Below are 133,233 nucleotides of genomic sequence, written 5' to 3' on the forward strand. Positions count from 1 at the left end.
TAAATGCAATTACAAAGTTATCTGTGCATATACGCCCGAGATAGAGCCCAAATGTTGCTTGAAACGTAAAACCTAAATGGATATATATAACTTTTAAAAAATGACATTAAAGACCCATATGCCTTAATGCCGTTTGATATGTATAAATATCTTTCCGTGGCATCAGCATCAGTTAGGCCTCTGATAGTAATCCTTTTATCTTCAGGCTGCTTGATTCTCACACATTGCATGATGATTAACTACGCTACGATAATATTATATATTTGAAAGGGTGCATGGAAGATGGAGTGCAAAAATGACACATGGAGAGTGAGGAACAATTGTTAAGTATGGTTTTTATGACAGCAGTGGGGTAGAGTAAACTTGAACTAAATTATAAGAACAGCAGATGAGTGCATATGTTTATGTGTATGGCAGCAAGCACCCTGCATTGCAGCGTGCGTGTGTGTTTTGTGTACACTTATTGGCTTAATCAGAGACTGAGCACATTCCGATAGATTTTCCAATATCTAACACAAACATATGAGTGCATAATCAACATCCTTGTGTCTGTAACAAATATGAATCAAAGGCACAATGTTTTGTTTCATGATTATTATTATAAGCTTTGTTATTTTTTCAGGATCTTTTAATTCATTCCAGTTGAAGGTAAACATGATTGTAATTGTTTGTTTCAAACACTAATAAATGTTTTTGTTTTCCCCCCAAAAAAAACAATAGTTCCTCACACCCACTTACACATTCACACAGAATATGCTCAGACTAAACAATAGAAAACAATACTCAAACATATGTGCACACACACGCACACACCGCCCCCTATCAATAGTACTATCTGTCATTCTCTCACACACACTTAAAAGATCAAACGGATATTTAGGATAGTTTTAATACAAATGACAACTTCTAACAGTTGCAATCTCTCTCTCTCTCTCACTCACTCACTCACTCCCACACACATATACACACATTATTCTCGTGTCCAAGTTTTTGTAAGTGCAACATTTTAAGAGTGATACTTTTCCCTCCATTTACCTGATCAACTCTTCTGAAATATTACATTATGCCATCAAAAAATTAACAAGCCCTAAAAAAGCCAAACTCAATGAGCAAACCCTTCTAAACACAAAAGCTACCTCAACCTAACACCTTTGAAAGACAACATGAAAGTCAATAAACAAATAAAATGTAGATTCAAGTCTGTATAAATACTTACGTCACATCATTCTGAGCATTCAAGTTAGTGTTCCATTATTTGTTCTGAAGTTGCTCTAGACCAGTGCTACCACAGCAACCATATAATGGAATATAAAGCAGATATGAATTGAAATTATTTGCAGAGCAAAAGCAGAATGATACAATAAACAGCTTCATCAATATGTTAGAGACGGCCTGTGGTTGTGAGAGAAGGCGTCCATATAAAAACATTAAACTTCCATTATGACTCTATGTTAAAAAAAATCCTCTACCATACATCACTTTTCCTAAATCACATTCCATTGCAAGTTTAAGCAGTATTTGCATGTGTTTGGTTCTAGGGTAAAAAGCAGCACTGGTTGCTATCATGGGCTGTGGAAGGGTTTTGTTATCATCATGATAAGGTGCTTGCTATGTAAAAAAAAGTTAGAGTCTTAATTTGGGACCTTGTTGTAAAATGATATTTGCTGCTGTTTATCCATTGAAAAGATCATAAGAACACAATAACTACCTGGCCTAAAGCACTTGTTTGTTTGTATTACTCTTGGCAAAAGTGTCACCAGAACTGCTGTTGGTAATTGCGGTTATTTAGTGTGTTTTTCTGATTTCCCGCTGAACTCCAAGTACCTTTAGGTGTGTGTGTGGCATTATAGAAAACCACCACTGAATAACTGTTGCCTTAGAAACTGGACCCCTCAATTTTCATTTGGTCTTTCATTTGATCACCACCAAAAGAAGTCTGATGCAAGCAGCAACAAGTGGAACTGGTTTGAACTGGAATGAACCAGCTGAAGTTGGTTTGGCATCTCAGAGTTCTCCGAATCCAGCGAGAATCAGCATGGTCCAAACTAATGAGTGGACATAAGGCCGTCCACAATGTCCATTTGTCCCAAACATAAATAAATGTATGTGTTTTATGTACAGTGTCTGTGTTTGTGTTGTCCAGAGTATCTCCAATTTAAGGTATTAGTCTTTAAATCCACAGAATGTCCAGAGGAGATTATTCCAGCATTACTGAGCTAATGCACACACACATACATGCACACACATGCTCACTCACTCACTCACTCACTCACTCACTCACTCACTCACTCACACAAGCAAGCACCTTTTATCAAAAGGGAGAAGGAAACAAAACAATAAAAGCTATTTGGCTTCTGTTTGTCTTGATGTGTTTAATGCGTCTGTTTTGGCGCTTGTGTTTGCAAAATCACTTCGCTCTCTCAATTTTCTGCATCAAAGAACAAATTAGCTTTTACTGGCCCTACCTTTAAGTGCGATCACACTAGGTTCAAATAAGAATCAGTTGTAACTGGATTTTAATGCTTTATAAATTGTAGCCTTGACAGTGCACATGTCAAAAACAATGTGACTTGTTTTCTTTTATAGTTGATTTAGAATCATTGAGTTCTGCTGCTATTACAGACTTGTTTAAACTCATCAAATGAATATCACTGTTCCATCCCTGACAGCAAATACATGATCATCCAGTGGTTTTTACATCTCTGTAGTAACAGAAACTCAGAGAGAGAAACAAATACTTTTGGAAGTACATTAAATGAAAAGTGGCTTTGTTTATCTGCTGAGATTAGCTAAAGAGTAATCTGAGCTTCTAAACTGTTAACAACATCTTGGTATCAGTTTTCATCAAACAGAATCTGAGAAGCTCTTAAACTTTTAACCTGCCAATCCACAGATAATGGAGCAATCAAACCTTCAGAGTGAAGGAAAGATGTGCCCCGCCCCAAGCACTGAAGGCACCAGCAAACCCACACAAACGCCTAAACACACATGCACGCATAAAGTACATCCCCACTATTGTAACCCAAATGGCACAGTTCTCATTATTGTATTGAAATCTGTAATAGTATTGTTTGTGTTTTTGTAAGACATGAATAGCACTGTTGAATTGTGGGCTGGTGCTTGACACTCAGCAAGCTGCTGTAGCATCATTCCAAACAAGTGTTCCGTCTCCTTTTCTTTGACTTCCATTGCTTTTGAAGTGTTCCAGTCTTTATTCGCTAACCCGCTGGCCCTGGACCCTTCCTTCCCCCAAGGCCTCATTGGTGTGGCGACAGTTAGGAGTTGGATGCTAGGATACCAAGAAGGCAATGAAGAAAAGTGATGCAATGGTCAAGAGAAGTCGATCCCTGGATGGACTGCTACCACTGATGCTCTTCTCCAGTTTGGTAACCTCGTGATTATCATAGTCATCTAGAAAGAGCGACACAGAAAATGAAAACAAAATTAACAGCTGACATCTAGACACAATTGTTGGCATGACTCACTTAGTATAGTTGACCTCTGACCTACTCTGAACTGAGGGAAGGATTAAAAAATAAAATACAATGATGTCATGTACGTATGTATAGTAGGTGTCTGTGTTTTTGTTTGTGTAAGTGTGTGATATAGGTGCAGAAGTCAGCTATGAGAGGAGTGTCCAAATGCGTTGAAGAAATGTATGGAATTCTGTTATGTCATCACCGGAGATGGACAACTAGCAAAACCAGTATGTTTATGTCTGCATGTGTGTGACCAGGTGTCTACCATGGACTCGTGATAGACAAGCTCATAAACATATCTTGACAGGGAACAGTGGGTGATGCAAATTGGATGACATGAAACATCTCCAGACACGCGATATGGGTTTGTTTTTGACAGAATAATGTGATGTTCCAGGACACAGACAAAAGATGTTACACATTTTTAGACATGTCTGGGGTGCTCATTTTCTTGTACCACCTTTTTACCACAACACAACTCATCAAAATATCACAGGATTTAATAATGAGTTAAGGAGTTTCGTTTTAGTCTTTATTTTTTATTGTTTTATTTTTTTTTTGTCGCTGAGTTGCGATTACATGCACAGCAATGGGTGTACAGCAATACATGTACAACTACCAAAAATGGGTAGAAACCCACATTTACATGAGATTTTAAATCAGGGTTTTCTCTGCTTTTCACTTCAAAATGTAAACAGGCATGTGCACAAGACTTGTGGACATTGGATATGCTGGTAGGAACACCAGTAAAGGTGTTTACATTGTGTAATGGGCAAAAATGTATGTGTGTAGATCGTTTTTTGCTTAAAACATTTAAGTCCAGTCATTTTTATTGACTACACAAATAGTTTCAAAGCAGCTTTACAGAAAATTACCTTATGACCTTACCCAGATAAAAGAAAGCATTTATGGCCCCAATATACTTCATATGAAATGGAAGAATGTCAAAATCTGGCCAAAAAGAAGGTGTTTTTGTGTTAATTTCTTTTGTTCGTAACAGCTCGTCTGGGCAAACTTTTAGGAAAATTTCTAACCGGCTGCTAAACATCTTCTTACTGCCATTGGTCTATGTGATCAGTAGGTTTGACCTTAAGCTTCACTTAATAATTTGTTTATGTTGTTTAGTCAGTATTCAACATGAACACACAGGCACTAGTTATTATTGAGCTGGTACAAATGTCATGAGACTTTATTTGTTTAATCAGTCTACAAAAGGAATCAAATCTAATCAAATCCCATTCACACATCTGCCCAAGGTGTGATATGCCTCTATCACCACTGTCTGTATTCTAAACATTAGCACTCTTTTATACATCCATCTATGCAATAGTATCAGTGTCCTCATAAATAACAATATTTATGCACATATTATGGGCTTTATAGAATGTTAGCGAATTAGTACCATGAATTCAGAATGTAAACGACATACATTTTCTACTGCATATATATTACTTTAAAACATCATCGAGTGGTTAAAAAGGCATCTTTTACTGCCCTCATGTGAATTCTACTCATAGAATTAGGCATAAAGTCATTTAAGGAATGTTCTGGGTTCAATACAAGTTAAGCTCAATCGACAGCATTTGTGGCATAATATTGATTACCACAAAAATGAATTTCGACTCGTCTCTCCTTTTCTTGATAATAATAATAAAAAAAAAAGCAAATGGAATGGGGACAAAAAAAAGTCAATGTGGCCAATTGTTGGAGGGTTTAAAACCAGAATTGTGAAGCTTGTAATCTTATAAAAGCACATACATTAATTCTTATGTTAAAACTCATTCATTATTTGAGCTGTTAAGTTGTTTAAATAATCATTTTACAGTCTTTTTAGGGTTTTAGTGTTTGATGACATTGCATCGTCAAGGAAACAAAGTTGTAAAATTGGCTATAACTTTACACAGAAATGGTTAGAAAGCAATTTTATCACACTAAAATCACGTTAACATACATATTGTTTACGTCTTCTGGCTAAACTTTTGAAACAGTGAGTATTTTAACACAAAAAAATTGGCCCCTATTCACTTCCTTTGTATGTGCCTCAATTATTTATTTTTTTTAAAGGAGGGATAAGTCGAAATACATTTATGCTTCAAACATTATGCTTCAAATGCTGTTGATTGAGCTTCACTTGTATTAAACCCGGAATATTCCTTTAATAACACATTTTTAAGATTTTACATGTATCGTCCTCATATTTAAATGCAGTCACGGGTGTCTGATTGTTCACAAACAGTATACCGTTGCTCGGCTGTTTAGAACTTCTTTTTACTCCTGAATGAAGAATGAAGCAGAACTTCTTCTGAAGTATATCGGAGCCTTAAGGCATTTACATGACCACACACACATTGTTGGCTTACAATCGGTTTAAGATTGTGAATGTAAACGCTAATTATTTCCAAAAATAACTGGAAAATGAAAGATACAATTTTTAGTTTATCTTCCTTTTAATAAAGACTTGACTTTATATTGTAGGACTCTATTCATGTTTTGCATATTTTTTATTTGCTAGAATATACATTAAAATGCATTGCACAAATAAATGTATTACTATTATGGCATGAGAATGTTTAATTGACTAGACTGAACGCAAGGTGGGAGAGAGGAGCTGTGTGGGATGTATACATGTTGAAATTCAACACTCTGTGCCAATATACACAACTCAGGCCAGACATACTATCACATGATCTGGCTGAACTAGTATTGCCGATTCATCATTGATTATATGATCAGATGAAGGTGTTTCAAATAATGCTTTTGTGAGTTGTTTATTTGATAATAGTAGCCGCATATCAAGATGACCAAAATGTCTGCTGAGCTTGTCCTATCAATGACCTGAACAGGAAGTCAAATATTGCTTTACAGTGTATTCAGACTTTTATATCTGATATAATATTGCTTAACACAAGCAGGAAATAATTAGTTTTTCTACACTCGTAAGAAAACCACATAGACAGATTGGTATGAGCACATTGCCACACAACTCTTGTTCCTCTTTCATATTATTTCCCAAGAGCCAAATGAAATTTGCATTATTGCCTTTGTATTTGTGATTGCAAGAGTGTTTGTGTGAGTTGCTCTGTACAAAAACTAATATAAACTCTGAAGGTAGCATGAAATGAACTGACATTAATGGGGCTAAATGCTCCAGTAGATTTATAGAATATGTTTAAAGTCCAAAGAGAACTACAAATGAGAATTTACACACATATATTCGAATCAATGTCTAACTACAAATATATTGAAGTGCCTCAATGGGAATGTGCATTTATTATGTTTATCTTTAGCCATCAATTTAAAAACACTTGCAGCATTCTTAATATTTCAATGTATTAGTTTACAGAAACATCTACTGATGCACAACCATGGACACATCATCAGTGTTGTTTCCAGGAGTCACTGGGTGTTTCGGGTCTTACAACAGACACCCTCGTCCAGGTGACCCGACCGAGGCTGATCAGGCCCCGGCCTGTGTCCAAGTGGCATTCTACTGCCCCCACTGCTCTCCCCTCTTTAACCAGAGCCATCTGGATGCTTTTTCTGCTGCCTCCACCTTGTTGCCTATGGCTCTTCTTTGATTAGCACCTTTTATGCCCAGCGTACCGTAGGCCTTGCTCAGGGAGTAACTAGCAAATCCCCTACTGCCCACCTCTACTGGCATACACCTGGTCCTCCATCCGTTCCTCCGACAATCCTCCACCAGTTCTTGGTATTTCTCCCTTTTTCTCTCTTGAGCTTCCTCCATCCTCTCCTCCCAGGGCACTGTCAGCTCTAACAAGATCAGATGTTTGGTGGCCTCAGAGACCAAGATGATGTCAGGTCTCAATTTGGACTGGGTGATGTGTGTTGGGATTTTCAGCTGCCTTTCCAGGTCGACTGTCATCACCCAGTCTCGGGCCGTGGAGAGCAAACCTACAGGGCAGTTTTTTAATGTTTTCTCTGGCTTTTGTCCTTCCTTGATGAAGTGAATTGTCTTGGCGGAAGCTTGGGTGTATCGGCTGTCCTTGATCCCCTTGCTGATTGCCTCAGCGATGGATTTGAGGACCTGGTCGTGCCTCCATCGATACCGGCCCTCACCCAGCGCCTTGGAGCAGCTGCTCAGGATGTGTTCTAATGTTCCTATTTTGGAACAAAGAGGGTTCCAAAACCCTGTTTCTATTTTGCCCCATGTGCACAGGTTGGATGGACTTGGGAGGACATCATAGACCCCCTGAATCAAGAACTTGATTCTCTGGGGGTTCCACTTCCACATTTCCTTCCAGGTGACGCTCCGCTCCATCGCCTGCTCCCACTTCATCCAGGCGCCTTGCTGCCGCATGGCCACTGCTCTGCTTGTTCGCTCTTCCTCGACTGAAGCTCGCACCTCCTCCTGTACCAGCCTCTGCCTCTCCTTTCCACTAGCAGAGTCATATCGGGTCGCTGTTAGACTCCCGAGTCCGGCTCTGCCTTGCGCCACTGTTCCAAGGATGGCCTTGTGCTTCAGCCGCGCCTCTGCCTGCTGGACTGCCTCGGCTGCCCTACACGTCCTCCCTGTCCTCACAACAATCCCTGCGCCGGACACTTTGGTATCTCTGGATCCAGAGTACTGCAGGTGTTCTCGTGTCCGTGCAACGATGAACTCCTCCCTGACTGAGCTAAAAGGGAGCCTGAGCTTGTTGGTGTTCCCATATAGCCCGATGTTACTCAGGCTACGCGGCAGGCCCAGCCATCTGCGTAGATAGCTGCTCACCTTCTGCTCAAAACCTTCCACCACTGTCATGGGGACCTCATAGATAAGCAGAGGCCAGAGGATTCTTGGGAGGATTCCATGCTGGTAGACCCAGGCCTTGAATCTTCCAGGGAGCCCAGACTTATCCACTGTTCTCAGCCATCCCTCTAGGTCAGCACCGGTTGCCTTGATGGAGTCTCTGTCATTCAGGCTGCAGTTGAAGACCTTCCCAAGGCTCTTCACTGGTCTCTCAGTAACTGACGGGATCTGGTGTTCTCCCAGTCTGAAACGGAATTTGTCTGTAACCTTCCCCTTCTTTAGGACCAGAGACCTGGACTTTGCAGGTTTGAAGCTCATGCGTGCCCATGACATGAGTCTCTCCAACCCCTGGAGGATCCATCTAGCTCCTGGTACCGCCGTTGTTGTCACTGTGAGGTCTTCCATGAATGCTCTTATGGGAGGTTGCCTTACTCCAGCCTTGCTGAGGGGGCCTCTGCACTCTGTTTCAGCTGCCTTGACCAGCATGTTCATTGCCAGTGCAAAGAGGGTCACTGAGATGGTACAGCCAGTGATTATCCCCACCTCCAGCTGGTGCCAGTCAGATGTTTGCTGGCCAGTGGAGACTCTCAAGCTGAACTTACAATAGTCCAGGATGAGATCTTTCACCTTCTGTGGTACATGGTGTTTCTCCAGTGCAATCTCCACCAGCTTGTGAGGTATTGAGCCATAGGTGTTGGGGAGGTCCAGCCACAGTACAGCCAGGTCCCCTCTGCCTTCTCTTGCTTCCCTGATAAGCTGGGTTACCACGCCCGTGTGTTCCAGACAACCAGGAACTCCTGGTATTCCTCCCTTTTGCACAGACATGTCGATGTACTTATTGCTCAACAGGAAGTTGGAGAGCCTCTTGGCCACTATGCTGAAGAAGATTTTGCTCTCCACACTGAGCACTATTAGAACAGATTCAACAGATGCACTGTGAAAAATAGTGCAATATTTTAAATAGTGCATAAGACTTACTAATAAAGGATATAGCTTGATCTTTCAATTTAAATAAAACCAAAAAAAGTAAGACAAAAATACAGATTAAGAAAAATATTTGTGCAGTGTGTGGCAATGTCGTAGGTCACTTTTTATTAATCTAATGTTCTGTGTACACTTTAGAAATTTATCATTTGCAAAATCTTATTTATTGGCTCTTTAAGGTGGTCAATACTAACGGAAAAACAGTGAGCTCTGAGCAAGGACAAAGATTTTTTCTTTTTTACTGTCTATTGGACAGAGATATATGGAACAGTACTGAGATGTGTGGCTTCCTGAGACCCAGCTGGCCTCTTGTGGTTGTTCTCTTCCCCCCTCTGGCCTGTTTGAAAACTGAACCTCTGATCAGAGCAAGTGGGAGAAAGCTGGTACTCAGATTCCATTATTGGAAATCGTTGGGTGGCTCCGGCAGAGAGACGACCCAAAACACATCCACATCCATCTGTCTCAAAACACAAGCTTAGAAAAAACCCAAAGAAATCAATGCCTCTTTATTCCTTAAAAACTCGAAGTCAAATAAAAACATTTCTTTCATGTAAATGGTGCGGTCGCTGCTGTCCTTGAGTCAGGTCACTGTTGTGGTGAGGATGAGCAGCAGTGTTGCCAGATCTCACTAGAAAAGCAGGCAACCTGGTCTGACAAAACAAGCCCCAAATAAACCAGAAAGAGGGCCATGGAATGAAATCTCGCTGCAGCAAAGAAAATAACTTGTCAATAATTATATCCTTTCACAAAAGAATGAACTATTGTCCCCAATTAATAATAACATTATTAATAAGGACATCTTCACACACTATGATCTCAGTGATTTCGGCCATGGCATGATTGTTGGTGCCAGATGGGCTGATCTGAGTAGTTCTGTAACTGCTGATCTCCTGGGATTGTCAAGCACAACAGTTTACACAGAATGGTGCCAAAACCAAAAAAACATATTGTTCCTAATAAAGGGCTAAGTGAGAGTACAGCTCGAACAGTAGCTGAGGATATTTGACAGGTGCAATAACAGTAGTGGTCAGTCAATTAGCAAGTCCAAATACACATGTGTATTACAAAAAATAACCCACCCCCTAAAAAAAACATCCATTAGAAATGGAAAACAGGCCCAATTTAATTTATAATAAGAGGACATAGCAACACTGCTGAGCAGGATGTCACTTAGCCTGGAGGATGACTAGGAACTGGAGGGCTAGTTCTGCCACTGTTAATCAGCGCTAACACTAGCCACAGTGCTAATCAACACTGAGCTAACTATAGCAGTGTAGCTCACACTCTGTATGCTTTTTAGCTTATGGCTTCATTAGTGCCAGTCATTGGATATAAAATGCGTGTTTACAGATAAATGCTGTACTTATTGCCTGTGCTTGTTTGTTCTTTTAGTCTAGCATGGATCATGTGTACACATCTTTTCATGAAGCAGAGATGATATTCACTGAGATCTCATATATTGATGTCTCATATGCATTTTAATTACACATTCAGATGGCAGGACCCTAAGTGGAATTAGCTTCTTTGCTGCAAATCAAATTTGATTTATGACAATACACATACACCCACATGTGCACACACATGATTTATGAGCTTGCCGCGTAACTACGACTGAGGCGTGTAGATGTTACTGTTCTGGGTGCAGAAACCTTGGGCGTAAATGTCAGCATAGACAGTGATTAATATGCATATGTATAAGTGACTATTTGTATATGCGTGGTCCTACTGGTTGGACAAGTTGGGTTTTGTGTGTAACTTACCGAGGTCATCCATCTTGATGTTAGGTGTTAGAGTGTAGTCTGGCTCTGTGGGCTGGGTCTCCTCATCTGAATCAGATGCTGTAAAAACATGAAAGAAGAATCAGAAAAGAATTAACAGTTGCAACACTTTTGCAAGCTGTATTTCAGTGCAAACACCTGCGTCTTAAGGCCCTTTCACACTGAATGCAACACAAATAGTGAGATGAACGGCTGATAGATTACCCCTTCACACCAAAAGTGATGCGAATACTCGCCATTAGTACATTCACGCATTGCAATAGGTGCCGCTAATTGAAAATCAATTTGACTCCAGTACAGTAGGTGGCGCAAGACATCACTACAAAAATTTCAGTTTGGTGTGACACCACTGCATTGTATTTAAAGTAAATCATTGTCATTCTTTTCATTACAAATACGCCTTCTTTGTTATGTAAATTTCTTTACATAAATTGCCTTATTATAGATTGTGCCTTATTAAAAAAACTCTGGCTGGTTTAAGCAATTATACACTATTACCATTTATTTATTTTTTTAAAGAGATGTCTGTGTACATTTCTATTGAAATCATAAAATTATGAATAAATGAGGGATATAGGCTTATATCGAGATGTGCAGTGTAGTCAAGAGCACTTTCATTTTAAAGATTTTAAAGAACCGATTCAGGTGTCTAGATCATAGTGGTAGAATGATGCTGTACAGTCCCAGTAAAATATGCCAGATCGCTGTAGTCTGCTGCATCCCCAACAACCTAGAACTGACCACATGATCAGGAATTGTGTCATGCAAATTGCATTCAGCCCTACATTTTTGGGCAATTACCTTTTTCTACATAATTCATTATTGCAAAGACAATGCAGCATGTGGAAAGAAATTACGCTATAAGAGGCCACAATTCATTTTTGGTAAATTCACACACGGTCTTTCTCTCTATTTGTAGGACCTTATAGATGTACTCATAGGCCTTGGGAACTAATTTCTAAGCTCCTACATGTCATGCCCAGCAAGAGGGTGTAGTCACTGTTCCCAGTTCAGTTAAGGCCACATACAACAGCACTGTCTAGCTCTGTGCACTCAAGGCACTGGATTTCAGACCTGACTGAGCACGACTATCATATTCATCTTGACACAAGAACTCAAAGACTCCAAGACAGAGGGCAGAGGTTAAGATAACACACAGTATGCTCTCTCGCGCACACACACACGCACACACACACACACACACACACACACACACACACACACACACACACACACACGTTGGTCTACCTATCATTATGAGGACTTTCCATAGACATAATGACTTTTATACTGTACAAACTATAGATTCTATCCTCTAAACCTAACACAACCCCTAAACCTAATCATCACAGAAAACCTTCTGCATTTTTACATTTTCAATAAAACATTGTTTAGTATGATTTTTAAGCGATTTGAATTATGGGGACACTAGAAATGTCCTCATAAATCACATTTATAGCATAATACCCTTGTAATTACTAATTTGTAACTTACAAAATTGTCCTCGTAAATCACAAAAACACGCACACACACACACACACACACAGTCATGTTCATTATTAATAATGAACATGAGCACAGTCAGAGAGAGAGAGAGAGCAAGAGAGATACAGATGAGGATGAATGGTTAAAATAACACTCAGTGCCAGCTAACTGACAGGTACAATACACAAATCCTGACAGCACCTAGAAAAAACGAGGAGAGAGAGGAGAAATAAAAAAAGTGTATGAGCTAGAGAATGGCAAATAGTAACATTAAGACATGAAGCCTGTTGGGGAAAGAGAGGCAGAGAATGTGTTTTCTGTGAAAATACAAACACGTGTAAACAGACTGATTTAGAGAAAGACAGATTGTAAGATTATAAGAAACATGGACTGAGTACACTTTATAAATAGGCTGAAAGGTGGATCAATTGACTGTAAAATAGGATTGTTGGATGGATGGATGGAATGATGGATGGATAGATGAATAAAGATCGATACCTGTTGAGCAGCACACATACACTCTCAGTCTCAGGCAGCTGCGGCCATGGTGGTGAGTGGGCGTGGCTACAACAAAACAGGTAATGTCAGTTATTGTTCATCAGAAATATTCCTTAGATTTAACTGTAATTTTCCACCCCACAGAAAAGCTTGAGTCACAATACAAGCTTGAAGTATCTTGAAAGAAATGTGTACTATTGGATTATGGTCTCTTATTTGATAATTGATGGATAAGGTATCCACAGATACAGTATTGGATAAAGTTCTGACAGTATTGTGTATGGACATTTATTGTAGTATGTACAGGTGGATAATTATGCATAATGTACCAACAGATGTAATATGTACAGTTACAATACATTATGTCATAAAAAAGCAATATTCCATAAATATACAAGTTTAGGTCAGTCGACAGCATTTGTGAAATTATGTTGATTACCGGAAACATTTTCTAAAATTGACTACTCCCTCCTTTTTAAAAAAATGTAATCAAAGCAGAAATTGGAGTTACAGTGAGGCACTTACAATGGAAGTGAATGGGGCCAGTTGTTGAAGGGTTTAAAGGCAGAAATGTGAAGCTTATAATTTAATTAGCAATTAAGTTGTAAAATTGGATAAAACTTTACACAGAGAAGGTTAGCTACTGATTTGATCATACCTGTGCGAGTCCACCGAGCAAGGACACAGAAAAGGCACCACTCCCCATAGCACTTAAGTATCTTTTTATTTGATCTCTTTTCTTATTTTCCTTCTACATACTAACATGTCTACTTCACGAATAACACATGCCTTCAAGCACATCCCTGTTATCTGTTACAGACTGTTTACACAACATAGATGCAAGACAACATGCAACCCACATAATCTACGGCCACTTTTCACTTCAGCACCTGCTCCACTCTCCTTCTCATTTGAACTCTGGAACTGCCAGTCAGCTGTGAACAAAGCTGACTTCATTCCAGCCTTTGCCACACAACACACCCTCAGCATCCTGGCACTGACAGAAACATGGATATGTCCAGAGGATACAACAACACCTGTTGCTATCTCCAACAACTTCTCCTTGTCTCACACCCCTCGACACACCAGTAGGGGTGGGGGAATATGTTTGCTCATTCATAACAATTGAACTTTTTCACCACTCTCTCCTCTATGGTCAATACTACTTTTGAATTACATGCTATTAATACAATGCAACCCACAAAAATAAATGCTTTTGTCATCTATTGCCCTCCAGGTCAGCTGACAAACTTTCTCGAGGAGTTGGATGTCCTCCTTCCTGGAGGATGGTAAGCCACTTGTGGTTCTTGGTGATTTCAACATACTGTACATTAAGACAAGCCCCAGACCACTGAACTGAATGCTCTTCTGGCCTCCTTCCACACGGAAAGATTAAGCACCACAGCAACTCACAGATCAGGCAACCAGCTGTATCTCACTTTTACACGTAACTGTACCAACTCAAATTTTCTTGATACTCCTTTACATGTCTCTGATCACTAATTGGTTCAGTTCAACATGACTCTCCCATCTACATTAAAACAGACTATACTTTTGGTTTCCTTTCGATGTATCCTTCATTCTCTTTCACCCTCTCGCCTTTCCACTGCTATCTCTACCTCTCTTCCCACACAAAATCTATTTTCCACCCATGATGTAAACACTGCCACAGACACACTAAGCTCTACTTTAACAACCTGTCTAGACAACATCCGTTCTCTCTCCTCAAGGCCAGCACATACTACACCTCCCAACCCTTTGTGAGCATCGGACTGACCTCAGGGCAGCTGAGAGGAGATGGCCTAAATCAAAAGATCCAGAAGATCTAGGTAAGTATCAGTCTCTGCTTGCAACTTTATCAGATAATGTTAAATCTGCAAAAACTTCCTATTACCACAACAAGATCAACAGCACCACAGACACTCGCAGCTTGTTTAGAACATTCAACACACTTCTCTGCCCTCCCCCTCCACCACCTGACACATCACTGACAGCAGAGGTCTTCACCACATTTTTTACTAATAAGGTTACAACCATGAGCAATACATTCTCAGCACCTCACCCTGTCAAACACCCGTCTACTGTATACAACTCCTCTGTCTTTATGTTCTCTCCTCTGACTGACACTGAGATCTCTAAACTCCTCCTCTCCAACCACCCCACCACCTGTTCCCTTGACCCCATTCCTTCTCACCTTCTCCAGGCCATCTCTCCGTCCATCCTACCTGCACTCACACACATATTTAACACATCACTACTTACAGACACTTTTCCAACTACATTTAAACAGGCTCGAGTAACCCCACTACTGTAGAAACCCGTACTTAACCCCACACAAACAGAACACTACAGACCAGTCTCTCTCATCCCATTCATGGCAAAAAGACTTGAAAGGGCAGTTTTCAATAAAATCTCTGCCATTTTCTCACAGAACAAGATGCTGGATGACAATCAGTCAGGCTTCAAAAGTGGACACTCCACTGAGACTGCCCTGCTGTGTCGCTGAATCACTGAGACAGGCAAAATCTGAATCCAGATCATCCGTCCTGATTCTGCTGGACCTTTCTGCAGCCTTTGACACAGTCAACAATCATATCTTACACTCCACCCTCTTTTCGCTGGGCATCACAGGAACTGTGCTTGACTAGTTTAATTCCTATCTGTCAGCAACCTGCCTCCTGTTGTTTGTCTCCGGGCCTCTAGAGGTCACCTGTGTTCCCCTCTGCCTTAGTTCTTCCTTGTTAGTGTTATCCAGGTCACCTGTGCCTTGTTTCCCCTAGAGTATTTTAGCTGTGTTTTTTCCCCTTGTTCCTCACTCGGTTTTTGAGTATTGGCTATGTGTCTCCTGCTGTGTCCCACCGAGTCCTTCCAAGCTATCCCAAGTAAGCTGTTCTTAGTTATTTGATTTTGTTTTTCTCCCCTCGTGGAGTTATTTTATTTTTCTCCTGTTATTGTTTGCATTATCTCTACTGTTAGTAATACCTCTTTCTGAGAAGAACTTTTGTTGGATTTTTTTTGACTTGCAAAGTACCCTTTCTTTTTAATAAATCTACTTGGCATGGAGTATTGCCTTGAGTGTTTCGTTTGGGTCCAACGTTACCTCCTCTGTGGCTAAGTGGTAGAACACTCAACTCTCCACATCTGAGACCCTAGTTTGAGCCTAGATTGTGACACTATCTATCAGGTACTGTAGGTCCTTCAAGGTAGCCAGGAGAGGTGAGGTGTCCAAGCCACATCAGCTACTAACTGGGGTACCTCAGGGTTCAGTGCTTGGGCCACTCTTCTCTAAGTACACAACATCAAGTGATGACACTTGTCATTCCAGCCCAACAACACCACAGTGGCCTGGCAGACATCTCGGACTGGATGAAGGAACACCACCTGCAACTCAATCCAGCCAAGACTGAAGTCCTTGTCTTTCCAGACAACCCTGCTGTTGAACACAACATCACCATGCAGCTGGTTGCAACTACAGTAATGCCTTCAAAAACGGTCAGAAATCTAGGGGGTAACCATCGATAACAAAACTAAATTTCAGACCACATCTCAAATAATGCAAGATCATGTAGGTTTACACTCTAAAATATCAGGAAGATAAGACCCTTCCTCTTTGAACATGCCACACATCTTCTTGTTCAATCATTTGTCATAACTAGACTGGACTACTGTAATTCTCTCATTGCAGGCCTCCCTGCATGTGCAATTAGACCCCTGGAAATGATCCAGAATGCAGCAGCACATGTGGTCTTTAATCAACCAAAGAGAGCGCATGTTACACCACTCCTTGACTCTCTTCACTGACTGCCGGTTGATGCACCTTTCAAGTTCAAGGCTCTGATGCTGGCATACAGAACAGTCACTGGGTCTTCTGCAGAGCTACACGCCCACTAGAATCTTGCGGTCAAAGAGGCACCAAAAAACTTTCCCGGACTTTCGGCTTTATCATACCACTTTGGTGGAATGACCTTCCCAACTCCATCCGTGAAGCTGACTCACTTTCTGTCTTCAAAAAACGGCTAAAAACACATCTTTTCCATGAGCACTTAAACAGTCACAAAAAAATAAATAAAAATAAATACATAAAAGTTCTTGTTCACTTTAATCTGTTTTGAATACTATTCTGATGCTAATGAAACTTTGTAATATGGCACTTTTCATACCACTGTCTCCTTAAGATGATTAGCTTATATTTTTCTCTTTTTTAAGATGCTTTGGATAAAAGCGTCTGCCAAATGAATACATGTAAATGTAAAATGTAAAATCATGTTAACATGCATAATGTTTATGTTTTATGGCTATAAATTTAAAACAGTGAGTATTTAATGGTTATGGATTGTCCCCATTCATGTCCATTGTAAGTCCCTCAATGTAACCCAGATTTTAGCTTTGTTTAAAGAAAAGGAGGGGCGAACTGAAATGAATTTTTGTGTCAATCAACATTATGCTACAAATGCTGTCAATTGAGCTTAACTTGTATTGAACCTGTCATTTTAATGACATAAAGAATTCTATCAAGAAACATTACTTGTTGGTATACAGTATACAGTAAGATACAGACATATCTATAATACATGTGTAATAAATAGTCATGTATTCACAAATGGGTGTAACTCACGAAAACATGTCCAGGTCACATTTCATCCCCAAATCAAAATAAAATATAATCAGAAATTATTAAAACAAGAAATATATAGATTAGAATATATTAGATTTTTATTGAATATAAAGATTCATCCAAATACAGTAATGTACTGCTGTGTAATATACAAATCATCATACTTTATAGTGTGTATAGCAGAGTTAAAAAACACTTTTACTCACAGATGTAATAATACTCCTGGCCAACATGGAACTCATAGCCGAGCGAGAAGGCGCTGTAGCGCTGAAATTTTTCAGAGAATTTGATTGGTGCATGGGGTGCGTGGGGGCGGTTACACTCCCAGCGTTTGAAGCCCAGCTGTGGGTCACATGTGCGGTAGCCACGATAACTGACCATGTAGAGCACATACTGCTCAGCCACGCCCCTCTGACTACTATTGTAGTGAGGACAGTAAATATCCAGATAGTCGTTCACATTCACCTGCAATGTGTAGCCTTCCTTACGAAGTCTGGAGACAGAGAGAGACACAAACACACAAGATGATTCCTCAGAGATGATTTAATCTAATATCAGATGCCAAATTGAGCACATTTTTTATGCATGAACATACACATCCACCTACCAATCAAACAGAACAATATGCTGACAAATAAGCATCAGCATCAAGATTTAAGCTTACAATGTATATACATGTATAAGGGAAAGTGTATATTTCAGGTAAGTGAGCTTTTTAATTTAGTTATGTTCCTGCAGTGTGACAAATTAATTTAAGAATCTTAAAAAGGAAAAATATTCCATGGAGGTCCATTAATTATTAATCAATTAATATAAGGTCATAAAACTGCATGTATTATAATAATTAAAATAGTTTTCGATAATATCCAGCATGTCACACTACAGAATATTGCTGTCACTGCTTATCGCTTTTCACGTCAACTCCCCAATACCACTAATCTCCTAGCATTGGAGTGTTGCAAAATCCCCTTAAATCTGAGCTGAATGACCAGTGAAACCACACAGTTTTAGCACAAGAGAAAAGGATACAATTGAGCAGAACAATCATTCCTCCAAAAGAAAAGCTGAATGTGACAGCAAATAAAAATGCCCTCACATTTAAAATCAGTCAAGAAATCTGATTTAAAATGGCAAAAGGTCGGGTGCAAGTGATTTCACATTCCTCCGAAAAAGAAAAGGAAAAAAATCAGACCCTCCTGCCGTTTCTTATACAGTTTTAAAGGAAATACTCCAATGATCCAAGTGGAGCTCATGCACTCTACTTTTACAGTATAACCACTACAAAGGGCAAAGCAGATATTTTTTATATAAAACATTATATAGCAGCACACACCAACAGTTCTTTCTCTTATTTCAAGGTTAGATAAAGTGTACATTGTTGTCCATGCTATAATACTTTGTTCCCTTACGATTCAGTACACTTGACATTGCGTCACTGATGCTAAGGGTAATGTCCTTCTACACAACCTAGTTGAAACCTTTCTACAATAACGCCAGGATTGGCTATGGTGTTTAAGCCCAGCTCTTTTAGGGTTGAAGCTGAATAAGTGAGCGTGCAAACACCATTCCTCAAAATTTTCTTCCTTCAAGACAGCAATTCATCTCTCATCGCCGCTCCCCTGGAGTGTTCCGGCAAATATTTACTCCACCCTGCCGCTTGGCGCTTCGCTGGTGAACTGGCCACTTCAGCAACCTGATTCCCCGCATATCCTTATAAGCTAAGTTGATGTTTTGTGTGTGTCCTTTGTGAGCACTAAACACATATGTTTGTTGATGAAATTGCCCAGGCTTATGGGTCACAGGGTGCAAATTGCCCAATTGGTGTTAAAGCACATGTAACTAGAGGCATGGCCTCTTCATGGGCATGGATGAACGGTGTGTCCTTACAAAGCATATGTTCTGCAGAAGTTTTGTCTCTCGAAACACATTCACTAGGTTTTACAACCTAGATGTGACCTCTCTATCATCACAAGTCTTCTCTGTCTTTTCAATTAATGGCTCCCTGTCATTTCACACAACCGCCTGCATTCAAGCCGTTGCATCCCCCATAGTCACAAGCACTTTCATTATAAATAAACCTTCTTTCCCGACTGAGTTTGTGAAGGGGTTAATTCATATATTGTATATATATATATATTCCCTCCTGGCTCACCTTGAGGGTCATTCACTTGTGGCATACTCATGTCGTTCACCGTCCCGTGGGACTGCAGCATCATGTTTCCTCACTGGGAAGGTTATGTTGTGAAGTGCGGCACGATGGGAATCTGTTTCCCATAGCGTAAGTTACACAATGTCAAGTGTGCTGAATAGTAAGGGAACGTCTTGGTTTAATATGTAACCTCGGTTCTCTGAGATGAAGGGAACGAGACACTCAGGGATTTTTGAGGTACGCGCAATGCGCTCTTTGTCTTTTGGAATGGTGTTTGCGCGCCCACTTTTACACTGGACAGCTTTGTGCCTAAAAGGGTGGGGCTTAAACACCATAGCCAATCCTGCCATAGTTATATAAATGTTTCAACTCATTGGGATGTTAAATAATTGTTTGTCCAAACAATTAAATATAGGGAGTAGGTTTGGGAAACACAGAACTTGGAGTGAATTGGAATTGGAAGCCTAACAAATAGTTCAGGAACACTCGTGGTAAGCATTACATCTTTCACTCAATTCATAAATCTTATCCAATCATAATCCAGTTTAGGTCCCATCCTGCTGAAAGGGGTAAGCTCCTCTTCCCTGCCATCATTTTCTCAGAGAATCTCAGTGCTTAAATGTAGGATGGGGCTTGCGACCAATGGAAACTATTCTTTTAGTTTATTAACATTAATTCTTATATTCTCTAAGTCTTTCAGGAAGGAGTATGTTGTTAAGGAACCCCCTTAGATTCAAGCAGAATCAGTACAAGCTTGAATCGGCCATTTGCATTTCGGGGAAGCTCCCTCAGGCCTGAAGGAAATAGAATGTAGGAGGGATTGACGTGAGAGCGCTGTGTTGGGACCTGTAGTAATATATTGTTATAATGCTCCAGTGCACAGCTGAATCTGACAGTGAGTCTTACCATTTTAAGACAGCGTCTGAGGAAAATGTGTGTAACGTCTGTTCAATGTACAAGTAATGTAGCCTACATAAACCATCAGGAGTGTAAATGTAGCTCTCAGGGGGAGTGTCAGACTGCACAGCTAAAAAAGTTCCACTGCTCCAAAAGTTCCAGTGTCTGAATTCAACACCCAGCCACTGTCGCCTTTTCACTGCACTCGTTTGTCAATGTCACGCCAGTAAAAGAGACGCTCAGTGAGGGAAAGGATGGATTGAAACACACTGTCTATGCTGCAATCATCATGACGGACCAGCAGGTGTCAGTATATAGATGTTCAACTGAACATCAATTTCTTCTGCTCAGTTCTAGGTCACTTCTCCTGGGAGATTATTATTCAATTATTAAATGAATAATAACGCTGCTTTAACGCCTCTCCCCTTTCACACTCCTTTCTGATCCTCGCTCACTCTCTTCTCTCATTCTATTCCTCTCTATATCAGTCAGTTCTCTCTTTTATGCTAATGCTGGTGTGTAAGAGATGCTTAAAATATTTGCTTTCTTGTATTTCACACCAGACCCCTCTACTTTCAAAGATTTCACTGTAATAATAAGCTATAAAACAAGAGAGACCCTTACAAACATTTATCATGTAACTATTTTTTGTAAAAATTTCATAGCCACTACAGATTCACTACACTATTCAGAAATTCGTTTTTCGCAACTGCAATAAAATGGTCTATCTATCTATCTATCTATCTATCTATCTATCTATCTATCTATCTATCTATCTATCTATCTATCTATCTATCTATCTATCTATCTATCTATCTATCTATCTATCTAGTATTTTTTTTAAATAGACTACAAAATACCATAAAAGAGAAAGAACTCAAAATGAGCAAACAAGGAAAAAAAAAAAAACACATCTTTCTAAAAAAAACTCTCTTTTACTCGCACAGGTAAGGGATTACAGTAGGTAGTTGGAGTTCTACAGTTGTGTTAATGTCCACTAGGGAGTGATGAGGAAATGTTAACACCACAGTGGGAGATTTCAAATGATTACAAAATTATCCTGGAGTATTTCAAATAGACTGGGACATATTTTCTTCTCAGCTGAGAGTTATTACCTCTCGATCTTTAAAAACTAATAATTTAGAGAGTTTATAAGATTCAAGTGATAATGTATTTGTATGTGTATACTACAGGCTGCACGGTGTGTGGGTTTGGGATGCAAGCTGCAGAGCTGGGCAGCAAGGGACTTTGGGACAGCAGGTTAAAGCAAGATCAAGGCTCAGATCAATGACAATAGAGAGAGAGAGAGAGAGAGAGAGAGAGAGAGAGAGAGAGAGAGACAGAGAGACAGAGAGAGTCGGCAAGAAACATAAAATAAGAAAAGCCAAACAATAATACTATTTCAAACACAACTTGCTCATATAAGCATTTTAGTTCACTTCATTAATCAAATGCTGCAAGTACACAAAGAAATCCTAATATTACAATGCACATAACAGATCACTTCTTATTGTTGACACATATTAATTACAGCTCTCATCCTCTCCATGTAGAACTTGAGTAAGAAGCACTTTCCTTACAGTAACATATGTGCTGAATGATTGTGCCTACAGAGCATATCTTTAATGAGAGAGAGAGAGAGAGAGAGAGAGAGAGAGAGAGAGAGAGATGGCAGAGCTGAATCAGCACCACAGGAGAAACAGCAGCTCTATTCTCTTTGCTTGCTGTTCTTTTCCGTTCTTCTAATTGACCCCCTCAATCCGTTTAATTAAAGGAAAGCATCTGTCCTGTGAACAGTTGACAAAACATGTGAGCTTTTGTATGAACACACACACAAACACACACATGCTGTGTTGCATAAAGGACACCTGCAGATTTACTGATGACTGTGGTCTAAAAGTAAGTTTAGTTGCATACAGATAACCTCATATACACATCTGTGTCTGTTTGTGTGTGTGTTTGTATATGCTTAGCTATGGTTTGGGGAAAAGAAACTGTTCCCAGAAGTGAGCTAAATCTGCCAAAACCTCCCCTTGGGCACATTTGAGGGCATCCTGATTTGGAAGGATTCAAAACAATCTGTTTTCTTCAGGGGTAGGATTAGGGTTAGTTTAGAGAATCTATAGACATTACAGTATAATTAGCTTTATACAGTAGAACAAAATAGAAGTCTGGTATGTCATATGGTACTTCATTTTAATAAGTATATGTGTGGGACAGGTTTTGCCTATATTGTCTAGACCAAAAGTATCCAAATGGATAGTAAAACCTGAAATCACATTCATTCTAAAGACTATTAATGAAAATAAAGAGTAGAGTGGTGGTGGTGGTGTAGTGGTCTAAACTACATAACTGGTAAACTGGTAATCAGAAGGTTGCTGGTTCGATCCCCACAGCCACCACCATTGTGTCCTTGAACAAGGCACTTAACTCCAGGTTGCTCCAGGGGGATTGTCCCTGTAATAAGGGCTCTGTAAGTCGCTTTGGATAAAAACTGCCAAATGCATAAATGTAAATGTAAAATGTACAAATGCAGAAAGGTTAACGTGAGGGTTAGGAGTAGGAGTAGGGGATATAAAATATAATTAGCTCTGTACGAAATCAGCAGAAGTCAATGGAAAATTCCCACTATGATAGAAAAACAAATGTGTGTTTTTGTGTGTGGGTGTAGGTGTGCGTGTGTATGAGCCTGTGAGGCCATTTTTCCTCCTAATTCAATTGTCATTTATGAGAACACAGGCCACAGGGCAGCACCATAATGAATCTAGATGATGTCTCTCTCTCTCTCTCTCTCTCTCTCTCTCTCTCTCTCTCTCTCGCTCTCTCTCTGACTCATCAAATTGCTTGTTTATGGGCAAATTAAATTAGAGACGTTACAACAGGCAGCAATAGTATTTATTCTTTCTTGTTTTCTTTGAACTCTGTGCTAATTATTTGGTCAAATCCTTCTATTCTTCCTCATCTCGTCACTCTCTCTACTATTATAAGGACAAAATCTATCAGCATATGAACTCAAAAATAGAAACAGGAGTTAGCAAAAGAAAATTATTTAAACTGAAAATATGGACATTATTTCAGAGTTGAGTCATATTTAATTTTTTAAGGGAATGAAAACAATGCTGTGAGGAATAGGCTTACAGTCTCTTCAATGGGTCATATTGATCGTTAATCTGACTAAATGTATTTCCAAAAACATTCACTAGACAAGTTGTTTTTAAATGTGACACTGTAAGGCTTGCTCTTAAAACTCGTCTCCACTCTCAATGCAATGACAAACAGATGTTAGAGATAATCATTGCCAGGTGATGATCCTTACCGTTCTCATCTTCTGATCTCACTCTCCATTCACAAACCGGCACTCAACCATGCCCCCACCACCACAAGGACATGAATCTGTTTCTCACCCACACCTATCATATCGTTTTTGAAGATGTGGAATCAACCACTGGAGTCTTATGGATTACTTTTATGTGGCCTTTATGTGATTTTTTGAGCTTCAAAAGCCTGGTCACTATTCACTTGCACTGTAAAGACCTACAGAGTTCAGACATTCTTCTAAAAATCTTAATTTGTGTTCAGCAGAAGAATAGAAAGTCATACACATCTGGGATGGCATGAGGGTGAGTAAATGATGAGAGAAATTTCATTTATGGGTTAACTATCCCTTTAAAATGGTCTATAGATGTGCAATAAATTACAAAAGAAAAAACAACACAATTCTATATTTTCAATCAGTATAAAATGGCTTGATTTGATTAATTAATCTCACAAGCCTTATTTTAGACTATCTTTGAATTGTATCAAAAAGAACAACCCAATTAGACAATTTGCTGTCATCTGATTAACATATAAAACATCCAATCACAGTTTGCCTGTTGTATTTTCTAACAAAGACTTCTGTGTATTCTAATAAGCAGATTTGTGATGCTCTTATAACCGAGCACCATGAAACTACTGAAACTAAACTAAAAAAAAGCTAAACAAGTCATGTTCCAAAGATACAAATGAAATAAAAACAACAACAAAAATGAACTATAAAAACATATTTTTTAACTAAAACTAAAATGAAAAAGAAAATCTAATTACAAAGCAAAATGAAAATGAGAAAAATAGTGACATTTTCAAAGCCACAATTATCCTCTGTCCCACCCACAAATTTACTGAATGCAGTTGTTCTCTTGCAGCTATTGTCACTAAAGGATTTCTTAACTTAAGAGGTTTCTTGCAACCAGCTACAGATCTTTGATTAATCAAACTTTATCTAGCGCCTGTGTTTTTGTTTCAAGTGTAAGAACGAGAGAGAGAGAGAGAGAGAGAGAGAGAGAGAGAGAGAGAGAGAGAGAGAGAGAGAGAGAGAGAGAGAGAGAGACATGCCTGAGTGTGTCTGGTTTTAAATCTGCTAAGGAATTGATATGTGTATGTGGGGGAGCGTTCGGTTGCTGCTGTTACCTGCTCTCAAGGCCGACCTCATCACTGCTCAACTCACATCACTAGTGTGTGTGTGTGTGTGTGTGTGTGTGTGTGTGCGTGTGTGTGTGAGTGTAAATCACAAACCTCCACTTACTTCCCCTCGTTTCAAAGCCCATTTGCTACAGGAAATTAGAAACCAACCAATCTCTCTGCTTCGTCTTCCTTCTTGCCTTCACTCCCTCTGTGGCTCATTCTCTACAGAGCTCACATCTCTCCATTCTGTTCTCTCCTCCCCTTCTACTCTCTCTCTCCATATCGATGCAGTCGCTCAAAGTCAACACTCTGATGGTGAGCTTTAGCCTTATAAACTGTACTAATGTTGCAGATAAAATCACACTCACTCACAGTGCCACTTTCTGGCATTTGTCGATAGCAGGTAAAGATTTAACTCAACCCTGAAGAGTTTGCTTATTAAACAGAGAGTGCGGATATGATTTTCAATACACACAATATTTCATCCCCTCCAATATATCAATTCAGTCTGGCCTTTTTCGGTTTTCTTTTCAGTCACCTCTGCATAGAGACCAATGAACAAGCACCCCCACCAATGAACAAGTCCCCCCCACACACACACTGCTGTCTCTACTGAACAAGAATGAAGATATGACTCTATCTCTCTCTCTCTTTGCATCTTTCTCTTACTCCCTTGCTTTCTTTACTGCAAGTTGAATTAAGTTTACAGAACACAGCTCCCCTCTGAGCAATGAAGAGGAAACAATATGTGTCTTTGTGTGTGTGTGCATGCGTGCTTGTTTGTGTGTGCATGTGTATGCGTGTGTGTAACTGTTTGCCAAACATTTTGCAATTGCCATATTTCAATGTTAACTCAAACATTTCTCATCAAACAGCTCAAAGACTAAATTATCTAGGATATGTTTTTAACATTAATATTATAGCTCTATAGATGAAATTACTATAATATCACAACACAGACAACTGCGCATCCGGCTTCTTATAAGCAGCAGAATTACTAGTCTTTTAAGCATTATATAATGTAATATTGTTTATAATTGGTAAAAATTAAGAAACTTTTTCATATTTAAAAGTTATTATAAAGGTATGTCTATGGTATAAATTTAAGAAATTTTATTATAGGTTTAAATACATTAAATAATAATAATATTTACTTAAATATCATCATATTGAAACTTAATAACAGCTGGTTTTGATTTAAGTATTTAAGTTAAGTATTTAAGCCATCAAAATAAAGGCAAAGATATAATTTCACAAACAGTAGCACCATAGGCTGGTGGAGACAGGGTCCTGATCATCTGTTAGATCTTACATAGCTGTCTTGTTCATATAAGATCATCATTGGGTCATATTTGACCTCATATCTGTAACAAAATGGTGATCTGTGAAATATCATAAATTATGCAAATCCTGATCCACCGATTCTGATGGAAACTTAAAGAAGCCCAAATCTCTGATAACCTTAAGGATACGCACTGTTTTAAATGCTGTTTTTCGGGGGTGTTTGTTTGTAAACAGGAACTTCATCTTAAAATCCTTACAGTCATTGCATGCCAACAATTGTCTCATTTGGTTAACTCACTGGCTGTTACATGTTATTTCAAACCTGTACTCATTTTAATGTAATATTTTTTTCCATACAGTGAATGTGAATAGTGACTGAAGCAGTCAGTCCCTAACACTATATGAAATATTTCCTTTTGTGTTCCACAGAAGAAAGAAAATCATATGCGTTTGGAAGAACTTTGAGGGTGAGTAAATACATTTTCAATTTGGGGTGAACTATCCCTTAAAAATTCTTCAGAAATGTTAGAACAAACATCTGAGACAAAGTAGATATTTAAATGAAACATAACTGAGGGCATTATGTTTCCTGAGAAAAGAGAAAGCTTTAATCCTATGAAAGAGAATGAGCAGCAACATCTTCACTCCATTCCTTTGTGCAGTTTTGTTTGTACAGTTGCAGTTTGTTTGTTGTACTAGTCTGGTGCTCTAAATGAAGCTCTACAAGGTCAGATGATGAATTTTAATGAGAGAGCAGATACAGAAGGGGAAAGAGAGAGAGAGAGAGAGAGAGAGAGAGAGAGAGAGAGAGAGAGAGAGAGAGAGAGAGAGAGAGAGAGTGAGAGTGAGAGAGAGAGAAAAAGAGTAAGCAGTGATCAGAGTAGGGGGTTCCATTCTAAAAGATTTTGACTTCAGTACATGCCATGTGTCGTGAATTAAAATTGAATTAGCATTGACTGTGTGCATGTCTCAAGGAGAGGGATGTTAAAAGACAGAGATAGATGGGCACATTCAGGGAAGTGAAGGGGAGAAATGAAGGGACAAGGAAGAGGAGAAATGCAAATGAAGCAACAGTCGACAGGAACAGAAGTGAGGAAGAGACACATGAAAGAAAAGGTGACACAGGATGCTGAACTACAGAAACGAGGCTTGGACACATGAGTCCTGTGTGACAATGAAAAAAGTATGACTGAAATAAGGCTTAAGAGAGATCATATGAGAATGTTAGACCAGAAACGTACTTTATGCAAGTATACAGATGCAAATGCGTTGCCATCTCTCGTGTTGCTCTGGTGGTAACTAACTCTTAGTACTCAAAGGCCCAGGGCATTAGAGTTACCAACAAATGTCCAGGCCATTAAACTGAATGTGTGTTTATTCAGCTAGCTTGCTATAATCAGTTCACTTAAACTAGCAAGATTCTCTTCAAACTGTTGCTCTGCCATGATTGTAGTTGACATGAAAGAGAAAACTGCCTGTAGAAGATGATGGTTCAAGGGCCGTTCACACGTTTCTTTTGTCCATCTGAGCTGTTTTTTATAGTTTTTCTTTGTAAACATGTGCTAGGGGGACATCTTTGACCATTGCCAGAATATATTTAGCAGAGACGGGCCACTTGTATTAAATTGAATGGGATTGGGAAAAATTGGAACGGCCAGCGGTCAACGGATGTAGAAAGGACTTCCATACAGGTAAAAGAGCCAATTACCATTTAGATACAGACATCCCCAGTCAATTATTTCAGGGATGCGATAATATGTTTTTTTTAGAGTAATCTGAGGTAAAGAAGCACAATTTATCATACCAGTGTTTTCAGATTTTACTGCTGATTTGAAATATGTTCTTTGAACGTAATCTTGACCAACCGTTTTGGAGATTTCAGTGTTCCCTCATTCAAAGATAGATAGGAGCTGCCCTTTCATGACTGGAAATAGCTTCCAGGGAGCATTTCAAAGATGGCTGCCAATAGAGTGTCTTGCTAGAAAGACTTTGCCATTGCACCATGTCACGCTGTTAATTTTGTTTGGTTTTACCTCAAAGGTTTTTTTAGACACTGGGTCAAGTAAAAAAAAAGTCTCAAATCATTTGTGTCTAGATTTTTGTTACCGCAAGAACATGTTCGGTCTGAACCACCCCTTATGGTAATGTCACGTTGGGTTACAAAATGTACTTGCGTTGGGTTATGAAATGAAGTATGACACATTCTGAATGGCAAAAATACTTTGGATAGCTAAATATGTAAACATATTTGCATAGAGAATGTTTCCAGCCTTAAAGAATGTTGTAACTCCATAGATTTCAATAGACAAGTAAAAACAAAACAAAATGCAAAGATCTCCAAAAGTGATGCTCTGTAAACATGTGATAGATGGACATCTTTGACCTTTGGGCATTGTGATGTTTTTTTCAGTGCTTTATGAAGGAACGTCAGTTATTTTTAGATGCAGTTTTGTTTCTGAAAATCCAGTGTTATTTCCGCTTAATTTAAACTGCCCCTTTTTCCACACCCTGAAAATGAATCTTATGAATACCTATTCCAAAAGTTCAGTCAATGCTTTCTCTAGTGTGTCTGTAGATGCTCTTGTGTGATCCAGGTGCTGGAGGGCCAAAGTAGACAAATTAAAGTAAATAAAGATACTCGTTTAATTTTAAACTTTAGTTTAAACTTGAGTTTAAGCTGATCTCCAATATTCTCCATTCTCTAGTAAAAACAGCAAACCTGCAACCCTTAATCGAGCTGTATTTTCAAAACAATAATCGTTGACCTTCACATTGATCCCAACTGAACCCTACTACTTCATCTCATGTACACACACACTCGCGCGCGCGCGCACACACACACACATGTTGTGTTTCCATGTTTTATGGGGACTTTCCATAGATATAATAGTTTTTATACTGTACAAACTTTATATTTTCTCCCCTAAACCTAACCCTACCCCTAAACCTAACCCTCACAGAAAACTTTCTGCATTTTTACATTTTCAAAAAACATAATTTAGTATGATTTATAAGCTGTTTTCCTCATGGGGACCGACAAAATGTCCCCACAAGGTCAAAAATTTCGGGTTTTACTATCCTTATGGGGACATTTGGTCCCCACAAAGTGATAAATACACGCTCACACACACACACACACACACACACACACACACACACACACACACACACACACACACACACTGTGTGGCATGTTTACAGCCCTGGATATTGGTAGTTTGGAGGCTCTTACGGAGAATCAATACAGCGGTTAAGAAAGGAGCAGATTGCAGCAGTGTAATGGTCTCAAGTACTCGCTCTAAAAGTGCTTTCTCTGAATCCAAGCCCCCCCCCACCCCAACTCCAACACACACACTCACAAATGCAGGATCATCATTAAACTACATTTACACTCGCACTCACACTGGGGTGGATGGGTCTGTTTACAGAGGTCTCAGCCTGCACTTTCCATGGGCAGCTCTCAGTCCAACAGTACGTGCAGTAAGAAATGTGTGTCCAGTTCACGGTGTCAGAGTCTATTTCATGATCTCTCTCTTCTAGTCAGAGCACAGTGAGTTCAACGACATGTGAGCCTGAGTAAATGGGATGTATGGCTCAGTTGTAAGTGTGTATGTTTCCATTAACCTTCCTGCTCCCTATCTTCTCCCACACATCTAATGTTGCCATCTCCTCACATGAAAGATGTGGATGTGTGGAAAAAAAAGAAAACACTTGTTTTGCAGGTTTGCCTGCATTATGGGGACCAAATATCCCCATAGAGAGAGTACTGAAATCATCTACATTGTGGGGGACAGACAATCCATGGGGACAATGGCTTAATAAATTAATATTAAATAATGTTTTAGGCTGAAGTTTGTAATTAACTGTACATCTTTCTGTCTCTCTCTACTCACTGTCATTCTCTTTCTCACCCTCTCTCTCCTTTGAGCTCTTTGATTCTCTCATGATTACTGTTGCAATACCAAGTCAATACACCGCTCCAGATGTTGTTGACATCTGACAGTAATTTTGTGAGCGAGTGTATGTTGTGGCAATACACTCACTGAGAATTGTCTCATGATTATTACATTGGCAACTGAGGAATGATTTATGACACGTGCAGATAACGATGTTGAAAATACAGAAAAAGTCTTATTCATACAAAAAACTGAACCTATACGCATACATACATATAGTTCCCTCTTTGTTTATTTTCCTCACTCTCCTTTGTCAGCTGCCAGCCTTTCTTTTTCTCTCAGCTAAAGGGGATGAAAATGTAATATCATCAGAAAACAAGAGAGTGAGAGGGAAAGAGGGAGACTTTTTAGGGCCCCTTTATTGACCAATGATCCTTTTTTCTCCATGTACAATTTAACATTCATGTGAAGAGAAAAACAAGACAAAATGAACAAAGCCAGTGTCAAATATACAACATATCTGTAGTAACATTAAGAAGAAAATGTGTTAGCGAAAGATAATTAAATAGACGCTAAAGATAAAGAAGTGATTCTGAAATGAAAGTAATGACACACTGATTATGGAAAAAGGGAAAAAAATAGGAAAAATAGAGACAGACCAAAGAAAAAAGGAAGGAAATATTGAGAGATAATGTGGTACACCCACCAAATGAAAGATGAGAAACTTCATCTTATTACAATGTTACATTTCTGAAGAGTACTAAAGAGACTGCAAAACACACACAGAGAGAGAGAGAGAGAGAGAGAGTGAGAGTAGAGAGAGAGAGAGAGAGAGAGAGAGAGAGAGAGAGAGAGATGGAAAAGGATGTTTTCATTAGTTTAATATTTTTTCTTGTTAACCTCTATTTATAACTTTACATTTGATTCATTTCTTATTTTTTTTATTAAAGTCACCATCTTTACCATTCTTTGTCACTTACTCTTGTAAATTTGGTCTCTTTATTTCTTTGCTTGCCCAGCCATGATTACTCTTTAGGCCTAGTCATTAAGATTATTTTCCTGAACACATACTGTATATGTAAAGTAATTGTTACTGCAAACATCTGTAATGTATACCATCAAATTGCACAGGATAAGCAATTTCTTAAAATATGCCAAGAAGTCAAAAAATATTTTTTATAGATGCTCTGGTAATTATTACATTACCCCACGTCCCAATATATATAGGGCTTAAAAGGATAGTTCACCCAAAATTTAAAGTTCTTTCATCATTTACTCACCCTCATGCCATTCCAGATGTGTATGTGTAATGATGAGTCATTGGAGTTGAGATCCACATGCTGCTTAATTAATAATAATGTAAACAGGTAAACAGGCAAAGGTCAACCACCAGCAGTAGCAGTATCCAAGGACAATCAAAGGGGTGGTCACAAACAGGCAAGAGGTACAAAAATCAGAGTAGTATATCAGGTAAAAAGTAGTAAACTAAGGCAGGCAGCAGAGAATCAAACAGGGGGAATTCAGGCAGGTATCAAACACAGGCAGGTAATAACAACAGGGAATAACACTCAGAAATGTATGCAGGGCAAAACAAGACTTTGCAGTGATAGCGAGTGAGAGTGAGTCTTAAAGCTGTGTAGATGAGGTACAGGTGAGCAGGTAATTAGTGACTCACTCTCACTCGCTGCTACTGCTGGTGATTGACATTTGCCTGTTTACCTGTTTACATTATTATTAATAAAGCTGCACATGGATCTCAACTCCAATGCCTCATCATCACAGAGGACTTCGCCACAATATGATCCAGTGGCTTTCCTGCAACTCACCTCCGAGGTCACAACGCAAGCGAATGTGCTGGCCGCACACCACCAACAGCTAGATCAGCTTACATCACTATCAGAGGGGCTTGTTAAAACTTTGCAAAGCCTCCGTTATCCAGCATTAAACCTGTCAGCTTCCTCAGCCAATCCAGTGGCTCACCCAGTTTCACCTAGCACATTCACCGCAAACCCGCGGTTCGACTTTCCTGAGAAATTCGATGGGTCACCAGCCAAAAGTGAAGGGTTTCTACTTCAATGTTCCCAGTTTATTAATCACCAACCCACACTATACCCCACTGATGAGAGCCGCATTTCCTTTGTTTGCTCGCTGCTTACCGGTAAGGTATTGGACTGGATTGCAGCAGTGTGGGATGGTGACGGTGCAACATTCCCTATGTTCAACTACTTCCTCCAACGATTTCGTGCTGCGTTAAAACATCCAATAGGAGATGAGGACGCCAGAAATCAACCATCTAATCTTCTTCAAGATAATGCTCCACGTCATTCCACAATCCAGTCTTCCACGTCTCATTGCTCAAAGACCTTCACAGCCCTTGTCTCTAAGTAGAACTATCCGCCACTAATATTGGTGCGGAGGGCCATAAGGACTCTGTCCCACAAACTGTCAGTGCCCTTGCCTTCCACAACTTTATTCCACGTCATGGCCGCCAAGCCAGAGTTCCACATCATGAACGCTGAGACAGAGTTCCACATCATGGTCGCTGAGCTTGCGCCACCTTCTGCCCCGGATCCTCACTCTGCTCCATGCCATTTCACAGCCACGCTTGAGTCTGCTCCAAACCATATCACAGCCACGCCTGATTCTGCTCCATGTCATATCACAGTCACGCCAAAGTCTGCTCCCTGCCATATCACAGCCATGCCTAAGTCTGCTCCATGCCATTTCACAGCCACACTTAAGTCTGCTCCATGCAATGTTACTGCCACTACCAACGAGCCAGTGCCCATGCCTGCCACGGCCAACGAGCCAATGCCCATGGCTGCCATGGCCAACGCACATACCTGCCACAGCCAACAAACTGGAGGCCTCATCCGTCCCAGAGCCAGAATTGCCAGCCTCATCTGTCCGAGAGCCTGCACTGCCAAATTCAGCCTCCCAGAGGAGGAGGAGAAAGACTCAGCCTATGTTCATGACCACAGAGGTCATCTCAGAGTATTAGCCTATGTTCACGACCATAGAGGTCGTTCCCAAGACTCTGCCCAGGTTCACGACCACAAAGGTCGATCCCGAGACTATGTCCATGCCTATGACCACAAAGGTCACTCCCAAGTCTCTGTTCAGGCCCACGAACACAGAGGTCGCTCCCGATTCTCTGTTCATGCTCACGTCCACAGGGGTCGCTCCCAAGACTCTGTTTATGTTCACAACCACTAAGGTCATTTCCCACTCATCCTGGACTCTTAGCCTCGAGCCTGCCATGGCTCTGCCTTCTACAACTTTGCACCTCGAGCCTCTCACGGCTCCGCCTTCTACAGCTTCGACCATCGAGCCTCGCATGGCTCCTCTTTCCATGGCTCCGCCCTCTGAGTCTCCCAGGGCTCCAATTTCAGTCCTGTGGCCATCAACCAGGTCTTTTGGTCCAGTCCCCACCCTGAGCTGGTCTTCTGGATCTCCTGGCTGTCCACCTGATCCGCTCTGGTCTCCTGAGTCTTCTGGATGTCCATCTGATCTGCTCTGGTATCCCTGGTCTCATAGCCATCTACCTGATCTGCCCTGGTTTCTTTGATCCCCGCTGTCGCCTGCCTCATCGCTTCAGGAGCCGCTCTGTCATGAATGGCTATCATTGCGAAGTCTTGTTTTGCCCTGCATACATTTCTGAGCATTAATCTCTGTTGTTATTACCTGCCTCTGTTTGATACCTGCCTGATTTCCCCCGTTTGATTCTCTGCTGCCTGCCTACGTTTGCTACTATTTACCTGGATTACTACTCTGATTGTTTGCTGCCTGCCCTGACCTCTTGCCTGTTTGTGACCACCCCTTTGATTATCCTTGGATATCGCTACAGCAGGTGATTGACCTTTGCCTGTTTAACTGTTTTCATTATTATTAATAAAGCTGCACATGTATCTCAACTCCGATGACTCATCATTACAGTATGATTATTTGTATTTTTTTGCCGCAAACTAACAAAGATTTTTAGGAGAATATCTCAGCTCTGTAGATCCATACAATACAAGAGAATGGTGACCAGAACACTGAAGCTCCGAAAAACATATAAAGGCAGCATAAAAGTAATCATTCAACAGTGGTTAAATCCATGTCTTCAGAAGCAATATGATAGAGAAACAGATCACTTTTAAGTAGAGATGTTGGTAGATTAAAAATTGTATTCACGATTAATCACATACTGTTTTTGTAATTAATCACGATTAATCAAAGATTTGCAAAGTGCTTGAAAATTTTTTCCAAACAAAGCCTTTCACAATATATAGACAATGCACTAAAATATCACCTATTCAGGTAACATTAAACGTTTCCCAAAGTCTAAGTCGGTGGTTGACTAATTGAAAGAAATAGTCTCCACATAGTTTGCATATTCATTGCAATGGGCATTAAATCCCTTAAACTGTCATCCTCCACAATATTAATCTGCGGGTAGACTGTGGTTATCCGCTTTGTTACATCAACCATGAAGCTGCGTACATGATTCCGTCAGGGTGGCAACACCAGCGCTGAGTGCCTCTTTGAACTCTTTGAAAAGCACTTGTAAACAAAAACATCTCATTCAGCATTTTGGTGATTGTTAAGATTTGGTGTGCTTCTGTGGTAATTAAAACGTGCCTTACATAGGCTGAAAATACTTGATTTCTATCACAAGACCCATCTGGGCTTGTTTTGTACATCAAATATATATTCAGAGGTTCTTTCTCTATCATTTTATCACTGACAGGGAAGTGCTGTCAGAGATTATTTTATTTATAGAGACAACAACTTTCGCGGCTCTATCACAGGAGAGAGTATAACAGTATCGCCCATAGAATGTCAATGGGACTGCAGCATTATGCTTTTTTTATGTTAAGCTTGTATAGACTGGCTCTGGTACAGTGTCTGTTTGTGAAGTTTAATGTCTCCGGGTGGACACAATACAAAGGTTCCGGCCTTCACACCAGTGTTTATGCTGTATTAACGGTAAACGCATTAATCGCAATTACGAAATGAGCGTGTTCAAATTTTGTCATTAATCCCATGACTTAACACGTTAATTCTGACAGCACTAATTTTAAGTCCTTTTTTACAATAAATTCTCCTCCCTGCCCAGTAGGTAGCAATATGCACAAGTAATGCGAATCACCAAAAACAAAAGAAGAACTCTTAGGAAAGAAGAGAGTGAAAGTGGATATTTATAGTAAAAACTGACTTAAATGTTGATCTGTTTCTCAATCACGCCTATTATATCACTTTTAACCACTGGAGATTTATGGAAAATATCATACTGCCTTTCTATGCTTTTTGTAGCTTCAAAGTTCTGGTCACCAATCACTTGCATTTAATGGACCATCAGAGTTTAGAAAAAATCTTTGTTTGTGTTTTTCAGAAGAAAGTAAGTCATACACATCTGGGAGGGCATGAATGTGAGTAAAGAAGTAAGTAGTAAAGAATTTTCTTTTATGGGTGAACTATCCCTTTAAGTTTTATATTTCTTACTAGTGGCTTAACCACTAGCAGCACAGGCAGGCAGCCCAACTGGGGTGTGCGGACCTCTGCATCTGCTTGGTGGACACATCTTTAAATTCTAAGAACTCTTAATATATATATATATATACATACACTAGTCAATTAAGTCTAGTATCTTGCTAAAAAAAAATTTTTATATGTTTTTGCACTGGTGCCCATGTGAACCTACATATCTTTGCAGTTCTTTCTCCATTTTGTCTTCTCTTTCTTTCTCTCAATCTTACCTGCTGAGCTGTTACTGGGCCAAATATCTGTTTTTCTTCCATGCATTTCTCATTTAAGGTCCTGTGTATATCCTTGGACTGACCCCTTCATCTCTTCCAGCCTCTCAGTTTCCCTCAATCTGTTTCTCTCAACACCCTCTCTTTCTAACTGTCCATTTCAAAGCCCCATTTGTTGAAACTTCTGCAAAAACGATCCAGCCATTCTCAGTGTGACAAACCAAACCATGTACTTCAGACTTACTTAAACATGCCAGTGTCCGAAATGAGCGCTGTTATTAAGAGAAAATATTTCCCGACTGGAATTGATTTTCTGGGGGATTTTTTTACTTTTCTTTTGGTAATTTGTTTTCTAACAACATAAAAATAGTGTGTGTTGTCCATTTATGTCAAACTGAATCAGTAATTTAAATACATTTTCAACCTGAGCTTTTATGACTGTTACCTATAAAATAAAATATAAAATCATATGCAAATTGTGCACAATAAGTCATAACAAAATAAAACAAATCTGCTTGAATACATTTTCAGTAAGTGGCAGGTCCCTGTGTTAGATTCTACAGCTCTATACCATGTACCATCACAATAGATTTTAATGTTCAGTAACTGCCATTCAGTTTTTGAAGTTGTAGGCTGATTTTAGTTCTTTTATCAAAAACCACTTCATATGAGCACATTAAATGGACACATTTAGCAACACCCGAAAGAGTAAGACAGAACAAATATGACAACAACAGTGTCTACAAAGGCACTAAATTCTTATTGAAACAATGGTCTAATTGGATAAGATTTCATGAAAAATACAAAATGTTAGATAAAAGATAAAAAATTAATAAAAAGGAATGTACTAAAAGGGCATTTTTGCACTCACTATTAAAAAATCCAAGGCATTTTTGTCACTTATTAATCTATGACCCTGACATATGGAGCTAAAAGAGTCTCAATAAAGATAAATGCACACACTATATTCACATATGCACACACATGATTCATACATGCACACGCAGGATTCATACATGCACACACAGGATACACAAATGCGCACAAAATTCACAAATGCACGCACAAAATTTAAAAAGCACAGAAGATTCACAAATGCATAAAAAAATCATAAATGCACACAAAATTCATAAATACACACACAATTCAGAAATGCAAACAAAATTTACAAATGCACACAAGATTATGAAATGCACAGGACAAGATTCATAAATGTATTTCTGATGCACGCACAAATATATCTTGATTTACAAACTTTTTGCGGTCTGTGAACTTCACTGCATTTTTTTAAACAAGGAATGATCTGGAACCAATCAGATATCTCCCTTGTTTTAGCCAATCACGAGAACGCACCCCACGTGCGGGATTGAGCCAATCACATGAACGCGTTCACACAGCGCGTGCATGTGGTGCGGGCGCGGGCGCGTTCACGGTCATTGTCACTCAGTTGAGACCTCAACATGGCTTCTGGCAACGACAGGGGAGCGGTAAGTATAACTTAATGTGTTTAGCTAGTTATAGCCCTGTTATGAGATGTTGTTTAATTGTTAATGTTAACCGGTTTATTTGTGCAACTATCAACATAAGCTAGCGAGCTGAGCTAGCGAACTACGCTAGCGCGTCTGCATGCTAATAGGGTCAGGCTAACGTTAGTATCTTTCCATAAAGTTGAAATTCTTGTGAATTAAGTGACTGTTTGACAGGGTCTGTCGCCCCAAGCCGAGGTAGCAGCTCGGGCTTTGTGCAGTTATTGGCCGGGAGCTGTCCTCGGCTCCAAACGCACTGAGAGAGAGTACAGCAGCAGTCAGGGCTGGAGGCAGAGCTCCTCTGCGGTTAGCGATGGTAGGGTGAGACAGGCTATGAGAAGGTGATCCATTTAACTTAGTATTTCTACATTTGCTAGTAAAGTATAAAGAGAGACCATAGTCCCTCATCTAACTATTCTTATTGCCCTCTGTCTGGTAGGGTTGGGAATCTGAACTCAAAAACTAATTTTATTTTGGGGGTGTTCCATGCAGGTGCTGAACTTGTCCCAAACTTTATTTCAAATAGCTTAATTGGCATGAATGTTTAGGTGAAGAATGTTGCTAAAGCAGAAATTCACATACAAATTTACATTTGGTGCTTAAGAAAAGATTAATCAGTCCTCCAAAGTTTTTGGTACATAGCTAAAGCATTATGTATTGTTTATTAAGTGACACATGTTTACTTTATTGACAGTGAATAATATTATTCTGACACATATAATATTGGTGTCTGGAACAGTAATGAATAGCGTTAGTGTATTTTATACTGTTATTGAGACATTATTGAAATTATTGAAATTATTTTAATTATTTATTATTTAAATTAAACGAAACACAAAAATATCTGGTTTCCTACAAATCTTTTTGTCTTTCCCACATCAGGCAGTTCCCGAGTATGTTTAATACTGATCACCTCATCGTGTTTCAAGTGGTCTGGTATACTTAACATCCTCTTCCCAAGGCCAGCATGGGCAAGTTCTAGCTCTTCTGAGCCCTTTGGTGTTAACTGACTGGGTTCGAAAGGACATAAATATGAAAGTCTGTCCTTTTCACAATGCAAGGGGCAGGGGTCGAGAATCGTCGTTTTCCTCTTGGCTGATCAGTATTAAACATACTCGGGAACTGCCTGATGTGGGAAAGACAAAAAGATTTGTAGGGAAACCAGATATTTTTGTGTTTCGTTTAATTTAAATAATAAATAATTAAAATAATTTCAATAATTTCAATAATGTCTCAATAACAGTATAAAATACACTAACGCTATTCATTACTGTTCCAGACACCAATATTATATGTGTCAGAATAATATTATTCACTGTCAATAAAGTAAACATGTGTCACTTAATAAACAATACATAATGCTTTAGCTATGTACCAAAAACTTTGGAGGACTGATTAATCTTTTCTTAAGCACCAAATGTAAATTTGTATGTGAATTTCTGCTTTAGCAACATTCTTCACCTAAACATTCATGCCAATTAAGCTATTTGAAATAAAGTTTGGGACAAGTTCAGCACCTGCATGGAACACCCCCCCAAAATAAAATTAGTTTTTGAGTTCAGATTCCCAACCCTACCAGACAGAGGGCAATAAGAATAGTTAGATGAGGGACTATGGTCTCTCTTTATACTTTACTAGCAAATGTAGAAATACTAAGTTAAATGGATCACCTTCTCATAGCCTGTCTCACCCTACCATCGCTAACCAGCAGAGGAGCTCTGCCTCCAGCCCTGACTGCTGCTGTACTCTCTCTCGGTGCGTTTGGAGCCGAGGACAGCTCCCGGGCCAATAACTGCACAAAAGCCCGAGCTGCTACCTCGGCTTGGGGCTGACAGACCCTGTCAAACAGTCACTTAATTCACAAGAATTTCAACTTTATGGAAAGATACTAACGCTAGCCTGACCCTATTAGCATGCAGACGCAGCTAGCGTAGTTCGCTAGCTTATGTTGATAGTTGCACAAATAAACCGGTTAACATTAACAATTAAACAACATCTCATAACAGGGCTATAACTAGCTAAACACGCTAAGTTATACTTACCGCTCCCCTGTCGCTGCCAGAAGCCATGTTGAGGTCTCAACTTAGTGACAATGACCGTGAACGCCGCCACGCACCACATGCACGCTGTGTGAACGTGTTCATGTGATTGGCTCAATCCCGCACGTGGGGTGCGTCTCGTGATTGGCTAAAACAAGGGAGATATCTGATTGGTTCCAGATCATTCCTAGTTTAAAAAAAGGCATTTGTGTGTCGAGCCAAGTCAGGGGAGTCTCAAAATTCACACACAAATGCAGTGAAGTTCACAGACCGCAAAAAGTTTGTAAATCAAGATATATTTGTGCGTGCATCAGAAATACATTTATGAATCTTGTCCTGTGCATTTCATAATCTTGTGTGCATTTGTAAATTTTGTTTGCATTTCTGAATTGTGTGTGTATTTATGAATTTTGTGTGCATTTATGATTTTTTTATGCATTTGTGAATCTTCTGTGCTTTTTAAATTTTGTGTGTGCATTTGTGAATTTTGTGCGCATTTGTGTATCCTGTGTGTGCATGTATGAATCCTGTGTGTGCATGTATGAATCATGTGTGTGCATATGTGAATGTAGTGTGTGCATTTATCTTTATTGAGACTCTTTTAGCTCCATACTGACACAGAGATTCACTTTCTAAATCCCATTCAAACATTCTGTCTCACAGTCTGCCATCTCTCTTTAAATCTCTATTACAGATGCGTGACAGAATGCTCACTTTACCACAGAGAGGAGAGAGTCTGCTGTAATTAAATCTAATTAGAATAGCTCCCCTAACAATTCAGTTACCTTTGAAAGAAACAGTGACTGTCTGCCTGTGTGTGTGTTAATGTGTGCTCTGGGCAGGAAAAAAGGGGCCGTAGTTTACGTGTGTCCATTATCAGGTGGAATGCGGCCTCAATGTTAAAGTGTGGAAGAGTATTTGTTTTGTCTGGAGGACAGATTCTCTCCAATGTCCAGACTTCCTTTGTCGGAAATAATTCCGTGCTGCCATCTATCATAAATAGATTTGCTGCAACAGGGACTCTCACTTAGAAGAGGGTGAAGAAAAGGAGATATTGAACAGCAACAAGGTCGGGTTCTCTTCCTACTTCTATCTTAATTTTTTTCCTTTCTCTCTTCTCTCTCCACACAATAATGTATTAAATAAAGTATGTGTGTGTGACCACTATGGCCCAGGTTGAGTCACCTCTTTGGCACATTGTGCCCTCATTTATATTGTATGTGCAGTTTTAGTGCAGTCACATGGCTTGGGAGCTTCCAAGCACTCACCAAGGCATACACAAATGTGTACATTCACAAAAATAGGAGCTACAGGGTTTTGTAAAGACCTCACAATTCAAAAGAACAGCATGTGGCGAAGTGATTAAGAATTTATCAGGGGACACATAAACACACATACACTGCCTTACACTGTAAGCATGAGCAGACATATACTCTGCTCCAAAACCTAGTGAGCTGCCCACGCAGGAAGCATTGGAAGGCATCATAGATGCGCTTCATATATGCAGCATCCTTAAGAAACTTCCCCTATTCCCTAACATCATAGTGTCCCTTTTTGGAGGAGAGAAACGTCTTTCCAGAGTGGATGAGAGGTGTAAATGTACCAAAACGCATTAGTGTAGACATCGCTTAAGGCAGTATCCTTCACACAGAAGCAACCTGGTCTCATAGAATCATGTTATACCAACATTTTCGCTAAATTATGGCTCTAGTTTGCTAGTAAAATAAACACTGTAGGGCACCGCAACAACCAAAACAGCAGATTATATTTTCAAAAGGACTTTTCACTCTGTCACACAACGCTATCAAAACACTTTTCCTAAAGTGCATGACTTGTAAGGCGATACATTTAACGTTTGCATTACATAACCAATTACATTTACAAGCTTGTTCGAGCACGATCATTTTGCACGAGCATGTGAGTCGACATGTGAGTCAAAAGTGTCTTAGTAGCAGGGGTGGTTCTAGGGGGGGGTCGGACAATATATCGCTCGCACCCCTAGGTCTGTGTCCTTTGATAATGATTTGGGTCGAATTTATTGGAAAAGTATGCGAGTTGAGCTTTGTTGCGTTGCAGAATTTCGGAGGCGGCGAGCAACGTGTGTAACTTCATAGAAAATAATTGTTTGTAATTTTAGAATGCACGTAAATGGTCTGCACTTATTTAGCGCATTTTTAACCTTAACGGTATTCAAAGCACTTTACACTGTGACTCATTCACCCATTCACACACACATTCATACACCAATGCAAGGTGCTAGCCTGCAATTGGGAGCAATTTGGGGTTCAGTGCCTTGCCCAATGTGGAGTCATGTGGGCTGGGATTTGAACCACCAACAGTGCAATTAGCAGCCGACCCGCTCTACCAACTGAGCCACAGCCGCACAGACCTTGTCTTCCCACAGGCACGTCCGGTGTGCGACCCCTTCTAATTTACCCTGCCGTTCACACATTACCAAAGTTGTGTTGAGAAATATGTTTGAAGAGATAAAGACTATTTATATCTGAAAAAAATGCTGATTTACTTTGATAATAATCAAGAAAATGTTCTGATTATTGATGCATGAAAAAGGCATTGATCCCAAGCCTAATACTATATAGTAATTATTTTTCATTCAATATTGAAAAAATAGCAATACAAGTAGTTCGGAGTAATTCAAAGTTTATTATTTTACCCAATATATGTGTGTTCTATGTATTATTATGTTTATTAGAATATCATGGTTTTAGCTTTACAACATTTCAACCCCAAACTTAATCAGTCACTTATAATGTCCCATTTCTGTTAGAATGCTGCCTTGGAAGGAAACTGCCTATGTAGACAGCAAGACAGCACGACAGCACACTAGGTTTTGGAACAAAGAAATTATTTTCTCTTTTACACATTTTCAGAGTAAGCGCATCCATTCCATCAGGCTCAAAAGCTCTACTGAAACATTAGCAGCACCAAAACGATGATCTGTGTCCATTGCTGTGATTATGACTGCAGGTTTCCATTCATGCCTCAAAGCTCTCACGGTTAAGTGCTGGCTGAGATCTCCAGCATTGACAAAGCAGGATATGTCATCACTGCCATCTCTATCTCTTAGCACTATAATTTGAGCCTCTTTGAGAAATGAACAAGAAGCACTGAAGCCTGAATCCTGGCACACTGGCTTTCCATCCTCCAGTTACAGTAATATTCAGACGAGGCCATTCCGGCTCCTGAATGCCGCAATCGCCTGAATTAACACTGGTAAGAGGGAAACTAAGAGGTGTGCATGGATCTAATCAAATATTCATGAGTGACATATTTAAATTAGAACTTTCTCCAGTGTGTTTATGCTAATGTTGACAGTACATATCCCAGTGCAGTAATACATGCACAATACATAGCTATAAATCATATGATGTTCAAGGCACATTGCTTTTAGCGTGAAAATGTCACTAATGTTATATACTGGTAATAAACTTATGGTTAATAGGAAGGATCCTGCTAATACAGCTATATAGATGAAGAATGCATAATATGTGTGAAAGATGTTAGATATGTAATTTGCAAAAACGGATACTCAGCACAGTAGGGCCCGGGGAGGGAGAGTACAAAATGAAAATGAAATAGAGAGATGGAATAATGTGAACCATGAGAGACAAACAGAAAGACAGAGAAAGTAAGAAAGAGAATGATGTGTGACAATATTCATATATCAGACCCGTTTGACAGCTTATGAGCTCATTTTGTCTTTCCTTCCATCTATCTCTTGCTCTTCCATATGTCTGTCAATTCTATTCCTCTTCATTCAATGAAATCTCAAATTCACATTTATATGACCACCAAGGCGATCCATGTGCATTATTGGCTAAGCAATAACCACATTTCATTTACTCTAAATCCATCTCTCTCTTTGACCCCAATGTCTATCTGCTAATCATCCCTCCATCCATCTATCTGGCAATGCCAGAAGGCCCAGTTACATTCGTGCCTGTAATAATTCAATTTCATTCTAATCATGAATGGTGGGGAGGGAGAGAAATATAAAGAGAGAGAGAATGAGAGAGAGAGAGTATAATCACACTTTGAGCATGATATCTAATCTCTTCTTCCATCTCTTTCTATCCCTCTCTCCCTCTCCTGCACATGTTCTTCCCCACTTTCCTGGTCTCAACCTTCCAGTCAGGTTTGAGTTTTTCTGGTGAGAGCTGTAGTAGTAAAGTATGTAGTAGCTGTAGTAGATGCCTTTCAGAGATTGTCTGTGAAAAAAGGTTTCGATTTCACATCAGACACATAGGCTGAGTTTACGTACATAAGCTCTGTAAATAGGTTTCGATTTCTAATTCTCAACAGATGTGCACATTCAGAGCCCTCCGACCTACAAATCCAGCTTTAAACACTCCAACAAGAATTCCCTCTACGAGACACACACACACACGCACACACACACACACGCACACACACAAGGGAAATCATCACTCTGCATAGTTGTACAGCTGAACTGTTGTCATGGTTGTGTGGTCTTTATAAGTGTGTGTATCCCCACTGAGACTCCACATGCTACTGATACATATGGTACTGATTCCAACCTGCTCTCTCAGGAGTGTATCCCTCTGTCCCACTGTGTGTGTGTGTGTGTGTGTGTGTGTGTGTGTGTGTGTGTGTGTGTGTGTGTGTGTGTGTGTGTGTGTGTGTGTGTCATATACAGAGTCTGACTTAGTGGACCAGAAAAGCAAATTACTGTGAAGTTGATGTTGTTGCTTTGATGACTTGTTAATTTGATTGGTCAAGCTTATGCTTTGCAACAGTGTTTGTGTGTGTGTGTGCATTGGTGTGTGTGTATGTGTGTGGTAAGCGATTAGTCAGTAATATGATTATTCTCGTAAGACAAGCGGCAATGATGTGAAATAGAATCCCTTTCCCAGTCCGCCAAACCATGAAAACCCTGTTTAAAAGCAATTCCTGCGCATGTATACACACTTTAATTGTTTCATTGTTTTATTATGCCACCGAGCTCTGTTCTTAATAGTCAGAGCGTTCTCAAATAGTTATGTGTCTGTAGTGCCGATGCGAAGCGAGCGATCGAACGGATACGGTTTGATGCTGTCGGTCCGAAAGAGGAGAGATGGAGCTTCTTGTCTTGCCTGTATTTCTCTCCATCTTGAGGGCTTAACTAAGCAAGGCCATTGTAATCAACTGGTGTCGTATGGAGTGAAAATGGCACTTCATGACGCATACTGCACAGTTTACAGATAAACACATTAGAATCATATTTCACCCTCCAGCACAATGACTGCCAATCAGCTCTGCAGAGTGTGTGTGTGTGTGTGTGTGTGTGTGTGCGTGTGTGAACTAGAAGCAAGGATATGCCTCATTTATTGAACATTAAACCCAAACACAGGCTTGGCTTGGTAAAAACAATGCCCAGAATTTGCTGCAATGAAGTGTATCATGAGTCTCAAGTAACCGTATGTGAAAAAAATCCCAAGGCACTAAAGGCTGAGATTTAAATATTTATATTTTTACAGTACATCCTGTAAAAAATTACAAACATTCTCACCAATTCAGTGAGCCCACAAACATCCTGGTTTCAGGAACAAAGAAATATAGGAAAAAAACCATAATTCACCATAGACAGGTCTCATTCAGTGCACGCCTCAAGGTTAGTTTTGCCATAATCGTTCTAAATATTTGATTACCTAATACAATTTTGTCCCCATTTCTTCTCTCATTATGCATATAAATACTGGTCAATGTTCAGAAAGGAAGGACACACAGATATACAGAGTCTCTCACTCTCTCTCTCTCTCTCTCACTCATTGCGCTTCTCTGTCTAAAAGAGATGTATAATTTAAATGGAAAGATTAGCTGTGTGAACAGGCCGTCCACCCCAAGCAGCAATGATTCTACTCAGCTGAATCAATACTCATCAGATCACTCACTAAATGGCTAAATACATAAACTAAAGAAGTGAATCCAAGCCTTGCTAATTTAATGGAATCGACATTGCCTCAATCTTAACCCTAGCTGTCTCTCTTTGCTCTGACTTTCGCTCTCTCTCTCTCTCTCTCTCTCTCTCGCTCGCTCGCTCACTCTCTGGTTTAAGTTATAGTACCAGACCAATGTATAAACACTGAGGAAATACCAGAGGTGGGTGATTTTTTTTCTTCAATATTTTAAAATATAATATTTTACCGCACAATACTCTGCCAATATTCTAAAGCAAAGCATACATATTTTTTGTTACACTTTTCACATTAATACTATTTATGAGGAAGATTTAGCACAATTTAGAGCAAATGTGTGAGAAGAAACTGCGTACTGCCGCATTAGGTCTACAAGCACTATATTTCTATTCAACCAAAATACACACTCAGAATAAGCTAAGAATACGGTTGCAATCGAAATTATTCAACCCCCCAAAGACAGCAAGGTTTACAAAGGTAAGCTTTTCTGATGACCCAGAACTATTAACAATAATAAGAACTATTATTGACCGCATATACAAACAAAATCTACCTTTCTTCAATGCAACATTTTATTTTCATAATAAAATAAATTATTTAACATTACAATTTCCCCCAAACTGCACTAAGTTACAGGATCTTCTCTCACTTAAACAACTCTCAAAATAAAGTGCTCTGTGACTAGAAAGAGGTAGAAATAACAATTAACTGCAAATAAGTTGCTTTATATAACAAATGTCATTTTCCACTATTTTTATAAATGGACCTTTTTCTCTTTATTACTCGTCTAACAAAACAATTCCAAAGATCTGAAAAACTGAAGTGTCCAATACGCTCAACTTACGTTAGATGTCCAAATATCAGTTGTAAAACTGAACACTGCTTCGGGAATGGCTTGCATACCTGTCAACACTCCCGTTTTTCCCGGGAGTCTCCCGTTTTGTTATTTCTCCCAAAAAACTCCTGTAATTTGTATGGCCCAAACCACGTTATATGAATAATAACATCAATATTTTATTCCAAGGTGGTCCAGTTGCCAGATCTTGAATGAAACGCATCCTACTCACACAATCGACACATCATACACATTACAAATCATTTGTGACCTCAACCTGGCAACCTACAACCCAGTTGCGCTGTTGATATCTGCGCAGGCAGTAGACGCGGGATGTTAAATCAAGCATCACTGGTAGAGGGGAGGAGAAGACTCAGCTGGTGCTCTGGTGAAAAAAACAAAATATACAAGTACATTTAACAACTGCTGGATGGAAGAATTTAATTCATATCCCAAAGCCATATCGACAATGCCCACGCCTTTTGCAATGTGTGTCGCACTGATTTTAATATCGGACACGGTGGGAAAAATTACGTTACTCGGCACATTAAATCACAACGGCACAATTTGTATAGTATTTAGCCTGCCTCTGCCATCCAGCACCCCACTTCCCCTCTTCCGGATTTGTGTACCCAAATGTTGACAGATAACAGGTGTGACATGACACGAGATTAAACAACTCGGGCAACGCGATGTCGGAAAGTACCTCATACTCTGTATCGAGGAAACTTATCCGATTTCTGAACCCTCTGTCTTCAACTATGGAGAACAGTTGGTCATCCAGGGCCACGAATTCCATAATTTTCCTCGTAATTGCGCTGCTTATACCAAGGGGATGATAGGAGAGGCTGCTGACTTGTGGATGGCTCTGAGCTCTGGCTAGCTTTAGCCGCTTTCCCTTTTTAGCTTCTTTTTTAAAATGGGCATTTTCAACTGGGTGATGGTGTTTTAAATGTCTAATTAGGTTTGTTGTTCCGAAAGTTATTGTGGTGGTTCCCCCACGGTTTACTTTGGCTTTACAATTATTACACATTTCGAACTTTATGTATTCTTCACTCACAGTGAAGATCTTCCACGCCAATGACATGTTTAGGTGCGGCTGTGACGTTATTGCCTGCGCCGCTGGCAACAAAACTGACCGGCTTGAAAGACGTGAGGCTGACTGGCCGGTCACCGGTCCGGCCGAGCATGCGGAAAATCGGCCAATTCCGGTCCCTGGCCAGTCGATCGGTGCATCTCTAATATATAACCTAATATTTCTAAATAGAAGGATTTTTTTTCAAATACAGTCATGTCATAAATGTCACCTGAGTATCTGGACAAAGCTCTCATTGATGCACAAGGAGGATTTTTTGGATGAGAACTCTTTGAAGTACTTTAAAAAAAAGAATTGGAATTGTAATAGTAAATTTTCATGTCATAAATGTCTATACAACTATACAATGTGATCAGTTAAATGCCACCTTGGTAAATAAAAGTACCAATTTATTTCCATAAGAGCAAAATCTGTACATTATTCCAAACTTTTGGCTGCCAGTGTATATGTCTAGTCCCTACGCTACTTCTACTGTATAGTTCTTCAATAAGTTAAACCAGGAGGTTCAGTACTTGTTGCACAAAGCATAAAAGCCCAATGCAGATTAAAGAGGAAAAAAGTTATATTATCAAAATATTATTGTATTGAAACCAAGATAACATTATAATATCGGATCGCCAGGTCTTTGCTAATTCCCACCATTTGGGAATAGCAGGAAAACGTAGTCAATGAGTCAAGTAATGCTTTGATTTTTTTCCCCAAGTAATCAAAGGAAAGCGAACAGTTTTAACAAAACTGCCAAAGCTGTAGAACAAAAATTCTCAAAGCAAATTGAGTTATTTTCCTCAAAACAAAGATTCAGTCATGGTGGGCTCTCCCATCTTTAGTACCCCTCTGCGGGTGCGGGGTGCTCTGTGAAGCTCTCCCTGGGAGTGATTTGTGATTAATTTCAGACTGAATGTTGGAATCCAAAACTAGGCTGAGGGAATCTGCCAAATTGACATGCTAATGGACCAAATAGCAGTGCCGCTAAAGTTACAATGCCAGAGCACAGACCACTGAAACGCCACATACATATGAAAAACCCAGCACTTCCCAAACTCACACACACAGAGCTTCAAACACACACATATCCATTTAAATGCAAAGTTGGGGAGCCCTTTTAGCCAGGGGCCACGTCTGTCTCGCAAAGCTTTCTTTAGTCTGATCGGGAAGTATCAAATCCTCTGCTTTAGCAATTTAGTATTAAAATACACCAAAATCTCTGGAATAAATTGTTTGAAATTCCACCATCAACCTTAACACCCTTTTACCACACACACACACACACACACACACACACACACACACACACACACACACACACACACAAACACCCATGTCACACTATTCCTAAAGAAACTCATGAGCTGAGGTTTGAGAGTGGCTCAACTAAATTGCTGTCCATGCAGCTCAATGGACCGTGACTGCTCTTCTTATGGGGCATCAGAGGAGACACAGCACGGCCCCAGCGAGAAAAGGAGGGAGTGAGGAAAGAGCAAAACTGAGAGGGAAGGAGAGAAAGGGATGGATGAAAGCAGGAATGTGATGTCCCAAAGTCCCTCTGTGTGAGTGTAAGCTGGCCTATTTCACACTGCAGCTCCTCAGAGCCAGGATTTACTCTAGCCCTCTACATGCTGTCAACTAGTCTCTCAGATATCTAACACTCATATCTCCTCTGGCACTCAATGCCTTGCCTCCTGTTTTTTTTTTTTTTTTTGTTGCTACAGATGATATTTATCTATCTGTCCCAATAATGTCTGTCTATTGAACAGAAGTGTAGCTTTATTTACATTGTATGTTTGGGTGCATGTGTGTGTGTTCTGTTTCTGCTGATTCAGAGGCTGAGATGTGAGTTGTAGAAGTCTCACTGCTACATTAAACTGGAAGAAAGCAAAAAACCAAGTGATAAACAAGGAATCGTTTACCCAAAAATGAAAATTATGTCATCATTTACTTTCACTGTTCTGAAAAAATATATATTGAAAGTCAATGGTGATTGAGCAGGAAAAAAGTGACATGGTTTTGGACATTAGTGTGAGTGAATGATGACATAAAATTATGAATTTCAATGAAATTATGAAATGATTTTTTTGTGTGGACTATCCCTAGATTCTGATGTTTAACCATTGTCTTTGTCTGGATGTGTGCATGTTCTGTTTGTGGTAACAGGCTTAAATGTGAGTTGTAGAAGTTCTTTCACTTGCTCAGACACCACTACAGAGTCCTCAAAGCAGACATCTCAGTGTTACACAAAATAATCACTCAAAATGTGAAACCTTACAGATCTCATTCAGTAGGACAATATCAGATTCCTTCTTCCCATATACATACACAAACATACCCAAACAATATGAGATCAGAGGGTGTTCATTACATGTATTAGCTCTTAAAAATACAGTTTCTTCAATTGTGCTTAATCCTCTTATCAAGAATTTGCTATACTGTATGATTCTTAGGGGGAAATATGGCTTGATGTCAGATCAGTTTGTTGGTTTCTGGGTTCTTTAAAGCACCCGATCATTGATGGATTTCTAATGAACTAGAGAATATATATATTAGAGTTGTCAAAAGTACCGGTACTCCGGTACCAAGTCGGTACTCAAACAAAAAATGATTTACGATACCAGAATTTCTGGAGGTACCGGGGTAACGAGTACCGGGTCTACCCGGTACCCATGCAGAGGCGGGAACTTTCGAATGCTCACAACAAGCAAAAGATGACGATAAGCAAAGCTGCTGCTGCTGCGGAGTCTCAACTGAATCTTGTGGAAATGAAAAGTGGAAAAAGCCAGGTAATTTGAGACTGATGAAAAGGGAAACATCACAGATTAGCAAAAACCTATTTGTAAACGCTGCTTTCGCAATTTTCTGACGAAAGGAGGAAACACATCAAACTTAATAAAGCACATGAAAGACAGACACCCGGATTTATTCAAGCAAATAAAGCAGGTGAGTTTAAAAGCATGAAAACGTTTAGTCGACATTATCGACATTGTCGAAAATACAAAATTTACGAGAAAAATGTTCGTTGTTGAATAGTCGTTTGATCTCATTTAACATAACATGAAATCACAATAAACTGTCACGATATCACGTGAGAGCAGCAATTCACGCCTGATGGAGGAGAGGAAGAATTACACAGATCAGTCCAGATGCACTCTAAACTTTCACAGTTTAATTTATGTAGATCCCAAAGTATTATGGAATGATAAAAAAAAAAAAGTACATTCAGAAGCATGTACCATTGTGGAATAAGCGGAGGCGGCCTGCCTGATTATGCCAAGTGGTTGTTGTCCTTAGACCAACATTTTGAATGATGTCCCTGGGACAAGCGGAGGCGGAGCTCTTTAAAGGAAACATCCCGGAGTTATATCTTAAATGCAGTAAAGTAGCTTTATTAAAGTTCAAATAATACAGAAGCAGATCATGTTAATAACTATAAACTCAGAAACTGGCATTTCTCTGTGTGGTCGGTGCCTCTTCTATGAGTTGCGCGAATGTCCCGATCTCAGGGGGAGAGATTGAAACTGCACCCGGCTGAGAGAGAGACTGCCTCGGGTACGCACATCGCTCGAGCACGCACGCTTATTGCAGCTAGATTAGGACTTATTTAATCATAATATCTATATATATGTCCATATGCATTTCTTGTCATGAAGAAAATTGGCAATATGCCAAGCGTGATAACATCAGTATGTCAATCAAATTTATAAATCTAGCTCAAAAGATGTACATACAAATGCAAATCCGCCTAGCAAGCTCTATAAAATTATTTCTAAAAGGACAGACTGGAAAGGGCAAAGAAAAATCTTACAAATTCACTGGTCAAAAAGTGTATGAATTAGAGATTTATAAGTCTTGTTAGAACTCCCAATACCATAGGCACTCCCCAATAAAACTGGCAGGAGACCAACAGCAATGAGATTTTTTCCTTAATTATCCAACTCAAGACCACAGATCAAAACAGGCACACCAGACCAGTGACCAGTCTTTTTCTAAATAAAGGAAAACAAATGTTTACAAAAACATCTATGCTGGTGTACAAGGCACACCAGCATAGATAACAGTGGAGTTAACAGCAGAATGACAAATAAAAAACACCTCTGATCGTGGGGATAGCATATCCATAGCTCCGTACAAATAATCTGACAACCATCTGAAGAGCAGGTTAATCCTACGAGAGATAGCACATAAAGCATATAGTGTGATAGGTATATAAGTGTTTGGCAAGCCCCATTTAACACAGTTGTGCAATTAACAGGTTGCAATGCCATGTTGCACTGCAAATATCTGCTATAGCTGAGTTTTCACTGAGAAATTCGAAGAGGAAATGCAGGTGGGTGCACAGAGATAAGTGTTTGGCCGGAAACTGTGCTGGTGTGAAAGGTGGTTAATGGCTGATAAACCCTGTCCCCTACACAGCTAGTGAATTCCCTCACATATGCTAGCATGCTAGCAGGTGGTGAAATCTCATTTGAAATTCCAGCACTACAAGGTTAAAGTGTGAGAAATCCCAATCGAAAATCTCTTTCTGCACAGTTAGTTGGTGGTTTCTGCTTCACAAATGAGAGATCTGCCGAACATGGCATTTTAAAATGAGGGCTTTAAGCTTAGTCTCCTATCCGAAGGGACATGGCATCACTTTCGCCCCAGGCTAGATCTTGCTGGGCTCAGATACTGGATTTATTGCAGAGGTGTGTGTTGACAAGCTATTACCAATCAATCTACACATCTACCACAGGTTTAAAAAATATTTTAAAAAAATATATACGCCAAAGAGAGAAATTACATTTCTGTTTTATATTCATCAGATAAATGTCATCTTAAATTTCACTGAAGTCTGCAAGTCTTCCTGACAGAACTACAATTCAACTTTCCTTTCAGTAGCCTGGCAGACAGTTTGCACTGGGAAATGCTATGAGTCACAGCTTGCAGCTGCTATTCTTCGACCTTGGACTTGCTATAAATAGAGAACAGGTGAAAAATCCCGTGTGAGCCTTTTCTGTTAGGTGGTTAGCTGGTGACAAAAAACACTTAAGGATCTTCTCACAGGCTAACAAGCCCGCCTCATTTCAAAGGTACAATGTACTATCTCCTATTTACTACATCCTTGTGTGACACCACAATGAAGCCGGACCCTACTTAAAGGTTCCCACACATTCTCGGCAATGAATTTCCATGATTTTCCATGACCTTTCCAGTCATTCATGATTACTGGATATAGATTTTTTTAGAAACCATTATATAAAGTTTGCTGGGCAGATTTCCATTTTAATGTTCGATATCAATCTTCTGAATACTCATAATAGATTTAAACTATTCTTTTTAGCATGCTAATGATCCTCGACAGATCTGACTGATGTTATCACACTGGTTTGCACGCAAGTTTTAGTCAACACAAGCATTAAGTGTTTGTGTAGAATAAAACTTGAACCGGCGTGATATATCAGTCTGTATATTGAGGATTATTAGCCTTTTTTAGATGATTTAATATTTTAGAGCAGAGCAAAACTCAACATGATCTCATGATTACATTTATTTAATGTAGTTTACATTTTAATAGGACATTTTAGTGGTTTCATTCATTCATTTAGCGGAGTATATCACTTTAACCAAGACTACACTTTAAAATGTTAAAATGAATAAAAACTCTGCAATCATTTATAAAACATTTTATTTTTGTTTGCCTTGGAACACAAAAGGAGTTTTCAGAATATGCCAAAAAACAAAATAAACCACCAAAAGCACCATAAAACAACAATATAATGAATCCATACATTTGTTAGCTATAATCCAAATCTTCAAACTACTTTCTGTGAAGAACAGACCGAAATTCAAGCCTTTTATTCAGCGGTCTCCATCCGCCGTCGCACCCGCTGTAACCGTCAACCCGTGTTGGTTTTGTTTTCAAAATTAAAAAACTGCCACCACTGGCATTATGACCAACGAATTTACAGCAGTGATGTCGAATGCTCATTGGCTCTCAAGTGTCTCGTGAACGTTTGCGACTGACGTATTCTGCGATGTATATGTTTGAATGAGAAATGACAGCCTCATTCTGGAGTGCTTCAGAAGAAGATTTACAGCGATGAATCATTTATATTCTATTCTCCACCTAACACAAAGCTATTGTATGCTGTTAGGAAGTGGCGATTTCTCAGGGCCAGCAAAGCCATTGCACTTTTCCTAATAGGAAGCTGGACTTCGACTTTCTGAGTTGAATGGAGCGCAGCACTGCTTTTCAAACCTTGATCAGACACTGAATGCTCAAGCAGCCTTATTTACACTTAGAAAACTCCTGATGTTGCTATAACAATGCAAAAAGCACTTACCAATTTACTTGAAGTGAAACTCAGTACTCCTTTCCTGTTTAATAAATTAAGCAATCACATGGTCATGCAGAACATCTCATGTTTTTAAATCCATAAGAATCTCTTCCTCAACGGCTATAGTGGCAGTGATTGTGTCACTCAAGGCCAGCTAGAAGGCCTCCACTAGGAGGTATCCTAAAGATCTGTCACGAACCCCGCTCCCTCGCTCCGCCCCCTCGAGCTTCCACGCTCGTTCCGCCCCCTCGAGATTCCACACTCGTTCTGCCCCCTCGAGCTCGCACGCTCGTTTTGCTCCCTCGAGCTTCCACGCTCGTTTTGCTCCTACGAGCTCTCATGCTCGTAGCAGGTCTCCCTCCTCGGGTTCACATGCCCGCTCCCAATGGCCAGAACATTATGACCACCTGCACTCGTCTCTATCACCCCTTTATTCGTTTCACCTGCACTCGTCTCATCACCTTTCATTGTTTACACCTGCACCTTCCCCTATAAATACCACAGCACATCCGTTTTACGGGGGTTGGTTATTGTATTTAGTTTCCTGTGTCTTTGCCCCCGCTAGTCTTGTCTAGTTTTGATCTCCTCTTGAACTCCTCTTGATTACCCCCTTAGCTTGCCAGCTCCTCGTTCCCCTAGTACCCCTGTCTACTCCCTTTGTTAGTTTACCCGCCTCTCGATCCTGTTTACCCCGGTTTTGACCCTCGCTCCCCTCGACTACTCTCCCAGATTTGCCCCCTTTACTCTCTTTGATTCCCCGGCTTTTGACCCTACGTTTCCCTCGACAACTCTTCACTGGATTTGCCCGTTTGTACTTTTGCCTGCTTTTATTGTTAACAATAAAGCAGTTTTTGACTTACATTGTGACTGTCTCATCTTGTGTGTGTGTGTCCGGGTTACAAGATCACACCCACCAAGAACAAATAAATCAATCTGATTGGCTGATGAATCTAACAATCTTACTTTAGTTGCTCATTCATTTGCACTGTTGAGGGATTCTGTAGAAATTCTGAAGGCCTGACGGGGTGAAGCTCAAACTCACCCGCTGCTTGAGGCATGCGATTTGTGAAACAGTTGTCACACTTTGCTTGTAAGTATCAAGGAATAAATTCTGACTGGATAAAGTTTTAGTTTTTCTCTATTTGTTTGTAGATTAATTAAGAGTGGAAAGCGTATTTAAAAATACTTAGGTAAAAAGGTGATTGAGGATGAAAAATATTTATTTATTTGGCATGTTAGGCCAGCATAAGACGGCTTTGCTAGCCATGAGAATTCGCCACTAGTCAATTTGTATTATTACTTGACTGACACGTAATGACTGATAAGCATCCGGTGTCTTAATCATTGTGAAACTGTGTTTTCTTAATGGCATGAATCGCACTGAAGAATTTAAAGGAGACCTATTATGACCCTTTTTACAAGATGCAATATAAGTCTCAGATGTCCTAAGAATGTGTCTGTGAGTTTCAGCTCAAAATACTCTACAGATAATTTATTATACCATGTTGTAAATGCCTCTTTTGGGGTGGAATCAAAAACATGCTGTTTTCGTGTGTGTCTCTTTAAATACAAATGAGCCACCCCCGACATAGCTCTGGTCTCCATGAATACAATCAGAGACAATGGTAACTTTAGCTGCATTAGCCATGGAATCAGATAACAAGCATATTCGGAAAGGCAATTTGCAAACATCTTGTTTTATATTGACACTCTTTCACAAAGCAGTCCAGTGCAAAATTATTTGCACAAACATACACAAATATTTGTATGTTTTGGGGCATATTTCCTTCAGTGGCTCTGAGGCTGGGAGTAAGTTCACTTTTACAGCACAAAAAAACAGAACACTTATGATGCTTACAAAGCTGAAATATTATTATTCTCACTGCAGGTGCTCCAGCGAGGAAAAAAATGGCAGACTGTGTGTAGATCACTAAGGGGAGGTTCTATGATAATAAGGAGTCCGTCACCAGTTGTGGGTGAGGCTTGCTCTAATGTGACGTCACGTTAGAGCAGAAACGAAAACCATTCATTTTTGACAGACTGTTTTTAATTAATAGAAATATAAGAAAGAGGACTAGGGCGGTTGTGTACACACACTGCCGACTCACATTTATGTACAAACACCATGTTAAAGTGAATTTTGCATAATAGGTCCGGTTTAAAATGCAGCTGCCGTTAAGGAGCACATCAGATGCAGCACATCACCCTTTGGACTACTTTTGTATTGAATTTTGCAATTTATCTGAATAAATTATTGTGATTAAATGTATCTACCTGTTATGTGTTTTATAAGCTTAATAAATGGTTTTGGTTAGGTTTAGGAGTAGGTGTGGGATTAGCGGCTGTAAAATATATACAAATGAATATATTTTAACAAACATGATTGCTACTGTACATTAATCTACTTGTTACATGTTTTTATATTGTCGAAATATGGTTATATTTAGAGGTTAGGGTAGGGTTAAAATATCTATAATACAGCAAAAATCTACAAATATATTTATAAGCGATTCACTTATTCAAATATAGTTGTAATGGATTTTTCAAGCAGAACTGCACAAATAATTACTGTTTTTTAACAGATTCCAACTCCCGCTGTCATCCATTAGTTGTATAGATAGTCCTGCCCCAAACTCACACCATTGGTCGAGCCAACAATGCTGTTTTGGGCTGGAAGGGCCACTCAAACAAACATGTTACACTTTTCATTGAAATCAACCTACAATGGCTGGTGTATACTTATATTTGTCTCTGAATATTAAAGGAATATTCTGGGTTCAATACAAGTGAAGCTCAATTGACAGAATTTGTGGCATAATATTGATTACAACAAAAAATTATTTTGACTCGTCCATTCTTTTCTTTAAAAAAAAGGAAGTGAATGAGGCCAATATTTGGACTGTTTAAAAGCAGAAATGTAAAGCTTATAATTTTATAAAAGCACTTACATTAATGCTTTGGTTAAAACTCATGTATCATTACATGGTCATGGCAACAAAGTTGTAAAATTTGATATAACTTTACACAGAAAAGTTAGTAAGCGATTTTATCACATTAACATCGTGTTAACAATCATATTGTTTACGTGTTGTGGCTATACTTTTAATACCCCCATTGACTTCCATTGTAAGTACCTTGCCGAAACCCAGATTTCTGCTTTTTACTTTTAAGAAAAGGAGGGGCAAGCCAAAATTAATTTTTTGTTGTAATCAATATTATGCCACAAATGCTGTCGATGGAGCTTAACTTGTATTGAATCCGGAATATTCCTTTAAGCTGGGATACATGAAATATTTTGACATAAAAAATATATCAGGTTTAAGATTTTACTCATTTCCATGACTTCACCAGGTCTGGAAATCACTGATATGTCCAGGTTTTTCATAAAAGTAGGAACTCTGCTACTTTGTTAAATAATTTGTTGTAAAGTTAACAACATTTAGGCACATAGAGGCCCTGAGAAGCTTCACCAAAAAACATGCTCTGCTGTGTGTTGTTTTAATTGTCCCAATGGGAGACAGCTGTAATGCTGACTAAAACAGATATATATCAAAGAACTGTGCCGCTCTATGTGACCAGAATTTCTCTGTCGATTTAAAAGATGTTCTTCCTCAGCTTATCTACTTATCCACTGTTCAGCATTCACCCCATTCTGCCTGCTAAAATACTTTCAAGCCGTGTCTCTGTTGGGACCCCCACACCTTATTGATAATCTAAGACAGGCCTGATAGATGGAAAGGGGAGGAGGAAGGAATCTGCAACAAAGAAAACACCAAACAACAAATTAGAAATTCACTTCTAATTGCAAATGACAAAGCTGCTGGTGGGAAACTCACCTCCCTGATGGGGTGTCACTACGTTGTCAATTGATTCCAGTGAGCTCTTCCTTCAAAACAACACGCCAAAACCCAGTCAGTCTCTGAAAAAGTTTATAACTAATTACAAGTGACAAAGCTCACCTCCAACCCCTCATTCCAACATTAGCACTGTGTTTGACTGCAGGCTGGTGAATAATTATGTCAGAGTGCCATGTCAAAACAGAAAAATAAGCCCTCTCTTCCGATTCGCTCCATTCAGTTACCCAGTGATGCCGAGGTCTCTGCTAGTGACAGTTCTTGCTGCTCCACACTCCGTTAACTTGTCTAAAAGACACACACATGCACAGCCATCATGCAGGCAGCCAAGTGAAACTGGTAATGGTTGTGACTTGAGAGAGGCTTTTATTATTTGTCTATCTGGAGCTGTGAAATGACCTGACTAATTAACACTGGAAGAATCAGACCGTAACAAACATATTCCACCGGCCACTTGTAGTAGAAAATGGAGCTAATAAACGGGTCATGTCATGAGGAATACATTTTTCCTTGATCTTTTGACATATAAGGGACGAAACGTACTATAGGCAAGTAAGTGAACGCATCTTGCAACGCAAACTCGATTTCACGTGTCATTGCTTTCTGAAATGTGTCAGACAGCAATTCATAACTTGACGCAACTACTCATTGCAATCTCAATGTTGCCACGAGGCACGCTATAGAAAGATTAGTGTGAACTGTCCACTTCCACAGTGAGTTTTTCTCTTTCAACTTAAATACTGTCACGGTGGAGCAACAGTTTGAAGAGAATAAGCTGAGCAAGTAATTTAAAGTCAATATATTTATAACATTTCCCTGAATAATAACACATCCAGTTTAACGGCACAGACGTTTGAAGGTAACTCTATCGCCCCCTTTCAAGATTTGTTCCCGCCATGGTAACGCAAGCTTGCACGTTAAGCATGTTAACCTGGACTACTAGTTCGCAATGCAGTAGCTAAGCACTTGCATCTGCGTTCACGTACTTGCGTAGAGTATTTTTTGTAAGTATCATAACTCAAAAGCTTCCTCCCCAGTTCAAAAAGAGCATTTATTGACACTAAGTTGCAAAAATGGTTAATTCTTCCCAATGTCACTTGGGAGGCTTCATTAATGCATGACCGACTCCACAGTAAGAGAACAGACTTTGCATAGAAACTTATATTGAAAGATAGAGCAGTGCAAACTATGTAAATTGGACATGGACAGCATATACATCAGGGTTTCTGATAGCCGGTAATTGCTGGGTTTTGAACGTTAAAATGTCCTAATGTCCAAAATATTCAAACATTGTCGGACACAATGTCCGGTGAAAATATTAACACAATGTGTCAGCAACCCCTTTTATTGATGCCATAAGTGTACATTGTGACTTTGCTGACATGGAGGTTTATATCTTTCCCGAAGCTTGCCTAATCTGCGACTATAGCCGGTTGTATCCCACACACTGGCCAATGCAGACAGTGTTATTCTCATTTCACGAGAGAAGTTTCTCGCTTCAGAACCACATTAAAACAGCCTTGCATTGCTGTCTTCTGGAAGGAAGCACACCAGGCCAGTAAAGCAAATGAAAGCAACATTATCCAAGATTAATAAGTGTTTTAAAAGTTTTGTTTATTGTTAGTTCATGTTAAATAATGTTCATGAATACAACCTTATTGTAAATTGTTTCCAGTGGAGTTGGAATCGGAACCAGAATCACTATATTATGGAACTATATTTCAGCTGCTTCTGCTGTGCCAGCACATTAACAGAGAAAATAAACAACATACCGGTAGCTCAATTCAAATGCAACACTGGGAAGGTCTAAACCAGTTTTTGACATGGTAAAGTATTTAAATCTGCCAGCCCTCAAACTGGGCAAAGTACCCACTCAAATCTCTGCGGCATTCACATCTACTTTGTCTCTGACCACCTTCATGTGACTAAGTTCAACAGACGGACACAAACATTTGGACAGGCACAAACACAGGCAAGCATATGGTCTGCAATGCTCACTGTATATCAATGTGATAGTGTCACATGAGAGTTCAATCTAATTACAATTGACCCACATTTTAATTACAATTGATTAGCAGTCTGGTCTCTTGCTCTCATCTCGCCCTGTCCTGACTCCAGACTAACCACCCTCCTCCCACATTACTCCTTCTTTTCCCATTTTTCCTTCCTTTTCCAATCTTGTCTCTATCATTTCTAAGTTTGATTCAAATTCAAATAGGCCAGGCAGTCTGAACACTACCTTTCCCATTCAAAAACAATAATACGGACATGCAACACACCATAAGCAATTATCACCCATACAATCTCATACACGTACACACATTTTCAAACATCTGGCACTCACAAGTATAGCCAAACATGTACACACTCACATAGCTCCAGAAAAAAGAAAATTAAGCAGAAAGATGTTATGTAGATGAAATATATGAAAATACTGAAATATTATGATTAAGTAATTTACGCGGTGCCTCATACACATGCTTCTTGCTGCCCCCTTGTAGTCCCAGCAAAATAATATAAGACCACTGCATGTTCCAGGTGTTGTACATAACATCAAAATAATGACCCCAGGCTCCAGATGCTGCATGTGTGAGCCTGGTTGTGCACGTGTGTTTGCTGCATAATGATGTATATAAGCTGAAATGTGCATGATTATTCATGGGCGAGCATAAGAATACACATGTGTACATGCACATTACATTTATAACCATGTGAGATTGCATGCATGTGATGGAGCGTAAGTGTAATTATCAACTTTGTATCAACTGTATTGTGCATGTGAGCTTGTTGCTCAATGTGTGCAGTTGTGTATTTTTGAGAAGTCTTTGTTCATGTCATAGCTCTGCAGTGTTGTCAGCCTGCTGTCATTTGGAGCTTCAGATAAGACCGATCTCATAGCAACAACATGCCATCACTATCCATTTCTCTTTCTACCCATCTCAGTCTTCACTTCTCTCTCCCATCTATTTTTTATCTCCTGTTTGTTCACTTTCTCCACACCCCTTCCTCTAATGAAGCCTCTCTCCCTCTCCAGAGCATCTCCTCTTGCTCTCTCAATTATGTTTAACTCATGACAGCTGTTAGAAATATCTCTTCAGACACGTGACAACTGCAATACTGAGGAAACTGTATATTTAACTTTTAAATGAGTTTACCTGCACAGAAATGTATGAATGATTCTACAGGTTTACGGCTTATCTGTTCATTTTATTTTTGACCATGTGGAACAGGCTGCAGTTTACACAGTATAAGGTGTTGCTCCAAAACCAAGTGAGTGGTTGTGCCGTCTCCTGTCTAGTGTCTCTAGGCATTCTAACTGAGATGGAACCTCATATGTGACTAATTTGTAATGTTCTACATAGGTAGCAACTCCATTTAGACTGTTCTGACTCAGGTTGTGATGCCTTTTCTAACTGATCGGACTTACTGTCCTCATAGCGGACATTCAATGTGGCCAAAATTCCCCAAAACTTACATTGATGTAATGTTCAATTGAATCTGAAATGGAATGTTCATGAATTCAAACTCCAACTGTCAAAAATTGTAAACAAAAACACACATGCTTTAAAGGGATCCTTCACCCCCAAAAAAACGTAATTCTCTCATCATTTACTCACCCTCATGCCATCCCAAATGTATTTGACTTTCTTCTGCTGAACACAAATTAAGATTTTAGAAGAATATCTCAGCTCTGTAGGTTCATACAATGCAAGTGAATGGTAACCAGAACTCCAAAAAGTAGATAAAGTCAGCATAAAAGTAATTCATAAGTAATCCAAAATTAACAAATGTCTTCTGAAGCGATTCAGCTGGTTTTGGGTGAGAACAGACAAAAATATAAAAAAAAATGTCAATGTACATCATGTCAATGCTGTCTCTAGGCACGATCGTGATTTCAAGTTTAATTACACTTCCTAGTGCTTGCCGGATGCGCAGAATGCTAGATGGCACTATAGGAAGAGTAACCAAGCTTGAAATTACAATCGCCAAGGTGTACAGTGAAACGTGTTATATTTTAGTCTGTTCTTACCCAAATCAAACTGGATTGCTTTAGAAGACTTTGGTAAACCACTACAGTCTTATGGATTACTGTTAAGTGATTGCTATTACTTAATTAATTTAGTATTTAATTAACTTCAGATGTGTTCAAAACCAGATCGAGTTGATATCAGTTGCTGAATTAAATAACTTTGGATGTTAACATGCTCTCACACTCCCAACTCTAAACTCTATCCACTTTATATTCTAAGATAAAGTGACGTTACTTACAAATATTTTATATGATTACACATTTTACTCGTTATTACTTCTATCAGTCGACATAGTGACAGCATTCATAAGCAACACAGAAATAAATTATTTTGGATGATAAAAGATGTTGTTAAAACTCCTAAAAATGAACAAAATTATGTCCAAATATCGTATGAGTGAATTTATTGCTATGCATTTTTATTTTTCATAACTTTGGGAAACAGTCACAGGCGTAGATTGCTCTGAATTTCTCTACCTCCGAACCTGATTCCTTTATGCTTTTCCTTTCTTACCTAGAGCAGAGGCATCATTTATCCCACGCTTTAATGAGAGTAGAGTTGTGATGCAGTGACATGATCAGAGAGAAAAAAGTTATTTTATGGACAGTAAACCATAGCAGACACATAGTGACTATAACCCATTTCTGTCATTTTCATCAGTCACAAAACAACAGAAAATTGTGCTGGGAAGAAAAATGACCAAAATATTTTATTTATATGGTTAAAATGTCCATTCCAAATGTCCCAAAAAAAAAAATGTATTGGGTAAATCTGCCAAATGTATAACTACACCCCTGGAAACAATTAGCTAAATGTTAAAAACTTGCATTAAATAAAATAAATAAATATGTTAACAAGTCTCATGCATAGATAATTTATCTTGGCCCACTATGCTATTAATGCGAGTGAGTAAAACCAGGGTGAAAGAAAAGGTATCGTATCGAGAATTACTCCAGCTCTCTCACGCTTTCTTTGCTCCTCTCCTCATCTCTCACTTTATAAATACCAACATGTGTTACGCTCAGTCTCTCTTTTCAAGACATATTCTTTTCTTTCTCTGTCTTACTCCAGGGATGTGACACAGAATTCAGTTAACTGCTGTGAAAATGCATTTATTACCATAAGCCTGCAATGCTAACAAATGCCCCACACACACACACACATTTCTGACAATATTCACAGAAACTGGTTTATTACAATATATATGTTGTACATTCTGTATTTGATGGATTACATGTGCACTGAGGAGGAAGGACTTACTGAGTGACAGATCAGGTTGGGTTGTGGGGGTGGAGGGGGGTGTCAGAGAGAGAGGGAAATAAAGAGTGACAGAGAGAGAAGGGGACTGCTGCAAGAGATAAATTAATTTAAAAACAATGAAATGGATTTTGGGGAAAAACTCACCATATATGGACACAATTTCATTAGACACAATAATACACAAGCACACACAAACAAGCACACTCAAGCTCATACACACAAATGCATACACTCATCAGTGTGACATGGAGAACCATTCCAGAAGCACTGTCTGACATTGGCTGATAAAAAAGGCCATTATACAAGGTCATAATTTAGCTTGTCCATTTAAAATCTCTCCATTAAATCCATGATGTGCACCCACACTCACACGCACTCAAACACAAATACACACTCTCTAACTCCCGCTAATTCTCTAATTATGTTCATGATTATGGTGAACAGGGCGCACACTTGGCCTGGCTAATGATGGCTTTAATGGCTAAAAATCCCCATTAAAAACCCCACACTACACACTCACACATGCACGCAAACACACCCACATATAAAGGGTTAGAGCTCAAAATTCTCCATCAAAAAATTATATGTGGAGAGAAATATGAGAAAACTGTGCAATGGGTAAGAGCTGGGAATTTTTTTTCATTCATTTCTTAATTGAGAACTAATGCTGAGCCCTTATTCTTGGCAGTTTTATGAGCGTATACTGAAAGACCACTGTAGAAATGATCATGAATTCACTTTCTTTGGTGTAACCTAATGTAGTTGTTGAGTCAGTCTTATTTAATAATATGTTGGACTCAAATAAAACCACTTAATTTAGGTGAAGCACATTTTTTAGGTTACCTGACTTTTTTTTTTTTTACAGTGTAACTACATCTCTTCATGGAGTCATTAGTTTAAGCAGGGTTCAAAAATAAGGATGGCCCGCTGGTCCGGGGACAGTATGAGAGTGTTTCGGGCCAATTGGCAGTTACTTGGCCTGTCGTTCCAGTGCTACATTATTTCTGCATTATACATTCAGTGATCAAATTGTGATACCTTGCAAACTTAAACATTTGCTTTTAAATCATGTTTTTTACATCGTTATTGCAAATTCTGCTGGTGTAAACTTGCCACCAATGTAACTATAGCTAGCTGGCTAACAGATATGAGGTTTTGTCAAAACTGTGGCTTGATTGTCTTGAGTGCATCGGTAGAAATGGGTTGACAATTATAAACCACTCATTAATGGTTTAAATTGTATGTCATCTTTTCCAGCACAAGTGAGTTGTGGAGTTAGTTCATTATAGCTGTATAATTTCCAGCTATTATTGCAAAAAATAATATACATATAGTACAAAACAACATTTAATTTAAAATTAATATACAGTATATAACTAATACTTATTGATTTGTTGACAAGGAAAATAAATTAATAAATAATACATCCTATCCTAGTTTAATATGCATAGAACTATAAGGAAGTTATTCATAAGTTAATTCTCCTTAAAAATGTAAACATTGTGGCTCTGTTGCACTAAAAGCACATTGCTCTATTTGTTGGGGTATCCCAACCAGCCCGATACAGCAACATTGGCTCAACCAATGGAGTGTTTTTTCCAACCGATTGCAAACAGGGAGTGTGCAATTTAGTTTAGCGATGCTAGTGGCACAGACATTACACACTTCACCTTTAGCCAGTATCAAAAACACAGATCACACAGAGGTCACACTAAGCTAACATGACACAGCAGTAAGTGTGATTATGACCAGTTTGAAAGCTTCAGCTTTTCACCCTCTTTACATTTACATATGATACTTTCCAAATTAGCCTCTCTGTGGGTTAGTGATACTCGATCTTGTTTGTGTGTGTGTGTGTGTGTGTGAGAGAGAGAGAGAGATAGTGTTTGTCTGTGCGTGCGTGTGTGTATTTTGCTATAGTTTGTGAACAAATTTGTACCCAGAAGTGAGCTAAATCAGACAAAACCTGCTTTGGGTTGTCCTTATTTGGAGAAACAATCCATACATGATTTTCAAAATTCTAATAGAGCAAAAAGGCTTTGGTTATTGTTAAGGTGTGGGTTAAGGTTAGTTTATAGTTGTGCTGTCATTCGCAAATCTTTTTTAATTGTGATTAATCAAGTAATTTTTTGTAGTTAATTGCAATGAATAGCAGATTTTGAAAGTGCTGAAATTTGACACTATAAATATACTTCTTTTCCTGTCAAAATGAATTTATGTCCATCTTAGCGAAGAAAACAAAACAAAATTGAACAATAACATGCTTTATTAACATTTTTAAAACAAAGCCTTCCACAGTATAAAGATTGAAATGCACTAACTCTAAATGTTTCCCAAAGTTTAAGTGGGAGGTTCCTAGTAAAGTTGCGTTCATGATTTGCGTCAGGGTGTCAGCGCTGAACTTGACATGAAGAACGCTTGCAAATCAAAACTTCTCATTCTGCGTTTTGGTGATAGTTACGACTTTACATGCTTCTGTAGTAATTAAAATGTGCCTTACTTGATTTCTGTCTCAAGTCCCTTCTGGGATTGTTTTTTTTACATCAAATAGTGTTAAGAGGTCCTTTCTTCATCATATCATCTGTTGTGGGTGTGTGTGTGTGTGCATTGATTGATTTATTTATTATTTACTGAGATAACAGCCTCTGTCATGTGTTACAAGAGTAGCCTTCTGCAATAGAATGCCTATGCTACCGCCGTGTTATGTTAAGCTTATAGGCTAACCCTGGTAGAAGGACTCTGTTGTGTGTGGGCGTTTGTTTGTGGTGTGTTTCTGTCAGTGTAATGACTCTGTGCATGCTGGGCGGACACATTACAAAGGCCCTTCCTCCCTTCCAACAAGTGTTTATGCTGGTTTATGCTGTATTAACATGTTTTAATTAGATGCATGCGTTAATGTGTTAATTCTGTCTAATTTAATAAAACAATAGAAGACTATGGTATGTGCAAATGAATCACATACACCAGTTGCATTATTTGTTGACATGGAACGAACAACCAACTAATTTACAGAACACACACAGGGAAGAACTCAGCCTGCTGTCATGTGTCTGTATATCACTGTGTTCATAAGTCCCAGGCAGCATTTCACTCTGTGTGTGTGTGTGTGTGTGTGTGTGTGTGTGTGTGTGTGTGTGTGTGTGTGTGTGTGTGTGTGTGTGTGTGTGTGTGTTTGCTTTGAAGCCTGTCTGTGTGTTAGATAACTTGCGTTTCTGTGCCAAAGCTTAAACGAGCAGAGTAACAGGAGAATCAGTGAGCGAGAGACGCTCTTTTTCTCTTCTTTTCATTAAGATGATATGACTTCTGTATCGAGCGATTCACCTCCATCAGCCTGCTGGAGTTAAATGAACAGGAGTCATAGCTCTTCCTGTTCAAATCACAGATACTAACACTGCTCACTTCCCCTCCTCCAGAGGACAAACACACACACACACACACACACACACACACAACACACACACAGATAGAGACCACAAACATAGACTCCGGGAGACCACACACACATATACACGTGTGATTTGAAGTTAAAGATCCCATGAAATCAAAACAGGAATTGTATGGCTTTTAGTCCATGTCTGTTATTTTTTAGGTTATCTATATGCTAGTGTACTTTAAACAAATACACATTTAAAATATAATGTCTTTCTCTTCAAAAATATTGATGTCTCATCTTGCATACACAAGTGTATTCAAATTGTTGTCCAATAAAATATTTCTATAGCCCATCCTTCCCTCTAATACCACCTGTCACCACTTACCAATAGCAAGTAGCAAATCAGGATGTTTAATTTTCACCACCTTAGCTTGTATCAGAAATAATTGCATCAACACAATTTAATGTCCTTCTCAAACACACAACGGAAAATAAAAGGAAAATTAAAGAAAAATGCCCAGTTAGTCAAAAACTTCACAGGTTGCGATTTGCATATGAAGGCACCGTGTAAGGATGGTGTTCAGTCCCCAAAACACAAAATAATCGACTTGCTTCAGAAGACATTCATTGATCGACTGGAGTTGCATGGATTACTTTATGGCTGCCTAAATATGACTTATGGACCGTCAAAGTGATGACACCCGTGTACTTCCATTATAAGGATCTTCTTCTATAAATCTAAATATGTGTTCTGCTGAAGAAAAACAGTCATACACATCTGGGTTGACATCAGGATTAGTGAACAATATGAAAATTTCCATTTTTGGGTGAACTATTTCTTTGATAAATTAATTACTGCTTTATACCGCTCCATCAGACAGCACATTTATTCTTTCAACCAACCAATGCAGGATTTTAGGATATCAAAGGCAGCAGAGGCTGGATCTATGCCCAAATACAAAACAGAAGAAGGTATCTCAGTAGACAAGATACACTGGATTTGGATGTGCCATGATACTTAATACCTACCTACCTCCATAAACAGCCTCCAAAGGCAGCAATTTTCAGCTTTAAAGTGAGTCAATATCAACTGCAATTGTATTGAAAAGATGTACCGGGATATTCATTCCATTTTGTCCTTTTGTGTTCCACATAAGAAAGTCATATTGGTTTCGAAGGATGTGAATTTTCATTTTTGGGTGAACAATTCCTTTAAGAAAACAACACTTACGTGAGAACTGAATTGTAGCCATTTCTCAGAAAGAGGGATGAATATAAAAACAGACCACAGAGATGGCTGTTTCTATGTAAAACATTTATTTATCGTGAAACAAAGCAGGAGTCGAGAGGTATTGTTCGTTCATCATCTTGAGTTGTCGTAATGAAACTTGTGTCAAATCTGACCTGCTTTTGAAGTGAATAATCAGAGACTGAAGCGAGCCAGAAATACACAACATTTACATCCTCATATTCTCTCCAAAATACAAAATGAACACCCTCCTACCACTCCATCATGCGCTGGGAGAGCTGGAGTGTCACACTTTTTGGAGATAGGTAATAAATGAAGGGAAGTAGGGGGCTTGTAATAAGAATTAAATTACTAAAAAAGATAGCAGAAGAGAAGAGAGGAGATAAATAAAGCGAGAGAGTGAGTGAGAGAGAGAGAGAGAGAGAGAGAGAGAGAGCAAGCAGGCCATGAAGTTAGGAGAGGGTGTGCAAAACATTAAATGAAAAAATGGTGTGATTATGAACTACTGAGAATGTAACAGGCATTAGGCTGTAGAAAAGAGAAGAGAATGCAGAACATTCTAAGACATGGAATTCCCTTCACTGTATTCATTGCATGATGAAGCATAAATAAACAAAAGTGACTTCTGTGATAAGTGGATTTGGTTAATATGCACAACTCCTCCATTCATCAGACTCAGTTAAACTGGCGTTATTTATTAAGAATGCTGTTCTCCAAATAGATACTAACATCGTACAGCACAAACACAAACACACACACAGAGACCAGGCTGGAAGATGGGCCACCTCAATGATAACACAATGTTGATGAACGAGAACCGGGTCTTCACTGTCACTTAGATAGATTTTCTGTATACTCATGAATATGCACAGAGCAATTTGCATATGTAAACCTCAGACTGTTATCTGATTTATGGGTTTTGCACTTCATTCTCTCCATCCACCAACCAATCAAATCCCCTGTTTATGCATTCATACTGACAGTAAAGGAAATAAGCAATGAAGCTGCTTATCCCAGACATTTTAACCTGCAAACAGCATGCAATAAGCTTACCTTACCTCAACCAACCTGCAAGTATGGGGGCCATCTGCACAACACCTGGAGACATCTGTGCTACCTCTTGCACACACATACATACGAGCTAAACACCAGTGATGGTCAAAGCAAGCAATATACCTTAGTTAGAGTAGACACCATATTTAATTTGATGCAAATGAAAATGAGACCATGAGGGATAGACGTACAGTCCCTGCAATATATCTTAAGGTCTTATCTAATTTAACAACCAATGAGTTTTTGTCCACTGAAAATTTTAAATGTTGTGCAAGCTGAAATATCAATAACTAGCTACACAATAGTTCAAAATATTAAATGGACTGTACTTCCGCTCCTGATAGTCTTCTTTTTATTCACTTCAAATTACATATGGCATACACTCTGATGGTTTTACCCTGTTACATTTCAAATCAAACGTAACTAATTCTTCATTATTATTTACGATGGTATAATTATTTATTTCTGGCTATAAAAAAAAAAATGTAAAGCACAAAATATTTTTGTGATTTTTAAGCCTTGCACACGAATCACATAGCCAGAGTGTGCATTTAACACCGAGTGCATTTACATGCACATCAATGCGGTGATCCATAACCAAAAATCATCTTATTCAGAAAACATTTACAACGACAGAAAACCACATTTACATGAGACAAGGTATCATCAGATTATTCTCTGCTTTGATGACAAGAAAAGTCATGCACACAATATTAGCAGACATTGGACAAGGCGATAAGAATACAGTAAAAGTGTTAACATGTGGCGTGAAATCAGGGGAAATGGGCAAACAATCTACCGGTGTCTAGTTTTTTGCTGAAAACATGTATGGCCTTGCCTCGATCAGTATTAATTTTTAAACACTTTATTTTAGTCATAATTTTTGATTGAAATTTCCTTTAAATTTAATCAATATATTATAATGTTGTATTCATTCATTTTAGTCCATTTTACTCTGACTAAAATGGCATGTAATTTGTCAACAAAAATATAATTTTTTTGTTAAAAAAAAACGCGTCATACTGTAAAAGACTAAATTATACATTTAGGATGCATTTGAGTGAAGAAATTCAAGTTTTTTGTGAAGCAGTTCAGATTTACTGGTGTTCAAGAGAGGACATCCCCAACATTCTATGAGTCGATTATTATAATAAATTTGTGATGTGGAGGAGGGTGTGGCCGAGCCGTGAGGACGCGCGACCGGCACGAAATTGTCCTAATCAGCAGGGAGGGGGATAAAGTTCGAAAGATAGAGAGACACATGGCCGCTGTGAGTGTGTTTATATTTGTTTAAGTTGATTAATGTCATTAAAATTATGTTGACTGTTCTGATGGTTCCCGCCTCCTCCTTGCCCGTCCTGTGAACCCTGTTACCTTGGTGCCGAAACGGAAGGAGGAGGGAGGCACTGTCGTGGAGTCCTTGATGCTGCCGTCTGCCGGGAAGCGGAGGAGCCGTTACCGTCTGCCAGGGGTCGGATGACTCGCTGCTGCACAGAATTGTTCCCTTCTCGGGGGATAAAGACGAGCCGGAGGTGCCAGTTAGAGAGAGAGACACACGTGGCCGCTGTGTGTGTGTTTGTATTTGTTTAAGTTCAGTTATGTTATTAAAATTATGTTGACAGCACTGCCGATTCCTGCCTCCTCCTTGCCCGTCCTGTGAACCCCATTACAAAATTCTTTCTAGTTTTTTCTAGAAAACACTGTTAGCTCATTGCAACTTCCTTGCAGTATTATTTTTTGTCAACAGTATGTTCAAATTAAAATATTTCGATTTTTGTCATGATGCATCTTTTTTTTGTCTCGTCTTCAACATCACTGACTAAATAAAAAAAAAACGTTTACAAATTAACAAATATTTTCGTCAGTAATATCATGGACGAGATTAACACTGAACTCGATGACGGAATGCCGTTTAAGGCGTTCACATGACCCTACAGGCTGTCGGCTTATTAAGTATAATCTGTGTATGACTGTGCATCTAAACGCATTCACTGGTGCTTGGTCCCCCACTCTGGTTCTAGTGGTTCGACAGTGATCCAACACCATTTCACTGCGGGAACTTGAGTAACATAACCAGATGAATCAAATTTTAAATGTGCCATTTAATGAAATGCACATGCAGACTAGGGTCTTTTATAATTGCTTACATTCATGACGACACAGATTCATACAACACTGATTTGTGGTCTTTTAACAGTCTTAAGGCCAAAGTATAGTTTGTTTGTCGGCATTGCTGATCGCTACCCGCACAGTATGTGTGACGCAAATCTCGTCATCAGCACAGTCTGTGCGAACTGTACGTAAACGGACCAGATTTTCTCAGCACGCGGACAGTCCCGATCCAGAAATCAGAAAAAAAAGGATAGCCCGACCTTTACTGTTCAGTGCAGTTAGAATGCTGTCTCTCACTCACTTGTTTTCTAACAGTGCAAAGTCAATCTCCCCTGCAGTGCAAACACATAACCTTTCACATGTTTACAGTGCATTTTTTCCATTACATTCAAACCAAAGCTCTATGAAACTTCCCCAGTACGACTAAAATTAATAACTGAATAAAATATTTGCTGAGAAGATGAAAACAGAATATGTGTTTTCGTTCAGCTAAGATATGTGTGTGTTTGTGCATGTGTGCATGCGTGCATGCGACAGAGAAAACGGGTGGTTCGTATGTATTTATTCAACCCTGTTCCTCAATTATGCATCTGAGAGAGTTCAGTATTTTTTCCGGGATTCGCATCACTGGAGCGTGAGTGTAGGGGCATTAGGATCACTGCCCACTCCGCACTCAGTAATTGTCCATGTGTGTATATGTGTGTTTGCGAGCTAAAGGTACACTCTCAGCTATAACTCTCACAGAAGATGAATGAGGAGGCTGTGATCTGGTTGCTTTGTTTTCGTTTTTTACTTCGTAGCCGACAGGGCCTCTCTTACTGTTTACACCAAATGTGCTCAGCTCAAAACAAAATATATTTAGTTGTAGAACTCTCACACACATGCATACTCTTACACCACACTGACCAAAACATCACTGCTATTAGCCTGTTATGCTACATTCGAGCTCTGACTCTACAGAATAAGCACACTTATACTGCAAGAATAAAGAATGACATTCAGCCATACAATGCTTAAATATCACGACACAGCTCTAAATCGTTCTCTCTCTCTCTCTTTATATTTCTCTGTGCTGTGTAACTAGGCCAAGCTGAGGTAACAGAGTTTCATCAGTGTTGCAGAGCAGTAATGGAGAGTGAGGGAAGTCTACAAATATACATATAATGCTGGCTCCCACACACTTTTTACCAAAACAAACACACTTCCTGGAACACATCTTCCAAACATTATGGGGAACACAAGCGGAATTCAAAAATATAGGGTTAATTCCCAAATTCCTTCCAGTGCTTACCAGAGAGCACACTTTCTTCTGTGCAGTGAACTAATAGAGTGTAACAGCATTTGCTGTAGATGTCCTAATAAACTCAACCCATGAAAATAATCCAGTTTAATTGTTTTTTATCATGTAGCATATCTTCCCTGTGCTGTTACTGATGCTAATGCAGTTAGGCAGCTCTCTCTGTATGTTTAAGCTGCATGGAAGAGACAGTTTTCCCTTCACTACTCAGTAAGAAATCCAGTGTGAATGAAAACACACATGGCAGCACAGATATGAGGACGTCCACCAAACATCTAATGTGTATGTAAAGTATGTGTGATCTATAACTCCTATAAAAAAATGTAAGATCTTCATGTAATCACAGGTCAGCTGTGGTAAGTGTATGAAGTGTGAGTAACTGAGCTTTAGAAAGGAAAAAAAAACCAGCACAAATTTTTTACGAGTAGATTTTTTTAGGTTACAAACTGGCATTTATGAGTGTATTAATCTATAAATGTGGTTTATGAGGAAATTTCTATTGTCCCCATAATTCAAATCGCTTACAAATTATACTAAACAATGTTTTTTTGAAAATGTAAAAATTAAGAACGTTTTTTGTTTAGAGGCTTAGGTTTAAGGATAGCCGCACCAACGCGTGTGTGTGTGTGTGTGTGTGTGTGTGTGCGTGCGCACTTTGCTAAGATTGACCGGTGTCACAATGCAGGCATATTGAGGTCATTATGAAAAAGTGCTGCTAATTACAGCAGATGGAATGAAAAGAATCAGGGGACAAGACTTGGCTAGATGCAGGGAGCAGGAGGAGAAGGAAAGAAAAGAGGGGGAGAAACAAACTGAGACTTCCTGGAGAAACATGCAGAAGATGAATGAGAGACATATGGAGAGAGAGAGAGAGAGAGAGAGAGAGAGAGAGAGAGAGAGAGAGAGAGAGCCAGAGGTTCTATGAGGACAAAACATTACTACAACGTAACACAGATATGTAACTTTGGACTCATAATTTAATCTTAAATCATGTCATAATTAAAGATCCTGGCTTTCAAGTGATCATGCTTCCTTTGTCAGTTCAGTGACTTTGACGCTATAATTGGGACTTAATGTGTAAAAATCTATTAAGCTGCATTTTGACGATTATTTTGTTAAAAGTGTAGGTCATTAGGTGATATGTTTGAAAGACATTTGATGGTTCAGGAGGTTGCTTTCCAAGAGTAAAAAGTGAGTCTATCCTTACAGTCCATTAGAAAATGGATATACAAAAATAAACTGCTACACATTAATACACTCACATGATCATTGTCAGACAGACAAATACACAAAACACATACACACACAAACAAACAAACATCTTAATACAAAAAATTTGAATAAATCTCCTGTCCTGGCCAACTACGGCACCAGCTCCACAAGAAAAGCCCAATTAAATAATTACTAATGACATTTGGTTTCTGTTGGTCATATGGCAATATTGCTTTAAAGCCTATATATGTATTTATATGGGTAATTTGTACAGCAGCATGAATTACTACGATATAAATTCCCTAAATTAGGCCTTTGTTGAATCTATATTTAAAGAGAACTGAAAATGAAAAGGTGACTTACAGTATGTTGGAGCTGTTCCAGTGTACCGCGTGCCTAGCCGCATTCATCAGGTTAAAGTTCGTACAGGTGAGCGTCAGAATAAAGAGATACAGCACGACGAGAGCCATAATCCGTCGATCTCTATTTCTCTCCCCTTTTCTTTTGCGTTTCTTCCCAGTCTTTCAAGATACTCTCACCCCAGGCAGTGTTGGACTGGAACCATCCCGTTTGGTAAAGAAGAATCGGAAAAGAGATCACCTAAACCGAAGCACGCGACCAACTAATTAAACACGGGCTTTCTAAAAGTGTGGGGTTTTAAGTGTTTAAAAAGTCAGAATCCATGGTGAAGACCCCTTCCCTCTGTTCCCAACCTAAATCCAGTGGTCCAATACAGCGGATAGGAGACCCCGCTCTTCGGGTGCTGCTGACGGATGTCCGTGGATGGAGCGGGAGATAAAGGTAGAAATGCGGGAGAGGGGAAATGTGTCCTCCCCGTATCGCCGATCAGAGGCTTCGCGCTGAAGAAATTCGCGAGAGCGACTGAAGACGCGCGGCTGAGCGCCTGCGACAAAAATAATGGGAGATCGCCTCGAACCTCCTCGCTCTGACTTTACATGCTCTTTGAATGTTATACTATACTCTCTTTTGTTTGTGATGGTTTTGTGCGAGATTGTATCTGGTAGGATGCGCGTGGAGATGTTTCACACTTACAGATGTGTGACGAGCAAGTGCAGGAGCAAGTTTTATTCGCTCTTTTTGGACCTATCAACTGCTCTCTCGCTCGCTCGCTCGCACGCACGCACGCACGCACGCACGCACACACACACACACACACACACACACACAATGTTTGGTAGGCTGTGCTCGTTCAGTCACCAGCTCCGCCTCATGCCTAGGATGCAAAAGCGCGCCTCTGTCAGCTCCAAGTCTCATTGTCAGAGATGATTTTCAGGGAGGTTTACTTGCACCGTATCTCTCATGACGGACGAAAAAACTTTATTTTAGCCTAAAATATCACAAAACAATTACGACGGGACAGTTGCAAGTGCAGTGTTAATTACCTATCACCACAATCCTCTTACTGTCTGTCAAAGTGCAGTGCTTTCTATCCGATTATCCACAAACCTCCTTCCTTCTCTGCATACCTGCTCTCTCTCATACACTCACTCTCTGCAGGCACTAAGCCTTTTCTAATATGGAATAATTATGGGAAATCCTCTTAGGAGGGTGAATGCATTGATGGATTGGCTCATCTCTGTCTCTGTCCTCCACTTTGCTCATCTTCTCATGCCACACATAAGGTTGTGAATATCTTATATACTGTAAAACAAATTAAAATGGCATTTTATCCAACATATTGGGGATTTTGGGTCATGTTAAACCAACAATATTCCCCCAAGTGTTGTCCTAGTCTAACAGAGTTGTCTGAACAAACAATTTTATATTGAACAATGTTCCTGATTTGCGTGTTCCCAGCATACATACAATAAGCAATCTCACCTAGGGGGCAAAAATAGTAAGAAACGGCCCTGGTTATCACTGTTAGTCAATTGTTGCGTAGTGATGTTAAGAGCTCAACATTTGTTTAACTTAATGAGGTTTGTTGATTGTCACCATTTTTGAGGTTTGCATGTTAAGGGTGGAGGAGGTCCATCTCAAACAATTGTACAATCTCAAAGTCAAAGACAGGTTTATTGTCATTTTTCCATTGCAGGGCATTATATGAAAATATTGGTACAGACAAGGTACATAATTAGTGGTTACACTTTATTTAGCAGTGTCCTTGTTACAGTGTAATTACACAAGTAATTACTGATTAATACTAATAAATATGTACTTACTATAGGTTTAGGGGTAAGGGTTTGGCTTTGGGTTAGTTGTTTGTATTTATTCATAATTGACTGTTATAAATATAGTCAATACATGTAATTTGTGTTACAAGGACCCTGTAAAATAAGATGTTACCAAATTAGCCTTAAGACTGTTGCCTTGGTTAGTTATCTTTTTGTTATTATTTTTCTTTTGGAGAATGAGATGAGAAAAAGATAGAGAGAGAGAGAGAGCAGGAGGTATAGTTGAAGTTTGCCTCTCGTCTGCTGGGAATGAGTTGGTTAAGGAGAAGTCAAAATGATTTATTGGGAGAAAAGGAAGAGAATAGAGGGAAAGAGGACAGTGAGAAAGAGAGGAAGTGATTAGTTATCATTGGGGAATCCCTCTATCTTTTCGCTCTTTTTGTTTTTTTACTGTCTCTCACCTGTCTTTTTCCCTCTGCCCATTTGTAAAGCACCCCACCACCACCACTTTACATTTGCCTCCTGTCTTCCCCCTTCACCCATTGTGTCAAGCTACACTGACTCTTTCAAAGTCTATTTCTGTACTGCTTTTGTTCGCTCACTCTCTCGTGATCTACCTCTGTCACCTCTTCTTGTGCCTCACTCTCATCGGCCTGCCATCTTTCTCTCTGCCAGTTTCTGTGGCTGCAACAAAATATTTCACTCTTCTTTTCAACACACACACACTAGTTGAGTTTAAAATTTGCAATCATAAATAGCTTCTAAATTGTCATATTCAAACAAGTCAGTTGTGTGGTTCCCCTAGAGTGAGAGATTTACATATCCTTTCTGTTCCATCCTTTTTCCATTTCTTTATTTACAATGATTCAAACCATTTTATATAACTGTGACGGGCCATTGTCAGTTTTCATAAAACATCTTTCATTTGCAATGCTGCCTCCCAATTCAATTGTGCCTTTCTATCTCAGGAGCAGATGATGAAAAATGGTAGTTTATCATTTTCAGGCCCGTGACACCATGGCCCTATGACATTTAGCTCAGGGAGTTCGTGCTCGGCTCTATTTGTCACATGCCCAGTTCTCTCTCTCAAATCCAATCTCCACACACTCATAGCCTTCTATCTAATACAACAGTCAGCTCTTGTCCAACTTTGATTTGCTTCAGATATAAACTATAAAATTGTAACACAAACACACCAGGCTGCTTGGGTGATCCTGTGACACAAAGACGTTCTCACCCTGGGACTGGAAGTTGATACGCATCACCAACATGCTGAAGGTACCAGGGCAAACTGGAATAGGCTCTGTTGACTGTAATATATGGAAATAGTCACATTTTTGCCTCCATCTGCCTATGTTCCCAAATCTCATTTAAAATTTTATTTAAACCTATTTTTCTGAAAACTAATTAAAGAAGGTCCCCCTTGAACATTTTGCCAAGCACCCCATTTTGTGTGGTGCACCTCCACCAGGGGGAGCCTTCAAACTCTGCTTAAAAATGCATAAAATGGCAAGAATATCCCAGAATTGTCACTTATCTTCAAGATGTTTGGGATGCATTTTGGAGTCTGCTAAGAAAAATTAGATAACTCTTTTTTTCTTTCTTTCTTTTTTTTAAGGAATACATTTCAGCACTACTTTATGGTCTCCCTTAATGGTTACTGCTGTAAATTTCAGGAAGTTTTTAAATAAAATGTTTGGATAATTGACTTATGAAATGCATGTGATATACAATATGTTACTAGTATGTCTAATCTTTTACCAAATCTATGATGAAACTTTCCCCAAAGCACTGTTTATGGGCCAATGACATGATGCTTATTTTTTGTCAGAATCCAATAAAAACAAATAAAACTTTAAAAGCTGAAATTCTTAAAAAAAAAAAAAAAAAAGTGTTCGCATAAATAGTTTGGAATAATCTTTTACAATTTTTTCTTAAAATATATACATATAAAAATATTCAGAACATTTGAAAAACTTTAGTTAGTAAATCAAAATAGGGTGGTGTAACCAACATGCAAGTAGACATTTTATTGCATCTGGAAACACACACACACACACACACACACACACACACACGCATGCACGCACACTGTAAAACATTTCAAGTTGGTTCCACTTAGAAATGAATGTTCACCTGCTGCCTTAAAAACTTGAGTAAACTCTTCTTGAAGATGACCTTTGTTTCAACTCAAATATGTGCGTTTTACAAGTTGATTAACTAATGATCATTTGAGTTAAAACAACTTGCTATTACATTATCAATTCAAGAAAACTCACTCACTCACATATAAACATAAAATTCCTCACTATTTCAACTCACAATTTCAAGCGAAGATAACTTAAACTATATTCAAAACATTATGTTAAGAGCATTAATGTTTTTAAAATGTTTCTTAAATGTATTTCTCATCTTGACTAATAATGACAAGTTTGCCAGTTTCCTTATTTACACTGAATGAACTTTCAACTTATCTGCTCAAAAATATAACATTTATTTTAACAAGAACAATGTTACACAAGCTTTATCATTGGCTTGGGAATGCATTCCTAGTTGGACAAATGGTTCTAATATAGACTGGTTGTAAAAACATCAATTTCATCAAAATAATATCCAGGTTTCTCCTATGTTTTAATGAACTGGTGCAGTCACATTCGCAGAGCACGGTCAATGTGCTGAACTTTTCACAACGCAAGAAAGTGGCAAGGTTATTACATTGTATCAACACAAATAAAACAATACAAACTCACCTTCTTGAGATAATTTTACAACTTCTTTTACGGAAGTATTCAAGTGCTTTAAATAAAAGCTTCGAGTTTCATCTGGAAATGTACAGGAATATTTCCATATTTCAGATTTGTTTTATTAAAATTTTTCTTTTAATAAACTAAAGGGACAATTTCTTTTCTTTGGTAATCAACAGCAGGCCACATATGCTGTCAACAGAGGTTGAGTAAATTCTATTTATTTTATGTCCAACATTTGTGGTTTTGCAGCACAGATTCTATCTGAGAGACACATTTTGTGTCAAAATTAAAAAGCAAAAAGGACCTCACATAAACACATACTGCACACACTTTCTTTCTGTCACTCTCCCTCCCTCCCTCCCTCTTACAATCTCCCTTCCTCTCACTCATCTGTCTGACATGAATTTTCAATCTCACTGTTTACCTTCCGCTGCTGTGCCTAAAACAACACTGACATAGATAGAGCGCACATGAGAGAGGGAGAGTCAGAGAGAGAGAGAGAGAGAGAAGATCAAGAATAGAGGAGGAGGAGAGGTCTTGTAAGACCAGAGAAGCAGAGGAAAAAATTACATAAAAGGTACAAAAAGCGAAAAAGCCAGTGTGTGTTATACCAAACAATGGCAAGACAGAAAATGTACGTCAGCTTAAAAACTCTCTGTATAAATGGAAATTGTCCAGTCATAGAAAAGGGGTAGAGAAAGTGAACAAAAATGGGACACAGAACATCAGGGATAAAATGGGAGAGAAAGATTTATAATAGTGGAGAGAAAGGAGGCAGACAGAAAGAATGATGTTTAGAGAAAAATATTTTTTTTAAATGACAGAGAGGAAGGGGAGGAGGCAGAGAGCAAGCTTAGAATAGATACACTCTCATCCACATGAAATATTGAACGAGGGAGCAAGAAAACAAGAGAGAGGAAAGGAAAATGGAGATACTGATAGAGATAAATACAATCGTTGTTTAGTGCGCGCTGAGGGAGAGTGCGTGATGGAGGGAGGAAGAGAAGGAGAAGAAGGAAAAGAGATGGAAGAAAGAGAACGAGAGCACTTTGGAAGAGATGGATTAATGAGAATGTCCTGCCTGCAGAGGTAGACTGGGGGCTGTGAGGAGAGTTGGAGAAAAAGAGTGAAAGATTTGTTTGGATTCTGATGACTGATATATGTGGATGAATGGTGTGGGTTTGTTGAAAATACTACTCTGCAAAAAGTATTTCATCATCTTTCTTCTCTCCCAACAGTCCTCCCCCTCCAATCTCTCTCTCTCCCCTTCTCTTTTCCACTCTCTTTTTGCTTTGAACTCACTCTCCTTACTGATCTTCTCCTCTCGCGCCCATCAAATTTGAAATGTTTGGCAGGTTTTGTTCAGAATACTGTACAGATCTGCTTGTGTCTTCCAAGCTTCTCCTGAAATTCAGTACTGCTTCCAACAGTGAGCTAAAGGCTATCATTTCAGAGACACAATATTTTAAGACATTATTCATTTATAATCCTTGGTTTCCTCTCAGAATTCCATGAAAGAATGGTAGTTCTGCTTCCCATGATTATCAGAATGTTTTCGACTTGCTGCTTAAACTGACACCTACAAATTGGGTTTTAATTCCCCTGCCAGAATCTGTATTGACATTTACCAAGTTTCTTTAGAGTCGAAGAAACTTCTGGCTGGATAACCAAATCAGCACAAAGAGCTGGTGAGAAAGTGAATTATTGACTGTGATCAGTGGAGATAAATCTAGGATTGTGGATGTTAACAGGGGAGAGCAGCTGATGTGGCCTGCTGCTGATGCAGTGCTGATCAGTGATCAGTTGATAGACTGGGCGCAGGATTTCTAAGTGTTCCTCTGTCCAACGCTAAATCTTATTGCCCAACAGGAATATACTCTCCTTCCTTTTTGTGTGTTTATGAGACAGAGAGATTTCGAAGAGTATGTGTAACACATTTGCACTTGCTTTATGAGAAACATACACTGAAAAAAGTGGTAACCTGAAAGTAAAAATCAATTCGATTCACGTAGCTACCAGTATTCTTCACACAGAACACTTCAAAATAAAAGCTCAGTCAAAATAAATGCTTAATTTAAATGAAAAAAGTATTAAATAAATATTTCACTTTTGTAAAGTTATGTATTATTCACTGTATTACTTCTACTATTACTAATACAAAATAATAATAATAATAATAATAAATGAATGTTAATTATATTTTATTTAACTATTTTATTTATTTAAATTTTCTCTGTTATGCAGCACTACATTTGACAAAATATATCCCCAATGCTGTATTTTGGATTGTGCTGTGAGGTTCTATATAAGCACTTAATTAGATAAAAAAGGATAAAATATTATGTTAAAATGTAATTGTTATATTTTCATTTGATTACATTTGTAAATAATCAATGTATTTAAATACTAAATAAACAGAATAATTAAATAAACTGTTGATATGGAGTATCAGACACTGTATCGGCGAGAATCAGAAACAAAGTTTTGGTACTTGTACTCATTCTCAAACAAATAGTATCGGGGAATCCCTAGTCAGATGAAATACAATTTTTGACTTTAATACAACCAGTTAATTTAGATGTTACAACGTGAAGCACATTTTAACTTGACAATTTCTTTTTACAGTGCATGTATAAAATATATTCATGAATTAATCTTGAATTTAAAAAAAATCTGAATTAAAAATGAATGAAACTTTATATGAATCTAAAAAGACTTTCATTAAAATGGGGGGTGTTGTTCTTGCTAGTCTTGATTATTGGGGGGTTATCTCCCCCATCCCCCCAGAATCTACACCCTGCTTTGAATATATAAATTGGTCATATACATCCAGTCTGTTTGGATACAATGCAAAATGTTCGGTCAGGTTACTTGTGTTTAATATTTATTGAAGTAAAAAATATAATTTAAAATTATTCAACCTATCTACATTAAGTTCCACCAATGAAAGTGTGATGTAAGAATTTTTAAGGTACGTTTAAGGTAAAGTCTCTGTTAAGCCAAGAAACATGGACAATTTTCTATCATTGATCTTTACAGCTCAGTCTGACAGCCTATAGGTCTCTTGTGCACAGCCGCCTTTAGGTTAGTTTCCGTCTCTGCCAATGAGCAGAAACTCAAAACTTGCTGCCACCACCGTGCTTGAGAGTGGGGACAATATTAAAATGAGTTGTGTTGGTTTTGTGAATATTTATTTTAGGATTTTCTGCCATGGCTTTTGAGCTGTTCCCTTTTGTAGAATTTATGAGCCTGTGTGCTATTTGTTAGACAAAATGGCTTCTGTCCTGAATTCCTCCCCCCACAACTCTTGTAAAATGCAGGGAGTGTCCAATCAATGCAATCATTTTTTACAGCTTTTTTGAGGTTGCCTTTAGCCTTCCTAACAAGCTTTCTCTTTGCCCACTCATCAATTTTGTAGGACATCCAGATCTTTGCAATGTCATGGTTCCACACTTCTCTACATTTATAGTTTTCAATGGATATACACTATACTTTCAAAACATTTATATACCCATGGCAGAAAAAAAAAAAAAAAAAAACATATATTTTAATATTCATTTTATTAATACAATTTTATCTTCATTAGAAAAATTTCAGTTTATTAAGCAAAGGCCAATTATTTCTGTAGATGATTTGAAATGTGCTTGTGAATGTTGTGAATGAAATAACAAGTTTGTTTCATTCGTTTTGAAAAATACAATTATAAAAAAATAAAATAAGGAAGTGTTGCCATATGCCATCTCTGAACCACAATGGACAATGGCCCAAATACTAGCTTCCCTAAAAATGATAAATTTCTCCTTAAATTAAAATAATATTTCTTTAATCGTTTGATGTATATATACACTTGTCAATCCTTCAAACTAAAATTGAGTGAATCATTATCACGGGTTCTTCAATATTGTTGATTAATTTCACTGTCACTAAAACTGAGTCACTTGCTCATCCTCAGTTTTGTTAATCAGAAGTAAACACTGTGCACTCTTTTACGCTTTCCATAAAATATTGATGTGTTCAATTTTCATCTGAAAAGAAGAAAAGCAGGATTGTGTTATTTATGCATAAATTCAATTATATATAGGTTAACATTTCCAAATAAATGCAATAATATAATAGATGCCACTAACTAAAAAATTCCTAATGGGAAAATGCATTAGTGCAATTTGATTGTCGTACAGAGTTGCCATATGGCAACACATCTATTTCTCCATTGTGATACAGAATTGGAATATTTTCTCAATTTTCTGTAAGACTATGTTAGATGAAGTTGATCTAATTAACTTATCAAAAAGATGCATAAAAAATTATGTAACATAAATGTGTTGTTATTAGAGAAAATTGTGGAGCATTTCAGCTGGTGTCTCCCCCATAAGAGTGACCCCTGGAAAGACTTTAGTCTTTGTGACTAAATCAAATGCCATGTGGCTTAATGTATGAAAACATTGAGTCAAGTTTTAGCTTTTTCTAAAAGGTGAGGACATAAAAGAAAATAAATTGTTGCTACATGGCTACACTGTGCCATACAGGGTTAGAGTGTTCAATCAGTGTGAGAAAAGTGTACTACTACTCTTGCTGAAATATTACCCTGAGCAGTCATGACCTTTACTGCAATAGCATCCTTTCTTTACTCTCTAAAAGCCTGGGTCAGCAGTTCACACCATAATGACACATGTGAATTGACCATGTCTGCATGTGTGTCTGTGTGTGAAGAGCAGGGGGAGAGAGAGATGAATTTGACGTTCATGTGCCCTTAAGAGACCAGATAGCTTTAGGCAACTGCAAAGTTGTCACGCAAGCTTCTACGTGTGTGTGTGTGTGTGTGTGTGTGTGTGTGTGTGTGCATGCGTGCGTGTGTGTGTGTGTGTGTGTGTGTGTGTGTGTGTGTGCATGCGTGCGTTGTGTGTGTGTGTGTGTGTGTGTGTGTGTGTGTGTGTGTGTGTGTGTGTGTGTGTAAAAGCAGAACTAATCATAAATCTTTTTTGTTTATTCCTTAAGCTGCTATGAATCTCATTAGCTTGATGTACTGCAATTATGATATTATGACATGACTGTAAGAGCAGCTACTCTGGCAACAAAATATTTTGTTTGCATGTGGTGTTGCTTCCTTAAAAAGTGTTAAAGCAAAGTTGAATTCAAACTAAACGGGATAGTTCCACAGAATTGTTTTTACATTGTCCTGATAACAGAGAAAGGTGATTTGCTTTTGACATGACTAAGCATTGTAGTTGGGTTCTCAGTACACAAATAAAAATAATTTTTCCAAAATGTCTCCAGTCTGCACTTTTCACTAGACGTGTCAGTGTGCCATGTCTTCCACATGTGATCGCATCATTTTCTGTTTATTTAGCCTGGAGCCAAAGAGGCTGAACAATCTGTTTGGCTGCTTAATGTAATAACAGGTTGATTAGCCAATATGAGACAATGACTCTGCTCACACACTCTCTTTGAATGGCTTCTGAGATTTAATTTTCAGTGATTATCAGCTTGAGATGTTATATATATATATTTATTTTTTTAACATACACTTAGGTTGAAGTCATTAAAACAAATTTTTTAATTTGTTTTGGCAAATTGTTTTGTGCATTATCTACTTTGTGCATGACATGAGTAATTTTTCCAACAATTTTCAGACAGATTGTTTAAATTTTAATTGACAATTCCAGTTGGTCAGAAGTTTACTTTCACCAAGTTACCTGTGCCTTTAAGCAACTAGGAAAATTCCAGAAAATGATGTCAAGCATTTAGGCAATTAGCTTCTGATAGGAGGTGTACATGTGTATGTATTTTAAGGCCTACCTTCAAACTCAGTGCCTCTTTGCTTGGTATAATGGGGGGAGGGATGGATGGATGGATGGATGGATAAAAATGCAGTGAATGTGTGACAATGGTCCTGATTTTAATTGTATGCTGCAGTACAACTTGAGATTTGTAAGGCAGTTTATAGCATCATCTCCCATCTGTTGTGTTAAGCGTGCTGGTCTCACTGGGCCGTTGCATCATAGGGCAAGTGGCCAGTGGTGAGATCTGCTTCATCTGTAAAACATCACAGCTGTAAAGTCAAAAACAAAGTGGATCCTTCATCATAAGAGTTGCTCATATGCTTTTAGTTAGGGAACAAAATAATACTTTTCCCATTAGTACTTCTGAATCAAAATGATTTGTATGCACTGTATGTTCTCACCTGAAATTAGTCACTGATTAGTCAAACACAAACTTTCTGACCTTCTGATTTAAAAATACATTTATTAAGATGGAAATAGATTATGATTCAGTTTTTCACTCAAAACAAAAAAGAAGGTGTTTTGATTAGAATTTTTCTGTCTGATCAATCAACATGGTTTTGCACTTCCCAACCCATCGTACTGGTTCGCCAGGACTGTCCAACTATGCGATTCAGTTCACCAGGCCCCCGGCTCCTTTTGGAGGCCTCCGCTTGACCTCGGTGCACGCCGAAGACAACAACACCCTGCGTGCAGAGATTGGACCCTTCTACTCAAAGACACGATAGAGCCTGTCCCTCCAGCCAAGATGAAGAAGGGTTTCTACAGCCCTTACTTCATCGTACCCAAGAAAGGCGGCGGCTTACGACTGATCTTGGACTTCCGAGTTTTCATCCGGGCCCTGCACAAACTCCCATTCAAAATGCTCACGCAAAGACACATTCTAACTTGCGTCCGGCATCATGATTGGTTCACAGCAGTATACCTTAAGGACGCGTACCTTCACGTCTCTATCTTGCCTCGACACCAACCCTTTCTACGGTTCGCGTTCGATGGCCAGGCGTATCAGTACAAGGTCCTCCCCTTCAGCATGTCCCTGTCCCCTCGCGTCATCATCGATCGCGAAGGTCGCAGAGGCAGCTCTTGCCCAGCTAAGGGAAGTGGGCATCCACATACTCAACCACCTCGACGACTGGGTCATCCTGGCCCACTAACAAGTTACAATGCCCCCACAGGTACCAGGTGATCAGGCACCTCAGCCGCCTAATGCTTCAGGTCAACTGAGAAAAGGGCAAGCTCGCCCCAGTTTAGAGGATCTCTTTTCTCTGCATGGAGTTAGTCTCAATGACAGCGTGCCTCACCAATGAGTGCGTGCAGTCAGTACTGAAATGCCTCACCTTATTCAAGCCAGGCACAGCGGTTCCTCTTCACGCCACTCACATCCCGGGCAACCTCAACATGGACAAGGTACGCTCAGTGGAGAGTGGAGGCTCCACCCCAGGCGGTCCAGCTGGTTTGGGAATGGTTCGGCAAAGGTAGACCTGTTCAGTTCCCAGGAGACCTCCCTCTGCCTGCTCTGGTACTCCCTAATGGAGGCTCCCCTCAGGACAGACGTGCTGGCACACAGCTGGCCCCGGGGGCTGCGCAAATACACATTTCCCCTAGTGAGCCTTCTTGCACGGGTGGTGTGGAGGAACAAGTCATTCTTGGCCCCCTACTGGCCCACTCCGACTTGGTTCTTGGATCTCATGCTCCTTGCGACAGCCCCTGCCTGGAAAATTCCGCTGAGGAAGGACCTTCTTTCTCAGGGACAGGGCAACCTCCGGTATCCACGGCCAGACCTCTGGAACCTCCACGTCTGGCCCCTGGATGGGATGTGGAAGATCTAAGTGGCATACCACCTGCCATCATAGACATGATCAACCAAGCTAGAGCTCCCTCTACCAGGCAACTTTACGCCCTGAAGTGGCACTTGTTCGCAAATTGGTGCTCTTCCCGGTCCGAAGACCCGCAGAGGTGAGCAGTCGGGTCAGTCCTCTCATTTCTGTGGGAGAGGATGGACGGGAGGCTGTCCCCTCCACCTTGAAGGTGTATGTAGCCGCTATCGCGGCCCACCACGACGCAGTGGATGGCAAGTCCTCGGGTAAGCACAACTTGATTATCAGGTTCCTTAGAGGCGCCCGGAGGCGGAACTTGCCTGTTCCCCTCCTTGATCTCCCAGTGGTCCTCTCGGGCCCCCCCTTTGAGCTGCTAGAATCAGTCGAGCTCAAGGCCCTCTCCTTGAAGACGGCCCTCCTGATCATGCTCGCTTCCATCAAGAGGGTTGGGGACCTGCAAGCGTTCTTTGTCAGCGACACCTGCCTGGAGTTTGGTCAGGCAGACACTCATGTCGTCATAAGCCCGCGACTGGGCTACGTGTCCAAGAATCCTACAACCCCCTTCAGGGACCAAGTAATGAACCTGCAAGCGCTGCCCCGGGAGGAGGTAGACCCAGCCCTTTTGTTGCTGTGTCCAGTACATGCCCTGCGTACTTATGTGGACGGCACGCAGAGCTTTAGACATTCTGAGCAGCCCTTTGGCTGCTTTGGTGGACAGCAGAAAGAGAACGCTGTCTCCTAACAGAGGCTTTCCCACTGGGTTGTTGATGCCAAAGCATTGGCCTATCACACCCAGGCCATGCCCGCCCACTTTCGGGTTCGAGTACACTCGACGAGAAGTGTGGCATCCTTGTGGGCACTGGCCAATGGCACCTCTCTAGCAGACATACAGTGGATATAAAAAATGTACACACCCCTGTTAAAATGCCAGGTTCTTGTGATGTAAAAGAATGAGACAAAAATAAATCATGTCAGAACTTTTCCCACCTTTAATGTGACCTATAACGTGAACAATTCAATTGAAAAACAAACTGAAATCTTTGAGAGGGAAAAATAAAAAAACAATAACCAGGCTGCATAAGTGTGCACACCCTTAAACTAATACGTTGTTGAAGCACTCAGTCTTTTTTGGTAGGAGTCTATTAGCATGGCATATCTTGACGTGGCAATATTTGCCCACTCTTCTTTGCAAAAGCGCTCCAAATCTGTCAGATTGCGAGGACATCTCCTGTGCACAGCCCTCTTCAGATCACCCCACAGATGTTCAATTGGATTCAGGTCTGGGCTCTGGCTGGGCCATTCCAAAATGTTAATCTTCTTCTGGTGAAGCCATGCTTTTGTGGATTTGGATGTGTGCTTTGGGTCGTTGTCATGCTGAATGGTGAACTTCCTCTTCATCTTCAGCTTTCTAATGGCGTCTGAAGGTTTTGTGCCAAAATTGCCTGGTATTTGGAACTGTTCTTAATTCCCTCCACCCTGACTAAGGCCCCGGTTCCAGTTTAAAAAAAACAGCCCCAAAGCATGATGCTGTCACCACCGTGCTTCACTGTGGGTATGGTGTTCTTTGGGTGATGTGCAGTGTTGTTTTTGCGCCAAACATACCTGGAATTATGGCCACAAATTTCAACCTTGGTTTCACCAGACCATAACACATTTTCCCACGTGCTTTTGGGAGACTTGATGTTTGTTTTTGCAAACTTCAGCCAGGCTTGGATGTTTTTCTTTGTCTAGCCACCCTACCCCATAGCCCATTCATATGAAGAATATGGGAGATGGTTGTCACATGTGGCACACAGCTAGTACTTGCCAGAAATTCCTGCAGTTCCTTTAATATTGCTGTAGACCTCTTGGAAGCCTCCCTGACCCATTTTTTTCTTGTCTTTTCATAAATTTTGGAGGGACGTGCAGTTCTTGGTAATGTCTCTGTTGTGCCATATTTTCTCCACTTGATGATGACTGTCTTCACTGTGTTCCATGGTGTATCTAATGCTTTGGAAATTCTTTTTTACCGTTCTCCTGACTGATATCTTACAAAAATGAGATCCCTCTGAGAGCTCTCTGCGGACCATGGCTTTTGCTCTGAGATTCAACATTAAAATGTCAGGAAAATCCTACTAGAACAGATGAACTTTATTTGTGATTAATCAGAGTCAATTTAGATGTGTAATGACTTCTATTTAACATGAGTTTGAATGTGATTGATTAATTCTGAACACAGCCACATCCCCAGTTATAAGAGAGTGTGCACACTTATGCTACCATAATGTTTCCCCCACGAAGATTTCAATTTGTTTTTCAATAGAATTGTTCACATTATAGGTCACATTAAAAGTGAAAAAAGTTCTGACATGATTTATCTTTGTCTCATTCTTTTACATCACAAAAACCTGTCATTTTAAAAGGGGTGTGTAGACTTTTTATATCCACTGTATGCAGAGCAGAGGGCTGAGCTACACCCAATACATTTACGAGATTTTACAATCTCATTGTTATGCCGGTTTCATCCAGTGTTCTCTCAGTTTGAGCCAGTAGAACTCGGTAACTGGGTGTACCGCTTGTATCTAGCGCCTTTTCCCTCCACTGGAGGTGATCATGTGCTCTCTTATCCCAGGAGACCCCACTAACTCGGCTCCCTGGATGACTCATCCCTAGACCTCTGGTCTGCGAATTCAGTGGAGGAATTCCCCGACCAACCTACTACGGGTACTGAAACTACTCTGTACTGGAATAGGTGCTCCACAGGATGGGCCCCTGTGTGTATTTTCCGCAGTACGGTCCCCTTACGAGTGGACCCGCATCTCACTTGGGCAGTCCCCACTGTCCCCTGGTCACCGTGTTGTAGCAATTCCTCCCTTGCAGCAGGTAGGATCTACCACCGCACCATTTCCACATGTGGCCTGAAAACCCATGTGATGGATTTCGCCACTCTTTACCTCCCATAGCCTGGGCAGGTGGTGGTTTCCGCAGGGTCTTTTCCCCCTGAAAGAATAGGAGTTGGAAAAGAACGCCTTCCCCGATGCTTGTGATAGCATTAAGATGGCCCCAGCTGCTTTAACTCTTTAACCGCTTTATGCGAGAAACATAGAGAGAGACTTCTTCGACACACCGTTGACTTCTTCGACACACCGTTGAAGATGGGGAACGTCTAGGTTACTATTGTAACCTCCATTACCTGATGAAACTGAACCGAGCCACTAATATGGTCGAACCTCATTCTCAGCTCTTCTGGGGCAAAAACCTGAATGGACAGACACATTTCCCTCCCTTTATAACCCGTATGTCCGGGGGCGGGACATGCAAATTATGTCTGCCAATTTCTCATTGGCCTTTTCTCAAGTTCAGAGATGCACGAGGCTCTCAAGAGAGACCCCTAGTGTCGCTTCTTCAACACAACGTCTCGTTCCCTCCCTCAGGAAACGGAGGTTACAATAGTAACCTAGACGTTCTGTTGAGGATTCCCCTACTCGAGCTGTGAGTTAAACACGCTGAACACTGGTTAAATTAACATATTTAAAACTATGGAGCCAGAAATATGTATATACAAAATACAATTCATAAATGCACAGCACAATTTACATCCTCAAAATCCGATTCATAAATACAAAGTGAGAGCACAGATATTTCCGAGATTGCCTACACAAATACATCTCACTTTAATAAATTCCAAATGTTTTCACAAATATGTTCTTGAATTAATTTGCATCAAATATGTGTGAATTGTTGAATCTGCATTTACAAATTGTCACATATGTGTTGATCGCTTTGAATTTGTGTGTGGCTATTTTTGAGACCTTCATGTCAAGATGTTATTCACATATAGTTATTTTTTTTTGGAGAAGTCGTCTTTAGCCAATCATATTGACCTTTTAATCCACCAATCATAACACGCTGTGCTAATCTGATTTAAGAAGTATAACGTTATGTTGTTTTGAGAAATGTGACTGCAATAGTGCACAGAGAGGGACATTTTCAGCGTTTCATTGCAGCAGACAACACTCCATGAGTAAGTAAAGCAGTCTTTCTATTGTATGTCTCATGACATTTTATAACACATAATATATTATGAGGTTTGTTTTTAATAAGTGTGGCATTTGCAGAGCTGCAAAGCTAATGCTAATGACTGGTAGCTGCACTTTCTGAAGAGAAGCCAGCTATCTTTAAAATGAAGAGAATCATATTTTAACTCTAGTGTTTGTAGGAAGGTCGTATTAATTACAGATAACAATAGAGTGGGGGAACACTGTGAATAATTCCTCTTTGCCATGGTTAAATAAATGTAAATATTTCATTGCGTTGAGCCGACCAGATGAACCAGTTGTTTCCATTGCTGACGGTCTTGTGCCATCTGCTCTGCATCCTCCACAGCAACTCCATGTTGTTGGAGGTCGCCCGCAAGGACGTCAAGCCATCGGGTGCGGGGTCTACCTCGTGGTCGTCTCCAGCCTGCGACTCTCGGATCAAACTGGAGAATGGCTCTTGTCGGGTGGTCAGGAGGCAAACGGAGGACATGGCCAAGCCAGCGGGTGCGACGTTGCGCAGCCAGGCAAGATGCTCTGGGCTGGCACGTGCGGGCTCTAAGCACTTGATTGGAAATCCGCTGGGGCCACCTGATCTTCTCAATGGTCCTGAGGGCCCTGCTATTAAATATTTCATTGGTTTCATTAAAACAACCAATGTTTTAAGTATGAAAAAATAGTTGAGCTATGTTTGTAGATTGAGAAGTGATCGTGGAGGGGAAAATGCATCTTTACTATGGAAATAAGGATATGGATAAGGAGATGTACTTATTTCCATAGTAAAGCTCTGACATTCCATCTGACATTCCATACACATCTTAGATGAGCTGCCCTTATGACAATTAAAGTACAAACAAAAACACAACTTCCCCTTCTGTCGCTCTCTTACGTTGTGTCAGAGAACGACACTAGGGGTCTCTCTTGAGCGCCGATATTCACCTCTGTACTATGAAAAAAGGCCAATGAGAGTTGGCAGCCAGTATTTGCATGTCCCGCCTCGGACATACGGGTATTTAAGCGCGCAAATACGGAGTTCATTCAGAAAATTTCTTCGAGCCGATGGTCGTGTTTGCAGTCTGCTGCGCTACTACACACCGAAGTTCCTGCTATCCTCTGCTGCATGCTGTTGGATTCTGCGGCGCACAACAGTGGCTTTCTCCTGGTTGCACGGCTGTGCACTTCCTGCCCCTGAGCGCATCGACAGTTGCAGATAGAAAGATCTCTCACGAGTCTTTCATTCATAAAAGAGTGATTTTATTTAAAAGAGTAATTTCCTCTAAAAGAGCAAAAACACAGCGGCGTTGAACGCCCTTTTCAGGACGCGTCTTTTTAAAGATGCCTTTCCGCCCCTGTGTTGTTTCTGGATGCGGTAGAGTACTCTCCGCTTCCGACGGCCACAGGCGTTGTCTCGTGTGTCTGGGCAGCGATCACACCGAGGCTGCGTTTATGGATGGTTCATGTTCTCATTGCGAGAACATGACCATGACAACGTTAGCGGTCACGGCTTGCTTACAACCGTAAGCAAGCCACTCCAGCCGCCCCGCGTCGCTCCTTCTTCCCACGGGATTGAGGACGATGCGGCTGGCGATGGAGGTGATTTGGGGATGGCAGCGGGTGCAGCTCCTCCGGTACGCCCTCGGACCACCCGCGCCCCAGCACGCCGTTGACTCCCGCCCCGCTCGAGGTGGCGGCGACTCGCCTCACAGCCAGTCTGCCTACTCTCTTGCGATGGAAGCAGATGAGTTCGCCGCGACATCGGAGGGCGTGGCTCTGACGCTGAGGGCTCCTCTGGGCTGCCACCTCGGGCTTGCACGCCCAGCAGGAGGCCGACGCGCAGATGTCCGATATGCTTTCCGGGCAGCCAATAGCGTGGGCCTGGATTGGAACCCTCCATCCTCCCCGCAGCCATCACGGCTAGACGATTGGTTTTGAGCGTGGGGCCGCCACAGCCTCGCCCCCAGTACCTTTCTTCCCGGAGGTGCATGATGAGCTGACGCCTTCGTGGAGAGCACCCCTCTCCACTCGCCGTGCCACCTGCTCATCCGCCCTCGCCACCCTCGACGGCGGAGCGCCACGGGTACACGGAGATCCCCAGGTGGATAGAGCTGTTGCGATCCATCTATGCCCCGAAGCACTACCACCTGGCGGGCCGCCCTGTACTCCCTTCCCGGTCCTGTAGAGCAACATCCTCGCCACCGCTGAGGCCTACAGCGCTACCGACGGCGCCGCTCCGCCCTGCATGCCATGGCTCTCCTGCAGGTCCACCAAGCCAAGGCATTCCGCAACATGCACGGGGTGGCCCTGATCCCGACACGCTGCAGGAACTGCGCTCAGCGACCGACCTCGCCCTGAGAGTGACGAAGGTCACAGCGCAGGCACTCGGGCAGGCGATGGCCACTCTGGTGGTCCAGGAACGTCAGCAATGGCTGGACTTGGTTGAGATGCGTGAAGCCGACAAGACTCGCTTCCTCAACGCCCCTGTCTCCCAGTTCGGCCTCTTCGGCGACACCGTGGAGGACTTTGCCCAGCAGTTCTCCCTGGTGAAGAAGCAGACGGAGGCCATTTCTCACATCATGCCGCGCCGCAAGCCTGCCGCCACGGCCCAGGCCCATCTGCTCGCCGAGGGCATCCTCCTGCGGCCAGAAGACCTTCTGCTCCGCCCCAACCTGGGCCCAGCTCTCAGCCCCAGCGTCGAGCAAACCGCAGGAAGCGTACTCCCCCTGCCTCACGGACCCCGTCGAGGACCCGGAAGGCTCCCAAACGTCCCTGAGACAGCGGACCCAGAGGACGAGAAGTTAGCTCCGGAGATGGTGAGACCGCTCCGTCCCCCAGTGGAGGGCCGGGAGGAGAATCTTGTGTGGCCTCCCGACGCTGCGTTACCTGTTCCGCACCGCTGCGAAGCCCTGCCGGGTACGTCCAAAATACTTGTCCCCTTGGTGCCCCTAGCACAGAGCGCAGAGGCATGGCTTTCTCTGCCCAGCTCGTCACGCTGGCTGCACCGGACCATTTGACTCGGTTACGCAATTCAGTTTGGAATAGGTGGGCGTCCTGGGCGTTCGTTCCTCCGCAGTGCACGGCGAACATGCCCTCTCCCTGCGCGAGGAAATCGCCTCCCTTCTAATCAAGGACGCGATAGAGCCTGTCCCTCCAACCGAAACGAAGAAGGGTTTCTACAGCCCTTACTTCGTTGTACCCAAGAAAGGCGGTGGCATACGACCGATCTCGGACCCTGTCCAAACTCCCGTTCAAAATGCTCACCCAGAAACAAATTCTATCTGGCGCTCGGCATCTAGATTGGTTCGCAGCGGTAGACCTGAAGGACGCCGTACTTTCACGCCTCAATTCGCCTCGACACCGACCCTTTCTACGGTTCGCGTTCGACGGCCAGGCGTATCAGTACAAGGTCCTCCCCTTCGCCTGTCTCTGTCCCTCGCGTCTTCACGAAGGTCGCAGAGGCGGCTCTTGCCCCGCCACGAGGAGCGGGCATACGATACTCAATTACCTCGACGATTGGCTCATTCTGGCCCCTCAGCAGGAATTACTATGCGACACAGAGACCAGGTGCTCGAGCACCTCCGCCGCTTGGGGCTTCAGGTCAACTGGGAGAAGAGCAAGCTCACCCCAGTCCAGAGCATCTCTTTTCTCGGTTTGGAGTTAGACTCAGTCTCAATGACAGCACGTCTCTCCAACGAACGTGCTCAGTCAGTGCTGGAATGCCTCGCTTCCTTCAAGCCAGGCACCGTGGTCCCGTTGAAACGCTTCCAACAGCTCCTGGGGCATATGGCATCCTCCGCGGCGGTCGCGCCACTGGGGTTGATGCATATGAGACCACTTCAGCATTGGCTCCAGACTCGAGTCCCGAGACGAGCATGGCGCCACGGCACGCACGGGCGTGGAAATTACCACTGCCTGCCTCCAAACCTTCAAACCCTGGACAGACCTCTGCTTTCTTCGGGCAGGGGTACCCTTGCAGCAGGTGTCCCGTCACGTTCTGGTTACAACCGACGCCTCAAATTGGGTTGGGGCGCGGTGCAACGGGCGCAAGAGTCGCAGGCCGGTGGAACCAAGGCTCGCTGCGCTGGCACATCAACTGCCTAGAGCTGCTGGCCGCTCGTCTTGCCCTGAAGAAATTTCTTCCGATGATTCGTGGCAAACATGTCCTGGTCAGGACAGACAGCACCACGGTGGTGGCTTACATAAACCGCCAAGGCGGAGCACGCCCCCACATGTCACAGCTCGCCTGCCGCCTCCTCCTCTGGAGTCAGCAGCGACTGAGTCGCTGCGCCACTCACATCCCCGCAACCTCAATGTGATAGCGGACGCGCTGTCAAGACAAACCTTGCCTGGCGGAGAGTGGAGGCTCCACCCCAATCGGTCCAGCTGATTTGGGACAGGTTCGGCAAGGCCCAGGTAGACCTGTTTGCCTCCCAGGAAACCTCCCATTGTCCGCTCTGGTATGCCCTCACAGAGGCTCCCTGGGGACAGATGCTCTGGCTCACAGCTGGCCCGTGGGGCTGCGCAAGCACGCTTTTCCCCAGTGAGCCTTCTTGCACAGGTGCTATGCAAGGTCAGGGAGGACAAGGAGCAAGTCACTCTGGTGGCCCCCTACTGGCCCAACCGACGTGGTTTTCGGATCTCACGCTCCTTATGACAGCCCCTCCCTGGCGAATTCCCCTGAGGAAGGACCTTCTTTCTCAGGGACGGGCACGCTCTGGCACCCGCGCCCAGACCTCTGGAAACTCCACGCCTGGTCCCTGGACGGACGCTGAGGGTCTAGCCGGCCTACCTTTAGCCGCCATAGACACTATTAACCAAGCCAGAGCCCCTTCGACCAGGCATCTTTACGCCCTGAAGTGGCGCCTGTTCGCGAACTGGTGTTCTTCCCGAGTCGAAGACCCGCAGAAGTGCGCAGTTAGGTCAGTGCTCGTGTTTCTTCAGGAGAGGCTGGAGAGGAGGCTGTCCCTCCACCCTCAAGGTGTATGTTGCTGCTATCGCGCCCACCATGACACGGTAGACGGCAAGTCTCTTGGCAAGCACCGACTTAATCGCCAGGTTCCTAAAAGGTGCCCGGAGGATGATTCCCTCCCGGCCTAACCTATTTCCCTCCTGGGATCTCTCGGTCGTCCTGAGGGGACTCGGAGACCCCCTTCGAGCCACTTGACTCAGTTGGACTCAGGGCCCTCTCTCAAGACTGCCCTGCTGATCGCGCCGCCTCCATCAAGAGGGTCGGGACCTGCATGCGTTCTCTGTTAGCGACGCCTGCCTGGAGTTCGGTCCGCAGACACTTTCGTGATCCTAAGACCGCGACCGGCTACGTGCCCAAGGTTCCTACCACACCCTTCAGGGATCAGGTGGTGAACCTGCAAGCTGCCCCGGAGGAGGCAGACCCAGCCCTCTCACTGCTGTGTCCGGCACGTGCCTTACGTATTTACCTGGACCGCACACAGAGCACCAGACGCTCTGAGCAGCTCTTCGCCTGCTTTGGGGACAGCAGAAAGGGAACGCTGTCTCCAAGCAGAGACTCGCCCACTGGGTTGTCGATGCCATTTCCCTGGCTTATCACACCCAGGCCGTGCCCCCCTTTGCGGGTCCGAGCCCACTCCACCAGGAGTGTTAGCGTCCTCATGGGCACTGGCTAGGGGCACTGCCCTAGCAGACATTTGTAGAGCTGCGGGCTGGGCAACACCTAACACTTTTGCGAGATTCTACAATCTCCGAAGTTGAGTCAGTTTCGGTCCCGTGTTCTCTCAGGTACCGAGCCTGTAGAACTCGGTGACACGCCGACGATCTGACCGGTGGATCGCTTGCACCCAGCGCTCTTCCCCTAACCAGGGAAACAGTGCGCCTTCTTCCCAGGAGATCCCAGGCTTGGGACACTGGTTGGCTCCTCCCCTAGCTCCTTGCGGGTCGCAGTTCTCATGGAGGGACTCACCGACCCAAACCACTGCGTGGTACCGCTAGCTACCCTGTACTGGTATAGGGGCCCCACAGGTAAGGCCTCCTGCTCGGACTCCCCTGTGTGTAAAACCACGGTTCTGTCCCCTCACGTGAGTTGACGCCGTGTTTCCCTTAGGCAGTCACAGCTGCCTCAGGTGCCGTGCTGTATGCTCCCTCTCTGAGGCTGGTGCTACCACCGCGACTACTGTTCCACATAAGGCCTAGGTATAGGCCATGCGATGTATGTGCCACTCAAATTTGCCTCCCTCCGGGTAGGTGTGGCCTCCGAGGGTCTTCCCCACCCTACCAAGGGCTAAGACCCCTTCCCTCAATCGCGTAAGGGCCCCGGCCGTAGTTGCTCTATGCAGAAACATAGAGAGAAAAGAGGCCCAGCCAGGCTGGCCCGCTCCCATGTTGGCGTCGTCACCTTGTTCCCTCCTCCGGGTAACGATAAGGAATCCTGATGGCTTAAATGGGGCATTGGGGAAGGGTACGCGCGGCTGATACAGTTGGTCGCTCTGCACGTAGGAATACCTGCTCGCTCCTGTATCAGCGGATCACGTACACGGCTCAGCGCATGGCGCTTTTAAGTGGACCCCTAGTGTCGCTCTCTGACACAACGTAAGAGAGCGACAGAAGGGGAACGCCTAGGTTACGTATGTAACCTCAGTTCCCGATGGAGGGAACGAGACGCTGTGTCCCCCTTGCCACGCCGCTGAGCCGAGCCCCTGTTGTGGCCGGACCATTTCCGCTCCTCAGAAAAATCCTGAATGAACTCCCGTATTTGCGCCGCTTAAATACCCGTATGTCCGGGGCGGACATGCAAATACTGGCTGCCAACTCTCATTGGCCTTTTTTCATAGTACAGAGGTGAATATCGGCGCTCAAGAGAGACCCCTAGTGTCGTTCTCTGACACAACGTCTCGTTCCCTCCATCGGGGAACTGAGGTTACATACGTAACCTAGACGTTAAGCTGTCAGCACACCAACATATAAATTAAATCATCTCTGATTATGAACACTTTCTACGAACTGAAAACATAAGCTGTGCTACTTCTACATTTTCACCTCCATGATCAATTCTACAAAGCATTATGATGTATTAAAGTTACCCATAATTGATTATGGACTAGCAGGTCAAGCAGAGATAAGCAGTGTTGTGTGACCAAAGTAAAGGTTGGCAAATAAGATTTTATTTTAATACATACTGTTATCTCAGTGAAAACCCATGTTTACTCAGCCTCAATTGTTTGCTAACTTTAGGTACATTATCTGTAGAATAAATATTAACAGGTGGGGATGTAAATTCATGCGAGAATGCTTCTTTAAAGACAGATAGCACAAACAAGAAAAATCAGAAAAATCTTACCTTTCACGAATAACTGTTCCCCCAAAGATTATAATGTTGTACCTAATAAAACATGACAACCCAAGAAATAAATTGTTCACAAACAGGACACACACTCCCAGTAGTTTGGCAACACATTTCAGAGGTAACCCAAGTTATTCAGTTTTCCCTACTCTTGTGTTACCTGTGATTACTACAACCTTCCTTTCGCTGGCTTCTCTTCAGAAAGTGCAGCTAGCAGTCATTAGCATTAGCTTTGCAGCTCTTCAAATGCCACACTTATTAAAAACAAACCTCATAATATATTATGTGTTATAAAATGTCATGAGACATACAATGGAGACTGCTTTACTTACTCATGGAGTGTTGTCTGCTGCAATGAAACGCTGAAAATGTCCAGTGTAAAGGGGTTAATGGAAAGGAGGAGGCGAGAACCGGCTTGACATTTTATAAAACATGTTTTCTGTGAATGAACAAAGTATGAAAAAAGTACTTTACAAATTTTTTTTGAACCCAGTTGATTTTTATAATGCTGAATTATTATTGTGGATTATTTTATTATTTTGAGGGTTATATTTGTTTTAGCCTATGCAACAGATTGCAGCATCCCATTATTTTTTCCACAGATTAATTGATTTTCAATGATAACTTTTAAACTTTTAAAGTCTGGCCAACCATGAGCTCCGAGGTTGTTCATCGATGGTATAGGCTATGCCTTTTTTTTTACATCAAATGTTGTGATTCTCTATAGTGTGTGCAAAATTGCCTGCACAATTTTTCAGTCATCTGGGTTCTGTAAGTATATTTCCTATTCATTGTTTCCATGGGCTTTTCATAAAATCCTTCATAAAAGAGTTCTAAGACATGAGTAATTATCCTGCTGAAAGAGGCCACACTCATACGAATACTATTGCCATGAAGGGATATACTTGGTCTCAACAATGTTTAGGCAGGTGGCACGTGTTAAATTGACATCCACGTGGACCCAGGGTTTCCCAGCAGAACATTGCCTAGAGCATCACACTCCCTCCACCAGTCTGTCATCTTCCCAGAATGCATCCTGGGGCCATCTCTTCCCCAGATAAACAGCACACAGGTAAATAGCCGTCCATGTCATGTAACATAAAACGAGACCAGGCAACCTTCTTCCACTGTTCGAATGTGTAGTTCCTATGCTCACATACCCATTGTAGACGCTTTCAACGGTGTACAGAGGTATTCATGGGCACTCTAACTGGTCTGCAGATATGCAGCCCCATACGCAGCAGGTTGCGATGCACTGTGTGTTGTGACACATTCCTCTCGTAGCCATCAATAAACTTTCTGTGATTTGTGCCACAGCAGACCTTCTGTCGGTTTGGACCAGATGAAGGATAGCCTCCGTTGCCCTTGTGCATTGATGAGCCTTGGCCGCCTAACACTCTGTCGCCGGTTTGTGGTTTGTCCCTCCTCGGACCACTGTCAATAGGTACTGACCACTGCTGACCAGGAGCACCCCACAAGCCTTACAGTTTCAGAGATGCTCTGACCCGGTCATCTGGCCATAACAATTTGGCTCTTGGCAAAGTCACTCAGGTCTTTACTTCTGCCCATTCAACACGAGAAAATATTGTTCACTTACCATCTAATCTACCCAGACCTTGACTTGTGGCCTTGTTAGGAGATAATCAACGTTATTTGCTTCACTTGGAGTGGTCATAATGTTTTGGCTCATTGGTGTATGCATAGTTTGAGGGTGAAAAGGGTGGCTTTACAGACTTACCATTGCGTTGTCATTTTAGATATTATGTTTAATCAAAATATCATATCGTTTATCATAAAATATAATTATAGACCATTTTACCCCATGTTTTGTCACCCCAGATAGCAAAAAATGTCCGCACGGCTTCTTTTTGCCGCCGTCCCCAAGCTGTCGGCTATAGGTGCGTCCCACTGGCGGGGATGAAGCGTTTGCCGCCGAATTCGTCACTCCCATTTCTTGCGAGATGCCGCCGGCGGTCAGACGGCGGGCCGCCCGCTTCATTTTCTCTGACGGTTGCCTCGCGGCAATCGATCACGTCGGCCGGCGGCAAGCCGCTTTGAAATAGCCTACAAGGACAGCTTAGACTCTCAAAATCGACCAGCCATGTTGGCTATTATTATTTTTTGCTCCAAAGCCATTAGGGTTTATAACAGATTCTTGACTCTTGATTCCATGATAAGGTATAGGTTTAGGAAATGACATTTAAATTACTTTGAAACTCTGAAGCGATTATACAGTAATATATGTAAAATATATTGAATTATTTATGCACAGGTGAAAATTGTTTACATTTCTTTGATTGATGCACATTGAGACATGCAATAAACCAAAAATAATTCCTTTTTGTAAAACTTACTTGGCAATAAATATCTTTCTGATTCTGATTAGGTTTTAAAATAGATATTTAATACAGGGTATGAACAATTTAGCAGAATAAATTGATGAAGTTAGACTTTTCACCAATGCCTGTATCAGTGAACAGTGAAAGACATCTGCAACATGGCCAAAATATCAGGTATACTTTAATTATTTTTTATTAATTTGCAACCATGGTGATATCTATCATAAACATGAAAATCCTGTTTTGACGTGAAGGATAAACTCAATGAAAAGCTGAAATTATCCTCTGGTTTCACAGTTGCGTAGAAATTTCGTTTATGTCTACATTTTTTCCAACCTCGATTTTTTTGTTATTTTACCTTTTACAGGTTTTGCAATTATGACCTGTACAAATGTTTAAGAAAGTGTTAAAGTCCCTGTAAAGGCAATAAAAAAAAATCTAAACGCATTATAAATGTTAAAAATTGCTAAAACACATGACAAAGACTGAACTGTGAAGTTCCGCTGTCGCCATATCTGTTTCCGGTTTACTTGCGCGTCGCCCAAAATGTCTTTTTACTCAATGTCTCCAGAATCTTCCGAAAATGAGATGTTCATCGCATTGTTGATGCCTGGTCCCCTGCTCCGACAAGCAAGAGGGACAAGGGCTTTAAACTCTACATATCGAGTTATCTGCACAACTACAAGGGTAAGTATTTTAATCTAATGTGGTGTGCCGGCAGATAGCGGCTAAGCTAGTTCGCCACGTGTTCATTTTTAATGTAACGTTAGTATAGAAGCTTGTTTTTCTTAGTTTTAAAGCAGACTGTTTGTTAATTTTTGTGATAATTGTGATATCAATTATATTAACTTGGTCTCCTCTCAGTTTCTAATAAAGATCAGGACACCGGTGAAGTCACTGTCAGGGCATTGTGTTACAGGTCCATGAGAAAATCAGAATCAGCTTTATTGCCAAGTATGCTTACACATACAAGGAATTTGTCTAGGTGACAGGAGCTACCAGTCAACAACAATACAAACAATACCAAAAACAGCAGCAAGACATAGGTAATTAAAAACAATAAAGAACACAAAATAAATAATTATACATATACGTACATACACTCACCTTCATACATACCCACATACACACACGTAGTGCAAATCTAATACAATCTGTATATAAAGAACAAAAACAGTATATTATGTACAGAGCAATGTAAGTAAAAGCAGATAAACCTCACAGTTTGAGTGTATGGTGAAGCTAGAATTGATAAGACCGCAGTTACAGGCTTGTTACTTTAATAGCCCGATGTTCCTGGGGACTTCGGCTAAGGTTATTCATGTTTAATGTAACTCAAATCAAATGAAAACAGTTATTGTAGGCAGGTAAGTTTCCCTAGCTGGTCCCCTCTGTGTAAAATGCGTTCTTATTCAAGTTTTCAACTCAGTCATTCGTTTAAGATGCAATCTTGTGTTATAAGTATTAGGCTATCATGATTATACAGTGAGCAAGCTATATAAATAAGTATTTAATATAATAAAAGTGTAGAGCAACAACCGAGGGTGTAAGGTAAAGGCTGAATATTGTAGATTTATTACAATATGTTGCATGTTTGAATTAAAATACCTGTGGATATGCAACTTCCCACTAATGAAAGTTTTATTCAAAAGGAGCACACACTCTACAAAGGCCTGACTGGAGATTTGCCTGATCTATCCGTCCTTCAGGTGAGTAGGGATATAACAATAGCACATTTCACTGTACAGTATGATATATCAACCAAAATCTGTATACCAATATTTCATTTTCTTTTTCCTCCCCTTTTACAAACAAATATTCTGCTTCAAAGAAAATTGATGAAATTGATGAAATTGATGTTATCATAAGGGTTCTTCATTATGAACTTGTATGCCATGCATAACATACTGTGGATAGAAATTACAGGGAAAGTTACTGGTATGATAATTGTGGTTATATTATATTACTATTATATTTAGTGTATTGCTAATCAATATATTGTTACTTCCCAGATGACAGCGGCTCGCTTCAAGAGCAGGTGAAGCAAGTTGGGACAATGTTGAAGACATTTGCTCGCACTGGGCAATCAGGTACAACTTGCAAACAACACCTGTGGTTGTTGGTTTAATTCCCACTGGGGCCACCTGTACATGTAGTAGACCTAGATATAAATGTCATATTTTACTAGTTGAAGGACCAGGACTGACTACTTTATTCTTTTATTCTGGGAACCCCTGTAGGTGCAGATCAAACCCTAATGCTGCGACGTCTTGGAATTTGGCGATGTTGTGCGTAGCATGGACGACAAAATGCTATGCTGCAACATTTCAGTGCCAATGTGTCTGTTGGAGAGTTATCCCTGCCAGGGGATCTGTTACTCCCCCCTAGACACCCAGGAACATTTGGCGTTGCTTGACAACAGTTTGAGGCAGGATAAAGAGCTCCAGCAACGATTTGTAAGTGTGCCGATTTCGTTTATAATGGTATAGGGTAATCTAAAAAGTACAATTAAGATCGTACACTGCATATTCTACAGTCTGAATCCACAGCCTGTCACATTTTAAATTTATGAGAAGCTTCAGAGAAATGTAATTTGTAACATGTTTTTTTTGTATTTTCAGCTTCGGTTTTGGCAATCAAATGTGGGAGGGACCTAAAGACAACCGTGTGGCGAATGCTTCAGAGTATCTTCTCTAATCACCTTTCCATCAATACAACCTGGACTGGTGTAGGGGATAAAGCATGTTTTAGAGACATGTTCCTGAAGACCATTGTTCAAAGTAAGTTGGATATTTTTTTTATATTTAAGTAGATGTGTATGACCTTATGCCATTCAAATGGAATGACAGATCTTTATTTTCTACAGGAGCCATCCGGAAGAACCCGGCAACACAGGATGCCACTGATGAGGCGATCTAGGTTAACGTTACCTGAAAGGAGCATCTGAACATGAAGGTGGAAAAAGGCGCCGCACAGCTGAGAGGGACCCACAGCCGACCCCTTAAACCTAGGCTGACTACTGACACCCCAGCATCACTGACAACTGGAACCCTTTCTTTATCCTGCAGTCAGTAACATCAAGACCCCTAAAAAAGCCTGCTAAAAGTGTCAGACTACACTCACCCAATCCACGCTGTTCACTGTGGAAATTGCTCTTTTTTTTTTTTTTTTTTCTCGTGACCCTGCTTTGAGGGCAGCTCCTTGGATGAATATGGGATGGTTTGTCCTTTTATACAGGCGCACGAGGAATCACTGAAGATATGCTAATTTGCACTGCCTCATTCTGGAGGTCGGAGAAAACCGGTGATTCTTAGCCCACTACGACACACAGTCCCCAACCTCTCCAGACATTCTGATTGGCTGTGTTCTCTACAGCCAGATTTTCTGCTGTCAATTATATTTATTCCCACTTGTTGTCATGTGTAAGTTGAATGTCAAAATGTATATTATACCTGTTATCCTGCACATTCCTTGATACCAAAGATTTCAATTATTTCATATACAATTTGCTGCTTATTTCATTGTTACAGTGCTTAACTATTCTATTTTTAAATATAGCTTGTAAATCCTAGATTATACATCTAATACTTGATATTTGCACATTATCTGGTATCAAATATTCTACTTACCGTGACTTTAGTATTGGCTTATTTCATTCCGTCAGTGCTTAACAATTCTATTATAGTTTGTAAATCCTATTTCATACCTCTGATACTTGATATTGCACATTAACTAGTACCAAAAATTATACTTTCATTCCATCACAGTGCTTAACTGTTATTCTATTGTTACATATAGCTTGTAAATCCTTGTGCCACAGTCAGCATTGCAGTTGGTATATTCTACTCCAGAGCTTTACTCTAAATTACCACTTAACCTATTGTTAGAAATGACTTGTAAATATGATGTTATACCTCAATTTATTTGGTATCCTGCACTTTCTTTGGTACCAAATATCCTCATTGCTTGTGTTTACTGGTAATTCTTTTCATCCCAGAGCTGACCTCTTTATGTTATTAACAATTATTGTAAGTGTTACAATAGTGTTTTTAAAAAAAAAGAAATTGGAAACCTGCATGTTCTTTTGTGTGTGTGTGTGTATATATATAATGTTTGTATTTTTCTGTTATTTATATTTCAGTGATCTGACATCTTGTTTCAATGACAGTTACTGTACTTTGAAATGTGGAATTAAAACGCCAAATGGAAATTTGTCTGGTTTGATCAATCATTATTCTTGATAAACTGCATGCTATAAATATATATATATATATATATATATATATATATATATATATATATATATATATATATATATATATATATCTCTATACACAATAAGCGCCGGCAGATCGCTCGAAAAAAGCGTTTGCCTCCGACGGTCCGCCTTCGATATAACGGCGGCGGAGCGGCGGCTGGCCAGTCAAAAAAAACGTGTTTGCGATATCGCCATTCTGCCGCTTCTACTGCCGCCGGCGCACCGCCAGCGGACCGCCGACTTATTGCTATCTGGGACTATCATATTCATCCTCAATGTATTATTTTTCCATTTATCCAGTTACACTCACTGAGCACATTATTAACAACATCTGTACACCTACATATTCATGCAAATATTTAATCAGCCAATCGTGTGGCAGCATTGCAGTTCATAAGATCATGCAGATATGGGTCGGAAGCATCAGTTAATGTTCACACCATCCATCAGAATGGGGGAAAAAATGGGAACTTAGTGATTTTGACAGTGGCATGATTGTTGGTGCCAGACGGGCCAGTTTGGGTATTTCAGTAAATGCTGATCTCCGGGGATTCTCAAGACAATCTCTAGAATGTCAGTCTCGTTAGTTTACTCAGAATGAGAGTTTAGATTAAAAAACAGTCTTAATGTAAAATAATGAGTTGAAATGATCTTTTAAAACCACTTTGATTCAACTTAAAACTTTAAGGCAGCAGTTGAACTGCAGTTTTTAAGTTAAAGTAGATGTTGGTGTTTTTTACAGTGCAGTTCTGCAGACAAAAACGCCTTGTTGATGAGAGAGGTCAATGGAGAATGGCCAGACTGGTTCGAGCTGACAGAAAGGCTACAGTAACTCACATAATCACTCTGTACAATTGTAGTGAGCAGAATAACATCTCAGAATGCACAACATATCAAACCTTGAGGCGGATGGGCTGCAACAGCAGAAGACTATATTGGACAATTTATTAGGACCATAGTAAGCCTACTTCCTTTAACCTGTTGATGTCATGAACTTTAATAAGCAAGTGCTTACATGTTTGTCAGTATTTCAATCCCTTAATGTCAAGAGAGAGAAAAAGAGAGACAGGTACCTATAGTAAAAGCAGGTCTACTCCAGGTGGGATACAGTCAATCTGCATTATTTTTAAGAAAGCAATGGGAGAGATGTTGAGAGAGGGATAGAATGGTATAAAAGAGGGAGGAGAAGATGAATGTAGTTAATTAAGATGAGCAGGCAGTGAAGACAGTGCAAAATTACACAAACACTAATTAGAGTCTTTGTTGGGGGGCACAAAATGAGAGCAGCGCATCCTTCATCTTCCCTCCCCTCTTTCATTCTTTCTTTCTTACTTTCCTCATTCCACTCTTTCTCTCTACCGTCTTTCCCTCTTTACCACTGAATGTTCCCTTTCCAGCTTCTCCCTTTATTCTGTTTTTCATACCTCATTCTAAAAAATATAAAGCTGAAGTATGGAATTTATGTTCCACTAGAATATCACCAAACAGAATTGAAAAAATTTGGATTTTCAAGTAGGCTACCTAAACTCTCCCCATCTCCCATTGGACAAACAGATTATTCTGTCCCAAATTTGTTATACTGGTTGAGCCAATATTGCGGTTTCAGGCTTGTTGAAATGTTCAAATAAACAGAGTAATGTTTTGATAGTTTACATTGTTTGGAGAAATTCACCTACAGTTGGCTTACTTATAGTTGTCTCTGCATATAAGCTGGGATAGGAGAAAGTTTCTTAACCCCCTGAGACCCGAGTGTGACAGCTGTGTGACTTTTCCATTTTCCTTTTTGATTTGTGACTAGTAACACCTAATAAACAAGGTGTTACAGCTCTTACTTAATCGTACCCAAAAAAGGCGGTGGGTTGCAGCCATCTTGGAGTTACGAGTTCTCAACCGGGCTTTACACAAACTCACGTACAAAATGCTCATGCAGAAACAGATACTGACCTGCGTTTGGCATCAAGATTGGTTCGCGGCGGTAGACCTGAAGGACGTGTACATCCATGTCTCCATCTTGCCTCGACACGACCCGTCCTATGGTTCGCGTTCGACAGCCAGGCGTATCAGTACAAGGTCCTCCCTTTTGGCCTGTCCCTGTCCCCTTGCATCTTCACAAAGGTCGCAGAGGCAGCCCTTGCCCCGCTACGTGAAGTGGGCATCCACATACTCACCTACCTCGACGACTAGCTCATTCTAGCTCACACTTGGGAGTTACTATGCGCTCACAGGGACCAGGTGCTCAGGCACCTCAGCCGTCTAGGGGCAAGCACGTCTTGATCCGTTCAGACAGCACTGCGACGGTAGCGTACATAAATCGGCATGGCGGCATGCGCTATCAACATATGTCACAACTTGCCCGCCATCTCCTCTTTTGGAGTCAGCAGCGACTCAAGTCTAGCTGATTTGGGACTGGTTTGGCATGACACAGGTAGATCTCTTTGCCTCCCAAGACAATTCCCAAAGTGCGCTCTGCCTCCACCTTGAAGGTGTATGTAGCCACAATCGAGGCCCACCACGATGCAGTGGACAGCATGTCCTTGGGTAAGCATGACTTGATTATCTGCCTCCACATTGAAGGTGTATGTAACCAAGACGCAGTGGATGGCAAATCCTCCTGGAGGCTGAATTCTCCCCGGCCAAGCCTGTTCCCCTCCTGGGATCTCTCAGTGGTCCTTTCGGGCCTTTAGAGACCCCCCTTTGAGCCGCTTGACTCAGTTGAGCTCAAGGCCCTCTCCTTGAAGACGGCCCTCCTTATAGCGCTTGCTTCCATCAAGAGGGTTGGGGACTTGCAAGCATTCCCTGTCAGCAACACTTGTCTGGATTTCGGTCCGACAGATACTCACGTAATCCTAAAACCGTGACAGGGCTATGTGCCCAAGGTTCCTACGACCCCCTTCAGGGATCAGGTTGTGAACCTGCAAGCGCTTCCCCGGGAGGAGGCAGACCCAGCCTTTCCGTTGCTGTGTCCGGTACGTGCTTTGCGTATCTATTTGGACAGCACGCAAAGCTGTTCTGATCAGCTCTTTGTCTGCTTCGGCGGATGGCGGAAAGGGAACGCTGTCTCCAAACAGAGGTTAGCTCACTGGGTCGTTGACGCTATCTCTCTGGCCTACCAGACCCAGGTCGTGCCCGCCCCCTTGCGGGTTCGAGCACACTTGACGAGAAGTGTGGCATCCTCGTGGGCACTGGCCGACAGACATCTGCAGAGCAGCGGACTGGGCAACACCAAACACCCAAAACCTATTGCGAGATTCTACAATCTCAGGGTTGAGTCGGTCTCATTCGTGTTTTGTCAGGTCCGAGCCAATAGAACTCGATAATACACAACAGCCGACTGGGTGTTCCGCTTGCACCTTGCGCCCTTCACCAAGTTGATCCAGTGCGCTTTCTCTCCCAGGTTAGCCACTAAGCTCTCGCTTCCTGGATGTGCTTCCTCCCTAGCCTTCTGGCCTGTGAATTCAGCGGAGGAATTTGCAACCAGACCTGCATTAAGATAGCCCCAGCCGCTTTACGCACCATGCGAGAAACACAGAGTGAGAAAAGGCCGCGGATGGCTGGCTTGCTCCCATTATGGTCATGTAGCACCTGTTCCCCCCTTAGGGGTGCTGGGAACCTAAGGTCTGTATATGACACCTTTTTCTGGGGCCGTTGGGGAGGGTTACGTGCAGCCAATACAGTTGCTTCTAGCACGCAGCAGCCTGCTTGCACCTGTGTCAGCAGTTCACGTAACACAGTCTTGTGCATAGCGCTTCGAAATGGGACCCCTTTTGTCACTACATTCAACACACAGTTGACACAACTTCGAGTGAGTGACAGAAGGGGAACGTCACGGTTACTGTTGTAACCTCCGTTCCCTGATGGAGTGAACGAGACTTTGTGTCCCCTTTGCAACGACACTAGACCTACCACTGGCCGTACCTTATTCTCGGCTACTTGTGCAAAAGCCTGACTGACAGACACATGCCCGCTTCCCTTTATACCCGTATGTCTGGGGTGGGACATGCAAATTCTGTCTGCCAATTTCTCATTGGCCTTTTCTCAAGTTCAGGAGGTATGCGAGGCTCTCACGAAAGACCCCTTGTGTCACTACATTCGACACAACTTTTCGTTCCCTCCATCAGGGAATGGAGGTTACAACAGTAACCATGACGTTTTATGTTATAATGTTTTTTTTCTACTTTGGGTTCAAAATTTCAATGTTCTCTCTTCGCACTGTCAAACAAACTAGTGATAGCCAGTGCTGAAGCATTTTACCAGCAATAAATTAGCATAATTAATGGCACTACAGTAAATTAGCAAGTAATGGCCAGTATCATCCAATCACTGCCAACCATGTTAAAATAAAATTATACATTATAAATTCTGAATCTATGTACTGATTACCATTATCCTATGTCTGCCAACCATGTTGAGTGGTTCAAACATCCTCGGTAGCTTGATAAGATTGAATGTACTTCATAGGAAAGCTCATCCTATAGCTTTCCTATGAAGTACATTCAATCTTATCAAGCTATTACTCTCTGTGGTGCTGTCTGTCTGCACTGGTCTCAGAACAGTTCGAAATGCACTGTGATGCGTGATCAGCGACATGTTGTTTTGTCACATGTACGTCGAAAGTTTAACCCTTTACTGATAGCCCAGAGTCACCAGAACTGAGATCAGTCGGTCTAATTGAATTTAAATTATGCTTTGCATATGCCGAAGCCAAAATACAACGTCCACGCATTTGTACGCAGGGTCCACGAGACTGACAAAAATATAAAAAATTGAGACTGAAAAAATTCACACTTCAGCTTTAATGTGATATTTTAGTCTATGATTCCTGCTTGTGACTCTAAACTGAGATCATATTAATCGTTTTCTATACCTCAGTCACACCATCCCCCTTTCCCCAGTCTTTTATTGACTCTCCTCCCCACTATCTTTCATTATAGAAGTAGGTTGCTCAGTGTCAGCACAATTTTTATAGTTTTACTCATTCTCTTTAGTCTGTCAATGTACAGTGTCTCTCTTTCTGCTCTCACTCGCACCATTTAACCATGTCTCGCTTTCTCTCAATCTTTCACCTTCAACTTGTTCATATAAATCTCTTACAGACTCTCTTTCTTTACTCTGTTCAATTAATAAATCAACAAACTTTCCTCATAAAATAAAATTGTCCTCAAAAGTGTGTGTTGAGGTTGGGGAGGTGTTGTTGGGGATTTTCAAAATAATGAAATAGTGGTGTCAAAATAACAACCATCTTTCCATTTAATGGATACATTACAGTAATGTCAAAAATACATTACATCTTTAATTTCTAGATTTCCTAGATGTATCTCACCATGTGAGACAAATGGATATATACAAGCATACGCATAGCCTAAGTGGGAAGTAGTGACATAAGTCAGCGAGCTAGATCTGAAATTATACATCTCATTTATGACTTATGTCAGATATATGGAACAAATGAGAGATATTATAGCCTCAGAACATCCTGCATTCAGAGGCTGATCAGCACCAGCTGGGTGACACAAATTACAAATCAAATCTGAATGTCTGAACAGGCTGTTGGGGGAATTAGGACTAAAATTACATAAAAGCACAAGTGTAGTTTTTGAATAAGTTCAGTAAAGATTTTTGCTATGCAAAAGTGCAAAAACAAATCAATCATCAGATCTCGTAATAGAACAGACAACAGTCTGTGTCTATACTTTGCTTTACTTTAGAATCAAACATGTTTGCTCACATTTATGAAACAAACATGCACTAAAGCAAACATTTCTTGGAAAGATTAGAACAAATAATTTGTTTAGATTCAGTATGTTTGTTGCATGTACAAAACACAAAAATAATACTGAAATACTGAATTTTATGTTTAAATCTGACAAAAGAACATACATTGATCCTAACTGAAATTGCCATGGCTACTAACAGGTGAAATGTGATTCTATAGTTATGTTTCTGTGAGACTGCCTCAGATAACTCAGTCTGCAATTTAGTTTAATTACAGTATCATATTTTCCTAATATGTAATAAGAGAAGTGTCTTTTTTGCAGTTGTTGCCATGGTTTTGGGTTTCTATTCTGCTGGGTCATTAGCTGGTTTAATAGTATTCTTCCTGAAATAGATAAAATCCCCTTTCCTCCGAGACATTATATTCGCTCAGTGAGGTAATATAAAATCTCTGTTTTGACAATGTTATGTCTAGAAATATTCTGCTTCTCTCCAGAAAATGATGGAAAGGTTGATTTAGTCTCACTGCAGGTTTCAGTATTTGTGCGTGCATGGTTTGGTCAAATTGTTCTTTTCTTTATTCTGTTCTTGAAGCACCGCGTGGCTCTATGATTTCACAGGTGAGAGCACCGGTGATATTTGCAAACACTGTAGTTTGTGGTAGATGGTGCTCACTGCAGGTCTCCTTGTTGGTGAATTGTGTGTGTTTAGCTTTGCTATTACATGGAGTGTGAATCCAGATACACTGTTATGAGGTTAAATCACTCTTATCAGTGCTGCAGAAGACAAAAGTCATCTCTGCTCATCTCTACTGTGTGGCGCATATCTTCTTTAACCTCAGAAAATGTTATATCCAACCTGTTTTCCTATTGGTATACAGCCAGCAAAGCTGAACCAAAAATACATCTTTTTTTTTTTGGTAAATATTGTTGACCAAAGAACTGCAAGACAAATAGAGGTTTATGATAGTGATAGAAATAACCAGGCCCCTATTATATGACATTTTCCAAGCATATTTGTCTTTTTTTTTTTTGTATGTGTGTGGAAAATGCGTGGAATTCTGTGGAATAGATTGAAACTAAAATGTGTTAAACTGAGTTGAGAGCACTTCAGTCTTAGTGGCTGCTGAAAGCATTATCAATTAGCTAAAAGTTGTTGAAGACAAATATAAAAGGGGGATTTTTAAGGGAAAATGGGTGTCCTAATTCTGGCATTGTGCTGGGGAAAAAAGTGTGGGTAATCAATAATGGGCCTAGGTATGTAGTATAGAAAGAGTCTATACTAAAGAGAGTGAAAAGATTGGGTAGAGACAGTTATAGGGAAAAAAGTAAGAGTGATTTTGAAGTTATTAGATTGAACATTAAGTTTTATGAGAGTTTTAACACTTTTTTTTTTTTGTTTTAGTCTTGTTTTCTTCATTTACTGAAGATTACCTCCAAACACCTGAAAATAAATTAGGGTGGATACACATGCATACACATGTAACCCGCACAAGAAGAGACAGTTACAATGTAAGTCAAACTGCGTTTTATTGCAGGCAGGCAAAAGTGCAATCAAGGGGCAAATCCAGTGAAGAATGGTCAGGGTGAGCGTTAAATCGAAGCCGGGGAATCAAGATAGGGTAAAGGGGCAAATCCAGGAGAGAGTGGTCAACGAGAGCGTAGGGGGTCAAAGCCGGGGTAATCAGAATACAAACAAGACAAGCAAGAGGAAAAGACAGGGGATCAAGGGGGGCTGGCAAGCTAAGGGGTAAACGAGAGGAGTACAAAACTAGACGAGACTAGCGGGGGGCGAAGATGCGGGGTAAACTAGAACAATAACCAACCCCCGTGAAACGGATGTGCTGTGGTATTTATAGGGGAAGGTGCAGGTGTAAACAATGACAGGTGATGAGACGAGTGCAGGTGAAACTAATGTGCAGGAGTGCAGATGACGCGAGTGCAGGTGGTCATAATGTTCTGGGGGATTGGAAACGCGTGAGAAACTCGAGGAAGGGAGATTGCCTACGAGCATGTGAGCGAGTAGGAGCAAAGTGGGCGTGAGGGCTTGAGCAAGCAAAAAGAGCGTGTGAGCTCGAGGGGGCGGAACGAGCGTGGGAGCTCAAGGGGGCGGAGCGAGCGTGGAAGCTCGAGGGGGCGAAGCAAGGGAGCGGGGTTCGTGACAACACACCACAAATTAAGCAAATGTAAACACACAGATTATATTTGTGATTAAGACAAATTATGTATGTGTTGGTGTGCATGAATATCCTGATTGATGCCTCTTTCTGTGCATCTGGCAGTGAAGACAGATAAAAGAGAGGAACAGAAAAAGAGAGAAGAATATCAACACCCACTTAAGCAGGGACTAAACTGTTTAACCATTTCAGCTACTGTAGCATTGCTCTTCCTGTCAGGCCCAGTGGACACTGATAGTTTGCAAATAAAAGAGCAGTTTTCTCATTGAAAGTCTGTGTGTGTGTGTGTGTGTGTGTGTGTGTGTGTGTGTGTGTGTGTGTGTGTGTGTGTGTGTGTGTATATATATAGAGCACACTTAAATGTGTATCGTAAAAGATTGTTTAGCATACAAATAGATTTAAAAGGATTTAATTATAGTTAATAAGCACATCATTACAGAACATTAAATTGGATCTAGAGTTGGATTAAACTGATTTCCTTCTTAATTTTGTTGTTTTCTGATTAGTTTAGAATGTTGCCTCTCCTCCCTTTCCATCCGTTCCATCTAATCCTTCCGTTCTCCAAAGCCTTCCACTGTCATCTGTACATTTCCTCAGTCTGCCTTGTCCGTTTCTGTCTATTTCTGTCTCTCACTTTCTCTAGGATCTTTAGGTCATTTTGTTTCTTCTTGTTGGAAAGGTTGGTGTTTAAATAAATCAAGTCCTCCACACTAGAATGAGGGAGAATACAAGTGGAAAAAGAAGAAAACTTCTGTAAGCACAAAATAAACACGTGAACAACATCTTTTTCTTGGTTTTCCTCTTTCTCTCTGTCCCCTATCATCACTTGTGAAAAAATCCTGAAGGAATTCTACAAGAATGTTCAACTATTCCCAACAAACTGGATCAAACTGGATAAACTAAAATTGGCCTTTTTACAGTTTATTTTTCAAAATTTCAGTTAATCTAGTAGGATCTTTGATTCTTATTATATTTCTCCCTTCATTGTGTGTGTGTTTGTGTGTATGTCAGTCAATACTTTTTAAGTTGGAGTCACAAAGTGCAGGCACAACCTACCAGACAAGTATGATATTATGTCAGTGTGCATGCATATGTGTGTTTCCATGTGAATGTGCATGGTTGTATTTAATGTTCCTCTAAATCCTCAATCACTATTAAAGAGCATGAAAGCCTATGAAAGGGAGGACAATCCAAATAAAGGGCTAATGGATAAGAAGAGGAAATAATGAAAGGACAGAGTGGGAGAAAGCAAGAGTGATTTCCAACACTAAAGGAAGACTTTATATAGAGGCCGATTATTCACACTGATCATTAAAGAGAGATATCACTTTCACTCATTTACTGAAAAAAGCGAGAGTGTGAGCAAGAGAGTGGGGGGAGAAGAAAAGAGGGTAATCTTTAGAATCATATCACTTTCCCTCTATCACTAATGAGTGTCTGAGAGAGAAAGAGAGAGAGAGATTGAGAAAGCAGACAGACAAACAGAAAGAAAAACAGCCGGATGGATGGACGGACGGAGAACAAACTGAAATCATTAAGTTTATGTGCATGAGCTGATGGATATATTAGCAACATCATAACATGTAAACAAATAAGTGTAGTCATATTATTGTGTATCAGCCCATCTTACCAATCAACCGCATTTAGGACAGCATAATAATATCGCCTGCCCACACAACCCTGTGTGTCTGTCAACTAAATGGAATTGGCTTTTATACACACTCATACACACATACCCACACAAATACAGACACAATCAAACACTGTGATTATGCATATAAGCCTGAATCAATCCAACTGCCTTCTATGGTTGCATATTTACATATGCGTGAGCAATTAACAAAGCTTGAGGAGACAGACTTAATTACAAAACATAAATTGGGATTAACAGAAACACAGTGCATTAGAGTTTTAATTAAACATATTTATTATTTATTTCACAACCACAGGAACAGGAATAAGTAAAAGGAGACTGGGGAGAAGAGAATGACTGGAGAGAGATAGAATAAGTTAAAGAGAGGGAGAAATCTGCATCATCATCTCAGTATATTGCAGCCTCCAGCTCTGCATGCGCCCTCTGGGAACAATTAACTTTTACTTCCCATCAGCAAGTGCCACCCATTCTCCCCAAACCCACTTTAATACGTCCAGCCACACCTACAGCAGCTCTCTATCACACTACAATCATCTAAAATAACGCCTTCTATAAACATGTACCTTATTTAAATTTCACTAGACCAAAGATTCTAGTCTTTAAAAACGAATATATGTCCACCATTAAAACCTTAAAACCACTGCTGACCACTGATTTTCAGATAAGACAGAGCAATATGAAAGTAGAGTCTAAATTAATTGCTTGAACACTACACTGGACTATGTGCTGACAATGCTTCCAAGCACTGCATGAACAGGATAGGGGCAAGAAAGACATTGAGTAGTTACTCTGTAGGAATCAGAGACTCCTGTGAAATAAACTTTATGCCAGGTCTCCTCATATTCACTCATCGAGGATGCTAGGTACCAACACACATGCACAACTACAATGCATTGTTTAGATACTCTACCCTTGTGTATTTCCAGTATGCACTCTCTATCTCTCTCTGGTTTTGTACACAATACACAAACTGCCATGATGGTGTACTTCTATTGTCTAAGCACTGTCATATTTGAACAGCTTGGGCAATAGCTTGGGCTTTTTTAAAGTAAATGCACAAAAAGAGAGAGAGAGAGAGAGAGAGAGAGAGAGAGAGAGAGAGAGAAAGCGAGAGAGAGAGAGAGAGAAAAGAGATGCACAAGATTACCAAGACAGAGAAGAGGAGTGATGTGACAAAATTTAAGTAGGAAAAAAGACAAGAAAACACCCTTGAATTCACTGGGAACAACTTGGAGGTTGTCAAGAATAAGTGTGTGGGAAAGTTTAAGCAGGAAATGAAAACAGAAAGAAAGAGTTCACAAGATCGGTGTACTTCCATGGGTCGGTATTTTTTCCCAATGCTGAAGCATTACAGAGGACTACAAACAGGGATGTCATACATCTGTTTTATTTTATGGGGACTGGCTGATCATGGCTCACTTGGTGCCCTTGACAATGACCCAAGAAAATACAAAACATTCTAAAAACACTCACTGAGCTCTTTATTAGAAACACCTACTTATTCATGCGATTATCTAATCAGCCAATCATTTGGCAGAGCAATGCATAAAATCATGCAGATACAGGTTAGGAGCTTCAGTTAATGTTCACATCAACCATTGGAATGGGGAAAAATTATTGTTTGTGCCAGACAGACTGGTTTGAGTATTTCTGTACCTGCTGATCTCCTGGGATTTTCACATATAATGGTCTCTAGAATTTACTTTGAATGGTGCCAAAAACAACAAAAAAAAACCTCCAGTGAGTGGCAGTTCTGCAGAACAAAAAACCTTGTTGATGAGAGTGGTCAACGGAGAATGGCCAGACTGGTTCGAGCTGACATAATGGCTACAGCAACTCAGATAACCACTCTGTACAATTGTAGTAAGCAGAATAGCATCTCACAACACATCAAACCTTGAACCGGGCTACAACAGTAGAAGACCACATTGGGCACTTTATATAGAACAATTCCTAATAAAGTGCTCAGTAACCTAGTTTCCATCCACTTTCGTTCTGTTATCGACAAAGTGAAAATGTGTTAAAAATGTTTGCAAAATTTGCTGTCATCTGCCTGTTTCCATTCAAATGGCCTTTTATCAATACAACTGGTGTCCATGATGACATCATGCTTGAAAAAACACTTTGTCGCATACGTTTTGGTTTATCGCAAAATAAATCTGTTTCCATACAGAAATGTGTGTTTATCGCTAATTTATACCTTTTGTCCCCCAGATGTCTCTAATCCATGTTCTTGTGTGTCCGAGTGTAAGCAAATGTGTAAAAAATGAGCAGGTGAGTTAGAAAGGGAGGAAAGAAAATGGCAAAAAGCACATTTTGTAAACAGGTCTCTATAGTAACCAGTGCATAATTTGCTTGGTGGGAGCGAAAGAGAAAAAGAGAAGCGTTTACCAACTCGGCTTGAGCCCACCACTGTAATTACCCCTCAGAGAGAGAGAGAGAGAGAGAGAGAGAGAAGGGCAGACTGAAAAAGAGAAACTCTTTGAAAAGCATAAAGGGTACAGCTCAACCTGAATGCCCGAGAGTGACATGTCTTTCTGCTTATACGTGTGTGTATTTGGATTTGTCAGTGGCTGGAAAATGAATGAAGTGAAAGTTTTTTCCTCGTTTGATGCTCTCTCTTTTCATTAACAAGAACAAAACCTTACATGCTCTCACCTACAAACACGCCCTAATGTGTACAAACAAGCTGCACTGTTGAAAAGCACAAACATGAATGGTTGCATTCAGTCACATTGTCTTCAGTGCCAACTCAAAGTGCACTACAGTAGGCCAAAAATGAAGCCAGCCATAAACCCATTAATCACTGTTCTCATTTGTCCTTGCTATCACACTTTTGTGATTGAATTTGTAAATGTAACAGGGCAGTTAAGAAACTGAAAAGTGGGAGGAAACCAGTCTCTCTCACTCCCTCCAAGCTTGCATGTGGGCAGCCTAATTAATTGAGCAGTGCCGTTCTCTGTGTATGTGTGTGTGTGCTACATGCCTGTTTGAGAGGAAAGTTAATTATAGAGGGGAGAGTGGTGTGTACAGCCCGGTTGATTACAGTACAGTGGATTGGGAAAACTTGTGTTTGTGTATGTGTGTGTGTGAGGCTGTCAGTCTGTGCCTGTACAGATAACAGGATTAACCCTCCCGACAGCCAGTGTACAACAGGGACAGAGAGAGAAAAACAAGAGAGAAGTGAGGGAGGCGAGAAGGACATAAGTGACACTGATATGGTTTAGGGATTTATGGAGAGCGAGAGGGAGAGAGAGAGAGACAGACCCACTGTTGTAATTTCAGAGAACACTTACTAACCTTGTGCTTTACTTGCACTGTCAATCTGTCCTCTTGCTCAGTTCACTAAAACTGCAGAAAACAGGAGCAAGGTGAGGTGGGAACATAAGTTTTGGAACAACACCTGATTGCGAGAGCAGGAAACACACTTCAGAGAGGATCCTGGAGGAGCACAAGGTGACTGTTCCCCGTTTAGCCCCAATTCTTAATTACCGCAGCACTGCTGAGACTACCACACAATAGCCCAGACCTGCTCCACATGGACCACTGGCACCCAGCTCTTCATTTATATAAATCAGAGCTCTGCTGCGCTGCAGATATGACCTCCACAAGGGCTCTCAGCTGCATGACACCACCACAAAGACCTGGATATATCCCGTTGTGTTCTGAGACACAACAAATCTGTGGTGAAGAAACTACACTGACGAAGGCCCAGGCATGAATAGGCCTACCTCTTTCATGTGTGTGTGTGTGCTGTTATCATGCTGCTTTATTAATTAGATAATAACCAGGGTGGCCAATTCAGGCCTCAGTGGGTGAGACCTTTTTTGTAATTATGCCGTGTTCATGAGATCGAGGGTACGATGAACTCCTTTTCTGTTGTTGGGGGACTGTGCATCCTCCAGGGGAACAAATCACACAGGGGAAGACTCACTCGCGCAATCATGTGATATTAATGAGGAGAGGACAGGGGAATTAATAATGCCGTAGCAAGAGGAAGACTTGGAAGAATTAGCACAACTGAATATATTCACCGCCGTGCTTCCCAACATCATTGGTGAACACTCTCCACCTACAGTACCAGTAAGAATGATGGGCCTGCTGCACTGCTGCACTAACCTGCCTCGCATTACTCACAACATGGAACAGTAATTTAACACACACAGATAATAAAGAGGGACCATCAAATGCTTGCGAGCATGGTGGCCACAGTGATTAGTGCCTGAACACACACTCTCCTGGGATCTTTGTTGTCAGCAAGGTGAATTAGTCAAATCAAGTCAACTCATTTTTATTTGTTTAGTGCTTTTCACAACACACATCATTTCAAACAGCTTTACAGGAATTCATGCATTAACTAAAACAAAAAAATAAACATTTGACTAATATCGATAATGTTTTACAGTGATCTGTAAAACAGTTAAAGGATGGGCAAGGAGGAGGCGAGAACCGGCTTGTCAACATAAATAATAATTTAATAAGAAACTTAAAACACAACATAAACAAACACACATGTGGACATGTCCGTAATTCTCTCGCTCTCTCTCTAACCATCGTCACCGGCAGCCTTTATCCCTCGCGCGCCTCATCAGGCCGATTGTGGACCGGGCGCGCGATATTCCGACCCGGCCCCGCCCCCCTCCACTCCACATTCCTCCCGGCGTTATTTCAGGCCGGGGTGCCACCGGCATGACGTACACCCCCCCTATCCCTGGGGCGGGGTGTATCTCGCATCCCGCGTGATCATCCCCGCCTTCCTCGCCCTTGGAGGAGGGGAAAAACAACAACAAAATAGATGAGGGAAAAGGCCAACACGGTGCGAAAGGGAGAGAGAGAGGAGAGAGAGAAAAAGCTCACTCACCGGTTCTCTGATGTACCGTCGCGTGGTCCTCGAACACTCCTCCACACTCAGGCGGACGACAGCCGCTCCAACCCCGGGCGAACCGGAGTGAAACCTTCGACCCCCATCGGGTAGAACGTGCCTCTGCTTTTCTGGCGGCAAATGGGGGACCCTCCTCCGCCTCTGGCAGCGGCTCTACCGCTCCGGGCGGTCGGAGAGTTTCTTCCCTCCTCCCCTCGCGGACGGCGGTCTTCCCTCGACCCCTCCGCGTCTCTGGGGACGGCAGGGCACTCCTCCGCCCCCGGCAGTGGCTCCCTCGCTCCAGGCAGTCGGGGTATCCCGTCCCCACTTGCCCCGCGGACGACGGCTGTTCCCCGCATCCGGGAGGTCGGGCTACTCCGTCACTCGGCAGATGGCAGCGGCGCTCCCCAGGGTGGACGGCAGTGTCGAGGACTCTGCGACGGGCATCCCTCCTCCTTCCAGGCTTTCGGCACCAATGTAAAATAGTTAAAGGATGGGCAAGGAGGAGGCGAGAACCGGCTTGTCAACATAATAATTTAATAAGAAACTTAAAACACAACATAAACAAACACACATGCGGACATGTCCGTAATTCTCTCTCTCTCTCGAACCATCGTCACTGGCCGCCTTTATCCCTCGCGCGCCTCATCAGGCCGATTGGGGACCGGGCGCGCGATATTCCGACCCGGCCTCGCCCCCCTCCACTCCACATGATCATTGTGTAGTTTGATTAAATATGATTGTAAAATGTGTATAGAAATTAAATAATCAAGTAATAATTGTATTTAGAACCCATGTGAGCAAGCTGAAGGCGACTGTGGCAAGGAACACAAAACTCCATAAGGTGTTGGTTAATGGAGAAAAATAACCTTGGGAGAAACCAGACTCACTGTGGGGGCCAGTTCCCCTCTGGCTACACAACATGAATATAATGCCAATATTAGTTATTTGTGTGCAGTGCAAGCTATGGTTTTAAATTTGTAAATTAAGTAAGCATTTAGGTCCATTGTTTTCAACCTGCAGGTAATTTCAGTGGGTTTCGGTGAGGCCCATCCTAAATCCAAGGTTCAGGCAGTGGCATATGAAGAATTCGATGTCTTACAGTTGGAGTTGGCATCAGTTCATCCTCTGAAATAAAAAACTGAAGTGATGTCTGGTTGACACTGGCTGTAGTTTGTCGTCATCTCTCAGTGACACATAGCAGTGGAGTCATAGCGTAGATGCCATAAAATTGTATAGAGTTATAGATCATAATGGATGTTTCTGGTTCCGGCAGACCTAACTAAAGAAGTCTAATTGTGAGTTGAAGGATAAATTAGGTGTATGCCTGGCTAAATAGATTGGTATAGACTTAAACTAAGTGAGTGTGTCTGCATCCCGAACAGTGTTAGGGAGACTATTCCATAGTTTAGGAGGCAAGTATGAAAAGAATCTCCTTTTGAGGATTTTGATATTCTTGGAATTATTAACAAGCCAGAATTTTGTGATCGTAATGAACGTGGCGGAATATAGCATGTCAGAGGGTCAATTAAAGACTGTGGAGATACAGGTGAAACTCGAAAAATTAGAATATCATGCAAAAGTTAATTAATTTCAGTAATTCAACTTAAAAGGTGAAATTAATATATTATATAGACTCATTACAAGCAAAGTAAGATATTTCAAGCCTTTATTTGATATAATTTTGATGATTATGGCTTACAGCTTATGAAAACCCCAAATTCAGAATCTCAGAAAATTAGAATATTACATGAAATCAATAAAAAAAAAGGATTTTAAATACAGAAATGGCAGCCCTCTGAAAAGTATAATCATGCATATGTACTCAGTACTTGGTTTGGGCCCCTTTTGCATTAATTACTGCCTCAATGCGGCGTGGCATGGATGCTATCAGCCTGTGGCACTGCTGAGGTGTTATGGAAGACCAAGATGCTTCAATAGCGGCCTTCAGCTCTTCTGCATTGTTTGGCCTCATGTCTCTTATCTTTCTCTTGGCAATGCCCCATAGATTCTCTATGGGGTTCAGGTCAGGCGAGTTTGCTGGCCAATCAAGCACAGTAATACCATGGTCATTGAACCAGGTTTTGGTACTTTTGGCAGTGTGGGCAGGTGCCAAGTCCTGCTGGAAAATGAAGTCAGCATCTCCATAAAGCTTGTCTGCTGAAGGAAGCATGAAGTGCTCTGAAATGTCCCGGTAGACGGCTGCGTTGACTCTGGACTTAATAAAGCGCAGTGGACCAACACCAGCCGATGACATGGCTCCCCAAACCAACACAGACTGTGGAAACTTCACACTGGACTTCAAGCATCTTGTATTGTGTGCCTCTCCATTCGTCCTCCAGACTCTGGGACCTTGGTTTCCAAATGAGATGCAGAATTTGCTCTCATCAGAAAAGAGGACTTTGGACCACTGAGCAACAGACCAGTTCTTTTTTTCTTTAGCCCAGGTAAGACGTTTGACATTTGAAGCCCATGTCCAGGACCCGTCTGTGTGTGGTGGCTCTTGATGCAGTAGCTCCAGCCTCAGTCCACTCCTTGTGAAGCTCCCCCACACATTTGAATGGCCTTTTCCTGACAATCCTCTCCAGGCTACGGTCATCCCTGCTGCTTGTGCACCTTTTTCTTCCACACTTTTCCCTTCCACTTAACTTTCTATTAATGTGCTTTGATACAGCACTTTGAGAACATCCAACTTCTTTTGCAATTACCTTTTGAGGCTTTCCCTCCTTGTGGAGGGTGTCAATGATGGTTTTCTGCACAACTGTCAGGTCAACAGTCTTCCCCATGATTGTGAATTCAACTGAACCAGACTGAGAGACCATTTAAAGGCTCAGGAACCCTTTGCAGGTGTTTAGCTGATTAGAGTGTGACACTTTGAGCCTACAATACTGAACCTTTTCACAATATTCTAATTTTATGAGATTCTGAATTTGGGGTTTTCATAAGCTGTAAGCCATAATTATCAAAATTATATCAAATAAAGGCTTGAAATATCTTACTTTGCTTGTAATGAGTCTATATAATATATTAGTTTCACCTTTTAAGTTGAATTACTGAAATTAATGAACGTTTGAACGATATTCTAATTTTTCGAGTTTCACCTGTAGACCATTCAACGATTTGTATGTAGTTAACAGAATTTAATAATGAATATGAAATTTAACAGGTAGCCAATGTAACGACGATAAATTTGGGCTAATATGATCATATTTCTTAGTTCTAGTCAACACTGGCATTTTTAAGCAATTGAAGTTTATTTATTGAACTTGCTGGACATCCACCAGTAATGCATTACAATAATTTAGTCTTGAGGTCATGAATTCATGAATACATTTTTCAGCATCACAACAGAGAGCATGTGTCATTATTTAGCAATATTTCTCAGGTGGAAGAATGCTGTTCTCCAAACATTGGAAATTAGATTTTCAAAGGACAAATTGGTATCAAATATAACACATAAGTTATTTTCTGAAGAAGACAACATAATTGTACATCCATCGTGAGTCAAATGATATTTTAGCGGTTCTTGGTCCAATCATTAGTACCTCGGTTTTGTCAGAATTGATTAGAAAGACATTTCTGGCCATCCAATCTGTAATTTCATTGATACACTCTGCTAATTTGGAAAATTGTGAATTTTCATTGGGTTAAAAAGAAATATAAAGTTGGGTGTTATCAGCATAACAGTGGAAACTTACTTCATGATTCCTGATAATATCTCCAAGGGGAAGCATGTATAAGGAGAAAAGCAGAGGTCCTAAAACTGATCCCTGTGGCACTACATACTTTACTTTTGTTTGATTTGACAATCCCTTTTACACATACAAAGTGGTAGCGGACTAATAAATAGGACCTAAACCATGTTAATGCAAGTCCACTAATGCCAAAATTTCTACAGTCTATTCATGACCTATCGTGTCGAAGGCAGCAATAAGATCTAAAAACACAGATAATAAGTGTTTTGTAACTCTGACAAGTGCAGTCACTGTACTGTGATGGGGCCTAAATGCTGACAGAAATTGTTCATATATTCAAATTCTCTGTAGAAATGAAGTTGGGAGGACACTACCTTTTCTTGTATTTTTGACATAAATGGTAGATTTTAGATCGATCTGTGAATAGCCATTTCTTTATGGTCAAGCTGTGGCTTCTTAATAAGCCGTTTGATAAATGCCATTTTAAAGTTTCTTTGGACATGTCCTAAGGATAGCAAGGAGTTAATCATATTAAGGAGAGGTTCTGTGATTACTGGGAATAACTATTTTAAGAATTTGGTTGGTATTGAATCTAACATACATGTGGCTTTTGATTTTTTATTATTTTGTTAGCTTTTCATGACATATGATAGCAAAGGATTGAAGTTGCTCTTGAGGAAAATTATGAGGCCTCATAATTTTCCTCAGGAGCAACTTCAATCCTTTGCTTCTGAGGTGCTGTAACAGTTGATTGCATGGTTCCAATTTTATTTCTGTTTATTTAAATTTTATCAGTAAAGAAATTCATGAAGTCATTACTATTGTGCTGCGACAGAATATCTGGTTGATATGCTTTATGCATATCTATGCTTTATTCCTAACCAATTTAGCCACAGTACTGAATCAACACCTAGGATTGCTGTGGTTATTTTCTATGAGTTTGATAAAATATGCTGACCTGGCAGCTTTTAGTGCCTGTCTGTAGCTACAGACACCATCCTTCCATGCACCGCAAAATACCTCTAATATTGAATTCTTCCACTTGCGCTCCATTTTCCAAGAGCATGAGTGTGATCATTGTACCACGGTATGAGGCCTTTCTCTTTAATTTTCTTTAATCGAAATGGGGTGACACTATCAAGAGTGTTAGAGAAGACTGTATTTATATTTGTAGTTATTTCATAAACATTCTACCTGTGGTGTAGATTGAGTTATGTTAGCTGATTGCAACAAACAAAAGACGAGGTAACGATCTGAGATGTCATCGCTCTGGAAGAATGTCTATAGCATCAAAATGAACTCCATATGACAGAATTAAATCTAGTATATGATTATGGCGATGTGATGATCCTGTCACATTTTGTCAGACTCCAAGAGAGTACCGAATATCAATAAATGCTAATCCCAATGTGTCATTTTCATTATCTATGTGAATGTTGAAGTCACCATCAATTATAGCTCTATCTACATTAACTACTAGATCTGATAGAAAATGTGCAAATTCACCAAGGAAACCAGAGTAAGGCCCAGGTGATCTATATACTGTAGCAAGGGCAAAAGACAACAGAATTTTTTTATTTATTTATATCTGACGGTGTAATATAAAGCATTATTAGTTCAAAAGACTTAAACTTATATCCTGTCCTCTGAATAACACCAAAAACTTCACTGTAAATTGTAGCAACACCTCCTCCTCGACCCTTCAGGCAAGGCGCATGTTTATAATAATAACCTGGGGGAGTAGATTAATTTAAACCAATACATTCTTCTGGTTTAAGCCAGGTTTCAGTCAAACAAAGTGCATCCAAATTATGATCTGTAATACTTTCATTTACAATTGGTGCTTTGGTAGAAAGAGATCTAATGTTTAGTAGCCCTACCTTTATATGATGTTAATCTTCAATTTTTTATTTTTCAAAATGATTTAGTGAGAGTTTTGTGTTTGGTAGTTCGGGGAAGAGACACGGTCTCTACGTGATCTAATTGAAAGGTCTCTATGTGTTGTAGTTTATGTGACCTATGTAATGTCTCAAGGCAGCTAGCAGATGTTTGGATTAACCAGTTTGTCTGCTTCCTGATTGCTCCCAGTTTGTCTGCACCAGTTAGGAGACTGTCATTATCAAGACTATGCCAGCACTTATAAATTTTATCTGACGTCAGATGCCCCAGTACCCGAAATCTATATTACCTAGATACTCTATACCTAGAGTCTATATTTCCACATTCCTTACAATAGAATAACCAATTATTAGGGCTCTTTCAACATGATGCTCAGTGGGTGCATCACTGAGTAAGGGGGAATCGATTGGAAACCATAACAGGAACAGGAGAGTGGTGTCGCTTTGCTAAGTGCGTATGCCACCGAGAAATCACTCAGTCACCCTGCAGTGGAGGCTCTTGAGCCAGAACCAGTGTGTGTTGCTCGCTGTTCTACCCACATCTGAAACAGTATCTACTGGCTTCTCTTTCTCACTGACCTCCACTATTGTTTGGATGCATGCATCTAGCTCATTAAACTTCACTAGTTCCTTATATTTATCACATGTGAATTCCTCAATGCTGACAGAAAAAGCTATAGTAAACATGCAGCATATAATGCAGGAAGCAAGAACATAAGAGGATGCCATGAATTACCGCAATTGTTTGTTGTTGTTGTTGTTGTTGTTGTTGTTGTTATGGTTATTCTTGAGTGTCAAGTGTTTGAGATCGATGTGGTTCCTAATCAGCAGATGTTTGAAATTGATGCAATAATCCATTTAAAACATAGTGGACAAAATGAATGCAATCAGTTGAGATAAAAAAGAAAAAGAAAGAAAAGTAATTTGAGAAATGGGTGTGCACAGTATAATAAACTCAGATGAAACAGTAGATAAGTGGAAAACCCCAAATCACTCTGTAAAATGGCAAAGGATAAAACAATGCACCTATAAGCATAAGCAATACTAAGCAGGCTAGCAAGCTACAAACACTTACTCAATATCATACTCAAGTAGAAGTACTGTTACTTCCCAAAAAAAATGTTGTGTGAGTAGAGTAAACGTAGCTTTCCTAAAAACTACTCAAGTAAGAGTAGCTCATTTAAAAGTACTCATGAGTAGTGAGTATTGAGTACCGAGTTGCAAAACCTATGCCCCATTATAGTGAACACTGTATGCCAACTTTAAAATACATCACTTATCTATGATCTACATGAATCTGATTCCAAAAAAAATAAAAGGGAGACATGATAACAGAAATGAAAAAAATTTAGAAGTTATTTTCAATACACTTATCACCATTTTAAATCGTAATGTTTGAAACAATTACATAAAAATCCATTTATGTGTAGGGTCTAGATTTCCCTTAATGCCGACAGAGCGTTATTGTTGTGCATAAAACATGTTCAAACAATGCAAGGAATGCAAAAAAATGCTCAATAAGCAGGATCGCTTAACATGTCATGTCTTGCACAATAGAGGAGGTAGAGCAGGAATGGGAAAAGTAATTTGGTATAGAGGCTACATCACACTTAAAAAGGTATAATTCACCCAGAAATTTTAATTCTCTAATCATTTACTCACCCTCATGCCATCCTGGATGTGAATGACTTTCTTTCTTCTGCAGAACACAAATTAAGATTTTCAGCCCTTTTGGTCCATACAAAGAAAGTGAATCGGTGCAAAAATATTGAAGCTCCGCAAATCACATAAATCAGCATAAAAGTAGCCTAATCCATGTGACTCCAGTGGTTTAATCCATGTCTTAAGAAGCAATATGATAGATGTGGTGAGAAACAGATCAATATTTAATTCCTTTTTTACTATTATTTCTCCTCCCTGCTCAGTCAATCTCCACATTAACTTTCACTTTCTTGTGTTTTTGGTGATTCACATTCTTCATGCATATCGCCACCTACTGGGCAGAGAGAAGAATTTCTTGCAACAATTGACTTAAATATTGACCTGTTTCTCACCCACAACTGTCAAATCAATTCTGAAGTCATGGATTAAACCACTGGAGTTGTATGTATTACTTTTATGCTGCTTTTATGTGCTTCTTGGAGCATCAACATTTTGGCACCTCTTAACTTACATTGAATGGACCTACAGGGCTGAAATATTTTTCTAAAAATCTTAATTTGTGTTTTGAAGAAAGAAAGTCATAGACAGATGGCATGAGTAAATTATAAGAGAATTTTCATTTTTGTGTGAATTATTTCTTTAAGTAGCACATGGGGGGACACATTGTCCTCCAACTGAGAAACAATGTTCAACATTGATTTAGTTCTTGTTTCTTTTAAGCTCAGAAAGATTTGTGTTCTAATTCTAATGCATAATGCACAACTTTCTGAAGTTTGTGACTGGTGGAATGTTCTGCTGAAGTATTTCTCTGCAAATGTTGATACTTTTTCTATCTTTATAAAGGCTAACCAAAACTATAAATTATTTTATCATCTCTACTTCTCTGGTCATTTAATATATCAATTAACACGCTCGCTTGTCAGGAAATCTGAAAACGTTAATCTTTTATATTTCATCGAGATCAACCAACCTGCAGTGCTCTTGCTATCGTGATTGATGTAATGAACACCCCTGTTCTAGATGTATAACATAGGCTAAATGTAGAAAACTACTCAAAAGTTTGATCGAGGACATCACTTTTTTCCGATAAACATCAAGATAATTTTATTGCACAGCCCTATTGATAACATTGCATTAAATCTCTCACAGCAGCCAAATAATTTCAGTGATAGATAGATCAATTACAGGTTACGTCACAGACACACAGAATCTAGTAAGCAGATATATGAAATTTACCTCGATATGTTTCTTCAAATTAGAGGAGGATAAATGCTGATATCTGGCTTGAGCAAGTTAAACTCACATATCATGATCAAGCAATTGGCATTTTTCACTGTGAAAATCCCTTCCAGGTTCAGCTGGTTATGTTCAGCTGTGAACTGTGCTTGAGGAATTCTCCACAGGTGGTGCCAATCTACAGCCGCCGTTCAAGTTTTTTTACGTGTGATTTGATTTGATGGTAGTCACGAGACTCTCCCTAGCCAATCATGTTGATAGATAAAAATAAAATCAGGACAGGGAAGTAGCAAGCACAGACCGTGTGGAAATAGCGCAGTAAAAGTACAGTTACAGCACTTAAAATATACTCAAGTAAAAGTATACAATTTTTAAACTACTTAAAAAAGTACAATTCTTGGGAAAATGTAGTTAATTACAGTAACGTGAGTATTTGTAATTCGTTACTTTACACCCCTGCTCCCACAGAGACAAACAGGAATAAAGTCTTCAGAAAATCTTGCACTCCAAAATCACTGGAGTGATTTCGATGTGTTTCAAGTAGGGCTGCAACTAATGATTATTTTGATAATCGAACAATTATTAGAACGATTATTCGACTATTCCGCGATTATTGCAACGATTAATCATTAGCTCTTAAACAATTATTCTGCTAGTGTCCTGACTTTAAAAGTAGCATTAAACATGCTTACTAACAATAAAGTGGGGAAAAAAAAAAATCATCATTCACTGAATTAAAGGGGGAAAAATACTTTTTATAAGTTTAATTCAGTAAATAAATTCAAGTGTTTTTATCTTGTTTTCCATTTAAAAATGTCTAAAAATCCTTAAAACAAGATACATTTAATTGAGAAGCAACATATAAGATATTTAGACTTGCTTTAAGTGAATGTATCTTAAATATACAGTAAGTGTTTTTTGTATATAAGTGTATTTTTTACTTGGTTACACTTTTGCGAGTGCAGTAAAGGCAAAATATACTTATATTTAAGATCTATTCTCTAAAAGCAAGTCTAAATATCTTACATGCTGCTTCTCAGGTGAATGCATCTTTTTTTTTTTTTTATGATTTTTAGATATTTAAAAATATTTGTATTTTGTAAGTCGTGAGGCATTAAGTTATAATCTAGCTGCATTAAGTGTGTGCGCTCAAGGGATGAGCGTCCCCGCGACAGAGTGTGCATCAGTCAGATGCAGTTTCAGTCTCTCCCCCTTAGATTGGGAAATTCGTGCAACTCATAAAAGAGGTGCTGACTGCACAGAAAAATGTTTCGGAGTTTGTAGTTATTTACATGATTTGCTTCCGTATTATTTGTTCTTTAATAAATCTATAACACATTAAATATAACTGCATTTAAGATGTAATGTTGTTTAGAAAGTTTAGAATGCATCTGGACTGTGAGCAGTGTAATTCTTCCTCTCCTCAGTCAGGTGTGAACTGCAGTGCTGCACTCATCATTAGAGTTTAAAGTGATCTCATGTTAAATTAAATTAGATGAAATGAATATTTGTGTCAGGTTTGATCAGCCTCATTGTGTTTGTGTCTGTGTCGTTGTTTGTCCGTAGTGCTTGGCTGTCATGTTTGTCCGCCCGCGCGGACTCATGGATAAGTATATCCATGAGTCATTGGCGGCTGGCCTCATCCGACCCTCCTCTTCCCCCGCGGGGTTCTTCTTCGTGGGGAAGAAGGATGGTTCACTCCATCCCTGCATCGATTATCGTGGGCTGAATGACATCCCCATATAGAATCGGTACCTCCTGCCATTGATGTCTACTGCTCACGAGCTGTTGCAGGGAGCCCAGGTCTTCACCAAGTTGGATATCCGCAATACCTACCACCTGGTTCAGATCAGGGAGGGTGATGAGTGGAAGACGGCATTCAACACTCCCACTGGGCACTTTGAATATAGGGTGTCACCCTTTGGGCTCACCAATGCCCCTGCCGTTTTCCAGGCCCTCGTCAATGATGTGTTGAGAGACATGATCAATAGATTTGTCTTTGTGTACCTTGATGATATCTTAATTTTTTCCCCTTCATTACATGTACACATTCAGCATGTATGCCAGGTGCTGCAACGTCTTCTGGAGAACCAGTTGTACGTCAAGGCAGAGAAATGTATGTTCCAAGCTGACTCCGTTCCATTCTTGGGGAAAATCTCAGCGGAGGGGATCAAGGTAGATCCGGCGAAGGTAAGGGCTGTCTCCAAATGGCCAGTCCCTGACTCCCGCAAGGTGTGTCAGCGATTCCTGGGTTTTGCTAACTTCTATAGGCGGTTTATTCGCAGCTTCAGTCAAACCCCGGCACCTTTGACAGCTCTAACCTCCACACGTGTTCCTTTCAGGTGGTCAGATCAGGCTCAGGAGGCTTTCCAGAGACTTAAGAAATGTTTCACCTCTGCACCTATCCTGTCTGTTCCTGAACCTGATCTGCAATTTATTGATTTATTCCCCTTCCCAAACTGCCCACTGCGAAGGAGACGGCACTGGTGGTGGTTGATCACGTCTTCAGGATTCATGGTCTTCCGACGGACGTGGTGTCTGACAGGGGGCCCCAGTTCGTTTCCCACTTTTGGAGGGAATTCTGTCGTCTAATTGGGGCTACTGCCAGCCTGACTTCAGGATTCCATCCGCAGACCAACGGGCAGTCTGAGCGGGCCAACCAGGATTTAGAACGCATGCTGCGCTGTCTGGCATCACATAATCCCGCCTCCTGGAGCCAGCAGCTCACCTGGGCAGAATATGCACACAACACACTTCCTGTGGCATCAACTGGGATGTCCCCTTTTCAGTGCTCTCTTGGTTATCAGCCTCCTCTGTTTTCTTCACAGGAATCTGAAGCCGCTGTCCCCTCTGCACAGGCCTTTGTCCAGCGTTGCCAGAGAGGTCCTGCTTCGGGCAGGGAGACGTGCCAAGGTGGCAGCAGACCGTCGGCGGACTCCGGCACCCAAGTATGTCTGTGGGCAGAGGGTATGGCTGTCCACTAAGGACCTACCTCTTAAGGTGCCGGCACGCAAGTTAGCACCCAGGTTCATAGGGCCCTACCGCATCTCTAAGGTCCTGAGTCCAGCGGCGGTGCGGCTCAGACTCCCACCTGCTCTCAGTCGTGTGCACCCTGTCTTCCATGTCTCTCGTGTAAAACCAGTATTTTCTTCCCCCCTGAACCCTACTGTGTCTGTCCCATCCCCCCCGTCTGGTTGATGGGGTTCCTGTGTATACCGTCAGGAGATTTCTGGACTCCAGGAGGCATGGTAGGGGATACCAGTACCTTGTGGACTGGGAGGGATATGGCCCGGAGGAGAGATGTTGGGTGCCGTCCTGGGATATTCTGGACCGCTCGCTGATCGAGGACTTCCACCAGCAGCGGCCCCTTTCTACCCAGGGAGTGTCTGGGGATGCCCCTGAAGGGGGGAGGGGGGTACTGTCAGGATGCCGGTTTGATCAGCCTCATTGTGTTTGTGTCTGTGTCGTTGTTCGTCCGTTGGCTGTCTTGTTTGTCTGCCCGTGCGCTTCGGCACGTGGTGTTTGTGTTCGTTCACCTTGTGTGTCTGCACGTGTTGTTTCCCATGCGCGCAACTGTCAGCTGTCGCCCCTCCCTCTTGTTACCTTGTTAGTTCAACATTACACTCATGTGTCACTCCTCATTAGCCTCTCTTTATATTCCCCTTGTGTTTTTTGTCTCTTGCCAGATCGTGTTTTTGCGTGTGTTATTCACGTCTTGCTAATTTTGCTTTTTCTTGCTGTTTGTGGAAATCTAGTTATCTAGTCAAGTTTTATTTTTCTTCTATTTAGATTTGCTTAGGATTCCTAGGGTTTTCCTATTTTTTCTTTTCTTTTGCTGTGTCTTGATCCCAGCTTGTTCAACCCTGATTTGATTTATTATTTTTTATCTTTATTGATATTTTCTATTTATTTTTGCTATACATTAACTTGGTATAGTTTATAGATTATTGCTTTATTTTTACTCATCCCCTGTGGCTTGCATTTCGAGCAGTTTAGCCTTTCCCCTTTTCCCCTCTCCAGTCTCACCGTCTTCCAGGCTCCTATTCCGTCGCAACCTCCGGGCTACCAGCAGTCATCTCCCTTCCCCCTCGCCGTGCCTCACCTGCCAACACTGCCCGTTGCTTCCCCCGTCTCATTCGCCATCATCATTGACCTCTATTGCGGACTACTCTTGGCTGGGAGTTACCATCCGATGGACCCAATCTACGTTTCCTGAGGCCGTTTCTATCTGTCGACCTCGTCCTGTCCGGCCCGTGCTTGTCAATTTCCCAATAAACTGTGGTGAACCCTGCAATTGAGTCCTCTTCTTTCTGAACCCTGACAATTCGACAAGAAAACATTTTTGGAAAAAAAATGTATTGTCCACATTGTCGATAACGTCGACTAATTGTTTCATCCCTAGTTTCAAGTAGGTAAAGCTGCAGGCTGGAGATCTCCAAATGGAGCGGAATCTCAAAAAGAGGGCAGGGTTACTCCATAAGGGGTGGGGTTACTCCATAAAGGGGTTGTTCCAACTCCAAAAGGGGTGTAACTTCCACTCACAGTTAAGGATAGGGAAAGGGTTAGGGGCTTCCTATATCTTTGCTGGCAATTTGGATACATCCTTGTGCACTCCTTAAGTATGGAATTATCTGAAACGTATTCTTCATAACTCCTTAAGGTTTTGAAAGCTAAAACGCTGAAAAGGATTAACAAATACAAAGTATGCAGTAAAGGACAAAAACACATTGAGAGAGACAGAAGACACATGATTTCAAATAGACTAGTTGGTTAATTATTTTTCTTGGCCTAACCCTGCTGATAGAACTGAAAATCAATCAAGACTAATTTTTCATGAACAACCTGTTTCTGAGGAGGAGAATTGGGCAAGTAACAATGGAGAGTTCTGCCAGATAAATGTTATGTTTAGTGGGTTTTAAGTGCATCTGCTTTGGTGATGTTACTGAGCTAGTTTTTCCAGTTAATTAAACAATTTTTCCAACAATAACATTATTATTAAATGTGACACTAGGGGAAACAAGTGTGGAAGTTTACACATTGATACTTATTACATTTTCAAAATGCTGTAAATAAACTTTTTTTGCATTAAATAAATAAAACACATTAATATAAATTAAAATAAAATAACAATTACAATTTTTAATTTATAGACCAACAATTGGTTAATTAATTGCAGTATACACTAAAATTAGGGTGACCAGATTCCTGCTCATGGAAAAGGGGACAGCCCCCTCCCAGCAAATAAGAAACTGATGTAACCCCAGGCGCAGATCAATGTGAAGTAGAGGGTGCATCCGCATCTTTAACTGTTGACACCTTGTAATTTTCACTAGCAGCAATTTTTCTCAGAGTGGCTTGTCTTTCAAGAGTTTATTGTAAAATGCAGAGCAGTCCAGTCCAAAATTCAGACGTACAAAAAGCATTGCCTTCATGACTATTACACTGAATTGAGATTTATCCGGTGTCCATGCTGCGTTCATTAATGAGAACACAGTGCAGATGTTCCAGGTAGGTATAAAACAAACTCCACGACTTTGGCTAAGACTCAGAAGTTGATGGTCTTGCTCTCCAGCTCATGAAGAACATCCATCTCTCAGACACAGCCGTCTTGTACATGTTCCACTCAGTGATGCGACAAGTGACAATGTTTTTAATGCAAGTCCACTCATCAAAGAGCATGGTTTTATAAATCAAACTGAGAGTGGGGATTCTGGATTAGAAATGTTCGAGGCTGCTCTAAACATCTTTCCACTCTAGGATGTCTCTTAGTAGGGTGCACTCATGTTTTTCTGTGTTCTCCAATGAGTGGCTCCAATTTTGGGGGTAATCCACCGATACTTAATACAAGTTTCTCACTGTACAAAATAAATAATCTGCTTGCATGTCACCAGTTTCAACCAGGGCATCCAAATGCTTATTAATGTCAGAGGGTATGAATGATTCCTCCAGCCTGGCCTACCAGACTTTTCTCAGGTCATGAATGTGCAATGCCACTTCTGTAGCTGGCATGTGGTCTTGTTACTTTCTCCAGTGCATGGTTAAAAGTAGCTGTGCAGCAGTGTGAAACCAATCCAAACTTTAGTGCAAGGATCACTGAAAATGTCTCTTCAAACTTTGGGCACTTTTCTTGAGAAAGAAAGTATGCATGCAGACCATTGAAAATGTGTAGTATTCTTTCAAGAGCTGTACCAAGAGAGAGGAAACATATTGCCATGCTGCAGTAATTTCTGATAGTCCAGCTGAACAAAAGCAAGTACATATGGCAGCTTCAGATTTGGTGTGGGCAGAAGAACATTTCGGATCATACAATTTCTTGATCAATTTCACAGCGCAGTCAGCAGGCCAAAAAATATGCCCGTGCACAACAGAATGATAAGCAAAAAGTCCTTCACTTGCATGCACCTTGTCAGATTCCGAAATTTGCTTCACAAAAAATAAATAAAAAAATAAATTAAAAACAAAATCTCTTACACTTGGTGTGGCACACTTACTTTAAGCAGCATCCTCATACTTTTTTGTATGAACATGCTGCACAATGTTGCTGTGGCCTCCTTGGGTGATGGAAAAGCGAGTGCCACAAATTTAACCTCACCAGGCTCTGTCTGTGTCTCCTTTTTTAGAAATGTAAACTTTTTGAAGATACTCATTAAATGTACATGCACGCTTCCTTAAACTTCCAGCCGCAATTTCATCTATGCTCTTTCAAATTGACTCTTCAATCAGTTCACTAACAGGACGTCTAATGATAGGGCATTGTGATTGAA

The 133,233-nt window shown here is 40.7% G+C and overlaps 1 protein-coding gene and 1 long non-coding RNA gene across 2 annotated transcripts; one reads left to right on the plus strand and one right to left on the minus strand.

Annotated features, from left to right (window-relative positions):
- Window positions 1–444: 444 nt before the first annotated feature.
- efna3b (ephrin-A3b) lies at window positions 445–74,249 on the minus strand. The gene is made up of 5 exons (XM_052144515.1): window positions 73,538–74,249; window positions 17,793–18,079; window positions 12,972–13,037; window positions 10,971–11,048; window positions 445–3,411 (listed from the first exon to the last, which is right to left on the minus strand). The coding sequence occupies exons 1-5, from the start codon at window positions 73,642–73,644 to the stop codon at window positions 3,290–3,292; spliced, it is 660 nt and encodes a 219-aa protein (XP_052000475.1). The 5' UTR covers window positions 73,645–74,249; the 3' UTR covers window positions 445–3,289.
- A 26,458-nt stretch (window positions 74,250–100,707) lies between these two features.
- LOC127656292 (uncharacterized) lies at window positions 100,708–101,599 on the plus strand. The gene is made up of 3 exons (XR_007972145.1): window positions 100,708–101,026; window positions 101,330–101,407; window positions 101,558–101,599. It is a non-coding gene; the product is annotated as an uncharacterized LOC127656292 (long non-coding RNA).
- Window positions 101,600–133,233: the final 31,634 nt, after the last annotated feature.

The sequence above is a fragment of the Xyrauchen texanus genome, chromosome 15 (assembly GCF_025860055.1).
Source record: "Xyrauchen texanus isolate HMW12.3.18 chromosome 15, RBS_HiC_50CHRs, whole genome shotgun sequence".
Lineage (NCBI taxonomy): Eukaryota > Metazoa > Chordata > Actinopteri > Cypriniformes > Catostomidae > Xyrauchen > Xyrauchen texanus.

Coding starts and splice junctions, on each gene's coding strand:
- efna3b (XM_052144515.1), bottom strand. CDS start 73,644: ATGGCTCTCGTCGTGCTGTATCTCTTTATTCTGACGCTCACCTGTACG. Junction 13,038..17,792: donor CCAGGAGTATTATTACATCT/GTGAGTAAAAGT, acceptor GTTTTGTTGTAG/CCACGCCCACTCACCACCAT. Junction 3,412..10,970: donor CATCAAGATGGATGACCTCG/GTAAGTTACACA, acceptor CGCTCTTTCTAG/ATGACTATGATAATCACGAG.